We start from the raw sequence: 144,179 nt of genomic DNA, 5'->3' as shown, positions 1-144,179 counted from the left end.
AGTAAAATCTAGCTATGGCACAATATTTTGATAGGACACAATGCCGAGACTGTGAATCCAACAAGATTCCTACAGTTCCAGCATACAGGTCTGCAGAACTCAAGGGTTTTGTTTATAAATATGAGCTATATATGTGTCAAGTTATACTAAATGGATCATATTACAACATCAGGGTTATGATTGATATCCACCTGGGAAACGCACTGTCCATGGGAGAGGTATAGGAGTACTGATATATAGTAATTATGGTCATTAGAAGGCACTGAAAAATAACTGCCTATTCCTGTCCTTACAAAGAAATAAATGCAAGAAAGATGACTTCGAAAGTAGGAAAATCACAAGTAACTCAAAGATCAATAGAAAGGCAAAGACTTGAATTAGGCAGACTGCAACACTAGTGGAGGACAACACTGCCTTCAGGTCTCAATAGTGAGTATAGAAACTCTAGGATGGTAGTAATCAGATTCACAAGATGAAAATTTAAACTTTCCATGTGGATCTAACAGCAAACAGAATTACTCTAGAAAAATAAATTAATGTCAGGGGTAAAAATAAATCAAAAGCCTTAATAAGAAAATTAGAGGAATTGATTGAACTAGCTGTAAGACATTAGATTTCTCTTTTTTGTTAAGAAAAGCAGTCTTGTATGAATGTCAAAGAGTAAATAACATAGCCAAGTGTCATTACAGGAAAACTAATTTAATGCTACATTACAGTGTATCTGGTTTGACTGTTGTAAATCTCATTCAGTAACCTTCCTCACAGTACCTTAATGAAAAACAAGTAAAAAGCTGTGCATTGTGGTCTTATGTATTCCTATAGAACCTAGAAACCTGAGAGCCACAACAGCAACATTATTCAAACATGACCTAAATCTTAAAATACTCATGCTCTAATGAAATTCTCTTCCTAAACACATGCTGAACTATGTAAGTCTACCTCAGTTATTCAGACACAATTGACATTTTCAGGGAAGAGACTAAGTGATTGAGGTCAAATAAGAAGCTTAGTTTCATGGAAAAGCTGTCTAGAAACATTTTCTGATAAACCATTTTTCTCAAATGGTATCCTTTCAAAGAAAGTGGCCACTAGCCAACACCTCATGATTGTAAGAAGAAGAAACATGTGCTGTGTTATTTTATGTGCATGTACTTTATTTTTTCATTTTGACGGTTACCCCTATTCTGAACATATTTGTAAGTTTCGCATTGTCCAAAGGCTGCAATTCCCCAGAAGTATGAACTGCATGGAAAAAAGTACTGCTTTTTATTGTTAAACTTCACCCAGATCTGTTGAGCACTTCTTTATCCTGGTAATGGGACAGTGGACACCCTTTGCTTTCCCCTCACCAAGCATCAATCGCCAGCATTTCTTGTCCTCGCACACCTCCTCATGCCCGAGTCCTGATAAATCCTCCTGACTTCTCTGCCATTCCACTTACCTACACATTACCTCTTCTATTTCAGAGGGCGACAAGAGCTGCAAGAAAACTTAAATGTCCAGGCTTACCATAACTACAGCCATAACCAATAAATGAGTTGTGTTTGCCTTCAATTCTTGCTCTACTTAATTCCTTACCCTGTATTTGCTTTTTTGTTGCATTAACCTGCTGCTTCTCAGAGAGCTCTCACCCTCCATATGAACCCAGAACTTCTCTCCACTGCTGATAACTCGTTTGGTGTCTACCATTGCATATTCATACTCTGTGTATATTACTTTGCATTTGTCAATAATGTCTTTCATTTTCTATTTGCTGCCAAAATTGCCCAAACTCTCAGAACTGGGGAATATTTTCACAGTCGTTCTCCATGAGCTCTACCATTTGCATGAAGCAGCAACATCCCTGAACTTACCCAACTTTTCAACTTTTCCACATCAGCTCTAAATGTGGAAACTGGTGCAGGAGTTGTCCTCAGAGGACACGGAGGGCAGCATTCTTCCCAGATCTGGCTAACTGCTCTTGCTCTCTGTTCCCCATCTCTTGACCTGTATTTAATCCACAAGACAATCTATCCCAATAAAACCTCAAGTCTTCACTGTAGGATATTTTCCACAGGTTTTTTAAAAGCTAAGCTCACTACACCAACTATACCATCCTCATCTTGGCACCCATTGCTGTAGTCCCTGAAGATATCATAGCCTGAACAGTGAGGGGCGACCTCAGAGGCAAGGCTGAATTCCCTCAAAAAAAAGGTTTTTGCCAACATATATTGATTAAAAAAGCCTGAAGCATCGCATAGTAACCACAGATAACATCCAACAGACAAAAATCAAGAGCTTTGAGGAAAAGATCTAATATAGCAAGATGGAAGGGGAAAAAAAATATAATTAATTGAAATCACGGAAACAGCATTAATTTCTCAGAACCAGAAGAAAATCTAAATACATCTTCAAAAAGCCAAACCAGGGCCCAAAATATGGGAAACTTTTAAAGCACATTTAAAGCAACAGACATTAATCTTTTATGAATATATTACTTCATCCTCAGTCACAGAACATTTATTAGCTACATTGATATTTAAATTTTATATTAATGTGACCATCAGAATCGGGCAGTCATCTGCCATGCCAGAGTTTCATGCACCTTGAGTACATTTCAGTATCCTAAAGACTTGCACTCAGATGGGCCTGTGAATTAGCCCTGACTACCCTTCCCATCTTGCACAAAGTAATCTCCCTCATCAAACAAGCACACAACCAAAAGATTCAGTCCACTTTGTAGCCCTCCAGCCAAATCAAGCATTTTGCTGACTGCCAAAGTTTATTTTCTATTCCAACATGATACAGACTTCTTTAAAAAAAAATAAATCTGCCTCCCTCTTTTTTTTTTTAGTATAAATTCTTGGTTTAATAGAAAATTGGCTAAATTGGAGAAACACACAAGTTGCCACAAAGCCAGAATGCAACTGTTTGTTCTGAAAAATGTTCTCTAGTTCCCCACCTCCCCTCTTCTATCCTACTACACTGTTAAATTACTGCACTTTACAAAATATCTAACATGTTCCATGTCAAATCAAGAATTAGCACAGTACATTATGCCTCTGTGCACAACAGCAGGAGCAAGAGATTGTTCATAATTTACTGGTCCAGCAAGAAACCTATTACTTGAATTTTTCCTGTACAGTTTGTCAAGTGTCTCAAATTAAGTTTTACATAAGATGTTCAATTTTTGCACAGCAGACCAAACAACTCATCTAAAACATAGGTTTATTTAAAGTACTCCAGCACCTCGTTTCTGCACATGCAGAGTTCTCTGAACAAATAAAAGTAGGAGGAACTGGAGGCTAAGACAATGGTGATCTGCTGAAGGAAAACAAAGAGTCACACAGTGTACAGCCAATTTACAAGTACGTAAACTGAAATCCTTTTTCTAACGGGATCATCCTTATCTCTCAAATGAATAATAAAATAAACAACCTGGTACAAGCATTGCACTTGGAGTACAGTTCCTTCTTGCTCTGTGCAAGGTAGAAAGCTCCTCACCGGAATGACTTGGATCATGACAGCAAAATGCCTAAGGAGAAGATAATGTAGAATTAGGCCACTCCTAAGCAAGCTGCTGGACATCTGCTTCAGGCTATGAAAGAAGCTTCAGATGTCAAACATAGATATCCATAAACTTCAACAGATTGCACACAGGCACATTGCTAACTATAAAATAGCTGCCTACATAATTGTTAGGGTGAACAGTTTGTATGAGCTAGTTAAAATATATCTCAAACCACTAAAAAATATTAGGAGAAGCTCCACAGCAAACTCTAAGGCAATGCAAGTACTACACCAATCTGCCACCAGCTGGGATGTGCTTTGGAGGCATTTAGCTCAGACTGGAATAAACCATTTCAGAAGCTAGTCCATCTGCATTTAAAGAAGTTCATACACTTGAAAACTATCCACAAATTCAGGTCAAAGTGTGAAACTAATTTCATCTGAGAAAGAGGCAAAGTATTTCATCTAAACATCAGAGATTTGACACAAGTACTTTTTAAATATCCAAAGTTCAATAAACTTTAAGTTGAATAACATACACCTGAGGTACAAGAAAGCGGTCGTTCTCAATATTAAAGTGCGAACACAGTGTGAGTATTGGTGAATAGGAAGTCTTTTGGCAAATTAATTACAGGGCCAGAACAGAAAAACAGAATGGCAAATTCTACACCCTCCATTGCTGAAAACAGTGAAAGTTCTGGACAGGTCACAAGTCTTGAAAAACAGCCATTTAAAAGATTTATCTGAGCAGTACTCCATAATTCAAAAATGGAGAGTGTTAAGGGGAAAGCTACAAAATAAGTTAAGGGGTTAGAAAGTAGGACCATAGAGAAAGATCTGCAGAAGTCAAACTACTTAGTTTATCAAGGAGGAGGTGAAAGGGGAACTTTGATCACAGTTTAAGATCCTAAAAAGATAATGGAAAACTGCTACAGCAAGCACTTCAATCTAGAGATGAGAGTATATCAATTTCCAGGGGTTACAAGCGGAAAAGTGCCAGAAGCACTGAAGAAGAAGAAACTCTTGAAGTAATGGTGTGGATAATTAATGATTGAAGAAAATTACCAAAGGTTCTCATGGACATTCTATTGCCAGAGGTTTTTTTAACACAAGACTGAGTGTTTCTCTACAAGAAATGTTCCAGTTCAATCTGAGTTATTGGACCTGAATAAGCTCAGAGAAATCCCACAGCGTATGTTGCATGCTGCTCAGATGACAGGAATCTCAACTTTGTTAAACTCCAATACTGAACAAAAAGCAAATCTGCACTAATGTTTGGGGTTTTTTTTTCACATAGTATTAGAAAGTACACAGAAACACTCCAGGTATAGAGTGTATCCATTAAAAAACTTGTTGTGGCTAACAGTGCAAAGAGCCAGCAAGTAGGTGCACTTTCTTGCTGCTGCTACAGGAATCATATTACTCCTTTCCGAACTGATTCAGAGAGAAATATCTGGTGACGAATTTCTGTGCCTCAAAATCCATCTCTGCTCTTTCCAGAAGATCAGGGACCAGATCTAAGCCAACTTAAGTAACACATATAATTATCATGTTCAGAAACATGCAGGTTGCCAAGGTATGCTCCTCTTCCACCACCTGCTTCCTTGTCTTCTCCACCTCCCAAAACCACTTCTACTGCACAAACAGTCTGGCTGAGATCTGATATCACTTGCTAAATACCTCTCCCAGTGGCAGTTGTGCAATTGCCCATCACCAGCTCCATCCAACTCAAATTTCATTTCACTTAATTGATTCATTAAGGTAATCACTACTGTCATATCCTGTGCTCATTACAAACTACAACAAATTATTCAAAATATGTTTTCCCTTATGAGCAACTATATCAAATATATTAATCAAAAGTTGGTTGGCTGTTTCAGTCGTTCATTATCTGTGTGGCATTTATATAATAAAAGGCGAATGAACAAGCAACTTGCCATCAGTCAGCTATTTCAATTTTCCCTAACGAATTCTAAAATTTGTAAATTAAGCAGTGGTGCCTCTAATTTATATGAGGAGGGTTTTGACCAAAAATATAATTCATCAATGAACAAATCTGTTTTATATCCAACAACTTGTCAGTTTTCAAAAACTCTGCCAAAGGCTATTATTGATGTTAGAAGGCAAAACTGGTATGGGGAAGCCAAAATTTTCATATTACATACAAGAAGAATCACACCAACCATAAAAAATGCTTGTATATTAACTTAGTCTAAATTCAGAAAGCATCTTTTTCCCAAACAAGCACTTCATACACCATATCTTATCAGGTGGGTGCAAAATTAACGCATAAGTAATTTATATAAATTTATTTGTAATATGTGCCGAATTTGGTATCCTCTATTAGCACAACAGAACAATTAAGGTCTGCAGACTATGTAACAAAGCAATGAAGCAGTGCCATAGTAGTTTAGATCAGAGCAGCTGTGAATAATTCCCATTATGCCAGCTATGTGTTTCTGGTAGCCGATGTACCATCAACCTGGTCTCCAATTGCATGTCAGCCTTCTCATTTGAAATCCACCCAAGAGATTCAGCTAGATACCTACAGAAATGTCTTAACTGACAGCAATTCCCTCTATTAGCAAATTAAAAGAATTGTGTGAGTGACTATTCCCTCTAAAGAGGGAGCATTAGTTCTTTGCAGAATGAAGTCAATGAATTATCTATTTTTGCCACGAAACTATTCATGTTTTCTCAAAATGGGATTCAGAGCAGGGGATGCTCCTAAAAGCCCATCAGGATACCATAATTTGCTGCAGGTGTTCATTGTTTTATACAACTCATTTTACACCATGCTTCGATTAGTCATAATGAGTTACCTTCAGTGCAAAAGGTGACGTTCTTTGGTTCCTCAGGAAACAGCAGAACACAAATTTCTAATTATCTTTGGACTTGCGGGTGACAGAACCAGCTGCACTATAAAGGAGAGACAGTTGTATTACCTCGAGTAGATGAGTGAACATTGTCCTCTGGCTTTCTGAGGGTCTTCCAGACATGTCAGGGAGGAAGATGATGACTATCCAGCAGCCTCATACCATTCATGTGCCTGGATCTTCCATGAGGGCTGTACCTGCAGACCAGAAGAAAAGGTCTGCACTTGACAGCAGGACAGCTGTGGGGCTGGCAGAGGGGCACACTGCTCGTGGATATCAAGCATATATTGTCTACATGCCTGCCTGTGCAGGTAAAGTTGCACCTTTGTGCTTTAAATGGCATTATGTTTCCATTTTCCCAATTTTTGAGGCGATCTACAGAGAGGCAGAGTTCAAGTGAAGGAGAGAAGAGTCAAAAGGCTGAGTGTGAAAGTATTGCAATAAAAAGGGATGAAAAGAAGGATGAAGGAGACAGCTTGATGTGATAGATTGCCTTTCCAATGAGTGATGATAGTTTTTCTACAAATCATCAGAGCTCCTGCCTTGAGGATAGATTGTCCAATTCATCTTTGTGGGAGAACCACTGAGAGTCCAGGGGAAGACCAGAGGTGTCTGGAAGCAGCTGGATGAGAGGACAGAAGCCAGGATGAGAAATAAGTTTTGTCCTGTTGGCACTCATGATGTTTGAGAAAGAGTACTGACCAATTATTATACTCTAATACTATCATCCTCTCACATCTAATAAGCTAATCATTTCAGGGAAATTAATTACAGCAAGAACCAGGGCAATGCTAATAGGTAATCACATTACCAATGCTGCTAAATGCACAACGGTGTTACTGTATGTGCTGGTTTGAAGTGGCAGCCGAAATCGCTGAAAGCAGACTGGCTTTTCACTCAGCTAGTCCTACCCACAGCAATATTTCTTTGCCTTTTAAGGCAATTTCTTGTTTTTCAGGGTTACCTGTGAAGCAACAGATCCGAACTCGATTAACTCTATGCCTGACACATTGTTTATAAAGGATCCTGAAAGCTTCATCCCTTCATATTGAGTGATTCCTAGGAGAAAGAAATATCCAAGGAGATGTAAGTAATGTAATTATTATAAATTAAAGTATCAAACCATAAAGGATATTCTAACACAGTTCATATTGTTCAAAGGATGAGAATAACAAAGTAGTAAAGCTTTGTTTAAACTTTCTTTTTCCAATATAATCCAAAGAAATCCTACACTGTTGCCAGGGCAATTACCAGACAATGTTAAAAAATATACCGGGCACATGAAATCACACTCCAAAGTACCTAAACAAAGAATATTTTCACAAATAAATGCGTAAATACTACTCTGTAGGTAAAGGCAATATATTTAGAGGAAGGAGGCATTTTGAACTCAGTGACATGATATCATGACACAATAGGACCAGTCTTAATTATCACAATATTTATTATATTTTGAGTGTGTGTTTAACTCACTATATAGGTATGTGCATGCACAGGAACATCAATACCACATACCTCAAAGGTAGATTTAGCCCACTAGCTTGTTTTCAGCACTCTCCAGCTAGGGAAGTAGGTAACACCAGGGAAAGCGTGTGTGGAGAAACTGTGGAAACTGTGTTTTCCCTAGGAAACTCTCCAGTCTCCTATGTTTTGTAGCACAGGATTAATAAGTAGTTCTTTTTAAAAAATCGCATACCTCTATAGTCTTTGCCTGTTAAAAAAATGCAGACTTTCAGTGCAAGTCATCTTGGGCAATGGATTAACGAAGAAAAGCATCTGAGGTCACTATGACAGATTTGCAGCTTCTCCTTCTTACACAGGATTGGAAACAAATTAGCAAGTTCAGAGTCAAGGTGGCCCCTTTTGGGAGAAATAAACCAAGTCTAATGTCATTTTCAGAATTAGAGCTTAATGAGTTTTACTATAGGAAAACAGCTGAAATCTTGATTTAAGTAGTGAAAATTGTGCAGGTTCAGAAAATATTTGTTAGAAGTCTTTGAAATAAAGAAGGAAAATTAGACAGTAGACTTTATTTAGACTTTCGAGACACTTGGCAGATCATTATGAGAAAGCACTATAAAAATAAACATTCAGAGGGCAAAATGAAGCTATGCCATGGTTAGAATTCAGTTAAGGCTCAAATATCAGTGTAAGCGAACCCGGTGATTTTGAACAAGGCAAGCAGAGATGTTTTCAGGACAAGTACTTGTGTTTAATACACGATTGGTTTGGAAAAATTCTTTAGAGATAAATGCATGTCTGAGCAGAAGCAACATATCTATTTTCCTTGTCAAATTGACACATCACATATGAACTTTGTCTGCTCAAATGAGACGAAGAAAAGTCTTTCACATTTTTGACCACCAAAAGATAGAAATAAACATACTTCTATGAAGTTTTCTATTTTTATGTCAGTATCTAAGACACAAAAAACCCTGACCAGCTGGCTATTAGTTGAGAATGGCATCTACTCAGTCTTGGTGACTGCAAGCAGCTAAGACACCGTGGCACGTGTTCATTTGTTAATTCATAGCCTGAGCAGAGAGGCCACATTAGAGCAGATAAACTGTTCAAAGAAAAACAGCACAGATGTGTCATGGGAAAATACGCTATGACTAGTGCATTTCTTAGAAGAAAAAAATTCAGTACCATTTCGGGCTACAATGTGTGACCAAGTTACTAAAACAAACACCTAATAAATGCCATTAGTTTCTTTATTCTTTAATTATTTTTATGATTATTCTAATCTTTCCCTTGAGAATTATTTCCAAGGTAACTAGAGAGAGAACAAGTCAGCCGTGCTGGCTGGCTTTCTACTTGTTTAGAAGGTAAGATAAAATTAAAGGATCACCACCTCTTGATCTTCAAGTGTAAAGGCCAGAAGAAAATCACAGTTTATAAGAAATTACTGCCAACTGACTCATGAAACAGCTGAAACTGCAAGATCTACCGCCCACACACAGGCAGAGTTAAGAGTTGAAGGCAGACAGCTGTATTTTTTAAACCGAGGCCACATGCATGCCAGGGTAGTATTCAAAAGAAGAAGGGAAGAATCAAGCATAGTTAACTGGAAGTACAAAGGCAAGAGGTTCAAACAGGGAATCCAACAGTTAGAAAGTAGACATGAAAGAGCAACAGATTAAAACAGACTTGGAAGTCTCCAGAAAAGGAAGCACTTTACTGGTTGTGCTCATTTTGAGACAATTCACTGAAATACTTTGGATTGTGTCGAAACAAAATACATTCTCTCTCACTGACTAATTGCCTAAGTAAAAAGAGGTAAACTCAAAGCCTCCTTATCATACTGCACTAAGATGATTTCAGATGACTACATCCTGCTCATAGCTTAACTATCTCAGCCCATTCCTCTACTTTTTGGCTGAGTTCTGGACCAACTTTAGTCTAATAGTTCAGCAGAAAAGCCATCAACAGTGAGACAGTTCATTCCAATTTTATGGGCAACATTTCAGCCTCAGGGTAAAGAAAACTACTACAGAATGACTTTTCAGTGTCCAGACCAAAACATGGTTATACTAAACCAAAACCAGGCCATATATTTTTCACTCAGAGATATCATGACAGCTTCAAAGTACTTTTTCAATTTAAGAAGCTTTTACTTCATCCTTGTCCTGTCCTGTTGCAAATGCCTACATGACTTGAACTGGGCAGAGCACGCTGAAGTCTTCACAGGAATTATTCCATCTTTTCAGTTTTGAAGTTTCTGCTGAATTACAGTTAATATTTTTGAGAACAAAGTCTTTTCCGTATAAGCACACAGAATTATCACCTTGTGTATCAGCAACAACCATATTATCACCATTTGCACAAATCAAACCTCTTCCGCTCCAGGACTCTTCTGATGCATCGCCTTATGTCACCTGATATCCATTTCATTCTTCTTCATCTTTTTTTTGTCCCTAGCTGCAATATGATACGCTCAGGTTACTTTTTGCCTCTTTCATTTGCAGTCTGTTTAAGCCTCTCTCTAGACAGATATATGTATACACACACACACGCTTACATTATTCACATCTTTCCCCTGTGGGTATATATAGCTGTATTTCTCATTTTCTGTGTTGATCTTTTCTCTCTTCCACCTCTACTTTCACTTTTTCTTATCTTTGCTTTTTGCACTGCACTTTCATCTCCTCTCTATTCTCTTCCAGTTTTCTCAAACCTACTCTCCTCTCTCAGCTACAGGCAAAAAAAAAAAACCCAGAAGGCAAGAGCAAAAAGAGACTGTTCATTGCAAGAGCTGAAAGGATGACTACATAAGACTTGTTCCTATGCACTAAAATACAATGTTTGCCACAATTCTCTCACTTTCCTGATTCACATGTTGTGGAATAAGAGGGTATTTTTAAAAAACATCCAAAATAATCCAAGTATTCTTGTGGTTTAGTAAAAATCTGCACAGAGGTTTCTCAGTAGTCACCAAGATTTCATTTCTGCTAAAAGGCATCTTCTCAGGATCAGCACACAAGACTAATTTGCTGTAATAACACCTTTGGGTTGTGATAAATAGACCGTATTCAGGGCTATTTAAAGTAAATGTTCAATCTCCAGAAAAACACCAAAGCTGGCTGAGGGAAATAACATCAGCAATACAGTAGGAAGCAGCTTACTCTTACAGATAGCATTGGGCAAAGGGCCACTGCATATTTTTGTTTTCCCGTGTATCATATTCATCAGAAAAAACTTTGTGGTCATCAGTGCTTATTAAGCTGTTGCATTAATAATAGCTTTTAGAAGGAGAGTTCTTGACTGGCTTTCAAGCCATTTCCAGCTAAAAATTGTTGTGTCTCTGTAACTTTCAAAATATTATGCTTTATTACCAAAGTAAACCTCACAACATGGTACAGAGAAAAGGGGCTTTTTAAAGAAGGGAGCAAATCTAATAATTAATTTCTGAATGTCACCACCTTGGACAGATTCATGACACTCCGCATAACTTGTACTTTCTTCTACCTTTCTCCTCAAGCTTTTGACCAGGTAAGCAGGGAAAATTTAGCTCTTAGAATATTTTTAAGTCGTTTGATAGAAGCAATATGGGAGACACCTGACATCCGTTAGGTTTTTAAGTTTCAAAAAGAAGCAGCACTGTATTACCAGTTCTGTCTAGTGAATCAATGACATGTTCAATCCTGAGAAAGGAGCTTGTCCTGTAAGTCATAACTCATCAGATAAAATACTCCTTTAGGATCAAAATGAAATTTAAAACTGGAAAGCACATTTGAAACCTCTCTTCTATATGGCAAAGATTACCTGTGCAGAACTATTATCTGAAACAAGAAATTAGTGCACTGTCTGGCTCTACTGCAAGGCAATATTTCAAATAACAGCAAGCCCCTGAACGGGTTATTTTTTCTGCTTAAACATTGGAATTTTCTCCTGTTACAGACTCACTGCCACAGCCCCGCTTCTCTCCACCAGACATTTATGGTGGTAAATGTCAAAGGACTGATTTTCAGAGTACAATGCTCCCATATTTATTATCACTATTTTAATTCTAGGAAAATTAAACAAAACAAAACAAAGCACCTCTGATGCAGACACCTCAGACATTTCACTTCTGTCTGGTTTCACAGCTGCTGCTTTTTCTGCTTGTGTACAGCAGGCACTGTACAAAGAAACCTTTACCAGGAATTATGAGAGTATGTGCATGCACATATGTACGTGTGTGCATCAGCATAACTTAGACTCCTAGGTTTCATCTAGAACAGGTTTTTCTTTATGTACATTCTTTGAAAAGTCCTAATGACCTAGGACTTTGAATCCTTCCCAAGATTTTCTTCTCGTGTATTTCACCAGAGATTCCATTTTGAGTTTTGAGAATGCTCAAGGTCTGGAATTTAAGCACAGAAAACTTCTTTCAGCAAGCAGACACTTCTATGGGACATGTCATCATCCTCCCTCTCCTCTCCATTAAAGCTACCAGCTGTCCTCCAAACCAACCATCCCTTGCAGGCTTTGTACAATCCACACACCTGTCCAACCCTAACTTCTCAAAATCCCGTAGATTATTCCATGTCAAAGGACTGATGGAAAGACAACACATCTAACAAAAAGAATGCTATTCAGGGAATTAGGAGAAATGTGTGTGAAAACACATTACAGACCCTGAAGAAAACTAGGGAATCTAATCACCAACTGCCACCACGCAAACCCCAAGCAGCACTGAGATACCGCGTGCCAAAAAAAAGCATTAGGCAAACAGAATCTCACAGTCCTTCCCCCAGATGTTTTCCCAGAGGTGAAAGGACCAACATGATAGTGAGAGCTGCTGTGTATAGTAGAGACAAGATCTCTTCTAATAGATTCCTTAATCTCTATCTACTGAACTGCAACAGGACTTGGCTCTGCTGCAGTGAAGATGGACAGCAAGGACGCATTACCAACACCTTTCAGCGATCTGCGCATCTTGCCTTTTGCTCTATCAAAGCCAAGACACATAGTTAGTTCACAACATTGTGCTACTTAAGTTAACAATTATTACTGAAGCAATTTTATAAGGTGGTGAGGTCAGCAAAGTGCTAAGAAGAATTATGGCTAATGAGCAAGACATCACTACTGTACAATGAAAAGTGCCGTAAGGCAGTGGAGAGTATCATATTAAAATTGGTCATAAATTTACAACTGCTAAATGATATCTCTCATTTCATTAAGGGTAGAGGTTTTGGTTTAGTAGTTTTTAAAAGACTAAAGGCATATAGCTTTTGAACTGACTCCAGTCACCTGTGAACACATTCAGAACTTCGGTTGTGTTAGTAAAGACGATAAGAAAAAAGCGAAGGACTTACAGTTTCACTTTTCAACTTTTCTTGTACTTCTAGCTCTTAAACAATTCTGATAGCTGCTTTCAGCAAGTTACGTACATGTCTTAGCTCAAGCAAAGATTTCTCAGAGAGAAATACATTGTGGAAGTGTAAGGGGTCATGATAGGCAGTTTTGCAATGCACATTCATAATTTGGTTTAAAAAAAAAAATTGTTACAGCCACAACTGATGTAGTCCAAGGGTGAATCTGGACTGAGGAAAAAAAGGAAAGCTTTTTTGACAGCCAGGAGGCCTTGGTCTGTTGGGTATTCACATCACCTCTGCAGTGTTTGTACTATAGCCCTGCAAGTCCCTTGGGAGCTGCAGTCTCTCCAGCCTGGTGGTTGTGTGCTCATCAGAATGAGGTCACCATCCACACACAAAAAGTTAAAGAACTTCATTTCTCCAAGTACAGTAAGTGGTGACACCAAGCATGTGGTTCCAGTCCTTGCTCTGTCTCTACTACGTAATTGAACACCCACAGCAGCTTACACCCGGTTCTAGAGTCAAGTCTGAGTGCCACAATTTGAAAGGATTTTCCTGATACTTTCATCCCACGCTATCTAGAGTCAACACACTTTAGTCTCAAAATGCTGCCCCTCTCCCATCAATCTCCCCAGAATATAACCAGCTTGTTTCATGGAAAAAAATCAGCCAAGCAAGGTTCTCATGAAGCAGTTTGTCACTTCCATCAACAATACAAGTTCCATTTGCGGCATGAAAAATGGTAAAAATAATAACAACATGGGAAGCAACACAACTGACATTTAAAAGAATTTGATTGATACTAAAGTCGGTGGGAGGAAAAAAACATGGAGCTTTAGAAGGGGGAGGAACTCTACTTTCTTAAATAAAGACTTTGAGACTTAAAGGTCTTAATCCTGGGGAAGGGAAAGGAAAAAAAGAAAAGTATGAAAATAATTCTAAGGACTTTTTTTTCTACAGAACAAAAAAAACCTCCAGTAACAAAAAAAAATGTAAAGCTATTGAGGATGCAGCTCCAAACTAGTGAGAATTTCTAAAAGCCATAATACATTCTGGCTAGAAAACAAATCGTCTCCGCAGTATTATAGGATTTTAAAGAAGCAGATTTTGTCAGTGGATTTAGCATGATGAATCAGGTAAATTGGAAGCTGAATCATCACTATATCCCCAGGCATCTGCAGTAAAATAGAAAGGAAAGGAGAATAACAAAAACTAGAGAAGCACCTAGAGGATGTTCAGGAAAAATCACAGGCACAGGCAATATTGAGTGGTTAAAAATAGCACTGATATGGAATGTTTCCATCTTTTTTTAATGATGACAGGTAGCATTTGGGAGCTATAAAGCGATACAGCAGAGGGGCATCTGAATACCTCAGAGCAGAGGCTAAACCCAGTGAGAAGTGGACCACCACAAAGTTCATGAGGAACAAGGAAAGCTGTTCTGCTGAGCAGGTGTCGCAGGGATGTGACAGCAAATTCAATACTGGCTGTGTTTGAGGTTCCTAGGAAGGCTTGTGTACTGGCAATATATACACCAAATGCCCTTACTGCACTAAGTATAGCCGTATAGTTATGAAACTAAGGAGTTTACCAGTGGTTTTCATGAATTTTCCTTGAGCATGTTTAAGCTGCTTGCAATAACGCATAAAATTTAGTAATTAAATGTCTTTTACTCTTTTCTTTACTTTCTTTTTTCTTTTTCTTCTATCAACCTAACAGGAAGAAACACTAGGTTTTTTTTCCATTTATTTATTCCCTTCATGCTTCCCACAGACTGGAACCACCAAGATATGGGTTAGTCTGAAGCAGAGACAAAGGCACTCCAGGAATTCAAACCAACACCACTCCTTGTTGTGCTGCACACCAATCCCTCGTGGCTTCAGGAAAAAGACAGAGAGGTGCAAGAGCCTTCCCATTGCAGACATCAAGAAAGCTCTCAGATCTCACTTCCATGCTTCAGTGCTTCAAAGAAAGGCACAACATGTGTTTTTCTTTCTGTCCATACTAAAACACCCTGCTAAGCTGAGGAATGGGTAATATCTGTTGCAGAGGATGATTTCCTCCAGCAAACTACAAACATCAGTTTTAAGTGAGACACAGCTCACCCTGCACATTATACATGTGGCCAAATGGGAGTTGTAGATAGCAGCGAGGCCCCAGGTAGATCCCGTTTTAACTCTGCCTTGATGTTTACTTGACAGTAAATTCAAATACTTGCCAGTGGAATTTGCCATCTGCATTTTAGACCTGGACATCCCCAATTCATCGGAACTCTTATGCCCAGAACCGAACATATAGGACTTCCAATGACCCTCTGTGGGAAGACTACGATTATTCCTTGCAATTCACAACCAGCCTCTTTTATCTGTGCCTGTCCCCAGTGAGAACACAAAGCAATGTCTTCAAAAGCATCAGTCCATAATTTCACAGATCTAACAGTCAAAGCACAGCTGTTGTGAAGCTTAAAACAAACAAAACCCAGGTTTATGCCATTTACATAACTGAGAGAAAGTAGAAAGAAAACTTGCTCAGATCTGGTGTGTTTGAACGCGGACTTCAGTGCAACTCTCTGAAAACATGACCTAAGAATGAAGCACACAGAAGGAAGCAAACCAAGCTGGAAGTGCAAGCAGAACTGCCCTTCAGCTTAGGCACTAAAACAGGATGACTGGTGGTAGAGCATTTGTGTCCTCGGCCCACATCCGCTGCTCAGGTAAACTGCAGATGCTTGTGACGAAGCAGCAAAACACAAACACTTTGGCTTGAAACTTCTCCGGAGAAGCCTTTCAACCTTCAACCAAACATCAGCTCATTAGCAATAGGTCAAAGCCACATGGTATTTAACTTTGGATTAAATACCACTCTCATTCTCAGTGGGAAGCCAGGGCATTAACATATGTCTTGTCGTGTTTTTTCCCTTCATGTTACATCTGATTAATTATGCCTCTTTCTGAAATCTTTTCCTAGATTTTATGTGAAATGAAAAACAGTATCAACAGGGAGAGAGCAAGCCTCAGGAGAGAGATGGCAGCAGAGGGGAGATAATTCTTCTTTTTCCCTAGAGCTCTACCCTCTATTTAGACTGCAGTGAAACCAAGGGAAGGATTTTTCTCTTGCTTGAATGTACTTTTCATTTTCCCAAAGTCTTTCCTGATTGCAAGACCTCATTAACATTAATACAGGATTAGAAACCCCAGGTCATTTCCATATGGACTGGCCCTGCTCTCAAGCACAGACCAACAAAACATATGGCAGTAAAGGTAGATGTTTATCATGGCACTGTAAATATAATGCCTATAGGTACTTACAGTTCTAACTGGCAAAACGTGTTCCCTAATTCTTCAGCTTTCTGTATTCACCACTTCTTTTTACATTTTGTAATAAGTATTGTTCAGCTTGGTGACAGAACATTACAAAGCTTTTAAAAGAAAAACAAACTGGTTCATTGCTCTTCTAGCACAGAAATATTAAAGCACTTTCACATTATGTTGAAAGCATTTGGACTGATATTTCAATGTTAAGAACACTGATTTTTCTTGTAGAAAGTTAGCTATGTTACGGATGCAGCCAATGATGTTCACACGTGACGCTCTAATGGTCAACTTGATCAGAAGTTATAACCTCAGATTTAAGTAGCAATAGCTTCTTAATGAAAACTTGTTGAATAATACAAAATGATTCTTTTATTATTTTCATTATACCTCTACAAACAGCTTGGCGTTTTCAATAATAGCTGAGAGGATCTTTGTCAAGCAGATATAAACACTCCATAGATCTTCTGAAAAGCACTTGGAGCTGGAGGAGTTCGCTTTCATGTTAAAGTGGTAAATACAAAGAAAGAATTCAAACTGCATCTGTGAGAAACAAAAAAGCATTTCAAAAACAAGCAAAGCAATGTCAGGAAGGTTGCAAGCAGCCACCAGCCATTCCCAAACTCACTCACATCTGCTCATGCACATTCAAGCACAAAGCGGTTTTGCATTCACATCTCACAGAAGCTACAGGGGTTTTTCACCCACACTATGCCAGTCCTTAGGTAAAGGATGCTCCCCGTGCCACGCAGCACAAAGAGCCTGCTGTAAATTACCTGATAAACACATTGCTCTCACCTCCTGGTGGGCAAAACATAGGGGTAGGTCTTCTGAAAAATAGAAAAGAAGAAACAACCCCACATGAAACTGGAAAAAAACACATGAAGTGGAATATGGATTATATAAGATAATATGCATTACTATTATTAGTATACTAGCTCATTAGTTAATGTATTTCTATATTATTTATTATATTCATCATATAATTTTAAATAATATAGAACAACATATTGGCAGCGCCCTCAAAGATCATCTGGTCCAGTTTTTCTTGGCAAAAGCAAGATTGTGTGTGTGTGTATATATACATATAGTAATACTTGGAATATATATTATTGCATAAGCAACAAGACAGAAGTGGCAGCTGACACAAAACTAGAAGAATATATTCTGTCAAAAAAAATAATGGAACACTTTCACTGTAAAAATGTTATGATAGATTATGCACTTTCACTTTCATAATTCCTATCCTGCAACACAAGCCATATAACCTCCACTTATTTGCATCAGATGCAACACACTTCCAACTGAGCTGTCATGCCCATAGCCACTGTTTTAAAAAGTCCGTATTTGTTATCTGTCTGCATATGTGTGTCAGTTCTAGTGCAATGATTTAGTTTAAGATTATGGTTTCTCTGTTGTCAATTTTACAGGTAAAACCACAGCACAAGAATTTCCACGGGTGGACCAATGCCATGCCCATGAATATCCAGCATTGCACAGAGAAGAGAGTTTTATGTAAATGATGGATTTGCACATTTTGCAATGGGGCTTATTCCTCCAGTAAGCTGTCAAATGCAGGAGTTCCACAGAGATAAAAGTTCTTTTTTAGCTTGTCAGTAAGTTATTTCATTTTTTTTCAAATAGGTCTTGAAGGAACAAAGAGGTATTCATAGCCGAAGAGGAGGTAAGAGGGGATTTTCTCCTCAGTAATACGCTGCACAAAATAATATGGAAATGCTTAAATGCAAGAAGTTGTACTTCATACCAAACCTACAACACTCAACTGCACTCTGGTCTTCAAAATATCAGAGACTGTTAAAGTTTTAATTTTGACTACAATTGATCCTGGAAGGTCTCCAATTATGTTAATGGCTCTCATTTATCACTTAAACACAGAACTACTTCCTATCATCTCTGTGATCAAAGAGTAAATGAACCTGACAAAACAACTTTCTTTTTCGTGTCTTTCTAATCATTTTGTCATCACTGAGTTCTGGATTTGGCAATAACTCTGAGATTTACAAGTTGTTGTTCTGGTTAGTGTACATTACATTAAGCAGCAACCAACATAATTTAATATCTATGGTGGCACATACATGTAAGTGCATATAGTTTTAGATATATGTATGCATTTTATGAATGAATGCTACCTGCTAAAAATGAACCTGCTCCTTAGAAATTGATTTCTTTGGGAAAAATAACTTTCTTTACTCACTGGAGCCCCTCCAACTTCCACTTCCCCATAAGGTCAATGCCCGAGGACTGGAGATGCAAACAGCGTGAAGGCATTTGATGCTTTACAGATATATGTCCTCCTGCACATTTCAGCCCCCTAACACACTAAAACAAAGTTGATATTAATAATGCAGAAGTTTAAACACCAGAGGAGAAACTTTAATAACTGGGTCAAAACAGTCACTTGGGTTACAAAGCACTATAATCACTATTTATAGCTGTGTATCCACTCAAGCCATTTGCAGAGGAAGGAGATTGTGGTTACTTGTACAGCCCACACTATGGGATTTTGGGATGAAGGTGCCCACGTGACACCATTAATCCGATGGGCTTCATTCAATGTGGCAGCGACTACTTTGGAGCACCTCCATAATGCATACAGATACTACAAAGCTATGAAAATGCCACTCTTTCACACCAAATCTGTTATTCCTGTCCTCTCTGCGTCCCCATCACAGTGAGTTATCAATAACTTGTAAAGCAATGGAGACTGGGATGGATGTTGTTCCTCTTCAGGGACTTCTAGCTGAGCTATCCATGGCCTCCACCACACCATCAAGGCTTTGCTGTCCCTTCTCCCATCCTCTGCCACCGTTCTACAATCGTCAACTATCAAATTTGGTGCTGAAACCCAGCTGCAGGATGGGCTTTGAGCCTTGCAGCACTGAAGAAAATGGTCCACGCTGTTTTGTTGCAGCACACCACCATGCTCTCAGCAAAGCTGCAGCCGTTATCACTCAGCAAGGCAGGTTAGGCATCGCAATCAATCCTCGGCACCATCCAGCCAGCAATGGCCATAACAGCAGATGGCAAATGTCATCCTTCTCACCAAAGAGCTTTGTACGTCGTTACAGCACAAGAGCTCACTCCTGCTTCTCTTTCCTCCTGGAGATGCCCAGCTGAGAAATGTCAGACTCTCGCTGGGGTGTCCTCCAGTGCCTCTGGTAGCTCTCAACAATAACCCTCCTCTCTTGTAATTCCTTACACAAAATTAGGGGTTCCTAAATCATTTTAGCAAAGACACCAAAATATGTGTTGATTCTCAGAAACACCTGTGAGTTTTTAGCACAAGTTAGCATATATTTTTCGAAATATATATATTCACATGCACACTTTTATATACATATATGTGTGTGTGTATACACACTCCTTCTTCCCCCAGAGCATGGATCTAGCCCAGAAAAAAACACTGTTGCCCTTATAAGCCATCTAATTTTCCATCCATTTAAGGAGGAATTTCTTCCCCATGAGGGTGGTGAGGCCCTGTCCCAGGTTGCCCAGTGAAGCTGTGGCTGCCCCATCCCTGGAGGTGTTCCAGGCCAGGTTGGATGGGCCTTGGGCAGTCTGAGCCAGTGGGAGGTGTCCCTGCCCATGGCAGGGGGTGGAACTGGGTGATCTTTAAGGTTCCTTCTAACTCAAACTATTCAATGATTCTATCTCAAATTTCTTAACAAAAATTTTACTTTCTCTCCACCAGTCTTTAATGGGAAGATATTAGCCCATGTTATTTTTCATGCTGGGAGGGCTTCTACAGTTTCCTTCCCCAGCACCAGGGGAAGGCTGTTTTAGTACAAGTCCTTTCTAGGCTGCAGACCCTGCTCAGAGGATGCAGTTCTTTCCTGCTGTGGCTACAAGCTGTACTACATGATCACATTGGCCAAATATTTTGTTTGCATGCACTAAGGGATTATAACTGCTCCTCCTGACCGTCTTCTCATCATTACTTACTGCTCATCAAATTTTGTCATCTATTTGTTTTATTACTGGTTTAGATTTACGTAAAATACTATGATTAAATATATACAGCTTCTGAGAATATACACATGTATATACGCACACACAACACACAGGCAGTGAGGTTTTTACCAAGGAAAAGCTAACTTTGGTTTTCATCTGAACTTTGCCATTCCGAAGGGCAGAAACTGAAATCCTCAGCCCATCAGCAGCTGTGCATGGGCAGCAGCAAAACAAGTTGTGCTGCAGCAGCCAAACCTCCCCTCTACACAGCTCCCTCGGGAGCGATGAGCTCAGCCCTTCCCTTGCACTAGTGCAGCAGGTCCTCTTCAGCCACAGCACATATGTGGGATTGACGACTTCTCAGTAAACAGATTATTGCGTGCATAGTACTTTCTGAAAGTATTAAAACACTTTATCCTCACTCATAATCAACCCTGTACCACCTGTCCCTCAGCTGTTGCACTATGAAGAAAACAAACCCAAACTTCAGTCCTCTATTAAAAAACTAAACAGAAATTATACTGCACCAGCGTGATGTAGATCAGGCAGCCCAGATTGTGCTTACAGCAGGAAAGCCAGCAATCTCCCGCAGGTCTCGCCCTGCCATTGCAGCCCACCACGCAGAAGCCTTGAGTTCTTTCCCATAGCTCCTGAGCTACCTCAATAAAATCAGCACAAGCTCAGCCTTGTCAGGCCTGCCTTACCTCAATAACTCATGTTTAGCAGAAGAGTGTTTTCTACCTACTGAAAAAGAACAATGTCTGAAGCTTTCAGCTAACACAAAGCATCCTTGACTGCCCAGCCAGCACCAGCCACAGGGCAGGGATTGAGGAGCAGCTCCGCTCACCTCCCCATTCAATGAGCAAGAGGAAGAACAGTGAAGCCTTCACCCTACTCTGTGTAGGAGGAAACAACAGCACATGGAAAGTAACACTGAAACAAGCACTGAGGTTTTTTTTTTTAATTTGGTTTTCTAACTGTTAAATGTTTCATGTGCAGAAAGCAAAAAAAACAGCCCCTTCAAGCTATAAATGGTGTTTGAGTGCCCCTCAATAATCCAGGCTGCAGCATTTTACGGTGCTGATGGGGACACATCTCTTCTACCCCCAACTCCCTTTTTTCCTTTATACTCATATTTCTTAAATTCACAAGAAAATCTCTGAATGTTGACCCTCTTGGCGAATTTCATCACCATACAATTTGGTCACTACTGCCAATACAGCCACAGAAATCACAAACTCCTGTGGAGTGTAGAAGGATGGACCAGATGGTTCCTACACCTAGATCACTCCTAAAAGATACTGTGCTGGAAATCACTTACAGAGGGAAACAAACAGCTGAGCAAAGAAAAGACACTTCCTTAGGTACAGTTGTGTTAAAAATACATAAAAACGGATAATTTTGCTCACTGCTGAACAAACACTGCATTTCTCAACAGCTCCAAACAACTTGTACAGAGCTTGCATTACCTTTGACAGATTTTTCACCTCGTTTTATAGGTGGGTCATCTTTACCGCTGCCTTTTCACTGCTTGTGCACTGAAGAACCAGCTGATTCTCTCTCATCAAGCCCAAGACATGCTGCAAGTGGGCATCCAGCTTCCTTCTGAGGAGATAAAGGAGGCAGGAGAGCTGAACACGTGCCTAGTTTGCTTCAGATCATACTATGCAAAAGGCACTAATAGTAGCTATATTATGATAGTTGCACTACAAAGACAATCTCATCAAAAGACTATTTACTTAAAGAGAAAGATCTTTCACAGAAGGGGAAAATGTATTTTTGTTTCTGACAGAACTATTTTAGGGATCACTAAGATTATTTTGTAACACTGAGAACTAAGATATTTTCAACAAATAAATAGTCCCTCCCATTCCCAAACCTATCAAACTCTGCACCCTTGAAAATGCCTTTATTAAATAGTTTGTTTTCCAGAATTTTATTAATTATACATATGTCATAGGTAACAGAGAGACTTTTTTCCACCTTTTTCCACAACAGTAAAACTTTTAGGACTACCACTACTTCTGACACCCTGGGAAACACTGCCTGCACAGCAGAGAGGGATCCACTGCTCTCATGTACCCTTCTCCTGTAGAGGACACTTTTCTTATTGACACCAGTGCAAACAAGACTCACCGGCATCTCTGGCAGTCCTGCCCTCCCGTGGCTCCACCGATTCTCAGCTCCCTCTCAGGTATCTGCTGGAAAGCAGATGAAGTATTTGTAGATGAGTTCTTCACAAAGCCTTCCAATGTAGCAGACTGCAGCCAATAGATTTTGGGCCACGAGACAGGTCTGGAGCACAGGAGTTATGAAAAAGAGCAGTTTCTCTAATTTAAATCTTGTGTTAAAGTCTCCCCCTCTTCACTGTTTTCCAAACTGACTTCCAAGCATCTTTTTTTGCCTCTACATGCCACTTCCTGACCAGATAGCTTAACTTAACTTGACCCAAGAAATCTTTTCCCTGAACTCATACTTCCTTTTCCAGAGAGCAATTTTATTTTTCACTTGCATCTCCTGATTTACTCTGTATCCCCTTTAAGACCAGTTGTGCTTCATGCAATGATCTCTGAATTTAAACGGTCATTTATCTCACCTAACGCAATGTATAGAGATAACTCATTTTAAAAGCCTGCTATTTTCATAGCACCCTCTAAAGCAGAGTGGCTTAAGACAGAAAGAAAATTGTTGCCATAACTTTTTTTAGTGTCACTGCTGAAGTTTTGGCATCATTTTTTCCAGTTCCAAAAAAAAGAAACATGCTTTTGTGAGCCTAATGCAGATCTCTTATGTGATGCTTTTACGAGGGAGATGAATGTAAATGCTCATAGAGTTTCACTGCTTGTCAGAAAGTCGAGATTAATTACTCCTTTAAAGCACCCACATGCAAGAAGTTCAACAGCATTGATAGTCCAACAGCTGCAGCACATTGGTGAGAAGACACTGACAGATTTTTCTGGATATTCTCTGTTTAGTGCCTTAAACAGCACCAAACACTAAATATTATGTAGATTTATGAGGTATTTTCCTACAGAGTGCATGACGCTGGGTAAGTCAGCCCTGAGAAACCAGTAGCCTTCTCGTGCTGTCTGCACAGTGGGAAGAGCCACTGCTGTGTGACAGTTTGTTAAAAATAGATCTCACACCTGGAGGAGGAATATAAATGCTATTATCTTATCAAACAAACAATTTTCAAAATTTTCTGTCAGCAGTGTCAATTCTAATGACATCTTAGAGGCTGAGGAACAGCAAATAGTAAAATGTTGGGCTTGTTCTCATTTAAAAAACTTTTTTTAAAAGGCACATCTCCGTGGGGTAGCGGAAAAAAACACATCCTGTGCCACATCTACAGGTTCGTGGCTGATCTTTATCATTGTATGAGACAGATAGCTCTGAGACAACGTTCCTCTGTGGGAAGCAGAGCAGGTGTCCTGGCTGCATCTGCACCAGGCAGCAGGTTTGGGCTAGGATCTGCTGTTCTGAGGACTCAGCACCATGACGGGAGTGCATCATCACCAGTATCAGCCCAGGGAATATGACTTTGAGCCTGGCGCAAGCAAGCAGCTGAGATGTATGTAGGACTGCACATATACCCCTTATAACCTTCCCCTTCCAGCTGTACCACTGCCCTTGAGAGGACAACCAGCATGAGCCGAAGGTACAACCAGAAGAATTAATTAGCACACTGGGATGAAAAAAAGGAATTATTGATAGTTACAGGTGAAGGACAAAAATTAGAAGAAAAACCAAATAATCTCCTGGTTTTCAATGAAATTTGAACACTCACTGTTCACAGTGTCACCTAATCACTCTTCAACACATCTAAGGAAAAGGCTTCTCAGAAGGTGAATTCTGCCCCTCTACTCCTCTCTTGTGAGACCTCATCTGGAGTATTGTGTCCAGTTCTGGAATCCTCAATATAAGAAGGATATAGAGCTGTCGGAACAGGTCCAGAGGAGGCTACAAAGATGATCCGAGGGCTGGAGCACCCCTTATATGAGGACAGGCTGAGAGAGTTGGGGTTGTTCAGCCTGGAGAAGAGAAGGCTCCAAGGAGACCTTAGAGGGACCTTCCAGTACCTGAAGGGGCTACAAGAAAGCTGGAGAGGGGCTGTTCACAAAGGCTTGTGGGGATAGGATGAGGGGGAACGGGTATGAACTGGAGAGGGGCAGATTCAGATTGGACATAAGGAGGAATTTCTTCCCCATGAGGGTGGTGAGGCCCTGTCCCAGGTTGCCCAGGGAAGCTGTGGCTGCCCCATCCCTGGAAGTGTTCCAGGCCAGGTTGGATGGGCCTTGGGCAGCCTGAGCCAGTGGGAGGTGTCCCTACACATGGCAGGGGGTGGAACTGGATGATCTTTAAGGTCACTTCCAACACAAACCGTTCTATGATTCTACGATTCTCCACTGCGATAGCTATTCCCCGGCTGCGCGCCCTTCAGCTCTCTTGGGCCTTCCACTTAAACATAAGTTTTGAGTCAGAGACACTGTCAGGCTGCAAGAACCTCTGGTCCCGTAACAAAATTCCCCGATGCTTACAGAGCAGGGACACTGTGGACACATCCCACGTGTGGGTGCCATGGGTGGACTTCACCACTGGCTGGCCTGGCAGGGACCGTGTGAGAATGTACAGCAGAAACGGGCTTAAATTGCACTTCTGATGTTGGAAAAATAATAGCTTTTTCCATAAATTTTCCTGACTTTAAGACCACCCTGGCCTAGTGAACAGATGTCCTTACAGAAAAAGTAAGCCAAAAAATAAGGACTTTATCTTTTCATGGATAGGGAAACAATCTTGCTATTGCAGGCTATTATAACTTTGGGGTTCCTATCAAAAACTTCTCTAAGGGAGATAAATATCACATTAAACTAGCCATACAGTCCCAGAAGTCTTTCATTTTAGAATCACGCCAGAGGTCAGAAACTTACACAATTATCTCTACATCTTACACTCTCTTATGAAACTCTATATCAAAAAGGAACAGTCATTCTATTCAGGGTAGGTTTGGCTTCAGGACAGACAAAATTTTAGCAGGAAAGGTCTTGCAATAAAAATTTTGAGAGACAGAGGTGGGGTTTTGTTACAAATATCAGGGTCACAATTGATCTTTTAATGTGAATCCTGCTACATTTCATATTCATGAAGAAATGCACATACTAGAAATACTATTTCTATTTGTACTAGTTGAATAAGTTCAAATATGCCTTGGTTTCAACCTCATTTGTAATAAGTCATGTTAGACTGAATCCATCCATTTTTGCATACACAGTAAACCTTTAGAGATGAGAGAGAATGCTGAAAACTAAAGCATAGTGGGGTTTCTTCTCCAAGACCTTTAGTACAATACGCAGTTGATTCACCTTTCCAAGATCATCCAAAGTAACTAGATTCAGGAGTTACCATCTCTTATTATATATTATTTTGGGCAACGTAAAAGTTAACATTTGTTAAAAAAAGACAAGAAAAAAATTCCCAGACGGCTTATTCTTAGTCCAAAATTATTTTTTTTTTAATTGCAACAAGGAAGTTCCTTTCTGCTGATCTCACTTTCCTGGAACAGCCTCAGAGCTAAGACCATTTCTGCCAGAATTCCTATTTCTTTAAGATACAACTTGTATTGACTCACACAGCTGGTTTTGTTTACATAACAAAAATACAACAATCCTCTTATTCTGTCCTTTAAGAAGAGAAGAAAAATTCCACTTCTAATTGTGTAGTCTGCCATAGAAGTGATTCAAATCACAGCTCTGCAATTTGTAAGGAGTAATTGGAAAGATGATAATTCCTGTAATTATCTCATAATTATTACACACTCCTTGTTGTAAAGGTTCCTGATGAAATACTAGGGCACCATCTCCTGTAAAAGCATTATGTTTAGATCGTTCTAAGGAATGGGAGAACAATGAGGTTTCCTTAGAAGCACAGGAGCATCCTTTTGTAGCCAAAGATGCACAGTTTATTCATTTATTTCTCCAATATCTACTTTTCCAGTGTAGTAAGAGTATCTTCATGGGTCCTTTGAGAGAGGTCTGAAATCTAGCAATAAAGAGGGGGAAAAAAAAGCAGTGTAGAAATGTATTGGCTAGTCAGATACGAGCAGCAGTCTAGGCATGAAAACAGCAAGCTGAACACAAACTATTTTATGCTTTCAGGAAAAGGTAAAAAATGCCCTCTGTAGATCTGCTGCAGTTAGACTGCTTCTACTATCCAATTATTTCCATGTTTTGCTGAAGATCACAGGATAAAGTCTGGAGCACTGATTTCTAATTTCTGGTGGGTTGTTTTCAGTGAAAACAAACCAATCAAGTCCTATCTTTCCAGCCTGATATCAGCAAGTTCTGAGCATCCCCAGGTGCCACGGTGCCCAGAGGAGGGAGTGAGCAAGTGGTACCTTTGTCATGGGGTCTTTGTTTTCACTTATAACTCAGATTTAAATACAAAAGACAGTACATAAGTAACAAAATAATTATTCATTTAGCCACTGTAATCCCTATTTCACTGGGCTGAATTTCTCAGGAAAAGGTTTCCCTGAGAGGGGTTTCCTCACTTTGCAGCTGACAGCAATTAGGAATACACGGCTAAGAACTTGCATTTGTACAAGGAGTAGTTTTCCTTGTACTTCCAAGACTCTGCCCTACACTAGCTCATTAATTAGCACAGCTTTAGTAATCAGAGCGAACATGACACTGCAGATAAGAGACAAACCCAGTCCCTGCTTCCCACAACAGACGGTAGACAAAGTCTATGTATAACACAAATACAGAACGAAGCCACCTCCTTTTCCAAATCACTTCTGTGATCCTTTTATTAAACACTTATTGCTAGGGCCACCCTAGCAGACAGGGAGCCCTGGATCAGGGGCAGAGCAGAAGGTGTATCCCTGGCAGAGGTACAGGGAGGTTTGTGCCAGCAGGACTTTTCCCACAGCCCCACCCAGAATCACTGGACCCAATGCCACAGGGCAGGATGTGGACATTGGTAGATGCCAGGCCAGCCAGGGCTGGTAAGTGATGCCAGCAGCCTCCAACATCCCAGCTTTCAGAGACAGCAAAATCTCTGCCATCACATCCTCAGTTCCCCAGGAGCGAGGATTTCTATCTACATTTATCAACACCTGCTCAAAGAGACACAACTAAGCCAGTATGCCAACAGCACCCCATGTCATCTCAACAAAGATTATTTTCAATAGCAGAAAGCACGTCTTGCTTACGCACATTCATTCTCTTCAAAGAACTTCAGAATTTAATTTTGCTTTTCATTCAAAGCCATGCAGACGCGGTCCTGAGAGATTCATTAGCAGAGCAGAGGAAGCTTTTACAGTACCCTACTCTGCAGAAGAGTGGGGAATTTGTCTTCCAGACCTGGCCGTGCTCACTTTGACAGTATCTCACACAGACGTAGAGCTTTACTTGTAAGGATTATATTCTGGGGATTTGTCTATATTTTTGTTTACTTTTGCTTTACAAATTCAAAAAAGACATTTGAAATTTTAACATAATTCAATGGTAAGGCCTATTGCATCTTTTTTGTCACCAGACAGAAAATTCCTTGCCACCAGATGACACAAATTTCTATGCTTTTTTTTTTTTTCTTTTCTTTGGTGTTTTCCAGGGTTAGTTTTGCATTGCAATTACAGTGATAGTATAATATCACACATTTTGAGGTTCACCATGGGTGCCACTTGCACCAGTGCAGCACCAGCCCGTGGCTCTCAACCCTTTCCAACTCTATGGGCCACCACAACAGAGCAAACTCTTCCCATCTCTTTCTCTTCACCCCCAAATCCACACCTGCATTTCAGACCTCCTATCAGCTAAATTCTCATCTCATGCAGGTTTCAAAGCACATAATGTTATAGAATAAGCTCACTGTAATACCATTTTTCCTTAAGTGCTTATACTTTTGGGGTGAGGTGCATTAGTAGTCCATAGCAGAAGCAGAAAATATGAGTAATAGGACATCTCAACAACTGATGAAGATATTCACCACCAAATCTGCTAAAAACTTAAAGCATCTAAAGCAGAGAGGTGCTGGTCAGAAGCCTGGACATGCCCACCTCCCACCACCAGTCCCTGGTGAGGGTAAGCCACCCAGCTGATGAAAGACTGCACAGGAGATGTGTCCCATCCATTCAGCCATGCCCCTCTCTGTGCCTACAAGCTCTAGACCACGATGCACAGAGGCAGGAGAGACACAATGATATTTGGCTACTTGAATCCTACCCAACAAAACACAGCATTTTTGCCAGAGAAAAGGGGTGCCCATCATGTACACTTTACATGCTTGAAACCAGACGCACTGCCCAAAGAGAGTACAATTTAAATATTCTTCCATTATTAATTTATATTTCCATGCCAACAGCACCCCATGTCATCTCAACAAAGATTATTTTTGATAACAGAAATCTCAGCTTTTACTCAACAAATATGCAGCAATTAAATCTATTAACACTGGCACTTGTTTTACATTTCTTACCTAGTGAAATGTCTTTTTTGACCAATATAGCACCAGCTGCCTGATCAGATGGCCCTATAATGAAAGTGAAAAAGTATTCTTTAAATGGTAAAATCATAGAATCATAGAATAGTTTGGATTGGAAGGGACCTTAAAGATCATCTAGTTTCAACTCCCCTGCCATGGGCAGGGACACCTCCCACTAGACCAGGCTGCCAATAAATCAATAATAAACTATAATCTATGTTGATTATTTACTGGGAGATTGTATTTTTCAGATTTAGTAATCAAAAAGAAATATTTAAATCAGAATTATAAAAACAGCAAATAGAATCACAGTTTTTAAATACTTACAAATTGGGCACCATCAGCAATGCTCTGTTGACTGTAGTAATTAAGTGATATTTTAATTTTCCGTCTTCTCCTGTAAGTATTAAGTCATGAATCACTATGAGTTTTGGCAAAGCACTGGAACAAAGCATAGACCTCTGGAGGGCTCAGGCTGGCAAGAGATCAGAGGTCCTTGTCCCACTCTGCTCCCAGCATGTCCCCACAGCAGATCGCTCAGGGACCTCTCCAGGAGGGTTTGAGCATGTCCAAGGACGGAGGTGCCACAACCTCCCAATGCTCATCCCTATTTTGAGAGCTGAAGATCCTCAAAGAAGTCACAGGTGATTCCAAGGACTGACCAGCAAATAGTGGGATGTAGTTCACCATGAGATCCCGCTCCCAGATCAGCAGTGCATTAAGCTCCATTCCTAATAGATTGAAAATCTCTGGTTTTGGAAATAGTGGCAAAATCCTAGCGTTTCTGTGCCTACGTCCAGACTTTGCACTGTCGTCAGGACCAGGCTCTGCATTTTCAACCCAACTAAATAAAGGTTTGACTAGTACTCACTTCCCTGGAGCACAGATCCCTTGGATCAGTAGATGCTAACCCCAACCTGTCTATCCTCTGTGCACCTCTTTCCAGTGATCGATACTGAACGTTTCATCAGTGCACAGGCATTGGTGTTCCTTTCTTTTTTCTTTTGAATCTAAATCTTTCTCTTTGTACTTCTACAACTCAGAAATAATAGGAACCGGATGCTGTTTCGGGGTCTTTCTTTCAATTTTAAAATGACTTCCAAATTGTGACCTTGAATACGAAGATTTTGCCTGAAGCAAGGTTTTATTGCCATGTTATCAACTCCAGAAAATAAAACCTTCACATTATAAAAAGAAACAGACCTTTAATTAACTGTAATGATAGTTCTGGGTACCATTATCACACATTTGAGCTACAATAAAAAGCTTTTAGGAGAGTTGACAGCAAGTTCAGCCCATATTTCTCCCTCCTTCTCAGCACTCAGCCTTAAGGAAGTAGGCAAACTCTCAGCTCCTCCACAAAAACGGAGATTCAGAAACATCTCAGATTCTGGAGTGGTTGCACTGTGAGTGCTCTGTTGGACCCAAGCAAACTCACACGCTGGGATGACAGGACAGGCAGCTCCATGGCAAAGTTGTTAGAAAACATGGAAGAACTTGTCCAAAGGATCAAAAGGGAAAAAAACCAACTAAACCTATGATAAATGTTTCCTTCAGTGTCATGAAGAGGAAATGGCTTTGGGAAAGGTGGCCCAAGGCAAGTTCCTCCCAGTTCACGTTTGGTCTCTGTTTTCTCTTCAATATTTTGTAATAATTCCAGGTTTTATCTCCTATCTTTTTGGAACAAAAGGCTAGGTAGGTAGGAAGTCTCACTTCACATTATTCCACTTGCAATCTGAGGTGAAATGGGCAAAGGTCTTGGAAACCCCTTTTCCTGTAAAGTATTCTGACTTCAGGATTTCAGATTTTCACATAATCTGGGCTGAGAGGGTTGCTTTCAGCTTTTTAAACTCCCAGTCGCAATGGAGTTGTTTTTTCTCCCCCCCCCAAGCCTTATTGGAAAACATCAACCACTTGGCCAAATTATCACCTGGGAATGAAGAAGCCAACATGAACAATGAAGGATTACCACTTTTCACAGACTCAGGTTGAGGTTGGAAGGCATCATTGGAGGTCATCTGGACTAACTCAATTCCTTGGCTATACAAAAGACTTTTCCTCAAAATACTTCCTGCAGAGAACGACATCCTTTATCCACTTTAACATTTAAGACTATCAAATAATTATTTACTTTTATTATAGCCAACTGCGTCACTGGCTGCACTGGGTACCACCCCTCCGATACTCACCTCAATCAACTTTCCAAGCACAGTACGCGGTAGCAGTAAGCGTAAGCCTCTGGCCTTCAATACAGGAAAATCAAAATTTGCCCCCGATGGCAAAGCATTTTCTGAATTTTCTATTCTATCATCAAGATGGTTAGTATGCAAATTATAATTTGTGTCAACATTTTTGCAGGCTACAATTACATGGCATGAAATGTATTTACATGCTGTATGGAATCAAACCGGCGGGACTAAAATTGCAGATCAGTCTCAGCATTTAATTGGACACAGTAAATTTAATGAATAAAAAGGACTAAGGCGGCATCACAATGGCAACATTTAGCACATAAAAATTAGTATGCTATGGAAGGAGAAACTGCTATGAAGAGCTCTGTTAATGAAAAAATACTTGTTCACAAGTGAGCCATTAGAATAGCACAGGCCAGAGGAAACATCAAGTAACGTAAAACAACCATTTAGCTTAGCATCTCATTATCTGCACTTGGGCTACACCAGGAATCTTTGCAGACACAAAGGAACCTTATCTGCGGCTGCATCACTTGCAAAGTTATCCTGGGTGACTGATAAGGACTCCCCAGGTCTGAGGCTCCTGCCTCCTGAGACCTTCCTATTCCGCAACGTGTTTCTGAGGACTGCATTTTGTTGAGGTCATTTTTTCATACATTGGTCCTAGTGCATAGCTTAAAACAGAAATATTTAATAACCAAACCCATTAAATCTAATTTTGATTCAAAACTAATTTCTTCAGCAAGTCTGGACCATAGATGATTAGTCTTTTTTAACAAATAATATAAAAACACCAAGGGAGAGGGAATAAAGCCAAAAAGTTTGGTCTTCCCCATCCTATGTTTTCCTGAGTTGTCCATCACAGGAGGCAGCTCCTGGGATTCTTTGACCTCACACAGATTTTCACCAAGATTTCTAGATTCCTAAGATACAGTCAAATCTTTCAGTGAGTGTTTTCTGGTGAAGAGTGCCTCAGCTTTTTCTAAAAGTTGCTACAGATGCTATACTGACTTCAAAAAGAATGTCTTGTCCTTATATCCCCATTTTCTATGATTTTTGCTGCTTGGATAGAAGGAAACTAGACCTCATAGCTGATAATTAAAGCTACAAAGCAAGAAACCAATACTTGTTCTTACAGATGCTAAATATTCTCTGGTAATTTGCTTTTAAATTTAAAGAAACCATAGTATAGAATATTGATGTATTTCTCAAATCGGTTTTGGTTTTCCCAAGTAGCTCTATACCAAGTATTAATTATTACTTATGTACTTTTCTAATCAAACAGTCAATTTACACAACGATTCCAGGTAGAGAGTCACTGGAGGGATTTTAGCCTGTCTTGCTTTGGAGCTTCCCAGATGCTATATCCCCATTTTCTGCCATGCAATACCTTTCACCACAGGTCCAGACAGAGACTGGACAGATGTTGCCCTGTGCTGCAGCTCTTTCAGAGCCAATCTCGCGGTTACTGCTGCCATCAGAATAAGAAATATCAGTAGCAATATATTTTCTAAATCTACATCAAAACTTTCCAAAATGGAGAGAATGGAATTAGATTTAGCACTCCAAGATTACTCCAACATCAATAAGGGAAAAAAACCCCTGCTACTCTTGAAATTAATGTTTTCATTCTCTAGCAACTCCAGCATCTCAGTTGGGGAAAATAACAGAGGCAATAATACAAAATACACTACTTGACCAGATGGAAAGCATTTCAATATTATGTAGAAAAGTGTCTCAAAAGGCGTGCTGTGATAAAATATCTATATGTTTAAAAATGAATCGTACTTTAATATGTTAACCAGAAACAGAAAAATCAATAACAGCAATTTAAGCTTGCAACCAAGAGAAAAAGACATGGTTGAGTGAATGTTCAGAATGCTTCACTTGCTGCTCAGAGTGCTTCATTAGGTATTTCATATGCTGGATTTGAGCAGATGCAAGACACAGAAATTCAAATGGACAGTAAGAATCCTGAGCTGTGCTGACCCTCTGATCAACTTTGCTTAGCCCATAGCTATTCAACATCACTTTTAAAAGGTAAACAGTACACAAGGCCAGAAGTACTTTTTTTATGTCATTATTTTAATTTGATTCCACCTGGCTTTACCACTTTTCAGACGTCATGTTAAGATATTGTGTTTCACATCTTCCTCTTTTTTAACAGTTAAAGTTTATAAATATTTTTAATTAAATTCAGAATGGCAATGAAGTCCTACATTCTTCTTTCTTGAATACACATAAGGTATTTTATTGCAACACAGAGAAATTATTAATTGCCTTCTATCTTTTTGAGCCCTGTCACTTAAAGCAAAAGGACATCTTCATCATGGGAACCACTGTCCATTCTCCTTCTGTACCCAACTCTCAGCTCACTCTATGTTAGATGTGTACTGTAATAGTTCAATAGATCTACTCGAGATAAAAGCTAGCAGAGCAACAAGATCTAAATTTGCCTTCAACATCTGAACTCAGACTCCAGTTAGTACATTCCATCAGAAAACAGCCACAGCTTTTTCTTGATATCCAAAGCATCATCTTTCAAAACAGGCACACCGAGCACTGCATGAAGTCAGTTCTCCAAAGAGCGAAATAGGAACATAAAGATGCTTTTTAACAGGCTAAACTGGGAAGAACTAATTCCTTTGTGACAGAAAGTTTCCAACCCTCATAGAATACTGATGTCATCCAGAGGAACCTGGACAAGAAAGAGAAGCGGGGCTGTGCGAAACTCAGGAGATTCAACTAGGCCAAGTGCAAGGTCCTACACCTGTGTCAGGGCAATCTGTAGTTTCAACACAGGATGGGGGATTACATGATTAAGAGCAGCCCTGCAGAGAGGGACTTGTGGGTGCTGGTTGATGAGAAGATTGACACGAGCCAGCAATGTGTGCTCACAGCCCAGAAGGCCAACTGTGTCCTGGGCTGCATCAAAAGCAGCGTGGCCAGCAAGGCGAGGGAGGGGATTCCGCCCCTCTGTTCCTCTCTTGCAAGACCCCATCTGGAGTATTGTGTCCAGTTCTGGAATTCTCAACATAAGAAGGACATGGAACTGTTGGAACAGGTACAGAGGAGGGCTACAAAGATGATCCGAGGGCTGGAGCACCTCTGCTATGAGGACAGGCTGAAAGAGTTGGGGTTGTTCAGCCTGGAGAAGAGAAGGCTCTGGGGAGACCTTATAGTGGCCTTCCAGTACCTGAAGGGTACAAGAAAGAACAGTACAAGAAAGCTGAGAAGGGACTGTTCACAAGGGCATGTAGTGATAGGACAAAAGAGAATGGCTTTAAATTGGAGGGGGAAAGATTTAGACTAGACATTAGGAAGACATTCTTCATGACAAGGGTGTTGAGGCACTGGCACAGGCTGCCCAGGGAAGTTGTGGAACCTCCATCCCTGGAGGTGTTCAAGGACAGGTTGAATGGGTCTTGGGGCAGCCCAATCCAGTGGAAGATGTTCCTGCCTATTGCAGGGAGGGTATGAACTGGATGATCTTTAAGGTCCCTTCCAACCCAAACTATTCTATGATTCTAAGAAGGTATTGCCATAATTAAATAGTGCAAACGCCAGCTGATACAGATACTATGCCTCAGCAGTCTGAAATAAATTCCTGCTAACCAAAGTAATTACCCCTGACTTCAGAGAAAGCCAAAACACTTGAAGAAATAGTGTGAAAGGTGGAGCTGATTTTCTTGTAAATGTTAATAAAATCAGGCCTCGCAGGGGAAGCTACTCACTGGGAACAATTATGCTATGGTGTTTGATTCCACAATAAGGCACTGCAGCACTTGCAAGCTGAAAAGGCCAGATCAACAATGTGGAACAACTAAGACTACATTATTTGCTGAACATCTTACAAGGGCACAAGAGAGAGAAGTGAGAAATTCTACTACTTGCATTTCAAGGCATGAGTGGCAAGGCCATTGCTGCAGTACTCCCACAGTGTTTTGTTACCTTAGAGTTTCCTTAGCTGAAGTAAATGCTCTTCTCCAATAGCGCTAATAGCAGAAGACTGAAAGCAAGTTTCTTAACCCTCATGTCTTCCTACCCACTTTCCAAAGACTTGTTAAAAACTAAGATTTTCCCCAAGCATCTTTGCCTAAGGGCAAAGAGAGTCAGTACTGATATTTTTAAGTTATCAACAATACTAACTCAAAGCTCAAAAGTTGAAGTTGGAGCAGTACAAAGGAAACAGAAGCTAGCCAGGCACCATTAGCTATAGAGAAAAAAGTTGCTGTGAGTTAAAGGCAGATTGGCAAAACAAGCCTTATGGCAAATACTTTTGCTGGCTCTAAGTCAGTAACCTATTCTGGGTTTTTTTTTAATCATACCCATTCCACAGGCAGCTTGCAATGCCTGAAGACCTGCCCCTCAGATTTATCATGTATTATCATCTTAAAATGCTTGGTTCTGGGGTAGAGCAGAGGTCTATTTTGCACATTTCCATTACCAAACACTAACAAAATAGCTTCAAAGATGTTAACTTTTTGCACTACATGAAAACTTACTTTTCCTTTTACTACTGCTGCAGTCTGTTAGAATACAGTCAGGTCAGTACACGATCCACCGATCTGCGGCTGAAGTAGGTCTTTTCATCCAGCGTTTTCACAGCCTTACAATGCTCATGATGCAACGTGCTTCCCTAAAACTCAGTGGTGGAGACAAAGATTAGAAAAAGCAAAATGTCAGGAGGTCATCAGTGAGCTTTGTGAAAAATCAACAGCATATTCCAAAACCTGGTCCTGCAGTGAACAAGATGCCCTGGAAGCAGCTGAGGTGCCACCGCAAATAAAAGACCAAGACACAAGAAACACTGTCTTTTAATACCTTTATGAAATGATGCTACGTTTTGGAAATGTTATGGAGAAAAATGTTTATGAGCAGCAGCTATAAAAGATACAAGGAGATACAAAGGAAGGAAGAACATCACATGAAATGGAGTGGACAGGGAAGAAACACATTTAATTCCTGCTGCATTGAAGAATTGTAGAATCAGCTACTAAAATTATTTTTTAAAAGAATACCCTTGCTTGGCTTTTAAAGGAGAAAATTCTCCAGAAGGAAACTCTAACAGAAATTCCTCAAAGTCACTTTACCTCCTTTTAGGAGAGGACCAATTTCCAAACTTCTGCTGTTTGGCCAACAAGTTCTGGGATATTGATATGGGCCATTACTGTCCACAGCCTGAACACACTCTTCCTCTTCACAGTGTAAACTTGCCACAGATGGAATCACATATATCTTTCCTTTTGCACAAACTCCTCATTAAAATCCTTAATTCTCTGCGACTTCCTCACGTTACTGAATTACTCTGGCAGTTGTACTTGTCCTGTTGACCTCATGCACACTGAGCAACAAGATATATTTTGCACACAAATAGCCTTTCTGTTCTCCAAGGTAAAATCAAGACATTACAAAGAGATTCTAGATAACCTGCTCATGAACCAGAGACACCTCAAAGTGCCTGAACGAGCCTACCAAGGTCGATGTTAAGCATTTGCCAACATGACAGTGCTTTTATGACTGAAGATGTCCCCCAGCAGTACAGCACTACCAACACAATTTCAGTGCCTTGCTCACATTCGCCAGAAATGTCGCTCAATCACAGTCCTCTACTTTTAAAAAAATTCATTTAATTGTTGCTCTAGAGATTTTTCCCTAGAGATTTAAGTGAAGCTACTGGTCTGAAGCACTGTCAATTCAAACGAAATTCTTCTCAGTTCAAACCTTCCTTCTTGAGTAAATCTGTCTAGCTGAGTAAAACATCTTTCCCACCTGTCTTTATGGCAGGAACAATAAAAATGATCGGATATCAGCAGACATACTCTGCAGTACTTCCCCAGCATTTTGACAGTTTTACTTAGTCTAATAGGAAAAAAAAACCATTCCAAGGTGACTCAATAGTCCCTTATGGTACTCCAGAACCCACAAAGCCTAAAGCAAATTAAAAGTGATTTTGCATACTCAGGAACAGCCTATTCTGAGGATGGTTATAGTCTTACACTTGCCTGCACAGGTAAACATTAAAAGAACCAAGATATAACGGTCATACAGAATTCAGTAATGTATAAATAAGGGTTGGGACAAAAGAGAGAGACACATAGCATCTGGCCTGTTCCCACCGAAGAGCCATATTGCTGAGTTGTAGTAGTACCGCTTTTCTGCCCACGGGCTCTGTGGCTGTAAGACCCGTATGTGTGGTCCATATTAATATTATCGATGCCTTTGAATGACAGCACACAGAGAAGTGCCAGATCCCAACAGCAGCAGCAGCCTCACATGCTCCCCTTTCATTTTGAGGACACTAACCTCAGTCAGGTGCCAGCTGACAAGGACCACACTCCTCTTATCAGGTTCTCTGTGGGCACTTTGTTTTTTTTAACCAAAAAAAAAATCTTTGAAGTGTTCTAAAGAAATACATAAACCCCATTGGTAAAGTAACACAGACCCCAAGTCTCTTCTGCCTTTCATAGCAGTATTATTTACCAAATCTTTTTTGTTGCACACATCTTGACATTACCAGTAGCCCAATGAATCAAGTATAATTAGCTTTTTTCTAAAAACAAACAGGTGCTTTTCAGTTTATTCCTTCGTGGTCTCCCATGCTACAGAGTCTGATGTAGGAAAAATTAGATTTATTATGTGCTCAGGAATTATTCCACTATATTAACTACCAATATAAAGTGATCTCATTGGAGACTGTATTATCATACAAGCACATCAGCATCTGCATGATGCAATGTATCCCCAGCCCTTAGAGAGGTAAATAATTGATAGGAAAAGACTCATTTTTCATTTTCACAGCTTTTTTAAATCTTTTTTAATGTTCATCAGAGTATTCCTAGGACACCACAGTGCTAAAGGAAGCAAATTTTGTTCAGGCAACTCGCTAATCAGCATTATGGCAAAAATTGCATCACACACTGGATATTTTGATGGGTGCTTAGCAACATGGTCAAAGTTAACTCTATTATTATTATGGTATTTTCCAGAACTAAGACGTACATTAACAAAGCAGGAAATTGAATATTAGATACATATGCCAAAGCAGGAAATTACTTACTTGATAAGAGAAAGTCTACTGTAAACTAGGACACAGCATGAGTACCAAGATACAAAATGCAGCAAAAGCAGGTCCTCTGGTTTGGGGCAGTATTGAGATTCTGGAAGACACGGGAAAACTTGCAGGTAATTGAAAAAAGAATTCAGAAAATTGTAAGATTTTTCTTCTGCTCCTTTCCTATCGCCTTTCTCCTTTGATGTTGTAATCTCTGGTTAGCATGTAATAAATATTTGAAAGACATAAAAAAAAAAAAGGAAAAAAGCTATCAAAACCAAGAAATAATGAACAAACCACAGGAAAAAAAAAAAAACCTCAACAAAAAAAGTAAAGAAAAAGAAGTAAGAAAGGTAAAAGAAGAGGTGAGAGAAGAATGAAGGCCATGTGAGAGAGGAACATAAGGAAGTGACTGATCATGTTTCCTTTGTGGTAGGATTAGGAAGAAGGAAAAATAGTATGGCAAAGGATCAACCAGACTACCCGCACTTCTGATCAACCTACCCTTCAGAGAGACTACAGGAAAAATCATACCATTAGCAATTCACTCTGTGCTCTGTAGGAAACCTAATTACATACGCTGCTCCAAAGCAAGCTCTCTCTCCACCCATCATAACTTACAAGTACTGAATCTCCTCCTTGCATGAAGAAATTTTGTCTAGAAATTGGTGCATGTGGCATGATTTACACTACACCCACAGTGACTTCCTGCGGCCCTTTGAAATGTACATAAATCAACTCAGATCTTTTTCCTGTTTCATTGCTTGAAAAGTAATAATTGAACTCATATAAACTTCATAAAATCTAATTGTGGAGGAAAAAAAGGGCACCTGCATCGCCAAAATATTGGCTTCTTGTATGATAATTAATGACTATGCATTAAAGTCCCATCTTTAATCCATTAAAGTTTACATCCTAATGGACACCTTTGCCAATTAATTTGATAGAGCTTTTTCACTATGGCTTCTCAGGACCCTCTTCCTGTTTCTGTTTCCATTTCTTTCCCGATTCTTTCCCATTGTTTGCATCACATCACAGGCCACTGAAGAGCCCCAGATGGCAGGAGGAATATTGCCTCTATATTGCCATTCCAGGGCTTTAAATTGCTAAGGGTCTGACACACCACTGTAATATCACTTACCCAAGAGCTGCTCAGCCTTTCTCCAAGTATTTACAGTATTCCCCTGCACATACATTTCCCTCTGCTCTTTGCTGGGTGTTGCTGAACAGAATGGAAGCAGTAGAGACAAAGCGCCGCTGACAAGCCTCAGCCCCTCTTACCTACTCCTGGGGGCTACTTACAGCTATGATCTCCTTCCAGACTTTCAGAGCTGGTGAGAAGGATGATTCTACGTATGTACAGATGAGAACAACAATGTTTCTTGCTATTCTACCCTTCTCCATCCAGGTCAGTAGAAATGCCTTATCCCTAAAGCACCTGGAGATCTTTAAAAGTCTCCAAGCAAGACACACAGAGCAGCAACAACTAAGCAGAAACTGAATACCAAAAAGCTCTGAACTCAATACTACATGTATTTTTCATCATTCACACCCACCATTCAGTTCCTTTACTTATCTATTCCAAGTCTTATATCAGGAATTAGTTGCAAATGTGCACAGATCTCAGGAATTGTAGTATTTGCTTTTCCTCAATACAGAAGCTATGTAATTCTTCACTAGAAGTTAAAATCAATTAAAGGACACCACAGCGTGAGATATTTGTGCATTTTCTTGAAGTCAGAGGGCTTAGACCCTCCAAGGAGAAATGAAGAATAAATACCACTGGAATTAAATCTCTCAGACTATTAGACAAATTAAATTTCTTTCTCTGCTGTCAGCTTCTCTGGCCTTTCATCAAGTGCTGTCAAATATAGTAGCACAACTTGCATGTCTGATGTGAAGTCCCTGCTGCTCAGAAAGAACCTAAAGCAATGGAGAGGGGAAGCTGAGCCATTAGGCTGGTTAGGTATAGCTTGCAAAATTCCTAGGACTTCTGTACTCTACCATGAGGTCTAATCGCATGTTTTTGACTCAAATGAGAAATTATACATTTGTCAGCTTTATGAATCAGAGCTACCATAGATAATCTATTTTGTTCCTACAAAACCTCTTTCTTCTAAATAAGAAACTGTTCGTCAGCCTACCCTTAAAATCAGATCTACTCTCTGTATTGGAGAAGAAAGACAGATTACTCATAATGGTGTCTCGTATCCTATTACAAAAGCCCCGGGAGATGTGAAATGAGCAGAGCTATATGTAACCAAAGAACACGTGGAGCAGACTCACTAAGTTGAAAAGAATTATAGAAAGTCTTCATGATTTATAAAATTATATGAGTGTAAGAAATAAGAAGAAAGTTAAGCCATGAAAAGAAGAGACATCTATTTAGGACAAATGCAATTTAATTTTCCTGTCTTCTAATGATTGGGAATACATAAAGAGTCTTTGATACAGATGGTATATCCCTCCATCAAAGAATAAAAGGATAAGGAAGAAATGCAAAACAGAAATAAAGCTGAAATCCAAACACACCAGAGTCAGGCACTCAGTGACAAGAGATCAAGATCACTGGCCCCATAGGGAACACCAGTTCAACCAGTGCTACCAGTTAAAAGCAAAGAGCAAAGCTGGCACTCCTATCTCCAGAAGCCTTTATTCACTCCTCTATATAGCATGAATACTATCAAAGGTGAACTCATGGCACTTCAAAAGGCAGTGGTAAAGATACTTATTGTAACCTAAGGCTCCTTCATCCTACATTTGTACTATGTTCGGAGCTGGTGAGATTATGACACTTTCTAGATTTATTTAGGTTTTTATTTGCTATAGCTCATCCTTTGTTCTATTTTGTTACGCTTGCAGCTGAAAAAACTGTTGCCTATGCACAAGATAAAAAATACATACCTGCAAGGTAAAAAATACATACGAATACATATGAATCCCATCTATGCATGAAACTGCGAATAGAAGCAGGGATACATGCCAAGGGAAGCATTCCTCTGCAGATGGGAAGGCACAAGCAGGATGTTATTGAAAAAAGTAAAGCTGTATTTCAAGAGAGCAACAATTAAGAGCAAAAATAAAAGTAAGCAGAATCAAAGCTGCCTCTCAAGAATCTGACCTGAACAGGAGATATATATACATTTTTATATATAGACATATATATGTGTGTGTGTGTATACATATATGTGTGTATATATACGTGTGTGCATATATATGTGTGTGTGTATATATATGTAGTAGGGAATGGAAAAATAGAGAATGGAAAAAATAGGTGGCTTTCAAGCCTGCCTAAGAATAGTTTGCTCAAATTTCTCCATAATGCCTTTAAAGATAGGAAGTGACAGCAGAAATAAGAAATCAGACTGTCTGTGCTTGAACCACAGAGCAGATGAGTTTCGAAGGGACCCATGGAAGGGACACCTAGTTCAAACCACAGCATAAGAGTAATATTTTCTTCTAGATCCCAGGTGAACAGGTATTTTCTCTTGACCTTACAATATCACTTCTAGTTTTGGACTCTATCTGCAAACTTATTTCCCTCGCTCCATCACAGTCCGAGCACAAGCTGACTCTTCTTTACATGTTCCCCGTGGGTGATCCGAGCTAAGTTTGCTATGGCAATTTAATGTTTTAAGTTCTGTTTACAGTTTAAAATCTATACACTTCTTTTAACTGTCTCCTTTCCATTGACTGTGCTTTGTTGTTCATATGTTATTGCAGGTTAAGCCTTCTCATATGCATTTTATACTAATCTATTTAACAAAGTTCTAATTACACCATTATATCTAATAACTCCCCCCTCCATGTTTTAGAAAACTACATTTTGGAAAGCTTCCTCAAAAGTCTTTATTCACAAATGGACAGTAGACTGGCAGTCTTTTGATACCCAAGTCTAGAATTTGGGATAACTCCCACGGCAACTCCAGCTCCATTTGCAGAATAGCATCACACAAAATGTCAGATCTTTTTTTATGCTACACAGGCGCACTGGAGAGTCCCAGAGGTATGTGGATTACAGCAGATGCCATAATCCCTGTCCTGCATCAATGCAGCGTTTTATCACTAGAAAGACCAGGGAGACCTCTCGCTGTTTATGCATTGCTTATCTCTAGAGCACTGCCTCACAATATGTCAATTTTCATGCCAGTACAACAAATCATTGAACCACGGAAGAGAATTCTGTATCCAGGAACAACACAAATCCTCTTTGGTAGTCCACCTTGAGTCCCCACGTAATGACAGTTAATTCTTGCCAGCTGTAGCATCCACCAACTCTGAAAGCAGCAGCATCAGATTGCTATGATCAAACCGTGGGTTTTAACCTCCCCTGCACAAACTGCTGGATCCACTGCCTGCCCCTGGGGCCAACCACCTTCGTGGGGGTTAGGCCTCGCCGATGAGCATCGGTGCAGGCCTAAAGCAAATAAAATGGCTTTTTCTCAAGGAATTCATCTACATAGAAACTTGTTCATCTAAAGGTTTGGCAGCAGTAGTCCCAAATTTACTTCTCCAGAGTCCCAAATTTCACACCTCACTCCAGCTGCCTCTACATTTTGGGTAGAGGGGCAGCTACAGATCTTGCTTTTCTGTAGCTCTGTTTTTCCAAAAGTACTGATGTTTAGCTCCTTGTGGCTTGATCTCAACAATTATCAGATCTAGAGTCCTGCAGCTAAGCTTGCCGTGCCCGTCACCACTTGATGCTGAAAGAAGGGAATCACACATTACCGCAAAACACAGAGCGAGTTACATGGGGGATCTTATCTCTCCTGTCCAATTTTTAGGAAGATTTTGTGTCTTGGTTATTCAAACAGTAGGCAACTGACTTTGTTTCTTGGAAACAGAGTTTCTCAAAATAAGGAAGTTTAATCTTGGAGGTCACTCTTGCTAACTGCAGAAAAAGCTTTCTATTGATCCTATTGCTGTCAATGAAGTATTACTACTTTGTTTATTTCAACGAAGCTTCTAGAAGTTACTAAGAACATACAAAAAACAATACTGTATGAAACTTAACCAACACATCTTCTAGGATCCTCATGCATCTGTGACACACTCAGTCCTACAGATGGAAAATCTGATAATGTTGTTCTTTACAAAGGCTCACAGGGCCTCTCTACTCACTTTGGACATGGCAAGTGAGGCCAAGTACTCACAGCCTTTAAAGGCTTCTGCTGGATTTTGCTTTTCAGTAGGATTTATTCCGAGGCAAGCATTAAGAACAGGATATCCACTCAGTTTATTTTCCTTCTGCAGATAAAAAAAAACCTAATGCCCAATATTATTTCAGGACAATGTCTTCTGTTTACTTCCACTATGAATATTAGCTCACTGCAACTATAAGTACACAGTAACACAAATACACCAGGAATCATTGCATCTTCGAGGCAAGTCTCAACAAGATGCCTGACAACACTGTTTCTTCTTTAAACATCTTTATACTTTAGTACACTGATAAAACTCCCCTTCATTTATTCAGTCATGTCACATACATTCTGCTTTGTGCATTTCTGCATATTTGTAACTGCACTAATCATCTCAGTCTATTCTCCTTTAGGCTTGAACGAGATGTACTACATTAATCAGTTGATTGTTATTAACCCAGTTACATTGTGTCTTTGCATAATGCGGCTCCATCTCTAAATCCATAGTCTAATCAGGTATTACGACATACATTTAATTATACTACTTGTGTACTTCCTAATAATCCTCTTATTAAGCGATTGGGGGTTTATGGTTTAAGCCTTTTGAAATTTCAGCAAACCAAAGGATGAGTAGGCTGGTTTATGGGTCAAGATCAGGTACCTAACAGACAGGGCTGCTCTGTATTGAAAAACAAATAAACAAACAAAAAACCCAACCAAACAACTCATGTAGCATATTTCCAGAGGACAGAAAAACACCGCTCCCTCGGTCCCGTCTATATCCAGGCTAGAACAGGCAAATGCTCGCTTTGATTCTGCTGAAAACAAACATTTGGCGTTATTTGCCTGAACAGCAGTCCAACCAACCCTGTCCATGGTCAAATAAAGGCAAAAATTACATATTCACCTCCTCAATCTACCCCTGAAACAAAAGGGACTGCATGCCAGCAAGTCTGCATCGCACACAGGAGAACACATTGGGCATTGGAAACAGAGGCAAAGCCACCAGCAAGAGCCCAGAGCAAAGTCACGCAAACCAATAGGCTGTGAACTGGAAAGGGAGAGAATGCAATAAAAGATCATCCTTTGAAAGTAGAAAAAACATATATACATTTATCTACAGATGCCCTCACTGTTTTCCAGCGTGGACTTACCACCGCTGTGGGACAAGAGGACAGGAGGCCTCCAAAGATGCTGAAGAAGCCAGCAGACACCGTCGTGAAGCTGCTCTCAGAAGTTTCTGCAAGCCCACAGAGATTGGGGAACACTCCCCATGGATGGGGAAAGGCAGACATTGCTCATTCCCAAACAGCGCAAAGCTCAGATCAGCCTCTGGGAAGACTGGGGACCTTCAAAGCTTCATGCGCCTGGAAACCCTATCTTGAAAGGCAAGAAGGGAACTGGGATCACCTTAGCATGTCCACATTCTGCCCGACGCTGGGATGAGATGACTGGATCCGTGGGCAACAGAACAGCAAGCATGTCATTGACTTAGATTTCATCGGTGGTTTCAAAACAGCCTGGAAAAGACAAGGAGGTGAAGGAGGGATCCAATGCCTGCCTATAAGAGAGGATGATGGAGAAAACCCACTCAAAGGCACTAAGTGAAAAAGAAAGTGCTAGCAATGCTAAGGCATAACGAGACAAGCTCCATTAAGGCAGAAGAAATATTGCAGTGAGGTTGGATGAGCACTGGCCAGGAATTCCCCTTGCAACACTTTGTAAAATCCCCATGCTTGAATATGTCCGCGGCTCAATAAGGCAAGATTCTGAGGATCTGGTGACTCCAGCCACCTCCTTGGCTATGAAAGCAGCCCGTAGATTGTGTAACCGCGGCTGCTACTGCCCCTGTGCTTTTGGTGGAAAGGAAACAAACACCGGTTTATTTTGCTTATTTACTAGAAAACCATGTTTGTCTCTTCCAGGGCAAATCACTTAATGAGAGGTGTTAAGAGCTGAGCTGTATCCATAAACACAGTGTTTGTACTCAGGCAAACCAACATAAATAACCGGTGCTTAAACAAATCCACGGCAAACTGGAAAGATAAGCCATGTTTTTCATCAGAAAGCAGTGCCCTCCAGAAAGGTGCATACATTGGAAATTAATAAATACAAGAAGAAAACTAATATAAACTGTAACTAAACCCTAAAGGAAAGAAAAAATATGCTTAGGCACAGATTAAAGCATCTTCTTCTCACCACTAAAGTCTGGCCATAAACTACCCATAAACACAAATAATTCTGTCTTACTCAGTGGATAGCTCAAACACTTGAAGATGTGCTGCTGCCTAACTGCAGCCAAAATCAGGTTGTACATGTATTATTCCTTCCCTTCTTTTATCTGAATTTTGATCTAATTTTGTAACTTTTGAAGTACGTGTGCAGCTTCAGCCAAATAAATTCCTCTGTTGATTTGGACGGTTATTACGCAGCACAAAGTTACACATCTCAATGAGTTTGTAAGGTCACAGTCTTAAATAATAAACCATTTAAAACAAATAAACTTCTTCCTGTGCATCTTTACATGGCATTCACAGGCACTTGTGAAACACCCAAATTAAATTTGTAGTCTCTTCATTTGCTTAGAAGAGCACAGCTTAAAATATACACAGCTGTTTACAGGATTTTGGCATATAGAGAAGGTCTTAATGTAGTGATGTATTTTTGGATTTTATTTCTCATATCACAAGATAAAGCGAAAAATATATTTAAACTGTCATCCCAATATTTTTATTTTTTTTTACCGTAGACATCCACAAAGATCATTTATAGAAGCAGAATATTTTGTTAGCATGTACTTTAAATATTTTTTTTTGTTTTATTACCTGCAGGTTTAATCAGAGCTTTCGTAGTGCAGAATGCGATAACAAATAATTTAGCTACCAGACATCTTCAGTCCCACAAAATGATTTTCAGATGGTGCACAGTGATACATTAAAAATGTAGCTTACAGAAAAATTATCTTTATACACTTCTTTGCAAAACATATGGTTGCTGTGAATACACAAAAAATACACTCCACTGCAAATCCTTTTTCCAAGTATCTGCATGAACTTTCTTGGAATCATTAAAGCATTTTAATAACCATTGCCACATTAACTAGAGGCATACTATACAATGTAGATAATGCTTAATTATTAACATGTTTACAACAATCTTGCAAATAATTAGCTAATTACTACAATTATGTATTTTTTAATCATCTGAAACTGCTCAGCTCCACTTTAGGCAAGATGCACCCTCATTGGCTGCATGCTCTGTGCCTGGAGTGCAGATTTGATGATGGGACCCAAGGTAAGACAAGCCTCAAGGACTACCAGCAAGGCAACATTGATGGGCAGTGGGTACTACGTGTTGGGGTGACTGATGCAGCTGGTAGGACCTTGCTCGGGAACACAGGACAGTGAGCAGCAACATACATTCAGGAGAAGGTCTGTGCTCACATGCTACCACAGCAAAAGTGGCATCAAAGCCTTCATTCTCAGGCTGCTGCTTATTTTTGGTGACTATTGGTTTTGTGCCAGAATTGAGTACGATTCAGTTTTATCTGATAGTCTGGAGCACAATTCTTATGAGAAGCAGCAAGGGAAACAGGATTTGTCTAGTCTGGAGAAAAGAAGACTGAGGAGAAACCTCATTGCTCTCTACGACTACGTGAAAGGAAGCTTTAGCAAGGTAGGTTTGGTCTCTTCTCTCAAATAATAAGGAGTAAGACAAGAGGAAGTGGCCTCAAGTTGTGCCAGGGGAGATTTAGATTAGATATTAAAAAAATTATTAGATATTAAAAAAATTATTGAAAAAATTATTATTATGAAGCTTCCGCTACACTTGGAGTGATGCAGGATGAGGAAACACTGGGCTGCTGTAAATAAGATATAGCACAGGTAGAGGTGAGTTGCCCACCCTTTAAACTCTCTTATTTTGTCCTGCAGGCAACTATGAAAAGGAAAGCAGACACAATTTTTTTTGCATGAACTTAAAAATGGTAATAATAATGTAAGGTTAGTCTGTAGGCAAGCCTGGTGTGAGAGATCCTCAACAATCTTCAAGAAGAGTAGAGGAAACAGAAGTTGGATTCACAAATGATCACGATTACTCACTATTTACTGTTCCTTTGGCAGCAAGGGAAGAAGGTGTTAAGTCAAACTGCTTTAGTTTACCAGCATTTACTGCGAAACCAAGCAGGAAAAAAAGCTTCAGAGGTTTTAGTACCAAATCTGAAATTACATGTAATTTATATAACGTGTTCGAGTTGATTACAACCAATGTTGATTCTGCCCAAGTCAGTGTCCGCTTCACGCCATTTCCACTACATATACATCCTATGGACTGTATAGAGCACTATACAGACGTATCCACGCAGACGCACCCCCATATGCTCAGTGAAGATACTCACATAAAAATCCAAGTCAAGAATGAGAGAGTTCCCCCAAACAGAGGTGTCAGAGACACAAGCCTCTCCGACATCAGTATTTATGTCTTCTAAGCAGTCTGCTCTATGAGTCATCTGCCTTTCTTTCCTTTTTTTTTTTGGCTTAGGAATAAAGAAAAAAATTCATTGTTCATTAGAGACAGAAGGCAAGACAGGTTGTGTCAGTGAAAAAAAGTCACTAGTGCCCATTCCTTATAGGGTTAATGCAACTTTAACAGCTTCCTCACTCAGTTTTAGGATTTGCTTTAGGTCTCATCACTTGTCAGGAGCTGCTCTAACATAAAAGAAATAAAACAGAAAGAAAGAGATGTGACTTAATGCACATTAAATGCTTCAAGGGGACCTTTCCCCATCCTGAAACACAACAAATCTAGATCACCCACATGATCACCACATCCAGGCAGAGGGGTGAAAAAAATCTAAACAGCAACATAAATCAGAGAGACAACAAAAGGAACAATGGCATCTTCCTTTAGGAATAAATGTTCATTTAATCTTAAGGGGAAAAAAAATGGTAATTTGCATAGCAACCTGGCTGCGTTTACTGGGTATGATTGATGAATTGGGCAGTGATGCTGGAAGAATATATCACACCTCTTTGTAGTTGAACTGAAAGGACTAGGGCTTCCAAAAACATCAGTTCTTACAACATGCTTGAAGCTCACAAGCATAAAATGAAATCCAGAGAAGTAAGAAAACCATCACGCGCTATTTCTCAGGAGTATAGAGCAGAAAGAAGTCACATCCAATTAAGTGCCAACACCTGATTAGGACATTCTGCCCAAAATGGGCACAAATCTTTAGTGAGCTGACACTAGAATCTCAAACAGAAGAAAAGATGAAGGTCCCAGTAGACAAGCATTAGTGAGACAGCCACCGGGATTTACTCTCAACCTATTTCAGACTGAAGGAGATGCACAGCAAAAAAACTCCAGTAGATGACTCTGATAAAGGCTCGTAGTGATAGGACGAGGGGCAATGGGTATAAACTGGAGAGGAGAAGATTTAGACTGGACATAAGCAGAAATTTCTTCACTCTAAGAGTGGTGAGGCTCTGTCCCAGGTTGCCCAGGGAAGCTGTGGCTGCCCCATCCCTGGAGGTGTTCCAGGCCAGGTTGGATGGGCCTTGGGCAGCCTGAGCCAGTGGGAGGTGTCCCTGCCCATGGCAGGGGGGTTGGAACTGGATGGGCTTTAAGGTCCCTTCCAACCCAAACTATTCTATGATTCTATGATTTTATAATCTAGAATAAACTGATCAATTAAAAATCCATAGAAATGCAGAAGACAAGGACTGTTTGAAAGCACTGCCATTAACATAAGTAGCATAAGAGATCTCTTGGGCTGAGGAACCTCAAATTATATGGAAGACGAGGTAACATTGCCCTGCTAAGGATTAAAAGATACTCTCTCATTTAACTCATTCCCATCAAGCATTTTTTAAAGGAAAGAACAAGGTAGAACACAGCACAGAAGGACAGAGCCAGTTAATGTACCGATTTATTCCTGTGGCCCTCTAAAATCTTGTAGTAAAGTGTCTTTATCTTTGTACACCACAAGAGACACAAAGAAAGCCTCAGGTCTAAAAATGATATTTCCTTCTCACCACTAAGATCAGTCCAGACTGACAACTTGATTTTGTCACATCCCATCCTGGATGATTAAAGGGCTAGAAATCTTATTACAGAGATAATGACCAGGATTTTGCAAAGCTCTTGGGAAGAAAAAGGATGGTAGATGCTGTAACTTAAAGTACTGTTCATAAGAGGTGGGAAAAAAACCTTTTGTGACAAAGATACATCCTAATTACAGTTTGCCCTTTTGAGGAAAGTAAGTAAATAAAAAGTTGGATGTAATAAACAACTTTTGGTCTTGGAACACATAATCAATTTTAGAAAAGTGAGTAAGGACACGTCCAGAAGTTACTTACATTTTCCTCTGGCAATGGCTCTTGCCACGGGAACAATAAAGGGCACACAAAATTGGTCCAGCACGGTGGGACATAAAACCTCACCATCCATTTGAGTACTTCTAGATCTCCCTGGTAATTTGTGAGGAAAAAAAAAATAAAATATTCATTTATTAAAAGTTAGATTCTTTACATAGTACTTGTAGAAAAGAGTTTCTCAAAACAGATGGGACAGTGCACTTGAGAGATCAGAAATCTTTTCACCACATTTCTAGCAGCGGTACCCGATGCTCATCCCTGCTCTCAGCCACTTAAAACTCTTTAGCCAGAAGATTTCCCGGAGTTTCCACCCTTTCTCTCACTGCAGGAAACCTGTCCTAGCAGAAGCAATCCATCTGGAGGTCCAGGGCAGAAACCAAGAGGTATTTGTGCTACCAGAGGTGTGGGATATCTGTCGCATCCCAAACCCAGCATTTCAAGACAGATTATTTTCTACTATTGAGAAGCTCATTGTGCCTCACATAGAAAGAGAATTATATGAGTTAGGGGGAAAAAAAAATCTCTAGTTTGATGCAAGGAAGTAATAGGAAAGGAGATCTTAAAAACTTGCAGGGAAGGGGAGAGGAAGATCTCAGTGGTGTCTCATAAAATTAAGAGATTGAATCAAAAGGGAACAACTGCTGTGGTACATGTCCATGTCGGCTCCTATCACCAGGACTGCTTATTAGAGCACAGAATGTTTAGGGAAACAGGAGTTTCGGTCTCCTTGTTGTATGGTGAGCTTCGTAGCAGCAGTTATTATCAAAAAAGCAGTAAACTGGCTTCAGCTCAGGAGCAGTCATTAGGACCATAAGGCTGAGTAGTAAAAGCCTTGAGGTTTTGCCTGAGAAATGTCCTTACCCACAAATTGATAGTAATAATGACAACAAATGCAAGAACAGGGAAGTGGGTTTTTTTGCCTATGTAATTTTCTTATTCTTTTCATTGTTTTTATTAAGATGTGCAGGGGAAAATATAGTTCTGGTTCAATTCTTTTTAATGTTGAGTGCTAAATTCAGCAAATAGCCAGGAAGTGAAGTTTTTGGTCCTGTTTAAAGCCATTTAATACAGTTTCATAAATTCTACGGAAATCTCTAGGTTTTGCTTTCAGATAAAAAGATAAAAGCAATTATGGTTCTGCCTGGGTGTGAAATTCAGGAAAAGAGTAAAACAACGAAGGCTGCAGTGGAGAACAGATGGGAGGTGACACCCTAACATGAGATGCAGACAGCACACGGCCCATGAGCTGGGGCAATGGGATAGGGAGATGCTTTCTACACTTTTAATATATTTAGATTGGGCTATTCATAAATTCTTCCTACCTTGCTTGTTTGGAGCACGGAAATAGGACTTTGACTTTGCTTTATGAACAACAGTAACACCAGGTTTCAAAACCGTGAACAACACATCCTTCACAATCTACTGTCGGAACAGTACAAGAGAGTGAAGCCAACATGCAGCTCTCGAGGAGAGGAGAAAACTGTCCAATTATTTCTCTCCTAACGCACTACATATAAAAAATACCATTGCAGGCAGCATTTCTATATAGGAATGGAATAGAATTTGTAGGGCCTCGTCAAGCAAGGCAAACCACAGTCTAATCTCTGACTTCATATAATGCGTTTCCTCTTAAACACTAAGAAAAACAATGTTTTTCATTTGTTTCCCTAGCATATTAAATGTAAAAGCTTAAAGGGCTCTGGTGACCCCAGAAGATATGGAAAGATCTTTGGGGTCTACAGAAGGCGTGCTGCTCTGATTCACATTGTAAATCCCAGCAGGAAGGTGGTGGTCAGCATCCAGAGCAAAGAGGAGGAGCAACATCACCTCAAATTGTAAGGAGAATATTTCCATGACAAACATTAAGATTATGGATTATCAAATGTTAATACTGATTCCGTGGATAAACATGCTTAGTTCTAACTCTTCATTCACCAAAGCTCAGAGTAAACTATGGCAAGACACACTGTTTTCCAGCATCATCCATCAGCAGGTAGATGATTGGTCTGAATACACATTCTAACAGATTCTGCAAAATACTGGGGCTTTAAATGAAAGAATCCAAGCATTTTTCAACTGTGGAGTTTATCACAGGCCCTGTAATTTTCTAGGATATTTTCTTTTCCAATGGCTAGACAAAGACCTAGTACTTGAAACAATTTGTCCCTAGGAACATTAATTGTTTAACATTAGATTTTAATGAGCTTTCAGCATCAAAAAGAGAAAAACTCTGCCCCTAGCAGAAATAGCTTTCTGTTTACAGGAAATACACATTGCCAGAAGAGAGCTCTGAAGGCTGAAATTCTATTTCCTTAAGCCAGTAATTTCCTGAACTTTCTGAACAGCGTGCACAAGGGGATTTTTGTTGTTATTTTCTGGTTGGTTTTTAGGTTGGCCAAAGCTTCAACATCAACCACCCAAATGCAAAGATTCTCCATGTCAACACATCAGCCCTTCTCCCTACACAAGGCACAAACCGCCAGGCAGTGACAGAGGCTCCAGCACTGTAATTAGATCAAAAACATGTTGTTGGACGCACTCCAAATTTATTTTCCTAAAGTATTCCAAATAATCTAAAATCTGAATCAATTCCTGTGCTTCATCTGGAAGTCCTAGATACGGCTGCAGTGCTGTGTGGATTTTCAAGTGCAGATGACACCATCAAATTTCCACCAAGCGGTGGGTTAGTGAAATCCAGATCTCTGTTACTTAGTTGAAAAACAAACATCTTTTTCACTCGAGACATCAAGGTAGTAAAATACCACCTTTCCAACTAAAAGCACTCAAAAATCTATGGGAATACAGAAATTACAGTTGCCCATTAAGGTCTATAACACCTAAGTGTCTCATTAAACTTGCACAGATAGAAAAATATTATTTAATCTGGGATTTCAAAAGAGCGGATGAAATAATGATCCTGGTAATGCACAACAGTGATTCTCTGTGTTTACACCTGATGTTCCTATTGCACATTTCGCTTCTCCCAAATGCCTATTGTATTTTATCTGCCTTGTAAAAATTAAGGTGAAGGTTTCACTAACGTGAAAACACATCTTTCCCTCCCACGGTGCTGGTTTTTTACTTAACTGTTCTACTTCAGAAAGCCATGTCCACAGTTCCCAGACACACACTCCCAGCCTACAGCAAACTGCTCACCAGATGCTTCAACACAGAGAGCCAATTCCTCCCTGAACCTGGGGAAAAGTTCTCTGGTGAAGATCTTTCGTTTGGAGCAGGTAAACTTGTTTAAAAAATCAAATTAGATTTTCAAATAGTTTCTATCTAAAGAATTCAAAAACATTTCCTGATAAATAGAAATTTTAGTACTTGTTTTCAACGAGACTGGAAATAAATTCTGAACAAAAGTTAAGCGAGGAAAAAAGACACCTTTTAAGACAAAAATATCTTTTGAAAATTACCATTTCAGGGGATCAAACTATGTGATATTTGCTGTGCTCGGTTATTTGGATGTCCTCTTGAACAAAAACAATGGCGTATTCACAAAATTCTGTCTTTGTACCATCTTCACTGATGATGATGATGTACCATCATCTTCACTGATGGTACAAAGTGGGAATTCTTGGGGAAAAAAAACCAAATTAAGACATTTTATATAATAAAGGAAAGTCATTACCATATATGTTGGATATTTAAAAGCCAAAACTATCAGTTATCAAAGCAAGATGAGTACAAAAAAAGTCAAAAAGCTGATAGATATTTGTCATACTAGATGTTTGCCCTAATGATACAACCGTTGCAAGACCAAAATAGCTTTGCAAGCCATTCTTTGTCAGAAACAGACACCTCTGCACACTGTTAACACCTTTGAAACCCTCCAAATGAAGACCAAAGAAAGGACTACGTTTTGAAGCTCCCACCCTCAGGCACAGGGAGCACAGCACTCACACACCATGTAAAGTTATGTATTAGTTTTAGATAATAACTATATAGTACACAACCAGGAATGTTGCCAAAACTGCTACCCAATTCTTTGAGTCACCTTCCATGTTTCAGGAGTTTCAGATGGGGGTTTCCAAAGCACTGTCTCTTAGGAAGCTGAATTCCTCGCCAAGTGGTGAATGAGCTTTTATTATACTCTAAACCTATGACTTGTTTCGTATGAAGAAGTAATTCATCTGTTCACCTCTGAGACATTACAGAAATCCTTCCCCGTCCACAAGCCATCTTCTCTTTTGCTGCATTTTAAATTCTTGGGGAAAAAAAAATCAAATTAAGACATTTTATATAATAAAGGAAAGTCATTACCATAGATGTTGGATATTTAAAAGCCAAAACTACCAGTTCACAATCTTCAGTGAATTCAGCAGTGCTTTGTCATGTTACTTATGACTAAAGTAAATCAGGACTTCCGTCATCACCCTGTGACCACCTCCACATAACATACTCCTGTACTTGCTCCTCTTTTCCTTTCCCTGCAGCCATTATGTCAGGAAAAGGCTTTCTACACTTCCATTTCCAAAGCATTTTAACAAGGAACAGCAGCCCTTGCTTCCCCATTTTATTCCAAGTCACTTTCCCCCTTCATAAGTTTTCTTGTAAGGAGTCTCTAAACCCATTGTTGCCCTAATACAAAGGACTTACAATTCCTGAAAAATCCATTTATTTTTCATCACAGGAGATATAAACCAATTAATGGATTTGATTTCTTCAGTTCCTCTTCATCCTTAATAAATTAGCAGGATTTTATACGATAACAGAACTAAGCAAAAACCCTGGACAAACAACAGAGGGTGGTACAGTGCATGAAAAGCTGGAAATTAAAGAGAAAAAAGGAAAAAAAAAAAAAAAAAGAAAAAAAGGCAGGAGACAGCTGTGAACTTCTACATAAGTAACAAGAAAACAGTAAAATTTAACACCCCATGGCAGGGAGGTTGGAACTAGATGATCTTTAAAGTCCCTTCCAACCCAAATTATTCTATGATTCTATGATTCTAAGTCATACACAGTATTCCATGCCATGAATGCAGTTGACATCAGCGATGAGGTTTCAGACCCAACTAAATACCCCCCAACTTGTAGTTCCTTTTATCTCCTGGCAAACCAGGCAGGTGTGAGAAGATAAACCTAAGAGATAGGCTGCGCGGAGCACACAGGTGATTACTTCCTGAACAAAAGGTGGCAAAGCACATGATCTTTGTCACTCTGATAACATATTGATTTACAGGTAGAATAAGAAGAGTTAATTATCTCAACTTCAGTTTCTTGCTTTGCTGGACAGATAAGAGCTGTAGGGCACCTCTGTTCTGTGTCTGCCACAACGGATTCACCATCCATGACTACAGGCATCAAGACCCCAGTGAGAGAAAGCTCATCATTCCCATGGGATTTCTATATGTTTCCTTCTCTTAAATTAAAATCCGGATGGTCAGAAGCTGTGAGATGCTTTTCAATACAGACATTCAGACTGAGAATAAGTGAGAAGCTGACTTTTGGAATCACATGGTCTCTTCGTATCCACAAATTTTCCAGCAGTGCTTTCAAAATCGTACCTTGCTGCAGTTCCAGAATGCAGAATCCTCAAATGAGACCAAAACACCAACAATAACAGCGATCTGCACCTCCTTTGCTTATTAGGAGCCTTTCACAGGGGAAAAAAAAGAGATAATCTAAAAGAGGACTGGGAGGAATGACCTGTTCATGCACTCCAAAGGCATTTGATAAAGTTCCTACCTAGCTAGAGGATGTAGAGAAAATACGGTTACCATTGGGTGAATGATAAAGTCTTGTCATGGATTAAAACAAGTTAAGAGATAGGAAAGAGAATAGAAATAAATGGCCTATTCTCAGCATGGAGAAAGGTTAATAGTGTAGTGCCCTAGGGATCAGTCTTCAGGCTGGTGTTTTTCAATATATTCATTAACAGCCTGCGAGAGGTGGTGAATAGCGAGGCAGCAAGAGCACCTGACAAAACTGTTTTAGGTCAGTTGCGAGGAGGGAAGCCTGGGAAGGAGCACCCACCAGTGCACAAATGCACACAGAGCAACCCAGCCTGCGCTCCCTGTACCTGGTGGGGAAAGGGAGTGGAGACATCTGAGCACCTGGTATTGCCCAATAGCTGTAAACACTCAGAAAACAGTCCTGTAAGAAATCACCTAATGCTACGTCTGCTCTAACGCTATGTAAATCTAAGATCCAGGAATAAACCAAATAGAGAGTGTAAAGAAAGGAAATCTAGGGACACAAAAGGTATCATTCAAAATATCTCGCCAGCCTACTGCCATTATGATTTTTTGGTTAATAAAACGATGAAATAAAGCTAGCAGAAACAAATTACTTTGAAACATCCTTAGAATCGTCTATCAGCCCTTCGACATCTCTTTAACCTTTTCGCCCGCTCAGTGCTGTCTGGTTCCCCTAAGCACCTTACAGTTTATCCAAAAAAGGTCTTTGGAAATCATCTACATTTCCGGCAATTAAAGCTCATGGCATTTTCTCCTTTATCTGCATTAGTAGTGTCACTCTGATGAAATAAAGGCAGTATATTACTCACAGGCATAGAAAGTGTAAGGAACATTTGATGACAAAATACCTACAACTTGACTTGAGATACACCTCTGCTCACCAGCCACAGATCAATAGAAGAAGCTGTCTGCCAGGTGGGAACAAACATATCCCAAGAAATCAGCGGGAATTAGTGCAAGAACGGGTATGTACGGGTATGTATCCAGGCAGGCAATTGCAGCAAGAGCCTTTTAGGTGCTGAAGACAGAGAAGGGCAGTTTATCTTCAATAAATCTTCATTCCTTAGAAGGAAATAATTTTTAAAAGCATGCACACACATGGTCAGACCCATGAACTACTGTTAATAACACTCATACAGTGACTGATCTCTTCAAACACTTGCACAATCACCTTCGAAATATTAGAGTGCCTCAGTACCCACAGGAAGAAGAAAACTAGATCACTGCAGATAAAAGCTTGCCAGAGATTTCATTAGGAAGAAAGCATCTAAAAAAAAGGAGTTACACAAATACACAAAGGAGTTAAAAGCCATGGAGTTAGAATCATAGAATAGCTGAGGTTGGAAGGGACCTTGAAGATCATCCAGTTCTGATCCTGCTGCCATGGACAGGGACACCTCCCACTGGCTCAGGCTGCCCAAGGCCCATCCAACCTGGCCTGGAACACCTCCAGGGATGGGGCAGCCACAGCTTCCCTGGGCAACCTGGGACAGGGCCTCACCACTCTCATCGTGAAGAAATTCCTCCTTATTTCTACCCTAAATCTGCCCCTCTCCAGTTTACACTCGTTCCCTCTCGTCCTATCACTCCAACCCTCTGTAAACAGCCCCTCTCCAGCTTTCTTGTAGCCCTTTCAGGTGCTGGAAGGTCACTATAACGTCTCCTCGGAGCCTTCTCTTCTCCAGGCTGAACAACCCCAACTCTCTCAGCCTGTCCTCAGATGGGAGATGCTCCAGCCCTTGGATCATCTTTGTAGCCTCCCCTGGACCCGTTCACCAAGTTCAGTGCTTTACAGAGGTGGAGTACTGGGGATCAAGTAGCTAGATCTGTGCTTTATCCTGACCGTAACGCTGCTCCGTTCACACAGCGCTCTGGCTGGGATTACTCACGTCCCACTGTACACCCCTGTGCCCCAAAGTGACAGTAAGTGCCTGCTGCCTCGGAGCCGCTTGCAGCCAGCTGAGCGCTGCCTTGGATTGACAGCCCCATCCCCTAGACAGCGAGAGATTTTAAGCAAAGATCCTCAACGTGACAAATTAAGACGCCTCTAGGAGCATCTGCACCCCGTAGATGGCTTAAAGCTGCTCCCCACTGCAGCCCCAGGTGAAAACAACCACATATCAGCTCTACAACTGTTCCCTTGCGCTCCCTGCGCGGGGCATTGGAGCATTAGCAGCATCAAGATGGAGACAGCGACATTTCCATTATTAAGAGCACGTTCCGTATCACTACCAGGATCACAGGGAACAGGGGTTTTAATACAAAGATAATGCACGTTTTATGAGCTGACTCTACTAACAGGTCTTTACTTTGCTACACGGCACACCAATACACGGCTGAAGTGGAGAGCAATAGCAATTTAGGGGGCAGGGGATTAATGTCAGCTTTGACAGATTACTCTTTCCGTCGGTTGTAGTAATCTTTTAAAAGGCCACTGACAAACTCTGAGCAGCGTAAGTCATGTTCACCTGAAAATTAAGGAAAGCTACTCAATGCAAGTGGCCTGCATACCTGATGTCTTGCACCACGCGATGCAAACTTAGAAAAGCACAGGTTAATTCAGAGGATTTAGGAGAAGTATCATTGTTCTGAATGATTTCTAGAAATGTAACATTCTGTTGGTACCGCATTTAATTTAGAAGACAAAAGTATTATACTGCAGATGATTTTGTTGTTGTTTTCAACTCATTCGTGTTACTTTACTAGATTGAATCCATCAACCAAAACCTTATAAAGTCATTTTCGGTTGGTTGGTGAGCGGGAGGATTATAGGCAGTGATTATTTCTCACTGAAAAGAGACTGTCAGCCCATTTCATAGACTGGAAGGCCAATGGCAGCCTCTCCTTTCTCTCCCCTTACTGCAATAATACAGTTAAACTAGCACCCTACACAGTGTATGAGCAAAGAATACCAAGGTAGGAAAGAAGTTTAATTCTAAACACGTCTAAATTCTTCTGTTTCTAAACAATTATGAAGCGCACGCCTATTTGCTTAAACATAAGACCTTTAAAAGTCTCTCCCTAAACGTAGGAGTATGATAGACTTAGTTATCTTTCATTTTTTCCACTAAAGAGACTGTAATGAAGTGATTCTAGTAAATTCATTGGGAACCATTCAGCTGAGCACCAAATTAAGGCAGTATGCATAAATATTTGCAGAACTAGGTCATTAACCCGTTAAGGGCCCTTTTCTGCAAGATATAAAATTATTGGCATTCCTTTTGTTCAAAGGATCTATCCTTTTTGTGGCAGCTTTCATGCCTCTATGAGAGTTCACTATGAGATGTAGAAAATTCTCTTTCAATAGAATTTAGAGAACTTCTCTTTCAATTGTCATTCTTAGTACAAACATATGTAAGCTTCCCAATTTCTTTCCATACTAGCATTTTTCTCAGCATCCTAAAATTATTCTGGATATCAGCAAGATGTACTAGCTGTTTATATGCAGTCTAAAATTTGCAAAGAATAATTAAGATTACACGGCTTCTTCCATAATGATGTTGCAATTTCACTTTCTTGTAAACTACTATGCTTGGTTGCTTTGAAAGGCTGCAGATGTGCACAGAATGCTGACGCCACTCTGTTATTCCACGAATAACATTGGAAAGAGCTCTCCAACGCAACTACAACCACTGCTGCATCATTCAGAAAGATCAGCAGCCGCTGCACTAGAGCACTACCACCAAAGCTATAATATAAAATAATAATTACCCTATTAGCAAAGATCAGCAGCCAGTGCACTAGAGCACTACCACTAAAGCGATAATATAAAATAATAATTACCTTATTAAGAAACTGCTAAAGCTCATCGTATTTTGAATAATTTTCCTAAGAAAGACAGCTGCAAATTATTGCAGAAAGCCAAACGTGAAGGACAGAAACAGTTCTATGTACATCTGGATACAGGCACATCTTCTCAAAGCTACAAACATAAACCTTACTCTATGTATACTTTAAAACCTACTTCTAAAATGATGCACACAGGGACTTTAATGCTATAGCAGTTCTTAGTTCTGATGTATTTTTCATGCAAAGGGAAGCACCTCATAATTTTTGCCCTCTATAGGTGTAAGAAAGAATTTCCCACCACGATTTTCCCATTAAACTGCCAGCCCTATGGCCAGCAATACTTGCATTAACACATTACAGGCACCGCTGGAAGTGAAGGATGCTGCTCTGAACTCTTCAGGCTCCTCTGCTCCTCCAGTGCACAGAAGGCTCCATCTAGTGTTACACACGCAAAGTCCTGGGGAGAAGGAGGAATTGGGGAAAAGCCAGTTGATAATAATTGCTATAGATTTTTAAGATGTCCTAGCAAAATAACTGAATTTGCCTGCCTATGCTTTTCCATGCTTGCTTTGCTATCTGCCTGGAATCTGAAAAGCAATGAAACCAAACAAGAATGAGGAGTAGTCTTCACTACACAGAGCTCTTCAGTCCCCTGCCTATATCCCCCCCACACATACAATCACATTTAATAACACAATAATGGAAAAGGATCTAGAATTTACACTGAGTGGGAATAGTGCCAGGAATTGGATTGTCACTGAATTTTGGCAGCACGGCCGTGCTGTGGCTGCTCTATCTCATCACGTATTTCCCCGTTTGTCCAGTGATTGCGGGGATGCTCAGCATCACAGCTCTCTATCTGGAGTGGATATTTTACCTTGAACCTGGAAGTCACATCGTGAATAAAATTAAATACAGCATTTCCAGCCCAGATCAAGTCAGCTGAGGACCAGATCTTCCATCCTGACTGGCACGTAATGCTGTTAACTCTGTTGCCATCAACTAATTCACCAAAAGTTGCACTGGAACCAGCAGTGGGTTTGAGTACAATAGGTTTCTGTACAAAAAAAAAAGTTCTCAGAGCCCAGTGGTGGGCAGGCAGACCAGCACCCTGAAAATCATGGGCTGGAGTTAAGCCAGCTCAGCTGACGGATTATCCCAGGTGCTGAGCAGGCAGATATGCCAGAGTGATTCTGCTGGGAGCCTGAACAGCCCTTGGCTTATTTAAGTCATGACAGCTTCAATTAGCCTGATGTTAGGGGTTTTAATTTTGCCCAAATCTTCCAAGTTGCAAGAAAACCTGGTTGGCCCATCCTTGCTTTTGAGGGACGTGGGGCACTAAGCTGTCAGAGCCGCCCCATCAGCTGTGACACTGCTTCCATGGGGGCTGGTGTCCACTCACCCAGGCCACGCTAAGGGTCTGGGAAACCCCTCCTCAGGAGGCTCAGCAGCGGTCCCAGTTTCACTCCGTACCTCAGTTTCCACTGCATCTGTTCCCCGGCCCCCTTGGCCACACAACCCTCTGCCCCAGCCCTGCAGATGTCCTTTCTGTCCCCTTTGCCCCCAGCTTTCCCCATTTGCATCTCTCCATACCCCACTGAACATCACCACTTCCTCCGCAGTTATCCCTCAAGCGAAGACTCTCTCATTAAATATTTACATTTTTATTTCCAGTATAGCTGGGCACTGTGCAGCCCTCCCCGAGAACAACCCTTTGGGGGATTTACAAGTAACCATGGGCACCTTTTCTTATTATTTATTTTTTCTTCTTTAATATTTATTTACTATGGTTATTAGATTCATAGAATAGTTTGGGTTGGAGGGGACCTTAAAGCCCATCTAGTCCCAACCCCCCCTGCCATGGGCAGGGACACCTCCCACTGGCTCAGGCTGCCCAAGGCCCATCCAACCTGGCCTGGAACACCTCCAGGGATGGGGCAGCCACAGCTTCCCTGGGAAACCTGGGACAGGGCCTCACCACTCTCATGGTGAAGAATTTCTTCCTAATGTCCAGTCTAAATCTGCCCTTCTCCAGTTTATACCCATTGCTCCTCGTTCTATCCCCACAAGCCTTTATGAACAGTCCCTCCCCAGCTTTCTTGTAGCCCCTTCAGGTACTGGAAGGTCACTATAAGGTCTCCTCAGAGCCTTCTCTTCTCCAGGCTGAACAACCCCAACTCTCTCAGCCTGTCCTCGTACGGAAGGTCCTCCAGCCCTCGGATCATCCTTGTAGCCTCCTCTAGTGGGACGTGTCCCTGCCCATGTCAGAGGGATTGGAACTGGATAATCTTTAAGGTCCTTTCCAGCCCAAACCATTCTAAGAATAATCAAAATCAGATTTTGCCTCTTCTAAGTCATTTCACAGAATTGATGCTGTGGTTCTACCTTTCTTTGCCAGTACTCTACCTTGCTGAGAATTATTTCATGGTGTTATTTTTTTCTCAGCAGTCAAGATTTACCTCGTAGACAAAAAAATCTTTGGAAGCATCTTCCTCACATTGCTGGGTTCATGACCTGATGGAGACCACATTCTCCTGCAGGATATTCATCAAGTTTCCCACTGAAAAATTTTGCAGCCCTCCTCTGCACCCATTCCAACAGCTCCATACCCTTTGTATGTTGAGGATTCCAGAACTGGACACAATACTCGAGGTGGGGTCTCACAGGAGAGGAATAGAGGGAAAGAATCACTTCCCTCGCCCCACTGGCCACGATCCTTTCGATGCAGCCCAGGATACAGTTGGCCTTCCGGGCTGTGAGCACACATTATTAGTATTACTATTGTTATTACTAACACTATTGCTATTACTAACACTATTGCTATTACTAACACTATTGCTATTACTAACACTATTGCTATTACTAACACTATTGCTATTACTAATATTATTATTACTAATATTATTGCTATTACTAATACTATTGCTAATATTATTATAACTAATATTGTTATTACTAATATTATTGTTATTACTAATACTATTGCTATTACTAATACTATTACTATTGCTAATATTATTATTACTAATACTATTGCTAATATTATTGCTAATACTATTGCTATTACTAATATTTTTATTACTAATACTATTGTTATTACTAATACTATTGCTAATATTATTACTAATATTGTTATTACTAATATTGTTATTACTAATATTGCTATTACTATTACTATTGCTATTACTAATACTATTGCTATTACTAATACTATTATTACTATTAATTAATTTTACTACTAACATTAAGCTTAAAAAGAAGCTGAAAAAGAGTTCAGGTTTGCCTTTGCAGACAGCTCCCTGCCCTTTCAGCTTTAAAACGCGCAGGTCCCGAGGGGTCTGGCTGCCCATGCCGCCCCCCCCCCCGCCAGCTGCTGCCAGCTGTTGCCCAGCAGCGCCCCCAAGCGGCGCCGCAGCCGCCCGACACCCCGCGCTGCGCTGGTGGAAGGGAGGGAGAGAGGGCACCAGCAAAGAAAAAGAGCACCGCAGCATCGGTTCTGTGAAATGACTCGGAAGAAGCAAAATCTGATTTGGATTGTTCATCGAATGGTTTGGGCTGGAAAGGATATTAAAGATCATCCAGTTCCAATCCCTCTGGCATGGGCAGGGGCACCTCTCACTAGAGGAAGCTACAAAAATGATGCAAGGGCTGGAGCATCTTCCATATGAGGACAGGCTGACAGAGTTGGGATTGTTCAGCCTGGAGAAGAGAAGGCTCTGAGGAGACCTTATAGTGACCTTCCAGTACCTGAAAAGGCTACAAGAAAGCTGGAGAGGGGCTGTTCATAAAGGCCTGTAGTGGTTGGACAAGGGGGAACAGATATAAACTGGAGAGGGGCAGATTTAGACTGGACATCAGGAAGAAATTCTTCACCATGAGGGTGGTGAGGCCCTGTCCCAGATTGCCCAGGGAAGCTGTGGCTGTCCCATCCCTGGAGGTGTTCCAGGCCACGTTGGATGGGCCTTGGGCAGCCTGAGCCAGTGGGAGGTGTCCCTGCCCATGGCAGGGGGGGTGGAACTGGATGGGCTTTAAGGTCCCTTCCAACCCAAACTACTCTACAATTTATGATTCTACGATCAGGCTGCTTAAACTGTCATTCAACCTGGCCTTGAACATCTCCATGGATGAAGCTTTCACAATTTCTCTAGGCAACCTGTGCCAGTGCCTCATCACCCTCACAGTAAAAAGTCTTCTTCCTAACATCTAATCCAACTCTACCCACTTTCAGCTTGTGGAATTTTACCATTTACGACAGACACTGGAAAGATACCAGTGTAAAGGCAATAATGAAGCCACCCTCCAGTTTGTGCCTGACCTCTGACTCCAGCACAGGGCAGCCACGGGGAGCACAGCTCTGCCTGCCCCAGGGCTGGCAGACGCTCCATCCTCACCCTTCGTTCTGGTCAGCTTTAGGTTCTGTGGCACTGTGAGCCAGACCCAGCTCACTCCACACTAGGGACTGCGGAAGGCTGACCACACAGCCAGACCCACTGCTGCCTCAACTCTTCCTGAATTGCTGTCCCACCTTACACTCAGTGTCCATGCAGGATCCTGAGGAATCATCTTCCCTTGAGAACACATTCAGAAGTGGTCAACCTGCAGCCTTTCACCATGTGAACTCAAGCCACACCTTCCCCTTTGTCTTTTACAGGATACCTTGGTAAATTTGGCTTTAAATTAGAAGGGAAGAAGTTAGATTAGACACTAGGAAGAAATTCTTCACGATGAAGGTGGTGATGTGCTGGATGGAACAGGTCTCCTAGGGAAGCTGTGGCTACCCCATCCCTGGAGGTGTTCCAGGCCAGGTTGGACGGGCCTTGGGCAGCCTGAGCCAGTGAGAGGTGTCTCAGGGGGTGGAACTGGATGGGCATTAAGGTCCCTTCCAACCCAAACCATTATGTGATTCAGAGAGAAAAAGCCACGACCATCTGTAATCCACCCTTTCCCCTCCCTTCACATCTTGGGAAGATAGGAGTTTAAACAAAGCTCAATTTAAGACAGGAAATAAGATGGGAAATAGGTCAGTGGGATAAGCATTTTGAGAGGAAAAAGCTATAAAGCACAGCAACGTGCTTATCTGCTCTGATGCGCCATAAACCAGCCTATGCTCATCCCAGATCAAGAGAGTGCTAGCAATGCCTTCACTTCTCTCACCTCACTTTTTTCCTGACGCTACTGTGACCAGAACTCACCTGAAACAACAGCTGAAGCTTCTTCTGCATCTCAGCCACACCTGCCAAGGCCTGGGAATCCACCTGAACCCAGGCTGCCCAAGAGACACACCGAGGCACTGGGCAGTCCAAAAGGACTTCCAGAGATGCTGTCTGGTGGGACCCAACATGAGAGGGTGCTGCCAGCATTTGTTTTCACAAACCCAAGGCAGAATTTCACAGGCTGGATGTCATTCCTCTCTATTTAGGCTTTTGGGAAACTAGAAGCTCGGTTGGTGTTCAGAGTCCAACCAAAGCATTCCTGCTTCGGTCCCCTTACATCAAAGGTCTTCAGCACATGCAGAAAGGAGAGGTCTTTTCACAGGACACACTGGGAACTCTGTTATTCATGGTTTTAAAACATTTTAAACATACAAGTAATAAGGCCAGTAGATATACCAGCATGACTGCAGGTATGACTGGGCATAGAACAGTTCTTGTACGGGGGGAAATACTTCACACACAAAAAGCTCAACTCTGTGATGACAGACAACAGTAAACACGACACGGCAGAAGGACTTTCAGACTCCAAATTAACAGTGGCATCCAAGTTTTCCAATGAAAAAGTAGGTAAGGACTGTACCGACATCTGTCTCATCTCCCCTTAATTTTGGCAGCCACTCTCGTGCGTTTCCCTAGCTTGGAAAGGGAATCTCTTCCCACTGGCCACATGCATCAGGAGAAAAGGAGAACACTGACCGAGCTTTTTAAGCCCATGTTCATTGAATGCTCATTGAACAACTCCATAGCTGAATCTGAATTGCCTGCCTGGCACTACTGAGGAAAAAAAGTAACTGCTTTTCGCTATTTCTGCCCTGGTACTGTGAAATGAGATACTGTATCTTTCCAATTACTTTCTGTGAAATACTCCCCTAATTAAAATCGTTAACTGCATCAAATTTCTCCTTGAATTGCCAGAAGCCTTTAACCAATATTCACATATTGCCAGATTAATTTTTAATTTAAAAACACTATTGCATTACCTATCTCAGCTCACATACGACACTTGCCTTTAGAAAACAGAATACTCCACAGTGTTTTGGAAGTATTTCTTATTCAAGCATGGAGAGGGTGACAGGGGTGACAAGTTATCCGTTGGCAAAGTTATTAAATGCAGTTAATGTCGTATAGCAGTTAATCACCACAGCAGGACTCCCATTTTGGCCAAAAGAGATGTAGGTGCTCTTCTGCACTCTATTTGCTAACAGTTTTCTCTATCCGCTATCAGTTCACTGCTGTGTCACTTAAAAGCAGAGACTAGTTCAGGTTGGGACAGATCTCTGCATGTCATCCAGTCCAACCTGTTGCTAAAAGCAGATCAAAAGCAGATCAAGTTTCTCTCAGATTAGCCTAGTTCAGCCCTGAAGAGCTCTGAGGGTAGAGAGCCTCAATCTCACTGGCAACCTGTTCCCAATTGAAATCATGGTTAATATTAGGATATAAGGGGAAAAAAATTGAAGTACAGGAAGACAAGGTTCTAACTGAAATCTCGGGATAAGCAAGGATAAGAAAGCAAAAGAAAGAGAAATATAAATAAGCAGAATATGTTACATCAAAAAAAACACAAACACCAATGTCAAATAATTCTCTACCAGTAAAAAGATGCCATCTTTTGTGGCCATAAAAGCTCAAGATCTCACTTCCCAAATCACCTGGCAGGCTGTAGCTCCGACACTTCTTTGCCTTTCTTTCCTTCTGTGCAAAACATGCACTGTTTCTTGGAGGTTTCCCAGTATCTCATCCCAGACCTCCCCACATTCAGCTTTAGGCAGATGGGAACACCACTGAACTGAATTACCCAAATCATTCTTATTTACAGACTGAGTTCCTGACCTGTTTTTCTGCACTTTTCTGTTAGCAGTTAACAGAAGTGACTTTGGGAACAGTGCCAAGAAATGCATTCATAGAAGGGAGCATGTGTGCAAGAATGCACATGCAGAGCTCTGAAATGACAGCCAGTATCTACACTGCTTACAGGTATCCACTGTGTAACTTCCAGCAGCACTTACCATCCTGTGATGAATTCACCTACCTCAACTGCATCTCATTACAAGTGCTGATAAACTACATACCCACTGGCCCTTCCGTTCCATCTTCCCCAGTAACAGCAGCCCATTCCAGAGGTAGAGGGATGCTGTAATCCCTACATAAGGGCAGAAACAATCCCTGCAAAGCCGCAGCAGCACACAAGCCACACTCCCCAGCAGTTCCTTGAATTAAGGTTTCAGCCATATGGCTGAAATCATTTCCAAGTGTGTTGTACATAGCTGCACATTTCCTGGCTGACTCTGGCTGAGCCACGAGGGGAATCGCAGGCCAGAAACATTCCTGCAATGTACATTCTCCTACCACAGAGAGGCAGCCTCCACCCGCACATCATTCCCTCTGCCAAGGCAGCTGGAAGCTAACAGTTCTTGAAGCTCCTCAGACACAATCGAATCTAACCAAAACTACAGCTACGGGATAGTAAAGCCCATACAGGTACTTGCTGCAAATTCTTAAATTACAGAGCCGCAGGGGTGTCCCTACTCCACGCAGTGCAAGCTCTGTGCAGAAATGGGCCACTTTCAAAAGCATTTTAACAGCACCAGCAGGAAATTTGGATGCGACGCCCAATACACACACCATTAAACTGCGGGAGGATTTCTAGTTGCCATGTTAAACATCCGATGATTTGGAGGAGGCCTCTCCACACTGTGCTCCCCAGCTTTGTGCGAGTGGCCTTCGAGCACCTGAAATCCAGCTGCATGCTATACTTGAAACCAGAGGCAGAACGGGTTAGAAAAGTGCTCACCAGATAAACCACTCTTAAAAGTGCTTCTTTCCAGGAAGTCTGAGTTTGTCCAAAGAACACCAACTTGCCACTTATGGCGAGTGGGTTTACAACGAATTCTGACAAAAGAATGAGTACTAAATATACCAAATGCTGCTCATCACCAAAGCTGGAGACCCTAAGCCAAGTACCATTAACAGTTGCAAGAACAGTCGCCAAACAGGAACAGGAATTTCACTTCAAGAGTAAATTCTGTACTGGCGTACGCAGTGCAGCAGAACATAGAGAGCGTATGAGTATATGGAATACAAAAATATAAATCAGAGAAACAACTGTTATTCACTGGCGGTTTCGCACTTCTGCAACTTCGCTAGCAGGACTCTGTAAAGTAGTTAAATTTCACTATACGGAATTTTAAGGGAAACGTATCATAGAAGAAATGGCATTCTGTATTTAGTCTTATTTTAATTAAAGCTTCTACATCCTAATTTGACAGAGATGTAACTTTTGGGTGTATTTTTTTTAAATGAATTAGGTTACAATTAGCACTGACAACTGCCTGAATGCATTTGCAATTCACTTTGCGAGATTAATTAAGGCTTGTTTTCATGAGAGGGACAAGTTTTTTTATAACTATTAAAACTGGTTTTAAAGTTATATCATACACTACTTTATAGTCATTATAATTATTCCTAGAAAACTGATACTAGGACTGAATTAACTATCAATCACTGTAAGAATTCTGTAATACATATAAAAGTACCTTCTTCTTTGCAGCCAACCTTTACCAGTTTAGGACCAAGTCCAGTATAAGTCTTGCCACCCATTCAAGTACAGATTACATTTAAAATTTAAGCAATAAAGCCCCAAACTTGCAGCCAATTTTCAGCTGCTGCCCAGAACTTCACACCACCTGGCTTCTCAGGCATCTCTTCTTCCCAGCACATTTTGAAGAGCCTGCATTCAGCCCCTGCCCCTCCTTAACAAGAAAGAAACTCCTCAGAAGAGTTTCATGCCTTCTGCGCATAAATCAAGAGCATACACTGGCATTTCTTCTGCAAGCAAAACCAACACAAAAATCAGTGAGGAAAGGGCTTTCAGCAGTACCTCTCTGCTCAAATTGTACTACTGGTGAAGTTCAAGCACTTTTCTGCTTACCATCACTTCATTTGTTGGATTTCATAAAGGTAGCTGGTTTCTTCTCAGATTCTAGGCCTCTCTCTGGATACGATGTCCTTGCTCTCTTTACTCTCTGCAGCCAATGCACTCAGTACAGTTTAAATCAGTATTTCACACTTAAAAGTCAGTAGCAGCTGATAATGAAGTCAGGCACGGCAATTTATACTGAAATGTTTGTGGTTAATTATGTATTTCACAAACAGAAATACTTTCCACAATAGAAAAGACTCATTAGTCTCAGCAAAGATGCTAAGAACTCAAAAGAACTTAAACCAAAAGATGGTTCCCTAAGAAAAACACCCCACTGTACACGCCTGCAAGTATATCTGTACTGTGTAGCTGGTTTGATGGTCTGCCTATTATTAGAACCAGTTATATTTCAGAGCATTAGAGCTACAGAAAGAAGGATTAAAAACAACTTACATTCTGTGAATACTGAAGTGAAGGATTCATATATTAAAATGATGATTTAAAGTGCCAAAGCCATAGCCCAGAAAGTAAACCTTTCCATCTCACGAAGGAGTACTGAAGATACACCAAAAGACTGCCCTAATCGCTGTGTTGGCTCATTTATTGGCTCATTTCCACTGTAACTCAAATATGTCCAAAAAGCTATACTAAAATAGGCTGAACATCTGAAATTAACAACTACGGTACTTACTCAGATAATGAAGATGCAGAGTGTACAGTTGAAACTCATTAATAACAACTTCCTAATGGTACACTAGATTAAGGTTTCAGTAGTATTTTTCTTGCTCACTAGACATGAAAACAATTATTAACAGGCACAGAAAATTATTATGCTCCATACCACAAAGGTATACTCATTAATATTCTCCTAATGCAAGCTGAGCCCAAAAAGAAAGATGTAATTTAGTCCTATAGACTACTGCAACAGATAGTCACGTCATTACTCAATTCTTATCTAGATGCAATGAATACACAGAGTGTAATAACAAATGCAAAGTCCATGAGTATTACATTTTAATTTGAGGATGTTGACATTTTTGTATCTTTAGTGGAAACATATTTTCACATGTAGCAGGGTCTTGTGAAATACACAGAGTACATAAGCTGTCTTTATTTACACCTGGTCAGTTCCACAAGGGTAAGTTGTATATTGCTCCAATATAATCTACAAATGAATTGTTCAAAAGTATTTCTGTTCCCATTGATGTCCTCTTCCATTAATTTTCACCCTTCAGAACAGGCAATAATTCACCATTTTCCTTTAGTTCCTGTAAAAAAACACAGCAATTATTCTCTACAAACATTTTGCGATTATGCTAACAAGATCTCAACAGGGACAGTTTACAGACGAGGAAATCAATTCACCAGTTACAAAGGGAATGCAGTAGCTGACCCACTAGAGGTCCCTCCTGACCAAGACACTGAAGTTCATAACGCTGTATTTAAATTGTTTTGTCTATTTAGTAAGAGAAGAAATTTAGCAAAAAGATATGCCTTCAAAACCACTAATTGCTGTGGGCTTTACCAGGTAAATCCCCTGCTATATCTCATTCTAGATGTAATTCAAAATAAATTTTAGGAGTACACAAAATTTTACAACATCCAAAATGCCTCTCACAAACAAAAAAAATGACCCGATAGATTCTGTCACTACTACACATTTAAGCAAACAAGACAGTAAAATTTGAAGAGTTCGAAATAAGAGGTGCTTGCCCATATTATCTTGATAATTTAAATTCAAATTATAAGGCTGTTAACTTCCTAAAAAGCTAGATAACACCAGGGAATATTTTTTAAAATAACACGTTGTGGAGCACATACCCTCTTCCCACATCTCAGGAGAAATAAATGCCTCAATTTTATTACATATTAAGCTATATTACAGAAGGCATTTTAAAATACTGACAACATTCATCTACTCGTATACAAGTTAGAGCGAACTGAAAACAGTCCAACAATGCAAATAGACAAATTACATTTAAATACCAGTGAGAGAAGCATTTTGTAGCATCTCTGCAATGCCCAAGACTACACTTACTGATCACTGAAATAACCCACACACTTGTTAAATAAATAAAATTAAAGTAATCTATATAATTTAAGTAATTTAAGTAATACCAGTATTTTTAGAACTAAATGAGATTTATTGATTGTATCTTCCCAGGAGTCACAATGTCTGAGGAATTGGCTATAAAACATTCAGACAAGAATGGGCTCAAGAGTATTTGGGGTTTAGAACATTGTGCCTGCTCTGTTACAAAAATCAAAAACCAGTAAGAGATGCAGATCTATTTTTGTTGCTTCAGGGTCTGTTCAAACAACTACAATAAACCTTACTTTCTTCTAGGAATGAGACTGTTTGCTAGGAAAAAAAATGTCTCGCCCACCTTATTTGAAAAAAGCAATGTTAGAAGTAAAACTAGGAAGGGAAACCTGTAAAAATGCACCCACGGGGTAAAAATGGTTTTTACAGTAACAGTAACTGACTGCTGTCAAGAAAACACATTTCACTGCTAAATCTTGGCATACGAGAATGCTGGAGATTTAGAGATCCTTTCAATTGTATGTTGAGCTAATAGAAGTCACAGTAAAAGCAACCACATCGTTCAGTTTCAAGATCTAGGGCCACTACACAGAAATTTCTGTATGTTATGGGCAGAAAACATCTCTACAGTTTTAAAAAATGGTCAATTTGCATCTCAAACAAGATTCTCCCATTCCTACCTTGATAATATCCAGCCCTCCAACGAGTTCACCTTTCACATACAATTGAGGATACGTTGGCCAGTTTGAATACTTCTTTAATCCTTGCCGCACCTAAGAAAAATAATCTTAAATGTAAATTTCAACTTTAGTAAAGGCAACAATGAAAGCCTCAATGATTGAGAACCTTGATTACCTCTTCATCTTCCAGTATGTCGAATGTCTCATAATCAATGCTAGAACAAAAAACAAACAAAATCATCTACTGTGGAGTTTTGAAATGCAAGACCCTCAAAAGTTCAAGGTGGGTACATGTACAAGCTAGCTTCCAAACCACTCAGAATTAACAGCTAAGAGGAGGAAAAAAAAGTCAATGGCTTATGCACAAAAATCTGTAATGAAAAAGATGCTCAGTTTCATGGGAAACTCCCTATAATGAACAGATGACACCGTAACGCACTAAAAAGTTAAGCTGTGTGGCTTGGGCTTGAATCATCCAAAATGTGTTCGAAGTAATTCTGTTCACTATTAGCTAAAAAAAAAACCCACACACACGCTGGAGGTATTTATTAAGGAATCAACCAGCTACAGCCATTTCTCTATCTTCATATACTAGCGTAAAAACACAAAAATAAAATGCTTGTGTAAATTCAATTTCTGATTCATTCACATATGAGTTCTGGTATGCAATGCCTAGTATTCCAAGAACTGGCACTCTTCAGTAACTAGCAAGTATGTAGATAACTGCAAGTGGACTACAGCCAGTGACAAGGAACAATGATTTGAGTAACCGCTACTCGTTTCTGAGCTTTATACCGAATACTATCACTATCATCCACTATCTCAAAAAGCCCATTCTAACATCTAGTAATCAAGACAACCGCTTAACCTCTAACTAGTAATACAAACAAAACAGGAGTTTTTTCAAAGGAAGATGACACTAATCTCTCTCCCTACAGAAAGAGCTGCTTTGAAGAAGAAAACTGAGGCGAGATAACATGCCAGACTCCAAGATCAAGGAAACAGACCAAGCGGGATCTCTTTAAGACAAGTTGCTTATCAGAGTGGAAGGATTTCTTTCACATCAACAATCAGAGTGAAACAATCACTATGTAGTAGTGTTAAAGCAGCATAATCTGACACACTACATTCAACTTGGCATCAAATTAGTGTAGTAGTGATTTACACTATAGGCTTTTACATAAAGACATTTCAAAACACTCTTAAAGAAAATTGTGTTTAAGAAAGTCTTCCACTAGTATTTTCCAATCAATTTATAGAGCTTAGTTTTTAAAACAGAACTGGCTTCCTAAATGCAAATTAAAAAAATCCACTTACGTACCCAGTATTGTTCATTATTTCTATAATTTGCTTGCTGAATCCGCATTTTGCCACCTAGAATGCAAAACACATGTATGTTAAAACATGCATCTGCTATATTTAATCCAGAAAATGTCCAGTCCTCAAACTATCACCAATTTATTGCTAGCAATGACCTTACTGGATGATCAATACTGCTAATCCCCTTTACATTCTTTATACTATGAGCTTTAAAGAGTATTGAATCTCTCTTTCTTTATATTCTCTGCTGAAATAAATGAAAACATTGAGAATATTAAACACTTTCCTCAGTTGTGAAATGATACAAGGCGAATCTGCTTTCCAGGTTTGGCAATACTGCCTTGAAAACTGTTCAGGCTTGATTATTCTCTGAACGTCCAAAGAGTCAGTGTCAGGGCTATGACAGGTGTAAGTGCCTTATACACATTTGTAAAATAGATACGTTTTATTTTGAGACATACACTACCCTTTATTTACCATTCTGGAGATAGCAGCAACCTATGGTTAACTGCTAAGTAGGCTGTACGTACAGTAACTCCCAAATGAAATTCATCATTGAAAGCATCTATTGCAAAACTCTTCATATTGACAGTATCAGGACATAGATCACTCAATTTTTTTAGACATTGAATATTTAATCCAGACTATTCCTTCTTATCAGTGATTTTGCTCCACCAGTAGCACAAGCAAAATCAAAACGTGTAAAGCAACCTGCCCAAACTCTTGCTTTCTGTAGGCAAGACAGTTTTTAGAAGGACAGAAGTGCATCCGTTTAGAAGACCTAAGCCCAACCTGCTCACCACCGCTGCTTCAGTGAGTCAGCATAACTCACAAGGTTCCAGCAGCTATGAAATGGCTTAGTAAAACAGCCTATAACACTCTTAAAAGAATCTCTTAATACAAAGAGAAGGCTCAGAGAGCAAATGAGAAAATTAAATGGAAAAACAAGTCACTTGAACAAGCTTGGTCCCTTAGCTCTATATCCCTTTATAAAAAATACCCTATGAACTACTCATAACTGCAATCACTAACTACAGTTATTGTTTCCGGGTACTCCGCTCTAGTGAATAGCCTGGTGTTAGGTGCCATTCAGGTAATTTTGACAGGAAGAATTGCAGTGCCTTCCTGATCAAAAGGGAATGATTTATCCCCTCGTTACTTTGAGTATGCAACACAAAGCAATAGATTGACATTTTGGTTCACAGCCATTTGGTATTATTTTAATCCTGATTGCTAGCAGTTGTCTGTCTTCAGTTACTATCTTTATTTCAGTGAGCAAGAAAATTAATCGTAGCTTAAAGACACCAGTGGATCATTTGTTGTATGTGGTATTATACTGTACCATTAAAAACATCTAGCAGGCTTTTTTAATGATGCTTTCACAACTGCATTTAAAAGTCAGATAAATTAAAAAGGATAGGACGCCCAACCAAATTAGGTCAACAGAAGGAAATTTCAAGAAACACGTGTCCAGAGATAAAATTTTAGGCAACACTCAAAAGTGTATGCCTCAAGTAGGATCGTCACTGGGGGCAAACACTCAGAACAGCAGAAGAAAATCCATTATCTGCAAAGACAATCAATAGCTATGACCAAAATGACATGCACTGTTCTTTCATTCATTCCTGAACTATAGGGCAATTGACAGACGTCACTGCAGGGCATCAAATTCCCCAATTTTACTGTAACACAGCTATCAGCATTTTAGCAATATATATCCATCAGGTAAAACCAAGACTGCTCTTCTATGGCTTACAGAAGCACCAAATAAGAAGACAAATAACTAACTTCCCAGCACCGTTAATTTACATTAAGCAAGGAAAGTAAGGAAAAAAGGTAATTATCACTATTTAAAAAACTGTTTAAATATAAAATATTCTGCAGTGTTTAATCTTACCTGTTTGCTTCCCTTCATAAAAAGCATCACAGGAGCTTTGTTTATCAAGGCTTTAAGCCTACAGAAGACACAAAAAAAGACAGACATAAAACAGCTCAGCTGTTACTTCAAGGTTTGTTTCGACAGGAAAACAAAATGCAAAAGCAGACAGAGCAACCTACAGCTTTACCAAATGCATTTTAAGCAGCATTATAAGCAACTCCATCTGAATCGCTTCCAGTAGCAAATGAATTTGAACAATCCTATTACCTTCAGGGCTACAATAGTGGTTTCTAGATTGACCTCTAAGTATCAAGCAGCAATAAGTTCAAAGAGAAACATCATTTTATGATATCTTAAATTCAATATTTCTATTTAGTGACCTATCACTTCTTCACATACTCCGTATAACACTTAGCATTTTTCACTCTCCTTGTGAGAATGTCTTTTGCAGAGTAAGTGCCATACTTACTGCCCATCAGTCATAAAATCTTTGGACTTGGGGACTAAGGACTAACAACTACTGAAATTCAGGAATAGGTCTGCTTTGCCCGAATGGCTCACTTACGGGCCACGTGCACAACACTTGGGCACTCCCCTCCTTTCCCTCTCCTTTTAGGAAAGGCTTTCTGTGACAGATGACAGAAAAATTACAAAAGACTTCTATTTGGCAGTTTCCTTCTAAGGGCAAACAACCCTCTAAGGTTGCTTTGCATGCCTGGAGAACGCAGAGTCTTTGCAAAATCAAACTAAATGAAGCTTTATTGGTCACCTACAGCCTTTGCACACGTAAACCTCAAAACAATTTTTCCAACCAAGTTGTCTCCAAGTTAAAAAGCAACAGCAAAACTAACAGTTACAGGAAGAGTGAGCTACAGTAATCCGAGCTGGCTCCCCAACTGCCAGATCTTTTTCATGAAACTAAGCTGATTTCTAGAGTCCCTTTTCAAGGGTATTTTCAAGTGAGAAAGACGCAATTATTTGATGGGAAGAGATCAAACACTGAGTAAAGGGACATCATTTAATATTACATAGATTCTACTACTGATATTCCTTCATTTTACTAAGTCTTACCATGTTTGAATAACTACCTTGTAAGGCTTTTATTACAAGTGACTGATAGAGTGAATGCAGTTTGAAAGATGTCAGCTGCTCAGATTTAAAGTGTGAGGTTGGCTACAAAGAAAAAAACTAGTCTGTGCCATGGAAGAACAACTTCATGGTTGACACCAAAAACAGAGGACAGACTTCAGCTAAAGAAAAACACTGGCTAAAAAATAAAGAGCAAACTAGGCAACAAGTAGTTACTTGTGACTTGTCCAGTGACTTTTTGCCTTCAGGCCACTTATACATCAAAATTTGATACAATTGAGAAAAACTTCACACACCCATTCAAAAGATGCTGTTGTTGCTCCTTTAGGGAGACATTTTGCTATACCAACAATTTTAATCTATTAAAACACACTAGGTAAGCAGAGAACATGTCACATTACCTTCTTTCTCCAAAAAGATTAAGCAAGCAAGAAACTACGTATAAACTCAATAAAGCTGTAGCTTATGCAAGTTTGCAAAAATGAAGGAAGAGACTAAAGAAAGCTTTCTAAAAAAAGTTTTTAAAAGGCCATACTGAGACAATCTCACCTATACCTAGAATTTAATCCTTTACTGCAAAAGGTAGTGATTGATTTTTGTGGCCTTGGTTAAACAATTTGCAAGTTACTCTACTAGAGTAAGAAAAGGTAAACCTCAGCCATAGAGCAAATTAAAAAGGAAATAATAAACACACAACTGTGAAAATCAGTAGACTTTATCAACATATTGAAATGGTTTGCATTAAATTATTCCTCCACGGTGCTGAGAAGGCAGAAGACCCAGAACCAGTCACAGCAACAGCACTAAAACTTGTTCCTATCATGCTCAGACAGCAAGATGGAATTTGTGCTAACATATTTCCCTCCTAGGTACAGGCCATGTCCTTGGTAAACTAGTACCCCTTTGCATGTCTTAATGGCACTATTCACAAAATCCAGGAAAAAAACCCAAATCTACTAGCAACTTCTCAAACAGACGAACTTGTCAGATATCTGGAGCCTGACTGCCTGGGGCACACAGAATTTCAAACGAGCAAATCTTCAAAAGGGAAGGTTAAAAGGAGGACAAATTGGTTTCTAGATATTGCATCTGATTCAGGAAGCAACAGACTTCCTACTCCTGCATCATATATTCGTGTTGCCAAGGTGAAAGAAAACAGGAACTGAAGGACATGAGTAATCAAGAAAAATGAGGAGACAAGGCTAGATATTTTCTCTAGTGACATCAGTTATGAAGTCTCTGCCAAATAAAGCTAACAAAAGCTACTAATGTCTATAAGATGATTTTCCCAGTTATCTTTAAAGAAAAAATTCTTAAAGGAGAGACAAGAAGGAACCTATATATTCCTGCTATAAGCAAAATAAGCAAACTACAAATACAATAAGCAAAGTGTATTGGAACAGTATAGCTTAATAAATACATACCAGTATAATTTTAAATTAAGTGACGCTTACTGTATACAAAACTGGATATGTTAAAAAACTGCAGATCTGTAATTAAAGAAAATCTTGCCATTTCTGATGAAGTCAAAGAACAGGAATTTATATAGGGGGCTCCCCCTATACAAATAAACATACAGGAAACCTCAAAATTAAGACACCCTTATAGTAATGACATAATACATCACACCTGTCTTCCAACTTCTGTGCCTTTGGACAGATCGTGTCCAGTTCTCCAGATGCCTCAAGTTCCTGGGGAGATTGGGGAGAAGAAAAATCAGACATAAAAAGCAAGAAAAATGTGCTTCTAACTACTAACAAGATTAAGAATTTCTCAGTTTCTAACCTTGACAATATCAAGTCCGCCGATAAGCTCTCCAGCTACATAGAACTGTGGATAAGTTGGCCAATTAGAGTATGTTTTCAGCCCCTGACGTACCTCTTCATCAGAAAAAATATCAAAACTGCTAAATGAAATACCATGTTTGTTCAGTATTTCCACTATTTGTTTGCTGAAACCTGTAAACATAAAAAGAGGAATTACGCATAATTTTAAATAGAGCATTCCCATGTCTGTACTAAACTTTATTCACTTAAAAAATGCAATTCTTCTAGATAGTAAGTCAAAGTAGCTTCAGTGCGTTATTCTTTGTTCTATCAATATTTTCAAATACTATAAAAGGGCACACCCCATATTTGCTACTGGAATTACAAAACCAAAGTACACGGACAGCTTGGTAAATCTGGTACTTCTCTATATAGAGCTACATCATAAGTAACCTTCATTCAAGTCTCTCTGTTGTTCCAACATACAATTAAAACGAAGTTAAATGCATTCCCTTATTCTGCCTTTTTCAGTGAGCATTCACAAAGAATAAAAGCTTCTCAGTGACCATAACAGCATCTGCAGCAGCCTTCTTTTCATTCCTCTAATTGCACATTACTTTCCCTACACCCCCACCATTCACTCCTGCAGCTACCAGTGAACTGCTCCTACACCAAACATAGATGAATCATAGAATGGTTTGGGTCAGAAAGGACCTTAAACATCACCTAGCTCCAAGCTGCCTGCCATGGGCAGGGACATCTTCCACTAGATAAGGCTGCTCAAACCCGCATCCAATCTAATGAAGCCGACACACAATGTGAGAACCAGGATTTAAACCTTCTACTGCGTCACTAGTTTAACTTTGAAACTTGGCTTCTATTATGTGTTCTAATATTTTTGCTTTAAGAGCATGCCCTTTCCCACCTCGTGGCAAAAGAGATATTCCTTCATATATACTCTGTTCACATGAGTACTTAATATTAATATTACTCACTTGTGACACTTTCTTGTCATGTTTTGTTTTCCGTTATGAAAGATTTTCATTAAGTCCTACTTGACAACACGATCTCAGCAGGATATTGAGCATTTGAATATCACGATGTAAACATCCAGGTTTAAGTTCATTACGTGGCCAATCTTAGAAAAATAAGTTTCTCCCTTCTACAGTTAAGCACTTTTTTCCTAAGAAAATCATCACATTATTTGTAAAAAGTGAGATGTATAAGACTATTAATAGTATAGAATTTATAGTCTATAATCACTTAGATCTTTTTACATTAGAGGGAAACCCACACAGAATTTCACTTTCAAACATTCTCCTTCACCTCTATTATAAATTCACCATTCTCATTACAGTGAAACATTAAATTGATTTCTTTTAAAAGAAGATAAGTTGTTTCAAAACAGTAGGCTCTACACAAACTCTTCAAAATCACTTTAAAAAAAAACCCAAACATGCATATATACCATACACATCTAGGCTGTATCCTTTATGCCAACAAGTCCATTCTTTCTGGGGTAACCTGAAAGGAAACCTTGGACTGATGTTCAGTCCTCGCCATCCACTTAACACTTCCACTAACACAGGATCACAAACCACCCCCCAGAGAAGATGCCAGTCTACTGGATGTTTCACAGTGTACTGCAGATATTTAATCCGTAAGAAAACGGATGAGGTGTGCTGTACTTCACATAAGGAACCCAATGACTTGATTGTTAGGACAGATGATCAAATCTTGATTCACAACTTCACTGCTTCTCCATAACCTATTTGCTCTGCTGTGAAAATGATGCTAATCAGGGAAAAAAAAAAAAAAAACACTAAGTACACTGCAACACATTGAAATATTTTGGAATTTAGCTTCATTTCTAACACACAGTCTCTGTCTTAAAGTATTTCAATATAAGCCACTGCTGCTTTCATGCACATCCCTTCAAGGGAAGTAGAAGCCTCCTAGGCAGCACTATCCTATAGTTTGAAAAAAAAGATCTATAAGAATTTGTCTATAAATCAATGTGATCATAATGTGTGTTTTATATGTTTGCTAACTCATTCTGTTTTGGATTCAAATGCCCTTGCAATCCTAGCAATTCCCTCAAAGAATGCTATACAGACAAATGAAAACCACCATACAAATATTAAAAACAGAGAGACACAATGCTTAAAGGCTTTAATAAAAGAATAAAAGGATAAAGAGGCTTTAAATGGAAAAAAGAAACAAAGTGCCATAGAAGAATAACCTTTGATTTCAGCTTGCAAGACCACCTATTAGTTTTTGAAATATGGATTTTTGCTGCAGCTCTCTGCAGTTTCCATGCTCTGCAATTTATTGAGATATGAAGTAGCAGTATTTATATGTATGGCATCTAAGTTGCTTTTCTTTCTACAACTGAAGCGTTAAGTTCATGTAAAGCCTGAAGTAAAACACAGATCCTGAAATTTTTCATACATCTGGGAGTTCATTAGTAAACAGCTAAAGGCTGATTGCTGATGGTTATTCCATCACCAATATATTAACTCATTTCTACTGTAAGGAACTGGGGGGGGAAAGCTTTATTTTAGCTGTAGGCAATTACATGCAAACTAGAAAGATTGATTGGTTGCGTTTCATTTTGAAGGGTTATGGTAGCTGTCAAAGTGTTATGCTTAGGGATAAAGTGCCAGAACAGCTTTACTTTCATAACGTTACATTTCTGAAGAAAAGTCATACATGCATTGCAAGGAATAATTAAACTGCTAACAAAGTGTTTTAAGAGGTTATCGAGACAATCACAAGCGCCACTCCAAACTCTACACCAATAAAAACACCGTTAATAAATAACAGTATTGACAAAGTAAATAAACAAATACTACCACAGTCCAAGTGAATCCACTGAAATAATACAACATTCATAACCACATACAATTGCCAGTAAACACATAGCCAAGGGGACAAACCTTACTTTACACTACGCTGAATAGGCTTTTCCAGTGAAGAAATGACAAACTACAAGAAGATCCCAAAATACACTGCTGGTAGGGTTCCCTATACTTGTCAATTGCACCGAAGACTCCAGTGCAAGACTTATTTGTATCAAAATACATACAATTCAAAAATATCTTCACCTTTAAACAAGCATGGCTCTTTATTTAATTCTATTACTCCTACTACTGTTAGAACAGATCCATATTATTGAAAAAATGTTAAATTACCTTCACTTCAAAAAAGAGTTTGTTCTCAGAAGTTTAATGGACCCAACTTACCAACATTCCTCTACTACTGCCAGAAATTGTCACAGCAATCTAAAGCAGGCATGGTATTTAACTGCAAAATTAAGAGCTGTAAGTTGAGATGATTTCATGTGTTGCACTACTTCTAATTCTAATATATACATCTATGAGGGTAAGTGCCTCCTGTAAGCTTTCCATAGGGTCCCAGGGATTAAATGCAAGAACTAAAAGCTTGAAGAAATATTTACTTTATCATACCAAGACATGCAAATGAACCTGCATTATACTCTCAAAGTAGCTTCCTATATCAAGTTTATGATAAAATACCTAACTATCCTTAACCTTGATGCCTCAATGTCTTTTCTGTTTTGGGTTTCTTGGTTTGTTTGTTTTTTTTAATTTCCTCACAATTCAGTCCCATCAAAATCAAGTATGTCAGAGAACAGTAAAGGGTCTTCTCTCTCCATAACTTTAAATCTGCCCAGCATTTGCTCAACACCCTTTATGAAGCCATCTGTCTACTGAACACCGGCAAAAATCCAAAGGAGAACCGAATGCCTGTGCCATCAAATGATCATACTGACATAGCGGCTCACTTGGGCATAATGGAGAACATGGGCACACAAGTAGCTGAGAGATTCACCATTGCCTGCACAACACTGACCTCACCACAGACATAGCAAGAGCCATACTGTTCCCTTACATCTTGCTACACACCTGCCAAACAAATCGCAGCACAAGCACAGAAGGTTCATCACTAACAGCAGTGCCACATTGGCATCCGACACAGTTAAACTTAAGGCACACATACCTGAATAATCTAAGCTGTAGACACTCAAAATGTACTCGTGCATATTTGGACCTTATCAAAGCAGTGCTCCATTACATACAGGTATTACAGGATGTATCAATGGATGCACTTCATAAGACTACTTCAGAATAAGGCAAGATTTCCATTCCTACAAAATTATAAGTAAATTCCTATGATATAACTGTCACACACCTTATAACCACATTGTTACATAATACAAATACAGAATTATCTATTCATAAACAGATGGAATATCATCAGCTCTTCACAGGAGCAAATGCCTATGCACAAACTGTTAGAATCCCAACAGCACAATGAATATGAAGGTTCTGAAACCTGTAGTTATTTCTGAAACTATTTCTACTGAAGTGATTGTGGGACATGTTAGTACATCAAGATGAAACAGCAGCCTTGAAATTCGAAAGGCAAAAAGAAAGAGGAAAACAGGGTGTGCAGATACCAACACAGCAGTAGTCCAATGCATATGGGGAGCCTCAGTACATAAAAAAATCTTGCCTTGACGCCCTCCCATTTCTATGACTTTTACAATAACACCTGAAAAAGCAGATTGTAAAATGGCATGCAAATATCTTAAAAGCAGCTGCAAGTATGATTAGGTATAGAGGGCAGAGAGGGGAAAGAAAAGCTGCACACGCTTTGTAAGCTAGTGCTTCATCAACCTGAAGTAGCCTGGAACAAGTTACAAGACTCCTCTCACTATGCCAAGGGAGGATTACCTTCTACAGCACATGGCCCAGACTGACAAGTTTGACATGCTTTAACCAGTCCATTTTTCTCCCAAACATCTGACATGGCTCAAACACTACCTCTTTCAAATATTGTTTCATGACTTTTACATATAAGCCCTCCTTCTCAAAAAGGGCAGCACGCATTGTACTAAACCTCCTCTTATCAACAGTGCTGGACACTCTCCTCCCTTCCTGCCCAACTATACACTGTATCAGTCCAAAGCTACTCTTTGTACTTCAATCCACACAGGCCCACCTGGCAGCTTCAGCACTGTTACCTCTCTGCTCAGCTCTCTCATTTGTCAAACACTGGTCCTGACCCCCAACTACCTGCAGTTAACGGAAAGACTCTTATTTAATCTACAGACCCAATCCTCAATTTCAATAACCAGTATGATATAGAACTAGATAAATAGCTCTCCTGTAACAGAATGTCTTCACAAATACAACACAAAATAGCAAAGGCTGTTTGGCAAGTCATGCATTACAAATCTGCATTATTCTCACCGCATCGAATCAATGCGGTTTGTATCAATATCCTTCTCTTCCACCTCCTCCTTAAAAAGTACATGATGTTAGGACAAACTGAATCCTTCCAGACTAAGCTAAATGGACAGAAATGTAAAATCATTTCCTTTTATACTATTTCATTCATTTAATACTTTCGGGAAACTATTGGGGCACACTCCGATAGAAAGCAAAAGCAGCAATTACAGTGGGGTGCCTGCACTTGAAACTGTTAACTGTATTTAATATTTAAAACTGTAGTGAGATTCTCCATGGCTGGAACATTTGCAGTGCATACACACCACAAAGATACTTTGCCGTTATGTGAATACAGCATCAATAAATCACCACAGTATGCCACAAGTTCAAACCAAGCACTCATGCAGTCCTGACCAGACACAAGCAGCCCTGCTCTGTCTCTAGGCTGCCTGTGCTGAGCCCTTACCAGAGGGGGTCAAAAAGAACAGTTCCTCCTCAGTGTCTTAAACACATTTCATTAGTGTCTCGCCATGGCATAGAAACATTTGAGGAATCTTTTAAACCTGCACATGGTACTGTAATTCACGGCCAGAACAAGTATTCTCATTGTTTGTTTTCAGCCACAAGTAAGTGAGGTTTTGCATGACAATTTAACTTTTTGAGCAGTCATCTCTTTATTGGTTCCATAAATATATGCCACAGGCCTTTCTTCAGGAGCCTGGATGTAAGGAGCTAGCTATTGCTAGGTCTTTTCTTATTATCCTGTTATATTCCACAATTCCTCCATCTCTGTAGCCCAGCAATGCAGTTGATGTGATCTGCCTCACAGGATACATGTTTCCTTAGCAAAACAATCCAAATCTTAATACTCTCCCACAGAGAAGTAACTGTAAAAGTTGCAACATTTGATCTCCAGGCCACTTTGGAGAAAGAAAGGTAAAAAAAATCAATGCAACTTTTTTGCCCATTGCCCTTCCCTCCCTCCAGTTTTCAGATTTTATCTTATTGCCACCATCCTCAGCATAAGGTATTTTCAGTCTTCCTATTTTAAGTGAAGCTTCGGAGACAAGGAATGGTCGTTTTTTCTGCACTACTTTTTGATCCTTGTTTGTTCAAGATTGAATACAGGCCTCAGGGAACAAGCGTATATGAAAAAAAAAAGGGCACAGAAATGAGCAGCTACTGCTCACTCCTGTAAGATATCAGTAGAAAAAGACTGGTGGGTTAGAAGCAGACTGACAATTGAAGATAAACTTCAACAAAGGCGGGCCAAGATTACACTCAAATGAGACAGCCTGGAAAGTGCTGTGTTGTGTTGTTAATTGCCAAAACAATATCCCTAGAGCTACATGGGAGTAAGAGTGAGCCATAACCAAAGAAGGGCTGCCAAGAGGGCTGCTTGGTCAAGCAATCTCCACACTACACCAGCATTACACTTCTGTTTACCTCCTGCAGCTCACCACAGAAGGCCCTACAAGATCCATTATGCAATGCAGCTTCTGGAGACTGCATTAGCAGAAGGAAGACAGCTTTCTAGTACCAAAAAAATCTGAGTATCTAACATTTGTCCATGTGCTTTCAACACAGACCAACACTTCAAGTTAGTCAGAAACCAAGCACTAGTAACAGTGAGCAAAGGTTAAGAGCATTAGGTTTAAGACAAGGTATTTCCACTGTAGCAGATATAGATGCTACTTCCAATTTTACCAGCTAAGACAGTTTTAATTTCTTTTTCCAAATTGCAACAGCAATCCTGGATGTCAGTCAGATCTTTTTATTCCTTGCACTGAAACATTCTCTTCCAACTATTGTACATTTCCAATAGGTGTAACTTGGCGCACAAAATATGTCACAACTAAACAGTGAGCCACCTCATTAAAAGTGTCCTAGTTCAAGGACAGCACTGCACATCCCTTAGAGAGCCCCTAATCTCTTGATTCCACTTCCAAAATGTAATTAAGGGAATAGCAGTTCTCTAGCTGCATATAAGCAACATGAAAATACTTTCATTAATGTTTTTAGGTGTACAAGACACCGTTGGGATGCATCTTCCCAAAATTGAGTAAATCTGACAACCAGCCCAAAAGAAGTACTGTCAAATTGAACACAAAACTTCAGAAAATCCTTACCACAGCGAGGTTCTTTTGGAGATCCTTTCATAAACAGCATGCAAGGGGCAGCATTTATGAGTTTCTTTAGACGCACATTAAGATCTTCTTTTGCACTATCATTAGTGCCAGCTGAAATGGAACTGCTGGACACATGGCGCTGTACTTTCTTGGTCAGCTCTGGGGCATGTGCACCGTCTAATCTGTCAACTTTCTGCGAATTCTAAGAAAACCAAAACACAAGCTCGTCTTAAAGGATTATATTCAGAATTTGTCTTGTAATAAAAAAAAAGTCAAACCACCATATAAAGTATAGATTTTCAGATGCAGGGTGGATTAGTGTATTGATCTTTTACCCAGCCTTCAGTTCTGTGACTCATACCATTCTGTTAACAGGCTGGCTACTGTTAATGCCTGTGAATTTGCTATTAGAAGGATTTATTAAAGAAAAGATTTTTAGTTTTATTATTGCAGGCAAATGTGCCCCAAACAGACTTATTTCTATCAAAACATTATTTACTTGGGGTTTTGCCATGTTGTAAAATGATAGCTGAACAACGGAAAATATTATTGACATTTTTTTGACCCAGCACAAGGTATGGCAACTAAAAATCAAAACTACGTAAAAATTCAAAAGCAATTAAAAAAGCTCTGAAATATTACATATAAAGCGTAAGACTAATTTCTAGCTACTTTTCTTTGGTTCCACTGGATAGACTTAAATCATGTTTCTTCACAGAGAAAGTTCTTAAGGTCCTGCTTTTCAGGCAGTAGTATAAAAAAAGTATACATATTAAGATTCCACATGGAGTCACTTTTATATCCATTTTCTCTTACCTTAAAGAATAAGAACGTTGGAACAGAACTAATTCCGTATTTTTCAGATACTTCAGGCACAGCTTCAGCTTCCAGCTAAAAATAAACAAAAAAAACAAAAAACAAAAAAGTAAAAGATTATTTTCATAACCTTCTTTGAAGTTTGACTGCTGATGTCAATCCTGTCTAGAATGTTCTTCTAGGCATTTTATACATCTTAAAAGGATTCAATGCAGAAGTTTGCGACATTTGCATTTAAATGAGACTCACTGGGTTGGCGTGTCATCCACCGAGGCTACAGAGTGTCAAAACAGGTTCAGAGGTTTTTATTTTGTTGCACATTTCAAAAGATGCCCAGAGGCTGCGAATAAAATTTTTGGTGCACTAGTGACCTAGTAAATTTTCAATCATATGCAGCTACTACTATATTGAAATCCATAAATCACTGACCCCAGTTATGTCATGATTACAGTGCTTATTTTCTGCCCACAGCAATTCTTGCTGTTTGCTCTATTGACTAATTTCAAGGGGCAGTACATCATGACTGACATTTGCAGCCTTCTGCAAATTATGAAGAAAAAAGGAGTGTTTCTTCAATAAGCTATTGATGTCTACTAAATTTTGGTTTTGTTTTTAACTCCTGCACAGCTGCTGAGTATTGAGTGGCCAGCTTGTTGAGATTATTGGGTTTAATTTTACTCAGCATTCCAATTCATACCTGGAAAAATATAATTTAGTAATTTGTCGACAATATGTCTTTTAATTAACTGAAATTTGTCATTTTCTGTTCTAAAAGCTAAAAGCTTACTTGACTTACAGAATATTTAGTACAAGACTGTTTAAGACACCAGCTTTGTAATGACTGCAGAGTTAATGGTTGAAAAAAGTAATGGATCTAAAACAGTTCAAACAGAAACCTGAAATTCAGTGTACAGAAGAAAAAGCCATTGGAATTCACATTCCACAAACCATGCAATGAATGAACTAGCATTGAGAGCTACGCAACAGCATGCTCGTGCTGCTCGCATCTTAGAAAATACCGCTGTGATTGTTGCTCACTATTGAACAAAACAGTGAAGCTCTGAATGTTATAGTACGACAGCATTTATTTATTTGCTTCCGGTTCTTCATGAACTCACTAAACACAGAAGCAACCCAGCAGACTAAGTCAAAACTGAGAGTCCAAGCTTCACCTCTACATCCGTAAAACAATGCTCCAACAGGATCAACTGAGAAACTAAAGCCATAAACTGAAAGCTGTAAATAGATTCCAATTATCTACTCTCTTCCCAGTGGCAAATGATTAAATGACTTTATAGAACATAGAATTGTTTGGATTGGAAGGGACCTTAAAGATCATTTATTTCCAACCCCCCTGCCATGGGCAGGGGCATCCCACAAGATCAGGCTGCCCAAGTCTTTCAGTAGCTTATTTTCTCTGAGCAAGTATGCCAGAAATATTGTGGGGAAGGGACTGGGGAGGGTACTTTTACAACACTTGACCACTTCAGAACCTTGTTATTAAAAAATAAATCACAGCTGAATAATAAAGGTCATTAAAAAATATTTGAATATGAATAAAGAAGCAACAGAGTTTTCAAACTTTCTTGGGCTTACTAAAAGCTACAGCTATTCTATATAAATTTAAGCAACTTGAATTTTCAAAATGCTGAAAGTAATAAAATACTTTAAGTAATAAAATACTACCATTAAAATAGTTCCGTTCTTGTGTTTTAGAGAGAAATACCAACTGAGAAAGGAATAATTAAAAAACCCTACAAAATGTAAATGCTGTAAGAAATCAAATTAAAATACTCACACACAGCTGGCTGCTCCATTACTCCCTGCCCTCATAATCACAGAAGTGTCTCATTAACAAGAGAAAGTTGTTTTAAAATGAGCGGCATGTTGATGAAGCGCATTCATTTTTCCTTCCACACTGGTTCTGTTACCAGGACATGCAGACTATCTCATTAGAGTATAGCATCTCATTTGCATTTATGCCACCCAGCACTACACAACTGTCATCTTAGAGTGACAATGTTGCACAGACTTAAATTTATCTTCCTTTCAACTTCATGAAGATTACTGTTCATCTTTAGTATCAGATAGAAATTCTCTTGAGTTCTGAGGTCTGTTTAGCTAACCAATAACATCTCGGGAACAAAAGAAATCTCCAGCCTACTTAAAAAGAACAGCATTGCTAAATTAATCTCAAATCCAGGGATAAAAATCATGCTTTAAAAATATGGCTGTCTACAGAACTGAAGGACTGAGGCATTGCAAGCATAGAGAAATTTAAAAGCCTATTTGTTAGGTGGAGCAGCTAGTGAAAAAATAATCCTTCATTGTATCTTAGTAGACCGATTTTTTTTTTATTTCTTTTTTTTTTTGCCCTTTAAACAGCATGACAATAGAAGTGGTTACTTAAGCTTGCAAGCACAAGCTTAGAAAGGTGAACATAGAACTCTTATCCCACAGATTTTTGATGCATCACTTGCATATGTTCCACCTGCACCGTTAAATGTGAAGCCATAAAGGAACTTCAAAAGCAATTTTATCCGTATTTTGGAAAATTTACCCATACTTTTTAATAACGACTCTCCTCTGTTTAAAGCAAGCTCAAGTGCCTCACTTACTTTGACAAATGTAACCTGTGTGTGTTCCTTTGCCAGTGCCGCCATAACCTCATTCATCTGAGCACACTGAGGAGCCCATGGTGCCCAGAAGTGGACAACTACAAGGGACCTACAAAAAAAAAAAAAGAGTAAGAGCATTTATTTTTTAAAAATAATCATTGTATATAGAAGTTTGGTATGCCATGCCAAAATCAAAAAAAAAAAAAAATAAACAAACAAGACTTGCACAGAAGACTCTATAATGCTTTTTCAAGAAACATTCCAAAACCCAAAGAGCACCGTTAAGGTAATGCAATACAAAGAAAACATCACCCTGTGTTTTGACACTAAAAGATCATTCCATACGAATGTCAGACAGGGAGAAGAACAAGCAAAAACACTGAAGATTAAGTCATACACTACAAGACACATATTTTGAAGCACCTGTAGGCCAAACATTCAGAACTGCTCTTGGGCACTCCACATCTCTTCCTGTGCAAGCTTTCTATTTTCAGAAACTCTGGGAGTTCCAGGGCTCTGCAGCTTCATGCTAGAGGCTGCACCATTGTTTTTCTCCTCTCAGCACCACCGTTGCCTCTTTAGTACTTATCTAGGATATAAGGCAGTAATTGGGACTTTTCTAGAAATACAATATTCTTACACTGAAATGCTATTTTCTGTTTTTATAGCTTCAACTTCTTATGCCTCTTCCAGCTTCAGTAAGGTTTCCTTGAATGTTTGGTACTGATCAAACATAGCATTTAAAGTTGAGAAGCTACATGTGTGAACACAAATCCCATCAAGCTGGATACCATGATTTACTTCTTGTGAGCTTAAGCAAACACACTTTGATGACACTAGTGACAAGATACTTGCATCTAATTTTCAATTCTGTTTTCCAGGTTTGCTGAAGCCAAAGCCACTAAGTAGTAGGGGATAAAGAATAAAAGACATACAATTTACTACTTTAAATGTATTTGGAGATACAGAAATCAACAGAACCATACTATATCACTTCACATCTTTTATCACTGAATAATGGAACATCAGTATAAATCTTATAGCTATGCAGGCAGTATGACAGTCATAGTGGAACAGAAGCTGCATTACCTGAACACATGCTCTGAATACAGCACCAAACAATTCAGATAGAACTTTAAAATTCATAAGCTTGATTTGCCAAAGCAATTCTAAAAAGTTTTGGCAGAAATATAATAGGACAGTCTCTTTTTTTAATTGATCACGCCATCAGTCAGAGCGTGGTCCTACTTTGAACGCTGATTAAAACTCAAAGTTTACAGACTAGAAAAACTGAGACCTGAGCTCAGGAACAGTTCATTCTTCCAACACTCTTGTGTAAGAGTCACCAACAGCAATGATCCAAAAACCTAACATCTCTTTTTAATTACAACAAAATAGCTGTCAACTTCTTTGAACTGACTTCACTGCTCACAATTGACACTAGCATTTAAACCTCAGTAAAGGCTCATTTAAGTGACTCACTCTTTACTTATAAATGGGATTTGATAGGAACTTTTTGAGAAACCTGAGACCATACCTCATTGCTCAGAGCATAACCATCACTGCAAAACTCTGTTTCAGCGTGTAATGTTCTTTAGCGATGCTCTTTGTGGAGCCTGGCTACAGAGCAAATGAAGAGGCCAGCAATAGCACAGGTAGCACATGCAGCAGCTTTCACTGCCCTCAGAGCAGATAGGTCTTCCAAACATTACTACAGCTGTCAGCACAGACACATATTCATTAGGACGTCCAAGCCAATGGGAAGAAGCACTTGAGAGTGCTGTCCCCATGCTGCAACCAACTGTTTTTTTGCCACGAAGTAATGAGGTAATAATAATCAGGTATGTTGGAAGACAGGGAGGAGTAATTTATATGCATGAGAATACTCAGTCACAACAGACAAGATTTTAAAAGGCAAAAAGAACAGGAGTTCAGTATTTCAGAAGACAGACCAAGCTCTGATGCAAAGAATTATGAAGAATTTTGCTCCAAGATTGCTTTTTCTGTACTTGATCACACTCTTCATTTGAAATACCAATTTTGAAACCTCCTCCAATATCCTAACATATGCACTATTTACAGACACCTTTAAGAGGTCAGAGAAGTTGTTAAATACAGATCAAGGATGAACAAAAATTTTTTAAATCAAGTTTTATGACAAAACAGTCTAAGCAACTTAGATTTAGACGTCTGTTATACTACAAGCAGAACAAGAGAATACTCCCACTGGCTAAAAACAAATAGTGGAAGAAAGGAGAACAGAGAACCTAAAATCAGTATAATAGCTACACATCAGAACAAAGCAATGAAAATAATATGATGCACTTTCCTTCCATTAACTCAACTCCTCTCCTACTACCAACAAGTATTTCACAAGTGCTTAATTTAATTTAGTATGCATAGCAGGACACATCTGATCACATGAATGTCAGCTCACGACAAGTAATAAGCACAGGGTTATTTAATCCTTATTCTATCAGAGCCTGTTCCTTCCTTACCAACACAGAGCTGCAACGCACTGAATTTTTATCTACATGAAGAACATACTTTAATGTAATTTGCACCAAGTGAGTGTTTTGGGTGTTGCAGTTTTTTGGGTAACAAATTCATTAACAGAAAAGTTTACTTCTGCAATTAGATTGCCCTCTTGGTATCCGAGCACTTTAAACATGAAAAACAGCAAGAGTAATTCAAAGTAAAGAAAACAAGAAAACAGAGTCTCAGCAGAATTAAACATGCAAGTGATACTAGAATTATTTCTTATATCCAATCAAGAGATTTCAAAAAACTCTACTGTCTACCTATAAAAGAGGATATTAACCAAAAACTTATCACAAGTCTCGACGTTTCTTTTCCCATATCATTTATATTTCATGTTTTGGAGTAAAAGCTGTGGGCACAAAAATAAAAGTAACTTCCTTTGACATAATTTTTTTTAAAACTCTAATAACAGAAGAAAAGTGAGAAGGACATATCAAACATTTTCAATCAATTACTATCAATTTGTCTTTGGCTCAAAAAAAAAAAAGCACAAAATGATCAAGTCCATTAGAGAGAAAATTGCTGTGGGCATTGTTGAAAATAACTTCAAAATACTGTATTTGTTCCTGAAGCCACTTTCATTTCAGTATGTCATAGTGAGCGCGACAGTGAGCACTCCTCTGGGATGTCCCCACCCAACAACTCAGTGGAAGAATAATTACAGAAGAGTGAAAGTCTTGCAGCAAGTTCCAAAGAATCTAGTTTCTTCTTCCCTCAAGCAAAAACATGGAAAAGATTTGATTATGTTGTCTTTAAGAATGGGATACTGATAGTTTCGTCATCCTTTTTAAACCACTCATTTAATCAGTTTTCTCTCCTTATTCATTTAAGGGCTACTTACTAATACAGCAGTTAAACGACATGGAAATGGTTTTGACCCAACACTTTATTTTAATGTGCTTTACAAGACCTAGTTAAGCACATACTCAGCTAGTGGAATAAAACATACAACAATAGTTACAGCACCTTTGATTCAACAAGAGAAACAAGAACTCATAACCAAACCGGTCAGACTTCAGTCAAGCATTTGAGTACTTGTCCACCTACAATGGCAGCAGAAGCTGCTGTGACTCTTTCCTACCAAAGCAAAACACACGCAGAGTTTTCCACAAAAACATAAGCACCCAAGACTTCCAATACCAGACCAAGAGCCACTGCCCAGAGCTACAGGGAATCACTGGTCCGTGCTAAGAGCTACCAACGGAAAGAACCCTGTTACTCATTATTCGAGCATAAAACCAGATTAATAACAAACCAGCCGCGATGCATGAGAGATGAACGATTTAGCTTTGCATTGTTTCTCAATAAACAACCTAATGCTGCTGTTTTCATTGAAACCGGTAGTTGTTTTGTTTTGCCGATACCTTAGGGCTCACAAGAGGAAAAAATAAATCTTCTGGTTCTGTTTTGCACCATTTTCCTGCCATTTAGGCTTTTCATATAGATCAGAAGCTGTGCGGGAGGAAACGGACGCTTAAGTAACCACCATTCAAGATGGGAGCCCGAAATGCTTATCCAACCTCCTGTTTGGGTTGTTTTCCTTTCCCCGCGAAGGTTTCACCGAGCCGCGAGGCCGCAGCGGGCCAGACCCAAGCGCGCCCTTCCCTCAGGCGGGGCCGGCGCTGTCGGCGCTCGCCGGGAAGCACGGAGCAGCGCAGCGGGGCCGCAACCCGCCCAGTCAGCCCCCTCGCCGTTCCCTCTCGGCGCCCAGCCTCGGGAGCGCCCCACCTCACCCGTCTTTCTGCTGTAGCAACTGCTCGAACTGCTCAGCCGAGCCCGCGTCCGCCACCTCGCCCGCCGCCATGACCAGACCGCCGCCACCGCAGGAGGAAACGCGCGCCGGTCACGTGGGGAGCGGTCACGTGGGGGGAGGACGCGAGCGCCCGTCACGTGGGGCGGGCCCGCGGGCGCCATCTTGGGCCGGAGTGGGAGGGAGGGGCGGAGACTGCAGGGTTGTGGTCCCTGTACGGTGGTGTCGGTACGTTTGATACCGAAAATGCCGGCAAATCGACTCCTTTAAAAGTCGTTTTGGAGTCTCTGTGACCCACATGAGGACAGGCTGAGAGAGCTGGGGTTGTTCAGCCTAGAGAAGGCTCTGAGGAGACCTTATAGTGACCTTCCAGTACCTGAAGGGGCTACAGGAAAGCTGGAGAGGGGCTGTTTATAAAAGCTTGTGGAGATAGGAGGAGGGGAATGGGTGTAAACTGGAGAGGGGCAGATTTAGACTGGACATTAGGAAGAATTTCTTCATGATGAGAGTGGTGAGGCCCTGTCCCAGGTTGCCCAGGGAAGCTGTGGCTGCCCCGTCCCTGGAGGTGTTCCAGGCCAGGTTGGATGGGCCTTGGGTAGCCTGAGCCAGTGGGAGGTGTCCCTGCCCATGGCAGGGGGGTTGGAACTGGATGGGCTTTAAGGTCTCTTCCAACCCAAACTATTCTATGATTTTAGAAAGCAAGTTTCTTTTATCAGGCCTGGGAAACACGACAGGGTGATCTCCATCAGTCGTGTGCAGCGAGACCAGAGCTGTTACAGGATGTGTTTCCCACTTAAAGTATGTGTGTAACTTTCCCAGAAATCTTACGCATATTCCATTACTTTCCAAGGTCTAATATTAATTTAATCGTGAATTTAACAACATTCAAAACTCTTGCTACCTTGGAGCTTTGGAGTCAGCTCTGCCTGACTTTGCATTTGAGAAGGAGAAATATTGCAAACAGGTGGTCACAGAAGAAGACACGTTGGTTCAGCACAGATCACACTGAACACAAGATGTTATCATCTCCAAAGAATGAAGTGTCTGGAAATACACTGTCTGAAAGAAAACATGCTCTAAGAGGGACATTCTGTCTAACTTTCAAAAAATACGAGTTAGATGAAACTTAACTCTCCTTTAGCTTAAATTGAAGATATTCCACTTTTTGTAATAGTAACTACTTTTTCTATCATCTCATTTTGGAATTTCAGAAAGCATGCACCTGTTATCAGGCCTGGAGAACATGAGGGAGATCATGATCTCCCATCAATCGTGCAACGAGCAGAGATTAATGGCTCTGCATGTAGTCTCCACCTGGGAACATCAGCCCACAGACTGTGGACAAGGGAACAGGCCCACATTTTCCAGGTCTAGGAATATCGTTAAGTGAAATCGAAAAGCTTAGCCAGCGCTTTATCTAAATACGGAGTTAACTCTGATCTTCACAAAAGGTCCCATTCACAAGATGATTACCAAATTAAGACAGATTTAATGTCATCTTAGACGTCCATTTTAAAATAGACCTCATGTTTGTTCTCACCATTAAAAAAATATTCAACGTGAGCCCTTTAATTGCCAAGATAATGCAGCTTCTGTTTTTAGTGAATCTGAAAGATTTCAGTGATGAAGGAACACAGAGGTTTACAGCATATAAGACAGTATGTATAAGCACATAAAGCTGGAAAGAAGATTAACCTGGATGTAAGAGCCCTTAAAGTCTTGTACCCAAGTCACTGAGTCTCACTGTACAGAACGGGAAGGTAGGCAGGCAGCGTATTCTCTTCTTGCAATGAAATCTTTTAGTCCAAAAGAAGCATCGGGGTAGTAATTTTTGCAAGGAACTTGACACAGAAATGCTCACACCACAGAGTAGTAGTAGGTCATTTAAATGATACTCTTGAAAGAAAAGGTAGGACAGAGCAGGTGGGTTGTAGTTCTTGCCATTCATATCAGTCTGTTGTTGGACCAACATATTACCATATTGCTCATATTTGCCAAGATAGTCTACTGAAATGAATCAGATATGCCAACCCGAAATTAGATTTTCACTCCTCAAGCTCCACCATCCATAAATATGCAGCTGTTACAATTCATGCCACTGGAGCCAGGATTACCACTAGTGATGGGGAATCACATTGTGAAGAATGGAATAGGATAAGAAAAGTGAATATTTTATTTTGTTTTGTCTAATAATACTTAAGTCCTTTTGATGCATAAAGAGGAAAAAAAAATTAATCCAAAATACTGTCCTATATCTGTGCTGTTAAAAAGACGGTCATAAAGGATTCCGAAGCATATTTACTGTTCTTATAAATTTAATGTAGAATTGACACATTAATCATCAACAGTATTTTATGTGAAACTTCAAAAAGCACAACAGAAATCAATCTAAAATAAAATAACTCCTTTTGAGCTACTATCTTTTCTCAAAGTATTTGAGACAACAAAGCCATGTAAATACTTGTGAATAAAGCAAACAAAAAGATGTAAAACTACTTTCTGTAGAACTGCTTTCTGTTATAGAAATTCGAGTTGACATAAAGTACATTGCTAGCATTTTGCACTAACAGCTACACCTGGGAAGGATCTGGAGTCGGTGTGTGACACCCTAGCAGAGCAACAGGCCAACTAAGAAGAGGTTTAAGATCATTCTCCGACCACCTTACATCTCCATTGTTCAACAGTACAGTTGTTTTTGAATTACTTTTGAAAAGCAGCAAGTGGAGAATATATCTGAAGATTCTGATAAAGTCTTCTTCATTATTTATCTGTTCAGTGCTTATTTATTGACTGAGAGAAAAAGAAACCAGGTTAGAAACAAGCTTTTTGAACCGATTAGAAGTATTGAAACAAAATTCTAAGCAAAGAGTATGGATCATGAAGCGAGATCACCACAGTTTATTCATCATAACAGTTAGCTGTTCACCTGAACTGGTGGTGTGATAAAAGCAGCAATTCAAAAGATTTCATAGGCATGATAAGAAGGGAGAGAACCTCACTTCTGTTTTCTGATTGCTACATCTCTCAGACGATTTGGGGTAAGTGGAGGGGAAAAGGTCTAAATCTATGTATTTCCTCTGTCATTTTAACCTGACAGAAAATCAGTGGCATAATCAAAAATTTGTAAGATTAGAAAGCACGTTTGGGATTTTACACCATATTTTGCTGAGTTTCAAAGCTTTTAAAAATTACTGTTCCTTCCAGTCACAAAACAAGAAAGAAACAGTAATTTTTCCCCAGAAAATATTTGTTTCAAAGAAAATATTTCTGCTTACATTTTGAATTCTTGTGTTAGATAAATGTCTCACATATTGCCCAATTTTATTTTAGATTTTGTATCATTAAAAAAAAAACAATCCCACATTAAATAATCTAGAACATCAAGCAAATGGCATATAGCCTCCTCCTGCAGCTCTTTCGTGACTAAAGAAAAGCATTAGGCTGTGTAGAGGGTCATAGGAGACAGCACCGTGCCGTTAATAAGACTACAAACAAATCTGTTTTCTTATGGTAGATTCTTTTGCCTTTTAAGTGCCCTACTACCACACAAAATGCGCATTCTGTTTGATCAACGCATTTCTGCTGTATTAAAAACAGGCTTATAATTGTTGGAAAAGACTGTGATGTTTGCAACCAGAAAACGCGCTGTTGTGATCTGATTAACTCTTGTTTTAGTGTTTACAGTCCACGTTTTTGGTCCTGTTGCCTGACCCATTCTCTACAAAAGGAGCTACTTTTACGCTGTGAAGGAATTCAGTGTGTATCATGGCCCATCTGCTGTTCAGGTCAAGGCAAGATGGGATGGAAGACTGAAGCACTCTGTGGGCCAAAGAGCAGTGACACAATCACACTTTAGGAACAGCTTCAGCTGTAGGACAGATGTAACCTCTGGAAATAAATGTCTTCCTCTATAGCCTATGTCAACTACAGCTATGCCACGTAATTTAAAACCTCATTCTTTAATAAGGTTCACAAGACCTTTTCAAGGTTCATTTGGAAGGTAAAAACAAGGATTGCTGTTAAAAATGTATAGGCCCATTGAGACTCAGAAGAACTAAATCTCCCTAACATTAGGCTATATTTCTGGGCATCCCATATGGAGTACTTGGCAGTACAGTCCCAGGGAAACATGGGGCTTCAATGACTCCAGATTGAACAACAGGCAGCTGGCCAAATTAATCTGGCAAGCCTCCCATAGTGCCCAGTTGATCTACTGCTCACCTCCAGTTGCAAAAAACTTGATTGCAGAGGCGGTATCCAAATCGAGATGAAAGAAGACCTGAAGACATGGCACAGTGGCATGGGTGGTCACTCCTGAGTGCCATTCATGTTTTCCAGCCCTGCCCGAATAAGCTGCTTTACAGAAGACTTGTGTCTAGGTTTACATTTGCCAATTACCATATTGTAGTGCTAAAGCACTGAAATGCATAATCCTTGCAGACACAGGTTTTATTCTGTTATACTCAAGCTGGGAATTCCCCATAAAATAATGATGGGTTTCAACAAAATTCTCATTTTAGCCAGTCCTGAACCCACAACTTTATGTGTGGCAGAGAAGTTAGTGGTGCATAATAGCATTTTCCTGAGCCGTGCTTAAAGACGTAGAAGTAGAAAGACCGTGTCATTCCAGCTTGAAGAAAGTAATGTAGCTGGAAGTCACTAAATATTCAGGATATAATAGATAAGCTATGTTTTGATATAGAAATAGTATTTATTAGCACATGTACTGTGTAAAATATAACACATTTAGACTATGCCTAAGCAACATCTTCTTCTTTTAGCTGGTTATACAGTTTATTCTGATAAATCATCAGCTATACGTCTCGGAATTTTAGTCTGTCCGTTGCTACAAAAGACTTCTTAATATGCTCTGATTTGGCATCTTATTTACACAGAGTGATTAAGAAGTGATGAAGAACAGCTTTTTTTTTGTTGGTTCTTGCAAAACTAGCTTCTTGAGCATCACTACACTGTACAAATTAAGGTTTTCCCAAAAAAAAACCTCTGGTTAAAGGAAATGGTTGCATTCAATGTCAAATTAAAATTTATATTAAAACAGTTTGTTGATAAAATTATTTTATTTTTGAGTATTCGGTTTAGGGGCCTTGACTGTGACTACAAGATGATATGATTAACACATAAGGTTCTCTCCCTCCTTATAAAATCATTGTAAATCAAGGAAGGATTGTTAGCCATGTGGCAAGAGATGTCCAAGGGTGACCACCTGCTTTCACTGAAGCAAAGATGAGATGCAGTACACGCGAGCAAACCACATATTCACACTATTCTTCTTGGTTCATGGAAGGACTCTTTATCATCCCCTTTTCTTCTGGAGGGTTCAGAGAGCCTTGAACATAAAGAGAAAAAAAAAAAAAAGTTGGATGTGGTAAGAATGTGTGATATGATTACAAAGGGTGAAACCAAGAGATTCCGAAGATGAGCATAGAAAACTCGTAATAATGAGAGGGTAGGAGCCAGGAGAGGGCACTGACAGTGGTAAGAATGCATAATAGAGTCCTGAAAAAGACTTTTTGCAATGAGCAAACACATGCTCCAGCGTTATATTTTGACTTTTGGATGCATGACACAAAACAAAAACCATGTTGGTCTGGAAGAATACATAGATTTGGGAGGTGAAGAGATTCTGTAGTATGAACTCTGTGAAACAAAGAGCAAGTGTTCTGAAACAAGACAGGAATTCACTATAAGACATGTCAGGTCTTCGTATAATGGCAGTGGAGAAAGGCTATGACAGGTCACTAGTTTTCTTGATTAAATGTCAGTAAAAGTTCTATACAATAAAACAAAATGAGGGGAAATTTAACAGGGAATTGAATACAGCAAACATGGAAACTCTGACATTTTCCTCTAGGAAAAGAGTAAAACTTAGGTCTCATGTGAAGGCCTAAAACTATAAGTTAGCTTTGGACCAAGGATGTGACAAAGAATGAGTATGTCTGTAGTTGCAGAGTTCCCAGAGTCAGGAGGTGTCTTTCTTTAATAGCGCTCAAGAAGGTGTGCAAAGAAACAGGATGGATTGATAATCGTGTTTCTGACTGCTAAATCTATTTACTAAGAGTAAAGATGAACACAAGAAAACAGGTTTTTACTGTGAGGATGACCAAACTCTGGAGCAGGCTGCCCAGAGAGCTGTGGAGGTCCCATCCTTGGAGATTCTTAAAACCCTGTGGGACACAGTCCTGGACAACCTGCTGTAGGCACTGTCCTTTAGCAGGGACATGGACTAGATTATTTTGAGAGGTCCCTTCCAGCCCAAATGGTTCTGTGAAGTTATTCTCCTGTTAAATTACCTGAAACCACACCAAGTGATGGAGTTAACAGTGGAGAAACATTTAGCAAGTGAGTTTAATGGAGGAAAGGGAAAAAACTGAGCAAATGGAGGGAAGAATGAGAAGACTTGGGAGTCCTCCATTTCTCAGGATACAAGAACACCAAACCTAAGGATTTTGGGGCCGTACAAAATAATTTCTCCCAAAAAAAAAAAAAGAGCAAGCTACTTCAGATAAAAGTCAGAGAAGTTTTAAGAGTCTATGAATTTAGCAAGTGCAAATATAGTCAATAATATGTGGATGCCAACCAGCTACCTCTGATGACAAAAGTAAACCTCCATTTCTCTGCTGGAGGGTTCTGTTTTTGTCAGGTCTCACCTGCAGAACACAAGGTGCCTCCCTAATTGAAAACACAAGACATTGCATTTGGAGGTGTATTCATGTAAACATCAGTACGTCTTTTATTTCTAGGCTCGTAGTTCCCCAGATGTCTTGAAAAGGTTTGTAAATTACCTATCCTCTGCCTTTGCTACTGAACTCTTAAAATCTGGTGATTGTAGTATTTGCATTTTGACTTCAGGCCATGCAGTTTTCACAGCATAAGCAATTAATCACTTCACAAGATCGTCCTTTTGGACTTGCATGACTATCCTTGGCAACTTACTGAAGTGAGCTTTCATACTCCTTACAAAGCTAAGCCTTTTCTCATTCAGAAAAATATCCATGGAGGGAGAGAACTGATATTCATTCTGTTTGCACAGGTACCACTTAACTCTGCAGTCTGTACGTCAGATGTGACTTTTCTAATGGAACTGTCATTTCCAAACTTTGCACCTGCAGAGAAGGATCCCCTACAACGTGCTGATACATTTAGATGGATGTGTCACAAAACGCATGGGTTTTATAGTGCATCCCATTGTTCTAGACATGCGAGTATAAGCGGAACACCAGTCCATAATGCCTGCTATACTGGCAAGAGACATAAATAGGCTCTGGGGATGGAATTGGAAGATGGCTTTGAAATAATTAAATAAATCTGATTTGATGTGAATGGATTTGGGTTTGTTCCAAACTCTGAAATGACTTGTGCTTCAGATGTTCTGCAAACCAGATTACCCTAGATTACTAGATATAGGGTTATTTTTCTATCAGGCATGTCAAATGCTAAGAAAGAATCTGTGGATTATTTTTTGTGATACACCCTCAGGCTCAAAGGATGTGACAGAGCATACACTGTTCATACAACTGGATCCCTAGTGAAGAATAAGCTCTAGAAGGAATGCCAAGCATAGCTTGGCAATATGTATTTTCTCCTGCAAACCAGCTTGATTTAGTAGAGCGGAAGACAAGCAGTATATTACACCCTCCTGACGGAGGATATCCTCCTGTGCTGCTCTCAAGAACCGGCAAGAGTAAAATGAAGGACTCCGATTTTACCTGTGACACAGTGCTTAGTACACAACGAGCATTGTTGAATTCTGCTCAGTTGCACCTCCTGCCTTGCATTTTGTTTTCTGCCTTTTGGGAGGAGATAGAGGGTGCAGAAGACATCTTGCCTTCATCAAAGAAGCGTGTCAATCTGTAGAAAATAATCTTCTGATTGTCTTTTCGGATGTGATCTGAAACAAGTATGTGACTATTCCGGACTGGCATGCAGTTTGTGTGGCCAGCTCTCAAGTCCCAGCCTGCACAAATGATTTTCGTCTTCTGGTGTCACAGGTGAGAATTTGCAGATGATCTTTGGAAGCTTCTGGATTATTCTGTTCGGTAATTGGACATTTCTGTATTGAAACCCAGGCTCTTTCCTGTGACTTAATGGGAAATAACGATGGGCACCTCATTGCCTGTCATCCCACTGGGAGGGGGGACATGTCTGAGGGAGTAAGAACAAAACAAAGCAGCCAGAGCAGGAGAACACCAGGTCAGTTTTAGTCCCTGTAGTGGTCAATCACTTATCTGAATGTCTGCGTATAGCCTTAAGAACCTGATGTTATGTCCCCAAACCTAAAAGTGAAAACCATTACACTCCGTGCTGCTCAAACTTGCAGCTGCTCCCTAATAATAATGCTCTTTGGTGCACCATCACATGGCATTTAAATGTTTCTTTTAGAGAAGGACTTTTCTAAAGTAGGAGTTGAGCCAAGGCGTTCTTGCCAATTCTGCGTTCAGTCCTTACTCCTCAGCACAGTGGCTCATATTTTAGAAGTGAAGTTATTCTCTGCCATGAACACAACGCTGAGTGTGTGTTAAGTTTCAGTTTGTATTTGTTACATGGGTTCTGATCTTTTCTGAGACTCTAAAGGAGGTTTAGTTCTTTGGGAAATAAAGAATTACAAGATTAGCTCCATTCACTGACAGCACAAGTTGAATCACTTGATTCATTCAGTTGAATCACACTGTTACCTAAATTGCTGTTTGGTGAGGCACTGGAATGCGTTGCCCAGGGAAGCTGTGGCTGCCCCATCCCTGGAGGTGTTCCAGGCCAGGTTGGATGGGCCTTGGGCAGCCTGAGCCACTGGGAGGTGTCCCTGCCCGTGGCAGGGGGGTTGGAACTGGATGATCTTAAGGTCCCTTCCAACCCAAACTATTCTGTGAACCTATGATTCTATGTGTAAGGAATGATTTGTGCTAAACAGATGTCTCTCTGTCTCTTCTTCTGTAATCACCTCTGTTTGGACTCCTACCTAACCTGTAAGGCAAGGTCAAGCAGAGAGCTGGAGCCAGCTCAAATTAGCAAGAGTTTTGACTGTTTCACAACATTAAAAATGGAAATAAGGTCTATATATTCTATAATAATATGCTTAATATTTATGGGAAAATTTACACATATGCCCATAAGTGGGAAATCTATTCTGTAACAGCTTCTGTCTGGTTGCACATGACGGATGGAGATTGCTCCCTCGTGTTGCCCAGGACTGATAAAGGATGCTCGCTTTCTAAAACTCCAAAACGAGTCTTAGAGTTTTATTTGTCGACATTTCTGGTATCATTAGGATGCATCTTTTTCCATCTCCTGGGTCAACTTCAAAACTCTTGTTCGTTGCCTCTGCTCAAGCGCAGCCTCAGCCGTACTTCCACGTGGATTGTGTTTTCCATTGTTTTGGCATTCCTACAGAATGGAAATTAGACTGTAAATTACATGAACTCACACACAAAGACATCAGGCAATATTTTCTCAGTCTTCAGCGCCACTGAAACCCAATTAAATTCAACCACACGACTCTGACCCCGTGCGAGATTGAAAAGAGAGCGGAGAGGCTCCAGGATTTCGAAGATCGCTTCAAATCGTTAATTCCCGGCTTAAGAAAGGCTGGGAAGGTTAATGAAAACGAAGGTGATGCCCCAGGTGATGCCAGGTCCTCCCTCCCCGGCAGCCGAGGGGATGTCAACGCGCGGATGCTGCCGCAAGGGACCTCGCTGCCCCGTCACCGCCCGCACCGTGAGAGCGGCGCTACGGCGCAACCCCGGCCGCGGCTCCGCCCCGCAGCGCCCGCGGGGCCCAAGCGGAGCAGCCCGCGGAGCTCCCAGAGGCGGCCGAAGAGCGGACGCGGAGCTCCGAAAAGCGGCTCAGCGAGCGAAGGCGGCTCTGCGAGAAGCGGCCGAAGAGCGGACGCGGAGCTCCGAGAGGCGGCTCAGGGAGCGGACGCGGAGCTCCGAGAGGCGGCTCAGGGAGCGGACGCGGAGCTCCGAGAGGCGGCTCAGGGAGCGGACGCGGAGCTCCGAGAGGCGGCTCAGGGAGCGGACGCGGAGCTCCGAGAGGCGGCTCAGGGAGCGGACGCGGAGCTCCGAGAAGCGGCTCAGGGAGCGGACGGGGAGCTCCGCGAGGCGGCTCGGGGAGTGCGCACGCCCCCGCCATGGCGGCGCTGCCGCTGCCCGCGCGGGGGCGGCGGGGGGCACTACGCGAGCCGGAGCCGGGGGAGCCGGAGTGCGTAAGTTCCGCCCAGGGAGCTACGCGGGAAGGGGTGGAAGGGAACCAGAGGGAGAGAAAAGCGCCTCGCTGGGAACCGGCGAGAGCGACCTCTCGGCGAGGCCCCGCGGTCTGCGCTCACGCCAGGCGGGGCGGGGGCAGAGGGGAGGGGGGCGAGGCGGCGCGCGACCGTTGGCCCCGGGGCTCGGCCGGGGGCGGGCGGTGCCCTCTGGCGGCGGCGCGGCCGCGGGGGCGGAGCCAATGTGGGGGCGGGGTGTGGCCATATAGGGGCGGTGGGCGTGGTCATACAGAGGAGGTGGTACCTTGTGGGGCGGGGTCACTGGGAGGGGAGGGGCCATGCATGGAGGAGGAGGGGCTACGCTGATGGGGGGCACTTGTAGAGGGCCGTGGTTGTATGGGGTGTGGGCGGGGCCACTTTGGAGGGGCGGGGCTACGAGGTGGGGGCGTAATTATGGATGGCGTGGGGCCACGGGTCATGTCCCTACGGGGAGGTGGGCGGGGACACGCGGATGAGGTGGGGTCACCGGGAGGGGCGTGGCCGTGTGGGGCCGGGGAGGAGGGCACGTGGAAGGGGGGAGCTGGGGTTGTGCAGCCCGGAGAACTGAAGGCTGCGGGGCGACCTTGGAGCAGCTTCCAGTGTGGAAAGGGGCTGCAGGAAAGCTGGGGAGGGACTTTTCACAAGGACATGGAGTGATAGGACAAGGGGGGATGGCTTCAAATTGGAGGGAGGAAGATTTAGACTAGACATTAAGAAGAAATTCTTCTCGATGAGGGTGGTAAGACACTGGAAGAGGTTGCCCAGGGAAGCTGTGGCTGCCCCATCCCTGGAGGTGTTCAAGGCCAGGTTGGGTGGGTCTTGGAGCCCCTGAGCCAGTGGGAGGTGTCCCTGCCCGTGGCAGGGGGGTGGAACTGGATGGGCTTTAACATCCCTTCCAACCCAAACCATTCTACAACGCTATGATTCTGTGATTCGTTTCCCACTGTTCTGGCTCCAGGATGTGTCTCACCAGAACTGAGGGATTTAGCCTTTATATGTTGGGCTGCTGGAATCGCTTCCCATTTCTGCTAAGCTTGTGTGTGTGTGTTTCTCCAGTGGGATCCATTCTGACAAGGTGTCTCATCCACCACCGTCATAGACTCATGGAATCATAGAATAGTTTGAATTAGAATGGACCTTAATGACCATCCAGTTCCAACCCCCCTGCCATGGGCAGGGACACCTCCCACTGGATCAGGCTGCCGAAGGCCCATCCAACCTGGCCTGGAACACCTCCAGGGCAACCTGTTCCAGGGCCTCACCAGTCTCATGGTGAAGAAATTCTTCCTTATGTCAGCCCTGAACGTCCCCCTCTCCAGTTTTTAATCGTTCCCTCCCATCCTATCACCACATGCCTTTATGAATAGTCCCTCTCCAGCTTTCTTGTAGGCCCCAAGAAGCATCTTGAAAGCATCTTTCTTCCTAATAAGTGCTAAGCTCTTAGCTTTGCAAAAGTTATAAATAAGCTGGTAATTAATTGGTAATTAACAGCAGGGCAACAATATCAAGTGGTTTTCAAATATCCGGTAACCACTGTGCTCTCTTTTCAATCCTGCACTGGGTAGGAATCACTATTAGAATAAAGTCACACATAACTTTGTAAACATTAACAGGAGTTCCAAGAAAAGCTTACCCTGGTGTTCCCACTCTCTCTCACTGTTACTTCATCGTCCCTGTCCACGGGTGACTTGAGCAAAGACTTGCACAGTTAGGGGCTAACTTCATTGATCAGAGAAATGCCACGCATGGGGAGGAAGAGGAACATCTGTTCAGTGAACTTCTGACTGCGACCGACAAGGTTACAGAAGAAAGAAGGAATTTCTCTTTTTTTCCCATTTTTGAGGTTAGAGAGGCAAATAATAGCTTTATTCATGCATTGCAGTTTGTCTGCTAACAAAGGCACTAATGAGCTGGTTGGAAACCAGATAAAATTCTTTTGAAAATGACAGCGAGCAACTCAGAATTGCTGTTGCTGCCTCTGTAGAGAGCAGAATACATGAGTCAAGCTCTGCAAGATAGGTTTAAAAAGAGAACTTATTACAGTTCAGAACATTTTCCATGTGGAGTAGCCTAGCCAAGACATTGGTGGTGGTTTTTTTTCTCTCTTAACAGCAGTTGTCGTGGTCCAGTTTACAACTGAGTCACGATGGCTTAGTGTGTTTAAGTGAACATTTGAGCCACTGCAGTCACATGCTGTATCACAGACAGGAGGTGAAATGCCTCTGCTAAACCTTTCCGGCTGTTGAGGTGATGCACACTAATCAAATTGTGCTCTCCATCTTCTAGTACCTGCTCATAGCGTTGGAGGGATTTCTTAGCCAAATAGTGGGCGACTGCGTTCTGGCTTAGATTTTAGTGAGCAGCATGAGCCTGACTGGTAGTGCTTTGCCTTGTTAACTCCTACAAGCTGTGATGCTGTGCAGAGTTTTGCACGTTTTAGGATGAAAATCAGAACATTTGTCAGTCTTTCCCACTGGGATTCTGTGCTTTTTGGGTTTTAAGCCATTGCAGTCGTTGTGAACGCTGTAACTGGTCTTTGTAGAGATATTATCGCTGCATCCGCTGCTCGGGGAGGGGAGCTCTGAACTCAGCCGTACTAACTGAAGCAAGCAGGGCCAGGCTGATTTGGGGAGACAATTATTCTGGAGTCTTAATCATCCTCTCATTTGATGCTGCTGTCATGCAGTGTCTTGCACAAGTGGCTGTTGTGACTGGGAAAGATTCCTTAGTTTTTTTAGGGAATCTTCCTTAGGGAAGATTTTTTCTGCTCTCTCTCAGCTCCTGCTGTATGTTATATATGCATACATACAATTTCCTTTTGTGCTTTGATGTAATTATCTGCAAGTATTTCAGAAACTTGCTTTAGGATAGAGCTCATTGATGTTGTACTGGTTTTAAGGCATTTGGACTTAGAGTCCTGTAAAGAAGAACAGATTTTCAAGGCTAGAGATATTCACATGGCATGTCCTGGACTACAAACAAAGTTTCCCAGAACAAGGACCTACATGGACCTCACATTCCTTCTGCTTTCCCTGACTAAGCCATCTGTACCTCTTTTAGTAGGGAGCTTGGCTCTAGTAACAGAGAGCATTTACACATGGCCATCATTGTCCTTTCCATGAAGGTATCCAGTGGAGCTAATAAGTAAAGCTGGGCTGGGTGGAGACCTGTTTTATACCTATAGGACAGGTGTTTATGAAACAAACCAGAAGCTAGCCTGGCTTTTAAAAATGTGGTAGGCTGAACAGAAATTGCATGCAATTAACATTTTAAATTTATAGGAGGTCTTAAAAAACTTACAGCTAAATTAAAAAATAAAAAAGCAAGTGGTAGTCTTTCTTAAGAATATTTTCCATTGCACTGAGGTTAATTATTTTGATGTAGCTAGTTTTTGTATCAGTTCAGTTTCACTGTTCATGAAAAGCAACATCTGCGAGACCTTCATCCTTTCAGCATCAGTGAAAACGCACGTGTTTTTCCAGGGCTTTGCACCTGGAAAAGAAAGCTACAGAATATCATCTCTGCAGAGAGACCTGTTTTCTACATGTTCTAGGACCATACGTGATTTGTTGTTGCTTGTCTTAAACTACATTTCCAAGCTGGATGTAGCATGATCATTCCCTAACAAAAGTAGTCATTTTGATGAAATCCTGGCTTGCCTTTTGAATAGAGAGCTCGTTGATCCTTATTAATCACAGGCTCTTTGAATCCTGCCTTATATCTGTTCTGTGCACGGCCAGGATTGATGTATTGATTGTTTCTTTCTAAGAAAGAGAATTCCAGAGAGTGAAGCCTTCCCTGAAGCCAGCCTCTGCCAGAAACTTCCGCAAATTGTCTTGGCATCGGTATGATAAGTCTGTCAAGCCATCTACTCTGAATTCCTGTCACTGATGCTAAGCGTCTTAACCCCCCCCCCAAAGAAACAACCTTGAATTTATTTTTAATAGGCCAAATTTCTTCTGATGTATGGCAGTAAATAATTTTTTCCGTTTTCTCCTTCATCTCACATCTCGCTAGTTATGCTGCTGTACCACTATACTGTACCTTTTAATAAAGGACGAGTTCTGCAGCAACAAAGGGAAGAGGATGTTTTCCCAGTGGAAGACAGTCTATCTTTAGAGGACCTTCTCAGACTTTTTGTTGTTATATTATTCACTTTCTTAGTACAATACATATTTCACTTTTTGATTTTGCTCCCCATCCAAATATCTTATATTCCTTGATAGTGTTCCCGTTTCAACTGTTCTCCACTGAGGTTCCTGTTGTATTGATCCATTTTATTTTTGCATAACATATTCAAATTTTAAATTTCATTTCCATGCTTCAATAGTCTGTTAGTTCTGTGGCAACACACCTTCTGCCTGTGAAATCATATGCTTGTGAAAGAGATCGAATATTGTTATTCCTTAAACAAAGTTTGTTCAGAAAACCATCAGAAAAAAAATTTCAAAATCATGTATATTTCTCTGGAATTCACAATCAGACCCTGCGATGTCTGTGTCAGTTTTATTTCCCATTATTCTTTTAATTTGCTGTTAGATTTTCAAGGAGCTGCTGGGATGTAGGTAGTCCTCCCCTTGCATGGAAAAGCAGTCACATGTCTTCTTAAGGTTTCCAATCGGTGTCTTCCACAGATTTACATCTTATCCTTAGCCATTCCAAACCTGGTTCACACAGAGTAGTGGAACAGTATCTCCAGGAACCGCTGATCTTCTGTTGGGATGGGGACTACTGTGAGAAGGATCCCTGCTTAGACCAGCCCTTTCTCCGGAGATGGAGCACCTTTGATTCGCAGCACACCCAAGTGTTCTTCAGTACTAAATAACAGCTCAGGATAGAACGCCAAGAGTGGGATGTGAATGGGTTGTATAGAAATGGAAAGCCGTAGAAAGGTGATAGCATTCAGAGCAAGATACAAAAGTCATTAGAAAATATGTCTTCATAGCTGTCTGACTTGGCTTCGGGGTTTTCCTTCCGTTTCCTTGATGTAATTAGTCATTTCACACAACTTCCCTGATCCGCTCCTCTGATAAACGCCATCATAAATTATACACTAATAGAGGGTGAAGTATGTTCTTTTCCCAGTGGCGCTTTATCCCCAGTTTATGAAACTGAGGCACAGAGGCATTTAGTGAGATCTGCAGATTTCTCTGCTCATCCAGCACGAGGTGCAGTGTTAGATCCAGAATTTGGGTGTTCTAGCCTCGTGTCCGGTAATCCGTGACTAACTTACTGTCCTTCCAAATGAATGCAAGATCCTGATCAGTCACAAACAATAAAATCCTGGAGACTTGTATTCAGTGTCCTCTGCCTTGGGAAGACGTGTGAATATTGCTTTTGATTCTTTCAGAAGCGAGCATGCAAGCCATTAGAAACCATTCCAAATGAGGCTGATGCTCGCCTCATTGCCTGTGCTATGGAGCTGGATTCTAAACAGAAAATCTCCACTGACTGTGGTCCTTGGGCTGCAAAGACAAAGCAGAATTCAATGGTATGTTTACAACATCTATTTTTTAGAACACATTTAAAATAAATTTTATAATAAAATTGCAAATAATTGCCCCCCCCCCCCCGTTTTTGGTTGTGTTTTTTTTTTGATGGCTTTGTATATGTTCCTGTTCATTAGATTTTTGAAAACCATGGAAGCAGAGGTACTGCCCAGCCTTGCCCAAGATGTATTGCTGGAGAATCTGTAAGTATATTAACCTTCTTTCTGTGACATAAAAGATAGACTTGTTCTTAAGTATTAGATCCATAAAACATAAAGTTAATAAAAACCGCAATTACATTTCTCAGGAATAAAGCATGTAAATAAAAGAAGGCAGATTGATTTAGCATTTCTGAGGTACGCCAGCAGAGCACAAACTAATATGTTTCCAGCAGCAGTTGGAAAATATGGAGACTGCAAACATATTTTTCAAATTCACTCTAAAAAGCAGAGTTTAGGAAGTAACTGAAGCAAACAGTAACATTACAACTTCTTCTGCCCCATTTTTCTATCTTCCTTGATTTACTGGATCATAATGTACATGAATCCCATTCTATCTCCTGTCTTTCCCTCTAGTGGGGTACTTCCTTTCCAAGCGTGGACATAGCCTAAAAATATTACCCTATAGACATCCTATAGACTCTTCTTGGTGTCCATAGTAAGCTGTTTAAAACCTGTGTTTTTTTTAATATGTGTGGGCTGTAGTCACAGCTATAATTTGGCACCGTGTAGGCAGCAGTAATACTACAGCAGCAGCACTAGAATTTCCTGCTAACAGATGACAGTGATCTTAACCACCCTCTTTTTCTCCTGGATGGTAGGTCAAAACCTTCAAGAGAAAATGGCTGGTAGTGATGAAAGACGTTATGGTATTCCTACGGTTTCATTTTCCAGGCAAATTGTCTTACCAAATTTTAGGAAGTTTCTTAAATTTATGGGTGCTACTCTTGCTTTTTGTTTGCATCCGCTGCATCCTTTTAAACCATCACACAGGATTCCTTAGAGACCCAAAACTGAGGAGAGGCATGAGGGAATGCCATGCATTTCTTCAGAAAGGCTGAATGTTTATAGCAAATTAGATAGTGGCAAAATTTCCGTTGAATGTGATGAGCCTGAGGCTGCTGTCATATGTTGGGAGCTGTGATTGAAAACATGCTTTATTCAATGAGAACTGGAATCTCAAAACTAAACAATTTTTCTACTCAACTGTCCGTCTGTGCTCTCGATGTAGAAACTCAAGGTAGTGTTAGAAAACTCTGGAGCACTTGTAGAGCTGCTTGCTAGACTTCTTGCCAAATTAGCCTCACTCCTATTGTTGAGTAGAAATGGAAAACACTTTACTCAAAGCAGGGTGATTTTACATATAACTGGGTTTAAACATGATTCTGATTTCCATGATGTACCCTGTGTTGGGGGGAAATGTTTACCCGTGAGTGTTGCAAAATATCAAATATAAATTAGAGTTCAAGGAGTAACGTACAATGTTTGGTAATGGAAAAATGAAGTTAGCGTATATATTCAGTTCTCCGTTATTTGAGTCCTGGGGCTGGAACAACCTGGATGAAAGTATGACTGCTTCTGCACTCATAGCTTGCTCTTTCAGAGAGGAAGGACTCTTTTGTCCCACTTCCTACTAGGAGAGTTTGCTAGTTTAGACATAATGCCACACAAAGACAGGACTAGAGCAGCCAGAATTGTGTTCTGGTATAGCTAAATTCATGCCATGTTGAGCTGACATAACCACCATGATATAAACTGGCCTGTGTCAGTGTCCTTGCATTCATAATATGATTCTATCTGTGGATGATAAACTGATCACATAGATTTCTTAGTTGTGTTCTTTTTGGGTAATCAGTTATTCATAGCCAGTAACGTAACATGTTAACAATTATATTTCAATAGATTTGGTAGGAATTACATTAGTAAATTGTCTTCATTCTTAAAATAATAAAAAGCTTATCCTAAGAGTATAATGTCTATTAAGCCGGTAAAAGCTCAGATAGATAACTTTCTTCACAGTTAAAATCTCACTTCAGGAAAATCAGAGGCTGTCGCAGTGATTAACATGCATCATGGAAGTCCTTCAGAACAGCTGAAATGAACAGAAAGGAGGAGGCTACAGATAGCAAGATAAGGAATGTTGTAATTTTTTTCATAATCAATACTAATGTTAAAATCTTATAAGAAGCTTTATTCTACTCATGGTAGGGAAATTCAAATAAATTAAAAGATCGAAGCTGGAATAAGTCAAACACAAAGCGTCTTGGGCTGAGACAGTATTCCCTCATTGTGGGTATTCTTACCAGGACTGTATTTTGCATCAAAAAACACTAATGTTTAGGGAGCTAATCAGTCATGTGAGGAGCCTGACTAACATCGGCTTTCCTGAACACATTTAATTGTGTACCATTACTGTAAGTGCTGTGGACTTCAACACGTATTTAAAGGCAGTATTGCTATGATGTTTGCTCTCTTAACTTTTAGACTTCTTTTTCTATATTTAATGACTACCACATGTTTCAGAAGGAATAATAGATGTGTATTAAACCACACTTTGAGAAAAGAGTATTCTTTAGTTGCATTTTTTATAAGCTTTCTTTGGTTTAATGTGTTATGGACTATTTGGGCAGAGACTTAGAAGAAGACAAAGAGGTGGTATAAATGAGAAGGAAGCTAGGTAGGATTTTGGGGCAGGGAGAAGATCATTCCTGAGATTTTTTCTATGTTACCTTATAACTAGACGTAACACTTTTTTTGTTTTAAAAGTATTAATGTGAATATATTCTTTAAACAAATACAAAGTGATACAAACAAACGCAGACTTGAGTTTAAAACAGAAGTTGCCAACAAGAAAGTAAATTTCTGTCTATCCTCAAAAATCTTTAAACATTTAATGGTAGAACAGAATAAGGTATAAAAGCATGACGCTGGAATTGTCTATTCTGTATGGGTGTATTTTAAATTCATGTGAAAAACAAGTGTCAAAACTCAAGTCATGCTGCTTATACAGAATACAGAGACCATTTCCTTTACTCTCCTGACTTTTTAGTTGTCCACGAGTCCCACAGGGAGAAAAAGGGAATATTTGTGATGCTGTAAGTGGAACTGTCAGTTTCTTTTAAAATAAGGTTTGAAAACATGTACTGAGGAAAAAATTCAGGTTTTGATGAGATAATTTTTAGTTACATGAGATTTTGTCGTTTCAGGGACACTTCAGTCATATCCTGGGCTTCCAGTAACTGAGAGACGGCAGATCGGCAACGCTGCTTTTCCTTTTAAATTCTAAAGATGCACTTGTGAACCCTGTACAGCTGGATATCTGTACATTCACTCACGGCGTGGATTTGTGTGTGGTATACAGCACACAACAGTTTGCTGTATTCTTTTAGTGCACAACCATGAATATCATTGTCTTACACTTGAAAAAACGCTTCTGCTTTTGAGATAGTTTGGTTTATGTTTGGTTTTTTTTAAGGTTGATTTAACATTTTAGAGCAGTTAAGTTGATTTGGCCTTTGCCCCAGTGTCCACCTGGAACTGGACCAAAGGGCATTGTTGGTACAAAAGACTTTCCCGTCTCTTTCGGACACTTTCTCTGGTACTCTTGGAAAGTGGTCCTTGCATTTACAGGGTACAGGGCCTGCAGTTTTAGCTTAACCCTATATACACAGGCAGAAATATGAGGGAGAAATAGGAGGACAGAAATGTCTTAAATGTCTTCATTTTTAGATGCCTATTCAGCTATGAAGGCCAGTAAAAAATAACTATTGAAACATATTCAAATCCAAAATATGCATCCAATTCAGGATGTGAAACTTCTAGGGTTTTTTAACAAAGAGAGTTTGTGAATGTGAGAAGTAAGTAGCTAATAGAAAAAGCAGTATTATTTGAACAATGCTATATAAATCAAAGGTGAATAGTAAATCAGGGCTGTGGCATTCTCACAAAGTTAAGATTCCACTTGATACTCCTCAACTCTTTCTTTCCAGTTATTGTGATATTAGAACGAATCTGTTTCTAAAGTCTTAAACTGGTCATGCAACATGATTTTATTGGCTTGTCACAAATAATTTCGTCTACATTTTGCCAGTGTATAGGACCATATAATACTTAACACATTCAGATTTTTAGACTCTGAGATAGCCGAGTTGTGCTGTTTCGGTGTGACATCAGTGGCTGCTCTGGGATAGGCAGAAGGGTCCTGAAAGCTCAGAACTGAATGGCAGTGCGTTAACCCTCTGCACTGGAGGGAAATTGTTGTGACCTGCCTAAGCTCACAAAGAAAGAAATCTCCACTGTCTGGAGAACTGCTGAGCTATAGCTATTGCCCTGCTGCCACTCAGCTTTCGGGCAGAGTTCAACCAAAACAGATATAGCAGGCATAGCAGCATTTGGCCTCTCCTTTTCTGGGAGCAGCCAGTAGCAAGTTAAAACAGGAGCTCCAAAGTTGCAAAAATCTAGTGACAAGCTTTTAAAGGTTAGTTTCCCGGTGGGGTTTATCAGAGTGCAAAATCTTTAAAGGTTTGTTATGCTTCTCATATTGTATGTGGAGCTGTAGCTAGCACCAAACTGACTGTTATTAAGGAGATAGTCTTCCTAAATACAAGAAGGTCATCTAAATACTAAATTCAATTAGGTAATAGATGAGAAAATAAGTCTATGAAGTAGGCTTGCACTAATCGGCATACAGGCTGTTTAGATAGGAAAGAATAAGTTTCCTCCAAGCCAATATAAATTTTAGTTATGTTGAAAATAAATATTTTCAAAGTGCAAAGTTTTTTAGACACTTCAAAATATTCTTCAATCACAACAACAGTACAATCTCCAAGGAACACAATGGCTTTAAAAAGTGTCCCTGCTACCCTGAAGATCTGAAACTTACCTTGAATCCTTCCGCTCCCAACACAGGTTGATGCCAGTGTTATTATCCAAGCTAGGAAGGAACATATCCTCACTTGAAACAACAGCGGGATGAGCAAATTCTCATATACTGATGTCAGACTTCATCAGCTTGTGCAAAATAATAAAATAAAATGTTTTCTAAGACTGAAATTATGTATTTGTTACCAAGATAATTTGACCTTATTTTGTGGGCAATTAATTTTTACTTCTCCCAACTTTTGTGTTTTAAAAATCCTGGTAATGACAGCAGCCACAATAAAGATAGCAAAGCAATAGTTCCTGCACTGTAAAAGTCAAAATAGCTGCTTGAAGGTAAAAAGCTAAAAGGTGTGTCAAAGCTTAGTTACTGCAAAATGACTCAAAACCTGTTTCTGTTTTATCAAGTAAAATGTTTGACAAGTAACGATTAGTAGAACGGCATATAGTCAAAATTTAGGGTATCCAAAGAAGAGAGTATCAGAAATAGATTTGGACTGCATGATGGAAGAGTTTTCTGCTAGTATATATTAGAGCAAAGAAGTAAGCCATTGCGTTTAAAATGCATAGGATACATCTGTGGATTATCAAACCAAAAGGGTGTTTTTCATGTAAATAACTAAAATTTTATCATGTTAAGAATTCACAGATACCAGTGCGTGCATTTCTTCTGTTTACTTCAAACTGTGTTTTAATCTGGTGTGAAATATGGCAAAATCGACAACCAAGTCATTTTCCTGATAGTTCTTGTAGGTTTTGTGCCATGTTCTTTTTAATTCCTCTCCCTTTAGAGTTACCATTACCTGTTTTTTTTATAAAATCTTAACGTACATCAATCACAGGATTGGTCATAGTTCCTGGCTGCGTTACAGAGGCCGATGAAGTCATACGGATGTTCGATTTTAATCTAATTTTTTCCTATCAGTCTTCCCGCTGTTACTGTACACTGTGCAGGTATTTTATTGCACTATCTACCCAGACTCTCAACACTGTCCTTGGAGATCACTGCATCTGTACAACTGAACAAAACAGAACTTTATCCTGTTTTTTACTTTGTAACCTGCAGTGTGAACACAGGCCTGTTGTGAGTTCTTTACACTATTAAAAATATAATGCTACTGTTTACATCAAATCTAAGTGCTTAGTTGCTATGTTATTCACATGTACGTTTTGAACATCTAAATACTATACTATAGAAAGTAAACTTGAGCAAAATGGTCACAAATAGGGTTCCTTTTGTTCGTTTCTAACTATACCCTTTTGCATTTTCCAGGAACACAGTATTGGATATATCAGATCAATTTTACAATAATATTTAAATTTTTAAAAAATGTGTTTCCCTACCAATTTCATCTGTTTTGAGAATGAACTTCAAAAAGGGGTATAGAAATAGGTTAGCTAGGGGAAAGTTAACTCCCCTCGTTTTCAACCTATCCCAGTTACCACTGTCATGTGGTTATACTGAGTGTTGTCAATAAAATATATCAGTGTAGAAATGGAATGAAAAACACCTGGCAGTTACCAGCCCTGCTGCATCAGAACACAATTCTTAAGTAAAGGTTTTTAAAAAAGAAAGGTTTTGATACAGAAATGTGATGCCTTTTTCTTCCTTAGCAAAGAGTTCCATGAAAATTCATCTAGATCTTTCTATTCCTTCAGAGCTGATGGGTGGTTTAATTTTTTAATCCCTAATATTTTAATTTCTGGGATAATTATCTCTAGTTTTTTAACCGCGAATGCATGAGACTGGATCAATGGAAAACACCTGGTCTGATATCCTCTCTGCTCTAGTGAGTAGTAGATGAATGGGAAGAATCCAAGAAACAAAGCATGTATTGAATGGAAAGACTCTTTACAAATACAAACTCAGTATTTTATATCAGGTTTTGCTGTAGGCATCCTTTCTTGCCTCGTAACTAAGCCTTGAACATCAAATATCACAAAAATTATGAAAATATCAATAGTTTCCAACAGGGTTTTTTTTTTCTGCTATTGTTTGTTGGTATAAAAAAATGTATTGGCTATCAGGAGAATGTTAAACTTGACTTTTTTTAGTAAGCATTGGCATCTTCAATATCTAAGAAGTAGTTCCTGTATGGCTCCAATTCAAGTGCCTGTGTGTACTTATATTTAATTAGCGCAGTGTAAGGATACTCTTCACAGCATTTGTGAAAAGTAGCATCTCCCTCCTTTCTGTTTTTTCTTGAGTTGGCTTACAATATAAAAAAAAAAAAAAAGGGAAGAAACTGTGGGAGTTGCAGTTTAAGGCGGGAGGCAGAAGGCTAATCGCACTGTACCTTTTTATTCAGCGTTCTACGTTCTTCCTTGTGGGAGGCCACGGGTCCTCTCAAAAACTTGGAAGTCCTAATAAAAAATTTGAAACAGATTTTACTTAGATTACTGGGAATGCTACTGCTGATAAATAAAGGAAACTGAGAAGACGTAAACTTCAGTTATATCCTGTGTAAAGTATCCTAAAGTGAAATAGCGGGTGCTGCTCCCTTTGTGAGCCAAGTTTGTAGCCGAGCACTGATTGTTTCACAGGGCAAAGCAGCATCCTCTGTGTGTGGCTGCGCCTGCTTCCCATGGTCCTTCCAGACTGACTGCAGGTCTTACTGGTTCTAAAGCATCAACTGACCTCTCCTGCTGACTAAAAGCATGTTCAGCTGTTTCATCGTTATCCCTGATTTTTTCATAAATGACAATGCATACATTTCTGGATAAACTTTAAAGTGATTCTTGGCTAGGAGGTGGTTCCTTACTCCATGCCCTCTAATGGGGTGAAAAATGCATTTATAAATCAATCAGTGCGGAAAAAAAAAAAGTTGCGGTTTAATATTTTAATGTATTAAAGGTTTGTAATTGTGGTATTTTTTAAAATAGATGTACAGTGTTTGTAATTTGTTCCACGGTTTGTCAGTCAGGATCATTAAGCCATTGTAATAGGTACAGGTGAATATTTCTTTAAAGCAGATTTGTGTCAAATCTGCAGTAGAACACAAAATTATTTTGGTAAGACTTTGCCTTGTGTAACTATGAGAGATTGGTTTGTTGATAAAAATTATATACTCTTTATATTTCCTAATACTGTGGTTTTTACACAGAATAACCTGAACGATACTTTATTTACATGTATATAGTAAATTTGGTATATGGTCTGTTTTTAATTCAGGTTAAAATGATATAATTAATATTTTTAACTTTATATTTTGTATATTATTACTTATAAAAGCAGAAGCATTAAACACCTCTTTGGCTACAGTGCAAAATCAACTGGTTTTGTTATTCCGTTAATAATTGCATTGCATTTCGCAGGCGCTGAGGTATAGGGATAAATAAATACTAATTGGAGTTTCTACTATATGCAGTTTCAGTTGTACAGTGGACCCCACACAGTGTTTCCCCCTCATGGGCCAATATATGGATGATATGCAGAATCAATATTTTGAAACAAAATAATTCCTCAACAGCTTTGGCTTAATAGTGAGTTAAGCATCAATATTTTTCAACTGATCTTCTGCATAGGTGTTTCCAGATTTTGTTTTGCCTCATCTGTCTGGAACACCTGAAGATCAGACCTAAGTACCTGTGAATTTAGGAGTAGTGTGGGTGTCTAGATACCTTCACGCATCTAAGATGTGATCTTCTTAGATTATTGCTTTATTTAGGTTGTCGTTTTGCTTCGTAGCAGTATGGTTTTGGAGCAAACCCCCAATCATTGCCACTTGCTGTGCGTCACTGCGGTTGGGAACACAGTTTCAGTGCACGTGAAATGGCTTCTTTCTAAGTGAGTCTGCCCTGGGATCTCCACTCCAACTGCACTTGGGTTCTCCCCATGGGAGTCTAAACCAAGGGCTGCTCCTTGGAAAGCTTCAGCTCAGTGCAGCAAACTAAGTTGAGTCCAGCATAAGACCTCCAAATTATAGAATCATGTAATGGTTTGGGTTGGAAGGGACCTTAAAGATCACCCAGTTCCACCCCCCCTGCCATGGGCAGGGACACCTCCCACTGGCTCAGGCTGCCCAAGGCCCATCCAACCTGGCCTGAAACACCTCCAGGGATGGGGCAGCCACAGCTTCCCTGGGCAACCTGGGACAGGGCCTCACCACCCTCATAGGGAAGAAATTCCTCCTAACGTCTAGTCTAAATCTGCCCCTCTCCAGTTCATACCCATTGCCCCTCATCCGATCACCACAAGACTTTATAAACAGGCATTTACAAATATCTCGGTGTGGTTGTAGGGGCCTTCACAGGAGCTGCTGCGATGGGCTGCTCACCTACTGGATCCAACCATTTGCTGGTCTGCACATAAGCATGGTGGTTCCCCCCTTTCCCACCCTGGAAGAGAGTCCATTGCTTTGTGCTAGGACAACCTGTTGCAAGGCTGAACAAGGAGCCCAGGTACCGGGCATTTCTGTGTGAGAAGCCTTCCTGCAGAGCTGTAAAACCACAAACTGAGTACTCGCTGCCCTTTAAAGCTCTTGACTCTGCAAAAGTCTTCCAAAAGTAGAATGAAACTTGTTTTGATAAATAAGCACGCATTAACTTGCTTGTCCTTATTCCTTTCTGGGGAAAACTGGTTTTAACTGTCTGACTTGGAAAAGACTAACCTTGGCTACACAGTTTAGGCTAATAGTCCCGGAAAAGGAATAGTTGTCCACAGGAATATTGAAACGAAGGGGAAGGAGGATGAAAGCATCATTTTTTGCTTACATTTATTATTTTCTTCTTTTATCACCTATTCTTTCACATATCGGCTGTAAAGCAGTGTCTGTAGATGAACAGGATTTCATATGGATGGCATCGTACATACATTTTGTACAAAGGTAAGCAGATGAAGCGTGAGACAAGACGAGAATTAATCCCGGTCTGATGTCTGAAGTAGCGAGAAGCACAAGAGCAAACATCAAAATAATAGGATAAATGTAATACTGATGAAAACAATAAATATATTATCTGTCTTATATAAACCTTCTGTACTAAGTTTAGTTGCTTGAGACTATGGTACTAGCATTTACTCAGCTAATCATTTGATGATAATTACATGTTGACTTGTTATCTTGACTGCCAAAGAAAAGACGGCAAAACAAAATTCAAGTTTAGTATGTGGGGTTTCAAGGCAGTCTGTATATGACTAGCCACAAAGGCAGGGAATTTATACAACATAAATGTTGAAAATAATATATTTTAAATTAGTGGTATTTATGCCCAAAATAGTTGGGAAAACTGTATACATACGAAAACCTCAGCATCTCCCGCAAGAACCCCTTACAGGGATTCCTGACAACACAGTGCGATACCCTGTACTAGCAGATTAATTGTCACACAATAATAATGCTATTTTTGCCTTGATTACCAGCGGTAATTAGAAAATTAAGAGTTGCACCTTGACATTTTATCACTTGTGAAGCTTCCATTCAGAACCATGGCATACAAACACCGCATATGCAAAGATTCACCTGTTGGTTTGAGAAGCACAAGGAGCTTCCATTCCTGGGGAGCAGATAGTTTACTGAAGTGACTTTTACTGAAAAATATAGTCCACAGGTACTGTGGGAAACGTCCCTCATCAAGAGGCATTGAGACTCATCTCTTTCTCCGTCTTCCTGATTTTTTTGCAACTCTTTCACAGGTAAGCAAGAAAAAGATCGGCCAACTTGTCTTTTTAAACACATACAGAAAGAAAAAAAGAATCCCAGAAAGATCAAATAGGCATTTATTGATCTGTATCTCGCCCTCTGTCAAATTATACGCCCTCACAACTCCAAAAAACACATTTGCCGTTCCATGACAATGTATGTGTAAGGTCCCTGTAAATTGTAACTTCCAGATTTGACCGTCTTGTGCTTTGTTCTCAGCTATAAGGCCCTGAACGGTGGCTCTGAACCCAAGTTTACAAACCATAGCTCTCTGACAGCTGAACAACAACTTGCTCGGTGTTTGGCTGCCCCACGGGATTCAGTCCTTGCCAATATTCATGTGCACATGTTCAATACAGGGTGGCTCTTAGGTACGTATTAGAAATGTATTGTATTAACTTCTGAAGTCCACAGTATTTAATGCCATCTGCTTTGTAGAATCAGGTGTAGTGATATTTGTGTATGATTATAGTGTTGTTACTGAAACAATATAGAAATCACTGCTTGATATTTGCTTGCAACACAGGGTGTCATTCATGAGTTATACATAAATGGCAGCTTTACATATTTAAAAGGAACATGGACTGCTTCATATCTGAAGTATGTTTCCCAGGAGATAACACCACCATTTGATCTATTTTTGATTAAAATGTAAAAATTAAAAATTAAATCAAATGGTAGTGTAATTCCTTTGGGAAAACATACTTCAGTTATGAAGTATTCCCCATAGTAACCTTGAGAATCTTACAGCTGTATTGTCTCATCTGTAGGTGGTCTTTTTATGTCTCACATAATTAAAATGAATTGCTGTTAGAGAACCCATACTACTGCATACAGATTTATGAACCTTGAGGCACCTCCATTCACAGACAAACAGTGATATCCAAAGCTAACTGTGCGGATGCGCTGCATCCAGGCAGGTACTGGTAATCAAGATGTTTACCGGGGAGCATTACTTACCTCTGCCTTGAAAAGGTAAACAAGGAGCGTACTGTAAAATGATACAGCATTGCCGATAAAGAACGGTCTCTAAGAAAGAGAACGTACAGCACAACTGCATTATGCTACATCTTGTAGAACACTGTAGTTAAAATATTCAAAGAACATTTTGTATACTAAGGAATGGCTAATATGTCACCAGAAAAAGATTGTGAAATTGGATTTTCGAGGAAAATGTGGCTCTACAAAATCTAATGCAACTTGTTTATAGCAAGCTGCTTTATCAGACTGACTCAGAATATAGGAATGTATATTTGATAAGATTAGAGACTAGTGGGGATCAGAAAAAAATAAGACTACAGAATTTGTATTCACATTTTCACATACATGAAGGACAAAAATGTCATTTATTTTTTTGTTTGGTTTTGATTCTCTTAGTCCTGTTAATGCTATCCATAACAATGACTTGTGACTATGCATTCTGTTCAGAATGTAATTAAAACTTCCATAAAATACATTTCAGTAAAAAAAAAACCAAAACCAAACCATGGGTGGAAGTGAAACGCTTGGATTTAATGTTTAAATAGAGAAAAGAAAAAATTTCTAACAATGAAAATATAAAGTCTGAGAGTTTCATAGTGCCTTGTAGAAACATTTTGTAATAAGCAGCAGGAGTGTTCAAATTTCAGTGTAATACTTAAAAGAAAATGTCTCTGATCTTTCAATTTCTTTATAGAAGGGAATTTTTAATGTATAATCAGACTAAAATCCTTCTGTAATTGCACAGTGAGAGGCCTGTGAAGTTGCAGGAAGGCTACAGATGGAATACAGACCTGCAGAAGCAAGAAGATTTTTCCTAATCTACAGATCCAGCAGTGCAAAATCAGCCTGAGGTTTCCCTACGAGCGTGTTCAGCATGGGATATCTTTCCACCAGCTGTGTTGCCACCTAGTGATGGCCAGTAATGGTTCTGAGAAGGCACAATGATTAAATATTAAGAATAATTATGATGAAATTGTCTATCTCAAAACACTGAAACAGTAACATGTAGTTCACGTTGTACTTTCCAGTTGTTTGAGGTCTGCAAGCCTGTCTGCACTAAAGATTCTGTCCATCTCCTGCAAGAGTATCTTGAAATCAGGATATTAACATTTACCTCTTAATTGCATTAAGCATCCACTCACAAAGTGACTAAAGCTTCACACTCTGTGTAATCCCTCTCCTCTTGCATTCTTGTGCTCCATGAGAGCTCCCCTTGCTTCCACCTCTCCTGCAGCAGGGAAGCAAACTGGTAGCGTACAACACAGTCACAGACCTCCTCGCATGCACCAGAAAGGAGTTGTCTGCTGCCTATCCCCATCCCCACCAGCAAGGTGTGATATCCCACAGCAGCCTCAAAGCTGCCCTCTTGGATGAGGACATATGAAGGGAAGGAACAAGAAAACATCTGCGCGATCTTCCGTATTTCCAAATCGAAAATTGCTACTCTGCAGGAGAGCAGCAAATATAGCCTAAGAAAATAAGGGAACACACAGAAAGTTTGAGAGAGTGAGAGCTCAAAGCAGGAAAAAATAAACCTGTGGGACTGGCTTTCAGATTTCCGCATCTATGAAGGAGAAAATGCCAGCTGGGTGAGCAAGCAGAACTCTCTCAACTGAAGCTATTAAAAACAAAGATCACCCAAAAAGTTAATAGTTAAAAACCTTGATTCTACAAGATACTTCCCAAGCATGAGATTTGGATCCGCTGAGATGCTTGGTTAAATGTGCATTGTTACAAAACAGGCCTTAATTAATAAAGAGTTGTTAACACCATCTCTCCTTTTCTCACTGGTGTCCTGGACCAGGTTTGTCTGTGCCCCAGGGTAAAACAAGAGCCAAAGTTAGTGGCACGTAGATATTACTTTGCATTTTTCAACACTGACAGCAGCAGCCTCCCTGCAAGGCAGAGCACAGCTAAAATCCTTTGTGTGCTGGCCAAAAGGCTCCCTCTGCTTGTGGACACCTTCCTGAGCATCTTTGCCCGTATCACCATCATCTTCACAGCCACAAGGAACGGAATTGGGAATCTGTCCTCAGTTCCTCAGTGCTGGCTGCACCCAGAGCTGCCTCCTGCTGAACGCTGCTTTGTTCTAGTCTCGAACAAAGGTCATTTTTATCAATGTAATAAGAAGCCTCTATATAAAAGAAAGTTATCTGGACTCAACTCCTCTGTCTGGAATATGCATAGTAAGTCAAAGGTGTTTTGAGTCTGTGATTCAGTAGCTCATAAAGACTCTGTGAAGCTTTAAAAATGTTAACTTCTGAGCAAAACCCAAGAAGGAAAATAAGTAAGAATAGTTTTTAAAAGTTTTCTATAAGGAAAGGGAAATAGATATGTTGTGTTATTTGGTAAAAAAGTGCTATTCATTGAAGATTCAATAATTTAGAATACATAGCACCATAAGCCATATTTAGAAATTTGGGCCCACTTTTAATTGCCAGGGTCACATCCATTTGACAGTTTTGCTGGTGATTGTGTTGAGGCCATTCTGTTAAAAGTTGAGACTTTATAGACTAACACTTCTTCAGTGTTGGGTGCAGCCAACCACTTCCCCAGATCGTGGGCTGCAACAGAAAAGGGACTAAAAAGTTTTTCGCTCCTATTTCTTGACAAAAACATTGCTAGCCGTGTTGAAAGGCAGTCGGGCAATTCAGTTTTAGTGCTGGGCATTGTGACAAAGAATTTGGGGTTCTTACTGTTGATGCTTTGTGTACAGCCCTCGGGGTTATGCTCCTGGGACAGCTCGCAGGTTAAAGACCTGATTTACTTGGATGGATGCTGCTGAACTCTTGCTTCCCACTGAGGAGAAGACGCTTGCCGGATGAAAATGCCTCCGCAGCATCAAAAGGGTGGGAAAACTACTGCACCTGGGAAGGGGGTTTAAATAAAACCCTGATGTCGGACAGATGCATATTTCAAAACAAGCAAAACGGTGAATTCATATTAATAGCAGTTGCTCAGGGCGAGATACAGTACTAGAGCAGAATGGAATCAATGTTTTCCACAGTTTGATGCTGAAAACAGGGAAAGTCTGCTTTTACCATCACTGAGCCTTCACTAATTCAGATGCATCACATACAAGTGGTGTTTTGGTACAAGCCAAACAGCACAAGTCCTGTAGAATTTCAGAATAACTAGATCCAAGTGAAAATATCTGCTTGGGGTTCGACTCTTGATGTAATTTGGACTGACTCAAACAGAGTTTAGTTTCACTTTCTTCTAGAATAGCATTGGCAGGTAAACCAAGCTCTGTGGCTCTACAGGTTTTGAAGAACAGATGATCCAACAGTAGTATGAATAAATAATGAAAGAAACGGAGATTATAAATTGTACTTCCTTATTTGAAAGGACTCGTCTCCTGATTCATGATTATAAATGCATTACAAACTCCGGGTCATTTACAAAATAATAGAACACTTTAAGATTACCCTTAGCTTTATGTAAATGCAATTTTAATATTCTAGCTTCATTAATTATCTAATCTTGGGAGCAAATAAACTACTGACACAATTCTGTAGCTATTTTGCCAGCAGGATTTCCTTTGAAGTCAGTGGCAGTTATAAGAGGAAGTGGATGACAGGATTGAGCCTCACCATCACTTTTAGAAGAGAAACTTAAACAGCAGCTGAAAACCCAGACTTCATATCACTGCAGAGCTCTTCCTGCACTGCAAGATATTCGTTAGTGCAAGAAAATAGGTGGCATTTTGTTTTGACTGCTTGGCTGTTTCGTTCTTGTTCCAGGGGCTCAGAAGGGGTTTGCTTCACCCCCACACAGTCTTGCAGTTTCCTCTCTGCTCTCAGTGCAACGCCCAGTCCCAAATGCAGACCTTGCAAAGGTCAGAGGGCTAAAACCCATACCTGGTGTGTATCTTTAGCAGTTGATTTTTGGCAGTTGGGTGTTGGCAAGACTGCGCTTTACAGAGCAGAGTACTGCAGGTGAACCTAATGCACTGCCTGGACCATGAATGTGACAGTGACAGCCCAGATCTGTGACCACTGGGGAAGAACGCACAGGCTCCCACTCATACTCACATACTCGGCTTTCCTATGTTAACAAAAGCAAATTAGCCCTGGATGTTTTCTACCTTATTTTGAATTTTACCCAGCTATATGCATATAAATGCTTATATTAAAAGGAATTCATTAATAACTCATACTTTGTTTCTTTAGTGCAAAAAGAGCAAAATCAGTACGTCAGAGAGAAAGAGTAGAGTTCAAAATTACCATCTACAGCCCAATCAGCAGTAGGTCTGCTAATACTCCCCTTAGAGCTCATCAGCCGAGACAACAGATTTCAAAGTATGAATTCTGGCATTGCACAACCCCAGGGCTATTCATTACATTATACAGTTTCCCGTCTGTTTTATGAAAGGTAGAGATGTATATTACAGTACTTTGCAGGCTATAATTTTCATTAATAATCTGAGCCATGTCTTTAGATTATTTTAGTAATTACTTCACATAAAAAGACTACTGAGTATGATTACAAATATGTCTTTGTTTTGATTGTCTGCTTTTGTGGTGAATACCAGATGTCTGAAGTTCTTGACTTTGTTTAACAATATAAATAATGTTCACTGAGGTTTCCAAATGCCTCTCTCTGACCCCAGGAGTATACAACTTAATAATACAACACTCTAATAAACTAATCTGCAAACTGTTCAAAGTTCAGAAATTAAACCTTATTTGCATACAAAAAAATACATCAAAAGAACATTAAGGGCCAAATTCTGTTCTTTTGAAGATCCGCATGCACAACTTGCAAATTACTGCGGCTTTCCATGGGGTAAGAAAAGACTCCAGGACTCACAACTGCCCTTCTCCTCCGCAGGGCCAGGGTCTCCTTGGAGCTGCCTGGGTCCAAGACTCCTCACCATCGCCTGTACTCAGCACCTGGTACGTGTGCTGCTTTGTCTTCCCCTTGCTCCGTTTCCACATGCCCCAGTGCTAACTATTTGACCATTCCTGCTTGGGAAAACACGTGTGACTGCAGTGATAAAATAGCATTAGGTAAGGAATACACCGTAAGTGACCATATGGCCAGCCAAGAGCTTCTCCACTACTCAACCCATTGGTACTACCATGCAACTCAACTCCTGTTATAGCCTCCGTAGCGGAACAAAGCAGACAGATCTGGACAGGCTGCACTGCCCCGCTGCTGCCCAACTACTGCGGAGCCACGGGCATCACAGGGCGCTTCTTCTCCTTGCTGTGGTCTTGGATGGAGAAGATGAAGGGCAGATTGGAAGCAAAAGTACGCTCAGGCTGATCTCCCGATGCAAAGCTAGTGGTACACAAGTAACTCATCGTTGCCACCACAGGAAGGAGCTCAAGCACCGTTCTTGGAGCATCGCTCTCTGCTACCTGGGCTCTCCTGTGTATGTACAGCTCTATTTTCCGACTCTTAATTCTTCTCCTAAGCACTGCCACTCTTTGGTTCAAACGTTTCCCATAGCTGAGGGTCCTCGAGGAAGCCAGAAAGGTTCCCTCTGAGCTCTGTCCTCTCCTCACTTAGCAAGGGGAGGGGTACAGGGCCATGTCTCAGGACTGCTGGGAAGGAACCTTAGTTTGTCCGAGTCTTGTTTCTGCTGGAAACCAGCCCTGTCTGGCACTGGCAAAGCTGCCTACAAGCATCTCGCTGTATCTCACTTCCAGGAGCAGGTGATCTGCAATTCTGAAAACAGTTCGAAGAAGACATTATGTTCTGTTTTATCTAGAGGGAAAGTGCAAAATGTAACCTTTGCCAGGCGCTGTCAGCCGCAACAAAAGATAGGCTCAAATATCGATCAGCCCTTCATAAAACCAGCAAGTGAACGCTTCCGACACCAGCCTCCTTCAACATCTGGTGAAATGCTGAATGGCCAGGTCCTCAGCGGGCAGCACCAGCCTTCTGTCGGTTGGGAACCACACCTCTGCCACGGGAGAGGGAGCAGAGCCTTAACTGAAAAGGGCACAGCAGTGCCAGTTTGATCTGAGTGAGCTCCAACCCCTGCGAGTTAGCTATAACCGTTTGGCCATACCAGTAACTCAGCTGCCCGCTCACCAGTGCAAATATTCAAAGGCAAATGTCCATATTCCCCTCACCTGGCAGCCCCAGGGCTCCATCCAAAGGGTCCTCCTGCCTGCCCAGGACCTCCCACCCTGGCAGGACAGACCCCCCCCAGCCAGGTGAGCTGACACAACCTTTTTACTGTTACTACAAAAAAAACCACGATGAGCACCCAAACCCATCCCAGCACCAGCTCTGGCAGAGGAGCCTTCTCGGAAGCGCAGGTGCCTCAGTGGAAAACCTCCGTGGTAAACCAATTGGGTGGATAAACTGACAACCTCCGGGTGCTACAAAGGGGTCCCTCTATGCTTCCCCTCGCTGTCACTCATTGCTCCCCCTTTTGCCCTCTTTTGGGGACCTAAATTCTGCAGAGAGGAGCAGGATGGTTTGTTAGGAGGGTTCCCAGCAAGGGTGGGCACAGGTGGAGGGGCTCCGCTCCTCCCAGGGAGAGGAGCAGACACCACGGCTGAGGCAGCATCTCTGCTCCTCTGGAACCCCTACATTCAAAACTTTGAACACAAGCACACGCACCAGAAGGAAAAGCAGCCCAAAAGAGTGACATGCTCCTGGTCCTGTATCCCCAGGACATCACACCGCTGCAGCCATCCTAGTTACCCTTTCTTTTTTTAAGAGCCGATGTTTCCAAACACAATAAACCACTAAGCCAGTGAGGAGGCAGCAAATGCACCTAAATATGCTGTCAGTGCATCATTAGCAGGAATGAACAAATCCCATGCCAGTGGTTCTGCACCCCTCCTGGATATGCAATTATGTGGGAGACTAGCACCTGAATTAGAAAAAACAATTAGAATACGGTCTAAGATGACAATTTATGAGTGGAGAAAGCATTTTGTGGGGAAGGTCTCCTGTTTCCCCAGCAGCATAACCTCTGTCTTTCCTGGATTTTCTCTCCACCTGCGTTTTCTCAACTTGATGCTGGCTTCCTCAGCCAGCCAGCACAGCCCGCTGATTACAAGTCAGGAGCAACAGCGCATGTCTATCCTTGCCAGGAATCGAGCCTATAGATTTTCACCACTTTTTCCAATAATCTACATAATAAATATTCAGCAGAACATGTGAGGGAACAAAGTCTGCAAAGTTCCTGGTGGGTCTGGTGGCAAAGGTATTGCTGAGCATCGTTGTTCTCCTGCCCAGTAAGGAAAAGGTTTCCAGCTGCTTGCGCTAACTCACAGCTGCCACAGAGTGCTGTGCTCTCAGAATTCACATAATACACTTATATTTAGATTGCATTCATTCTCTAGACATGATAAGAAATAAACTTAGAAAATGTACATTATGTATAGCACAAGCTGGTCAGGATCACTGGAAAGAGCAAACATCTGGGCTAAGGCTTGAAGTCACTGTAACCTATGAAACCTATTAACCTGTAACAAACCTATCAAACCAAGAAATAAAAGCACTGTGACATACCAAGGAAACTCAGGTTCTCAGAACTAAAGGGTAACACTATGCAGGTCCGCAGGGGACCAACACCCAGCTGAGGCAGCCACCTCAGCATCTCTGTTTGTCACAGCAGGCTCTGCCTCCACAGTTCGGTACTCTTCCCAGGCTCTCAGCAGAGCCGATACTGGTAGTTACACATGTTCAGATCTACACGCTTGTCTCCATTGTGTTGAAAACTTTAACGCTAATTACTTGTGATTTTGAACTGGCTGGAAGTGAGAAAAAAGTTTTCTTTAGCTTTAGCAGTTCCCCTGAAATTGAAAAAATAATTGGAGCTTAAAGATAACGCTTCTTTCCTTTGTTCAATATATACATATGTGTGTGCAAGAGGACAATTCCTATGAATTGTGCAAAGCCACAACTTGAGGGGTCAGTCACAGTAGAGGCTGTGGCTGCAGAGCAGCACGATTCCCCCCCCCATCCCCTATGCAAAAACCCATCATCAAGATGCATCATCAGTGGCACTCCCAAACGGCTGCCCCAGAACCAAGTATGATTACTTCAGCCTTATGTCCTACTGCCGGGTATATTTAGCATCTTTTCTCAGGTATACACCTAAGAAATATTATTATCTCCAAGAAAAAATTCCACCCTGTCCCTTTGCTGTGTTCCAATCTCCTCTCCTGCTGCAGCATGATGTAATGAAGCATAAAATACAAGCAACAACAACAAAAAAAATAAAAATAAAGCAGAGAAATTATTTTTACATAAAAAGAAAATTTGAATAAAAATGTAAGCAGGTACTGTGTAGTCTTAGGCAAAAAAATAAAGTCATGCGATTTGTTACAAAGGCAAAAAAAAAAAATCACCCAATTTGTTACAATTTTAGTTCCCCTACCTCACCAAAGGGGACAGAGCTTTGTTTAGGAAACTGAAAAAGTACAAATGTAAAGCAAATTAAAAAAATCAATTACGTAAACCAAGGTTTCCCACTTTTTGATTTAAATCATGATTAAAAGCAGTTACTTGACTCACTGATTTAAATCAATCCACACCATATCTCTCAGATGATCTCAAGCAGTTAAATAAGAAAAGAGAATATCATCAATAACCCATCTGTGTCACAGCTGAGAAAGCATCCCCGCGGGACTGCTTTTCCCCATTTTTCATGTGGTGATCCCTAGATTTTCAAGGAGTGGCACAAGCCCAGCGGAAGCCACAAAAATGCAAGAGTTTGTACCTGTAAGTCTGTTACAGGAGGAAGGAGTGGCGAGGGCTCACACAGCCGGGATGCATGGAAGACTATACATTTCTGCTCCTTAAATAGCTTCTAAAGCATCCTTAAGTGACACAGGCATAAATCACGTGTTTCACAAAAATTATTCTTTTCTGCGGATGCTGCTCCCACTTTAGAAAATATTGCACATGGATAAGGGACAGGGATGGGGCCGATGTTTGAGGATGGTGAAAACTGGCAGGTCAGAAATCCCCTGTCAGTGCCTCCCTCTCCTGCTCACAGATGCTGCCGTTCCATCCACTGCGGTCCTCAGCTGAACTGGGCAAACAGGAGCAGCACCAGGAGCTCCCCGGCAGCCACCAGCAACACATATCGATGGCAAACAGGTTTCATTAAGGAAATGATAAAGGGGAGCAGGGAAAAAAAACTTGCATCAGAGAAAAGGAAGAGCAGAAATGCCACGGTTGGGTGCACAGGGTGAGCACCGGGGCTCGGTCGGTACCGGAGCCATCGTTGCAGGGCTCTTTGTCGTGTTTGGGTATATTCCCTTTAGGCTGCAGTTCCCAAGTTGTCTAATTGTCCTTGATGTATCTTCTCTCCCCTAGGAATGCCATCCAGACCTAGCAGCTCCAGATGTCTGAATATTATTCAGGAAGCTGGTAAACAAATTCCTCCTATTTTTCCTGCTAGCAATTTGAAATGTAGGAAGAGCACATTGCTTAACGGGCAATGAATCCACCAAAGATATTTCATATGCATTTATAGCCACTTAGTGTCTCTGAAATAGGCGATAAACACTGAATATTGTAAGTCTTTTCGATTACCCCTTGTTGCTACAAAAATCAGGCTTAGCAAACAAGTAAAAAGAAGGAAAAAATACAAGAGGTAAAATAGGAGTTAAAGTTGGGGCAAACTTGTGATTATAACTGTTTCCAGAGTAACTATCAAACACTACGGTAACAGAGCAGCTCTGCCACCTCCCCTCAAACAACTGTTTCATGTAGCTTCAACTTTTTAACCCAACTTTAGCTTCAGAGTACGTCCCTGCCTAGTTCCCGCGCCTTCCCTCTCCATTAATTTCTTTGCATGCTTGAGCAATCCTGCCCTAGCAGGAGGGACGGCTTAGGTGGCTTCAGGAGTCTTTTCCAGCATTAATTGTTATGATTTTAGAGCCCCATGGGGTGAAGACTTTGAAAAGGAGAATTTATTCTAAAGGTTGGGAGGAAAAATGAAAAAAAAACCAGCACTGCGGCCATGCACGATGCCTGCACGGGAACGGTGCTGGGAAACCCGCACTTCAGGTCTCTGTGCCAGGAAAGAGGATTAAATCATTCCACCTCACGGACTGAAGGTACAGCACTCGTGGAAAGCGTAAGCCATGCATCTGCATGCTTCAGGTTTACAAGTTGCAGAATCTCATGAGCGACTGAATAAATAACCAAGATATCACAGGTGATCCACAGAGCAGCTTCCTCTGGCTTGGTGTTTGCTATGAAAAAGAGTTTTATTGGGCCCAGCCCTGCAGCTCTGTATTTATCAGCATCATGGTGCTTTCTGAAAGAATTACATTTGTTTCAAACCGAGGACCGAGCTTAGGTTTCTTTTCAATGCTCCAAAGAAAAGAAAATACACCCATCTGTAGCATTTTCATAAATAAATAGCTGTCCTAGAGTTGATTTGCAATCTTTTTAGGCTGTTTTTCAGTCTCATGACAGACAGGAGAGCTGCATCGTTCTGAAGTAGCAAGAAAACCTTGAATAAGACTGAGATACCCCCCTCCTTTCCACCTATGGGACATTTGGCATATGGCACCTCAATGCCATCTGGTATCCACGCACCTCTCTGACCATCCCCCTCATCCATAGCCACTGGTCACTTGGCTCTTTGTTGTTGTATCTTGTCCCATTATGGTACATCAGTGAGCGCTGGCCAAGCTCTTTGGATCAAGTGGATCAAGACCTGCTGATCTACTGCCCATCCCCAGGTGCACCCATGTAGGCATCCCATGCACAGCTGTTGGCACGAGCATCCCAACACTCTGACTGTGCCCAGCCTTCACTCCCCACAATGCCCAGGAGCTGCAGGGCACTGTGTGACCCAACGCTGCCAGGCTACATGGAGGTGCTGACCACCACCCTCATCACTGGAGCCCATGAACAGGCAACATCAATCCCAAAGCAAATCTGACCTTCACACTAAATTACATTGTGCCCCCTTGTCCTTCACGCCTCCAAAAACATGATTGTGGTAACTGTGAATAATTCTCCTTTTTCACCCTGCCCTCAGCAGGCATCTCAGCATCACCCTGCCCGGGCAACGAGCTGCCACCACTACTGGGAACTACGTGCAAAACCCAAGGCAAGCAGGAACTGATGCTACAGTTTAATACTTCAGCTGTTTCCATTACAGCTTTACTGATCTGTTTGTGACAGTTTATCAATCTTCTACGAGTATCCCAGGCCCCAGACAGCATTATGGAAAGTGGTGGTTCTCAGCTGCGGTGCAAAGGCAAGCGTTGCATTTTGCAAGGAAGCTTTTCGTCCTTTTTTTTTCCCCCTCCTAAACAAACACGTTGCTGAGGACCTGGATCGCCCAGAGCATTATTGACTGTCCATGTTTTCCTTCACTGCGGCTGCAAACGAGAAAGTGTTTGGTGCCACCACTGCTTAGGGGAAAGGGTGCAGGAAACCTGACACGAGATTCTCACATCCTTTTCAAGCCTTCTCAAATGTAGGTTTAAAATAGAAGCAGTGACATGGCGATCGCATTGTTAGTGACCACAGCAGCTTTACTAGTTGTCTTAAAACCAAGAACTAATTGAGAGGAACACAAAGTTACTAAGCAAAGTGATGTCTACATCAAGCAGCATTTAGAGGTGAGGCTCACAAACATCTGTTTACCCATGCAGTGACCCCAAATACCAGCTCTGCAAGGGATATTTAAAGATCCCTTTCAAATTCATTATTCTTAAGCAGAAATAACCTACAGACATGCAAAATAAGTGTGTCCATTTGCTATTTTCATCATCTCTTCCACTGTGCTCCATCTGGCTCAGGTGTGTGCCAAGCATATACCTGTTGGAGGACTAAGATCATTTCTGCTTCTTACTGCGATGAAGGAATTAAATACAAAATCTTCTGTAGGAAGCAATTGTGAAGTGTGGAAGTTTCTAGTCAGGCAAATAAATTGGATTTAAGTATATTACAGTCATAATCTTTTTCTGCCTCTCTCCAGACAGCCTTTGTACATGGAGAAATGAGAATGTATTCTCAGACAAATCTTGACCTGAGGGAGAAGGCCGCGGGAATCTGGATTTTCAATAACATAAGACAATAAAGCTCAGCCTTCTAACCTGCCGCAATATGGTAAAAGTATAAAGAGCTTAGCAACTAATAAAAGAAAAGGGTCTTCCAACTCATATTTGAAGATCTAGACCCCCAAAAGGACACTTCATAAAGATCATAATGGGTTAGTCAGTATCTAACAGATACCATGTACCTTGTTGACCAATTGTCTGACAGTTGTCTTCTGCAGGCCTGGATATTAATAAGCCTTGTGTTGATTTCCTTGGGGTATTTTGTCTTCGTAATTGTACATCTACTTGTTGTGACACTGCAGCTTGCTATATATTTATTTAATGCGATTCCTATAGCAAAAACATGTATGTATGCTATTGTTTTCCGTAGATGATATGCATACACTGCAAATTTCATCTCCCTCTAAGGTATAATGAATCAAAGCCGTTACAGTGTAAGGGAGAGCACACGGTCTTGGGGCAAAGAGGAAATCCAGATGTGTTTTCCCCTTAGGTGTGAATATGTCTTACTCCTTGCATTACACAGGGAATATAAAAGGGATTCAATTATCGCTGCATTTTTATTTCTAATAATAACAAAAACTTGTTCTAGAAGGTATTCCAGTTAAATAATATTTTGACAGATAATGCTAGTGTAAAGTAGCTGTCACTCACGCGGCAAGATCAAGGGAAAACAGATGCATAAGAAAGATCACAGAGAGGCTTATGTAGTGAAAATGAAGCCTGTTAAAAACTCCTCTTGCTAACAAAACAAAGACTGTCTGCATCTTGATCCTGCTCTCACCGTTTCCTATACGGCAACAGAATAAAATGCAAATATTTAGAGATTGCACGTTATATATAAATTGCAGTTTTCTATAGACTCTCAAATACAGGCATATTTAAAAGTACTCTATGTTTCTGCAGCTCCCTCAGCCATATTGGTCTTGGCCCAACAGCCGTAAAACATCAAGACAGAGTGAGGTAGGACAGCTTTAAGTGTCTCTGCTGGTTTCTGCAGTCCTTGGCTGGGTAATCTGCACCAGACACGTTCCAGGTCGTGGCCCAGACACCTTCGTTAGCTCTAAGGGGGGGGGGAGTGGTCATTTCGATGCAAGTCTGAAAATACCAGATTTGCCCATACATCACCTTTATTTGTCTACTGAAACAAAACTCACTGCCCGTTTTGAACTTTGCCCATCTCTCCTATAGCTTGGAACTGAAAATAAGGGCAGGGACCGTTACGTGGGAACTTCCGTGTATCCACCTCAAGCATCTTCGGTTACATTCACCTACAACAAGTTTATTCTGTGAAGGAGTGGTTTCCTTTTGCTCCAAATTCTGTATGAAATTCCACACAAACGCTTTATCATCATCCTTTTTCTTCTGCTCTCAGTGCCCAAGCCCTGACTGTGCCAAAACAAACTCCTAACTGCCACGAACCCTTTGTGCATCCTCAGAGCAGCGCTGGGGTCAGTCCCTGCTGCTATTGCTCCTCTTTCAAGGTTCTCCATGTTCTACCTCAGATACGGGATCCAACAGAGAAAAGTGGAAGAAGGCAATGGAGTGAGTCTGTGCTGGAAGAGACATAGGAGAATACTAAGGAGAACAGTGAAATTAAGAATATAATGACTTGTAGGATCATCAAAAGTCTACAAGTAAAGGCCCTGCTTGGAGATTCCTCCTGGCACATCACCAGGATAAGATAAATTGTGGGAAAGAGAGGAATAACAAAGATGTGCTCAGAGGCATTTGTTTAGAGGGTAGATTAAATTACAGCTCATTACAATTTTTAAGAACAAATCTCCAAAGTTTCTATGCAAGTTCCGAAAGAGCTCATTGAAAGCTATTAACTATAAAATATTTTTAAAAGCTGGTGAGCTTCAAAAAGAACAGATTGATTTTTTTTGAGCTGAACTTTTTCTGGAAACTGAGCTCAGAGAAGTCACTGCTGCTCTCGTGGGTCAGACGCAGCAAATTCCCTCTCCTCCTCCCAGAGCTGCCCCTCCACCCAAGGCAGCCCTGTGGATGCCAAAGGAGGGTCGAGGCCATCAGGGCAGAAGCACAGGGGAACTGCGTGACACCCAGATGTCTTAACAGCATTCCTGTAGAGCAGGTTACCTTTAGAGACCAAAAACTTTCAGTTTCTAGGTTAAATTTCAGTTGGGGGGGGGGGGGGGGGGGGGGAATGGGAACAGCTGGAGATTCCAGAAGGGAGCAATGAGGCAAGAAAAGTATTAAATCCATCACCTCCATATTCCTCCAGCATCTTCCTCACCAGCAAGTGACACAGGCAAAGATGCATTTCTAGGAGCAAAATAGCCCAGGAGATCAGGGGGATTTATTATGGGGTGCTGTGCTCCTGGGAAGAAACTGCAAATTTGGGGATAAGGCAAAGGAGTAATCTAGCTGAACAGTCCTAATAACAGCTTCAGGACTAGGCAAGAGTCTCGAGACAAATAAGGAATGCATCTTTTTAAATGGATTATTAATACACATTGGTCTAAAACTCAACTCGCTCTCAGTACTTGAGGTAGTTCTGATAAAACCTTATTTTTAGGAATTTTCCTGATATGAGAAAACTTTTTTTCCTTTAAGTATTCAGTGTTAGAGACAGAAGCAGAGAAGGCAGAAGGATCCTCTTCCCCAAGAGCACCTACAGCACATAGCATCAGTTACCTGTGAGCTAGTTATTCATTTGCCTTTTTTTAAGCTTTTATACAGATTTAAAAGATAAGGCAAGTATAACTAGTTAATAAGCGTGTAATTTTATCCTTTGATTTGCTTGGTAAATATTAAGTCATAAAGTCATAGCTGAGAGCTGCATCTACATTTGGAAAGGAAACATTTTCATTGACTACAGTCTACTGCATTTTAGTAAGTTTGCAGTGGCTTTATGAAGCTATCACCGGAAATTTTAATTCCCCCTCTTTACATAAAGTTCTTTAAATAAATTCCCATAAATACATTTTTCTGAACAACCAGTAAATTGATTTTGGTCATGTCCACACCAAGCTCATTAAAATAGCCTATAATCCATTTAGTAGTGATGCTGCAGCCACCTTCGATTCATACAAAAGTTCTCACGTACTCAAGATAACTTCAGAACAGAAGATAACAACGGTGGTGACTTTTACTACACAAATAAAGGAGTACATAATGAAAAATGCCTCTCCAGAATTTTTTAAGCTTTTACTCCAAGCTTCCCTTTTCAGGAAGTGGCAGAAAGAATTTGGATTTTACACCAGAATTTGTGTTATTTGCTGTCTTCCTTGCTTATGGGTATGTTTCTTTTAATAAATTGAACTAGAAAAGCTAGAAAATGGTTTTCTCCTATCTAGCATGGAATTTATTCACAATGGCACCTGACTGCTGCCAGGACAAACTCCCAGCCCACCTCCAGCCCCTGGGCAGGTTGTTGATCCCATTTCAGAGCCATTCATGGTTTAGAAAAACACTGCAATTATAAATGTGCTCATTCTGTCACTGAAGTACGCAGACACAGAGCCACTTATCTTCTGTCCTCGACATGCAGCAGTGCTTGTTCATCCCATGGGGTCACCGGGACCTTCCTGCATGGGTCCCATGAGACACAGCAGAGTGCCAGGGCTGAACCTGCTTCTACCACACACAGTCTTACACCTGCCCTGACTTGAAGAAAAGCTGCAAGAAAACATCCCATTCAGAGTATTTGTTTTAGTATCGGCATTGTAAGGATACGCACCTTCATGTCTTATCAGCATTCCCTACTGCAGGCTCTGCAGCTCTGACCCCCAAAAATGGACCTTATGCTCCTTCTTGCCAAGGAGCCACTGGAGGAAACATGGGACAGTCCAAGAGCTGCTGCCACACTATGGGGGGGGGGGGGCAGGACTTTCAACCAAAACTGACACAACATGAATTTTAATGCCACAAATGTACAGAAAGTTGATCATTTCCAACACAAGAGTTTCACCCTTGGAGCCCAGGATATGATCAAACCTCGTGTGATTGAACTAGAAAGAGTTTGAGGAAAATAATAAATCTCGATCACCTGAAACCCACCAGCAATTTCATCTGAAACCTGACTGGTTAAATTCATTGTGCCACAATACTGGGAGTACTCCAGGCTGAAGCACTCGGACAAGCATGTGCCAATGCCCCGATGAATACTGTGTTTCAAGCAACGCCTTTCAGCAGGAATACTGCCTCCTTTATGCTGCTGCTCATATCTTCGATTATTTCACTGATCTACACATTTGACATATTTTCAAGTTAATATTAGCTTTGATGATCAAACCCAGCATTTGCCTGTGCTCTCTGATTAGATGAGGCCAAATCAAGATGCCACAATGCCAAGTGAGCATCTTATCTCCTTTTCCTTCTGTATTTAATCACTTAAGTTGCAGCTAGTAACAAAACACAAAGATTTGTGGTCCAGCGGCTAATAACACCCAGGCACTTGCTAGAGGAGACAGAGTAAAACGGCCTAATGTGATCTTGCCATGTGGTAATTTTCCAGATAAATGGACAGTTGCTTCAGCAGTTCCACTGTTGAAGGTCAATGATCCATATAATACGGGCAATTACAGAAATATTTCCATTGCAGACTCTGTGACAAATTTTTAGTGCAAGACAACAGATAAACTGTAGCAAAGGTACTAATATGGGAGTACTACACTTGAAACCTTGCACCCCAACTCCTGTCCGGTGTCCGCGGGAGGGACCAGTTCTCCTTCCCCCCGTGTTCATCTAATCCAGTGTCCATGCCCATCATACCACCCCTATTTCCCTTTATTTTGACATTTCTTAATCCACTTTGAATACGGAGACTAAATTACCAACTCGCTTTCACGCAGTCCACCGTTTTCCTGCCTTTGACTTCAAAGTTATACACTTGGCTATTTTAAAGATTCTCTAGAGCTGAAGGAAAAAAAAAAAGGGTAAAAAAAATCCTCAGCAATTTGAAAACTTGGACTCCCAGCGGATACACAAACATAACCATTTCTAATTGCATTTCAAAGAAAAGGCAGAAAGCATTCTCAGGGAGTATGTACTGCTGGTACACTTACAAACATTACACACTGAGCTAGCTGAAAGCAGGGCTTACATGCTAACAGTTTATTCATTGGAAAGAAGATTCCAAGTGATACACAGATTGAAATAAATAATTGTTTTGTGTAATGAAGTGTGAATGAGAAAATAACCACATGTACCACGGCACAGATTGTTTTAGCTTTACTTGCATCCTCAAGAAGTGCAGACACTTGCTGCGCAATATTACAACCTGCCATGAGAAATCAATACCAAAACCTCTGAAAATATTTAAGAACATGCCAGAGTCACTCCCCAGCAACAGAGTTTCCAGCCCTGAGCTTGTAAAAGCAAAGAGGTTCTCGCAGTTTCAGCACCTGCTTATAAAACGTCTACATGCAACAGCAAAATGTAAAATATACAGGTGCCCTCAGTCATCCCAGCACTGTAGAAGTTTAACGATAAACACATAAGACCCTGAAAGACTTTTGTGATTTCTGATGGGAATACATTAAACCTGTAGTAGTGCTTCCCTTGTGAATTGTACTTCTGTTTCAGTTTCAGTTTACTGCTGCTTTTACCCATCATGTAAGAGACAGACTGCCATTTCATTCCACCAAAATGAACGGGAAACATCAGTAAAGAGCAGCCTTAATGGTGGAGGAATTCACTGGGGACGGGCTTTGGAGTTGTTCAAGAACCTATTTCAAAATTTAAGCAGAATTTGCTAAAAAGGAAAGAGAAGAGAGTCAGAGACTTGAAATGCTAGAATTTAACCTTCATGTGTGAAATGAAAAAATACATTCAGTGTCAGCTCCGGCAGAAGCTGTCCCTCCCTTCCCTGGGAGAGCAAACCCCATTTGCAGAAACCAGGATTTGGAGACAAGCAACGTTTACTCAAATAAGTGATTTTGTACGAGATTAATTAGCAGAGGGATGCTTTCAGATATCTTATAAAGGACAGTGGTTCGTTCCTGAAATACCTATCAATAAATAATCCACAGTCACATAAGAGCTCTATGTGTCAGACCACAGCAGATACTGCAGAATGAACAAAAACTCGCCTTTCCAGGAGATGAGCAAGGATGGGCACAGTTCAGCCCAAGGGCTATGCCTCTCACTGATCCTGCCCTCGGGTCCCTCCGGTCCACCAGCACCAGATTTAAACACACAGGAAAGAGCTCTCTCTATACGACACCACTTCAATTAGGAAATGAACGAGTTGCCTATCTGCCTTCTGAGAAGTGTTACTTTTTCAGGTTCCTGAGTCACTTCTGTAGTGTACAGTTAAAGGTGATGTATAACTCAGCAGAATAAGGAAGCTGGTTATTTGGCAATGTTGTTATAGAATTAATGCCAGTGTTTGTAACCCTAAATAGTCACTGTTCTATTGCTATTGTGCAGAGCGGCTCCTGTAAAAGTCCTGTGCATTTGCTCTAAACTTTTCTGGAAGATGCATCCCAGCTGGTGACAAAGAAAGGATAAATAAAGTCTTTTTATGTGAACTGAAGTTACCGATGGGAACTGAATACACTGATTTTCCCTGTCCCGGACAGCAAATTGGACACTGTGCTACTGCACTATGCTACGTGCATATAACAACCTCCTTTCCTAAAACTTCACCCAATCCCGTTTTCCCTTGTAAAAATTATGTAATCGCTTGCTATTTCAAACAATCGCATAAAAGTTGACTCTATTATGATTAATTATCCCCGCAGCCTCTTGTAAAATTTTCAAAGTTCCAGCTGGTCACACAGGGCTTAGTTTACAAAAGTGTTGCACATTATTAGGTTTTCTGATAAAGCGTGCTGTTTTGTGATTCTGAAAACCACTTCTCCTCCAGACAACTGGCATCCTCTTTGTTATTCACCCCAGAGATACAGCAGCCAAAATGAAGTGCACTCAGATGAAAAAAAAAAGGTATTCCCAATCAGACATGCAGATTAAGCATTACTTATGCAGTGTAAACAAAACACTACCAAAGTTTCAGCGTGAGCTCTCCCTGCAACACGTGAAAGTACACGATGAGATTTTGGTTGGGTTTTGCTGCCCTTGCCATCAACCCGGAGCACAAAAGCTCAATGCTGCAACCACCCGCCCAGCTCAATCCCAGAGAGGTACCCCTGAACCCTGCTTCAGTTATTTTGTCACTTAGCACATTTAATTCTGATAAATGCTGATTGAGGAAGGTAGAACAGAGGGTTTGCAACGCTACCCAGGCCACTACTATTTACTACTTCTACCCTTCTGCTTTCCTCCGTATACCCCAACCTTCATGCCGCCACCTTCCATCTCCCCTCCAGTTCCCCTCCCAACAACCCAGTGCTGGGGAGGGCTGATAAGAAACCTAGAGACACTCTCCAAGAAAAAAACACAATCAAAGACATTTCCTGTTTGTGCCACAACACTGTAGCAGCATGGAAAAACAAGTGCCAGAGCACTTAATATAGCATCCAAGAGAAGAAGGAAGAGTGAGGAAGACCGGGCCAACAGGAACAGGGGGCTGTACTCATCTCCGTTCTGCCAAATAAAGGGCAGACAAAAATGTACTGAAACACAGGGTGCAAGTCAGAAAGTGACTTTATTGAGAACAAGGAAGCAAGCAAATACTCAGAGGTGTGTTTTGAGAATAGAAGCTGGTTCTGTTGGTCTACCAAGACCCCAGTTCTGGTTTCTCCATCACCATCATGTGTACGTGGCCCTTAATGCTAACCTGGGACAGCAACAATAACGCAAGCCCCAAAATGAACAGTCACAGTACCATAGAATTGTTTACGTTGGGAAAGACCTTTAAGGTAATCAAGTCCAACTGTAAACTTAGCACTCCCAACTCCACCACTAATTTACGTCCTAAGCACCACATCCACATATCTTTTAATACCTCCAGGGATCATGACTCAGCCACTTACCTAGGCAGCCTGTTCCAGAGCTTGACAACTCTTTCAATGAAGAAATTTTTCCTAAACCTCCCCTGACACAACTTGAAGAAATTTCTTCTCATCCTACCACTTTTTAATTGGGAGAGGAGACCAATACTCACTTCAGTGTAACTTCCTTTCCAGTAGTTGTAGAAAGCAGTGGATTTTCCTTTCAATCTCCTTTTCTCCAGGTTAAACAGTCCCAGTTCCCCCAGACAATCCTCACAACACTTGTGCTCCAAACTCTTCACCAGCTTCATTGCCCCCTTCTTTGCACACTCTCCAGCACCTCAATGTCCTTCTTCTACTGAGGGGCCCAAAACTGAACACAGGATTAGAGGTACAGCATCGAGTGCACAGGGATGATCTCTTCCTTCATCCTGCTGGCCACACCATTTCTGATACAAGCCAGAATGTTGCTGGCCATCTTGGTCACACAGGCACGCTGCTGGCTCGTGTTGATCTGGCTGTCAGCAAACACCCCAAGTCTTCCTCCACTGGGTGTCCTCCCAGCCGTTCATTCCCAAGCCTGCAGCACTGCACGAAACCATAACACAAGTGCCTACAGTTTTCTAAAGGAACGACTGCATGTGCAGATAGGGATGATCCAACTGATGGAGTCCTCTTATGTCAGAAATATGCTTGGGAAGATCCTACAGCAATATCTGGGAGCTAATGGGAAGTGCAATTCCTACATGAGAACTGTGGATAAGAGTGGCAGATTCCAGTGGAATCCCAGACAAACCTGCCTGTGCCAGCCTACGACATGCAAGATGAAAAACAGTTATTTCACAAGATTAGAATGGCCGGCTGATAAAAACAGTAGTAAATATCAAGTTATGCACAAAAAGGGGAGAAGACAGTCCTAACTTTACATTATAACCATGGTTTCTGACCCATTACCATTCATCAAAAAATGATTGTAATTCTATGAAGAATTCAGCTCAGCAGCAAATGGACCATTGAGGATTAAAAGGAAGGAAATTGAAACGAAAACAGAAAACACAGCAGTTGCATAGATTCAAGGTACACCTGCTCATTGAGCACCACCTGCAACTCCACTTCTCTCTAGTTTCAAATTCTATATAAAAAAAAAGCCAAGAAAAGTACAAAAGAAAAAGAAAAACAAAAGAACTTTCATGGTTAGAGGAACTCAACAAGTTCAGAGGATACTTCTTCCAAACAGAGTACAGCAAGCACAAACGAGTTCAGGGGAGAGTAACCCATTTGGGGACGGCACCTTCAAACTTCCCAGCTTATCACTGCAAACACCCTGGATCTAGTACAAGTACCCAGATGCCTACTCACAGGAACAGAAGAGTTTAAAGGTAAAAGCTTTATTATATGCAAGCCACTTCTTCCATCTACCAAGAGATTGATGTCAGAGGCACATTTACTGGTGTCTAAATTCACAGAACCAGTTGTTCCTGGAGATGCTAATAAATAATCCAAGTCTCCTCATCTCCTGCTGCCCGTTTTCCCCTCACTTTGTATTATGCAAAACAGAAAAATATTATCATCCTTATAGCATCCTTCTTGAAAGGAATGCATTTCAAATATCATAAAGAAGTATTGTCATAATGAGGTTAATGACAATAGGGTTTCCAATATCAAAGAGCCAACATGCAGCTGCTTTATAGTATGGAGCGATATAGCACAGAGCTCCGTAATGAGTAGAGAGTTTTTGGGTTACGCATTTTAATGAGTTTGTAATAAGCAAACTACTACGGAAGTGGTAATTTGCATTTCACAGCACTATTTAGATAGAATACTTTGTTAACACTCACTACATTGAAGCAGGAAAATTAGCCCAACTTCATAAGGATTTAGAGTCTGAACATGCACAGGCTATTGCACAGAAGATTATATGCTTTAAGAGCCGAAAGAAAAGTATTTGGCAATTCGCATGGGAAGAGAAAACTGAGGAGAAGAATGCAATACCTGTGCCTTTTTTGACCTATAGAATAAGTAGAAATAACCACTGTGTTTCATGTTGCATATGCCTCATTTGATGTCTCAATTGCACCTTGCAGTAGTGAAGCACATCAATGCTCCTTTTGAAAGGGAGATCTTCAATACTGAGCCCAAACTAATTCTAGCTGTGTTTCAGCACATGTAAAGGCTTGTTTTGCGCCCTAAACCTGGCAGCAATCGCCGGTGCTGCTCAGCTCTGCTGCCTCAGACACTTGGCTCCTTCCCCATCTCTCGCAGAATGAATCCAGCCTAGAAGTTAAAAAGCTAAAAATGTCTGAGGTACATGGTGTGCATATAGCACCACACACCCCGTGCTCCGCGGAGCACTGCGCTGCGCTCATTACAGTTCATTCGATAAAGAGACGTACCTTAAGAACAATGCATTCATCTATTAATGTTCCTTATGGGAGACATAATCAGCTTCATTAGAAGTCATTATTATGGTAAAACCCTGGAAAAAAAAGCATCATGTACAAAGAGGCAGCATGATCAATTAAAAACCTAGAATATGTGACTAATATTGACAGATGTTTACCAGAGTCGCTGCGAGAGGTCAGGCGCTCCAGTGGGATGGCAGCTCCCACAGGCACAGCCTGATCACACCCGCAGCCTTGTCGGGGACCAGCCAGACCCACCGCAGAGCCAGACCCAGCAAGCAGGGCACCCACATTTACTGGAACAATCATCAATAACTGTGAGTGCAACAACCAGACACCTCACCCCGGCAGGAGATGCTGGGCTGTACCCCAGGGCAAGGCACCCTCTGCCTACCCCAGATCCCGCTGCTCCATTCTGCACAGACTTCTCACAACAAATTGTGCAGAAAACTTTGTACGAAGCCAAAAAACCTTAACATTTGAAGTTGAAAGCTACTAAACTTTCTGAAATGATAATCAGTATTTTGTCGCAGGGGATTTTGGCTCACTTAGAAAGTGCCCATCACTAACCAACAGTGGTCTGCACTGTCCTACTAGACCCAGTTTCTTATGAAGAAGCACAGAACAGGCATATTGGGGTAGATTCATGGTTCCCAGGTCACAAAACTTCTGCCAGTAAAGGCTGAAGCAGCCCTGCTATCTGCCAGAGATGAGCAGCGATGGGGGAAACCCCCTTGAAAAGCCCCTACATGCCCCCACCACCAGCGCAGAGTACAGCTCAAGTGGATGCCAACAGCCCCTTGCAGGGTGCAAAGTGCCTTTAGATTGATGCCTTTGTGATTTAGAGTGCTTTACAGGCAATGTTCAACACCAAATGTGAGGCCAAGTTCTGGTGGCATCGTTGCCTTTCCCAAGGCTGAGAATCCTCACCCATAAGACCCAGGAAATTACAGCTTGTGCTTGGCGAGATGTTATTTTTAAGCCTTAACAAACAAGGGTTTGATCTTTCTAAACAGTTTGGATCTGCTCTGCCATACGCATTCACAGCTCGACAGCTGACTCCGATTTGGGTACGTATCTGGCACAGTAGAACACAAGTGGGCTCCGGCAGGAATTCAGATCGTAGTAACCACTAAAAACTTTTTCCATTGCATGTATCAACATAAAAGGTGAGAGCTTGTTATTCAGCAGGATGAATACATCAGTTGCTGTGAAGCCAATAACATTGATTTCGGCGGGATCAGGGTTTCATCAGCTGCAAAGAGTTGTTCCAGAGCCAAGTGACAGGGAGTGCTCCAGGACAGCAGGAGCCAACGGCTCCCAGGAAAGGCTTTCCGAGGAGGAACCCAGTGGTGCCAAGGCTACGGTAACCAGAGAAAAGAATACTCAAGCACTGCTCATTTTTAAGCACACTCAATCTTTGACCTCCCAGGGGGTTTCCCCACAAGCTAATATCTAGGAAAAAAAGACATAGGAACCACAAAGTTCTCCTGAGTGTGTAGAAGTCCAAGAAACACCTACACTGAAAGAAAGGGCTATTAAGAGGTTATTACTTGGTAATTTATTACTTAAGCAGAAAGAAGGAAAACAAAGTACAGAGTAATATGTAGTCTTCAGAAGGAAGAGAGTGAAAAGGAAATAAAGTCAACAAGAAGCCCTGCGGTGAAGGGGCAGCTGCAGGATCAGACCATCCCCTGCTGCTACACAGAGACCCAGCTCCACATCCTACCTGCAAATCCTAATTTCAGCATAACGACCCTGCACCCACACCAATACTCACAAGTGCACAATACAAGCCCACCACACTGTAAATGGGTCCTACTCGGCCCCAGGGCCGTCGGCTGCTGCTACCACCCAGAGCATCTCTGAGCCTCCTACTCAGCAGCGGTGGAGGTGCAGCATAATGCTCCAATTGTCATTAAGCCTTCACAGAGCCGTTAGCTACATGATCAAATAAAGAGATACAGTAATTTACAGCAGTAAACTATAATCTCTTTTAAATAAAGAATTATTGCTTCCTCCTTCAGCAAGGACTTCAGTGCGCTGGGCTGGCTCTTCCTTGAAGCACCACAATATCTCACCTGGGACTAAGCAGAAACGAGTAAAAGCCGAGGGTACATTCAAGAAAACACTCGAGGAGGGGGTGGTGCACCTGCAGATGCTCATCACAGAGCACAGTGCTCTTTCCTCTGCCTTAAAACCCTTATTCTATAAATCGCATCACAACCTGGTGGGATCTTTGCTTTTGCAAAGCATCCACCGAGTTCAGCCAGTCCTAGAGCGGCTGCACCTGTAAAACAGTGCGGGGAAGACTGACATTCCAAATCCCTGGAAAAAGGGTAATGAAGTCAGATAAAAGGGAATACCTACCACGCCACAAGCCAAGAAACTACTGATTACAAGCTGGAAATATAATCTTTACAGCTTTGTCTCCAACCTACTATGTGTGGACATTATCTGTCG

The 144,179-nt window shown here is 40.7% G+C and overlaps 2 protein-coding genes across 2 annotated transcripts; one reads left to right on the top strand and one right to left on the bottom strand.

Annotated features, from left to right (window-relative positions):
• Positions 1–69,308: 69,308 nt before the first annotated feature.
• Positions 69,309–92,321, bottom strand: GLRX3 (glutaredoxin 3). The gene is made up of 11 exons (XM_054071690.1): positions 92,190–92,321; positions 87,916–88,024; positions 85,298–85,372; positions 84,482–84,683; positions 77,114–77,286; positions 76,958–77,019; positions 74,258–74,315; positions 72,362–72,414; positions 71,216–71,255; positions 71,041–71,133; positions 69,309–69,584 (listed from the first exon to the last, which is right to left on the bottom strand). Exons 1-11 carry the CDS (start codon positions 92,258–92,260, stop codon positions 69,534–69,536), a joined length of 987 nt encoding a protein of 328 aa, XP_053927665.1. The 5' UTR covers positions 92,261–92,321; the 3' UTR covers positions 69,309–69,533.
• Positions 92,322–101,695: 9,374 nt separating this feature from the next.
• LOC128852706 (translation initiation factor IF-2-like) lies at positions 101,696–116,102 on the top strand. Its single transcript, XM_054071747.1, has 4 exons — positions 101,696–102,425; positions 107,812–107,952; positions 108,088–108,153; positions 109,969–116,102. Exons 1-2 carry the CDS (start codon positions 101,893–101,895, stop codon positions 107,831–107,833), a joined length of 555 nt encoding a protein of 184 aa, XP_053927722.1. The 5' UTR covers positions 101,696–101,892; the 3' UTR covers positions 107,834–107,952; positions 108,088–108,153; positions 109,969–116,102.
• The last annotated feature ends 28,077 nt before the right edge of the window (positions 116,103–144,179 follow it).

Source organism: Cuculus canorus, chromosome 7, assembly GCF_017976375.1.
Source record: "Cuculus canorus isolate bCucCan1 chromosome 7, bCucCan1.pri, whole genome shotgun sequence".
NCBI classification, from domain to species: Eukaryota; Metazoa; Chordata; class Aves; order Cuculiformes; family Cuculidae; genus Cuculus; species Cuculus canorus.
The sequence above is the reverse complement of the archived record's forward strand: the minus strand, read 5'-3'. Positions and strand labels throughout refer to the sequence as shown.

What these genes read in the sequence shown, in the direction of transcription:
- GLRX3 (XM_054071690.1), bottom strand. Translation starts at nt 92,260, where the DNA reads ATGGCGGCGGGCGAGGTGGCGGACGCGGGCTCGGCTGAGCAGTTCGAG. An exon ending in CAACGTTCTTATTCTTTAAG is followed by an intron (nt 84,684 to 85,297) that starts GTAAGAGAAAAT and finishes TGGTTTTCTTAG; the next exon opens with AATTCGCAGAAAGTTGACAG. An exon ending in TCCAAAAGAACCTCGCTGTG is followed by an intron (nt 77,287 to 84,481) that starts GTAAGGATTTTC and finishes TTATGTTTACAG; the next exon opens with GTTTCAGCAAACAAATAGTG.
- LOC128852706 (XM_054071747.1), top strand. Translation starts at nt 101,893, where the DNA reads ATGCTGCCGCAAGGGACCTCGCTGCCCCGTCACCGCCCGCACCGTGAG. An exon ending in AGCCGGGGGAGCCGGAGTGC is followed by an intron (nt 102,426 to 107,811) that starts GTAAGTTCCGCC and finishes TGATTCTTTCAG; the next exon opens with AAGCGAGCATGCAAGCCATT.